The sequence below is a fragment of the Paramisgurnus dabryanus genome, chromosome 5 (assembly GCF_030506205.2).
Source record: "Paramisgurnus dabryanus chromosome 5, PD_genome_1.1, whole genome shotgun sequence".
NCBI lineage: Eukaryota > Metazoa > Chordata > Actinopteri > Cypriniformes > Cobitidae > Paramisgurnus > Paramisgurnus dabryanus.
Genome location: NC_133341.1, coordinates 39,265,206 through 39,409,384, shown reverse-complemented (window position 1 = coordinate 39,409,384; position 144,179 = coordinate 39,265,206). Strand labels below are relative to the sequence as shown.

General features: G+C 37.8%; 8 protein-coding genes across 14 annotated transcripts in view; 4 read left to right on the top strand and 4 right to left on the bottom strand.

Annotated features, from left to right (window-relative positions):
- mamdc2a (MAM domain containing 2a) overlaps nt 1-16,726 on the bottom strand; it is a 23,174-nt gene extending 6,448 nt beyond the window's left edge. Inside the window, exons 1-8 of the mRNA XM_065284646.1 lie at nt 16,587-16,726; nt 16,298-16,417; nt 10,717-10,967; nt 8,721-8,805; nt 6,859-6,996; nt 6,467-6,723; nt 5,287-5,380; nt 141-287 (exon numbers count right to left, since the gene is read on the bottom strand). Coding sequence (XP_065140718.1) covers nt 141-287; nt 5,287-5,380; nt 6,467-6,723; nt 6,859-6,996; nt 8,721-8,805; nt 10,717-10,967; nt 16,298-16,417; nt 16,587-16,617 — 1,123 coding nt within the window. The 5' untranslated portion in view covers nt 16,618-16,726. The remainder of the gene's footprint in view (nt 1-140; nt 288-5,286; nt 5,381-6,466; nt 6,724-6,858; nt 6,997-8,720; nt 8,806-10,716; nt 10,968-16,297; nt 16,418-16,586) is intronic.
- A 10,606-nt stretch (nt 16,727-27,332) lies between these two features.
- ptar1 (protein prenyltransferase alpha subunit repeat containing 1) lies at nt 27,333-42,915 on the top strand. Of its 2 annotated transcripts, XR_010543657.1 has the most exons (8): nt 27,333-27,433; nt 31,920-32,089; nt 32,225-32,291; nt 32,697-32,801; nt 35,091-35,325; nt 38,463-38,740; nt 39,210-40,369; nt 40,786-42,915. XR_010543657.1 is itself a non-coding variant. In XM_065284090.1 (7 exons), the coding sequence occupies exons 1-7, from the start codon at nt 27,348-27,350 to the stop codon at nt 39,541-39,543; spliced, it is 1,275 nt and encodes a 424-aa protein (XP_065140162.1). In that variant the 5' UTR covers nt 27,333-27,347; the 3' UTR covers nt 39,544-42,915. The 2 variants fall into 2 exon arrangements, 1 of the variants encoding a protein (XP_065140162.1); XM_065284090.1 differs by having other exon boundaries at nt 39,210-42,915.
- A 617-nt stretch (nt 42,916-43,532) lies between these two features.
- Nucleotides 43,533-107,451, top strand: apba1a (amyloid beta (A4) precursor protein-binding, family A, member 1a). Of its 5 annotated transcripts, XM_073814753.1 has the most exons (15): nt 43,534-43,662; nt 65,107-65,275; nt 72,401-72,536; nt 81,158-82,820; nt 89,311-89,421; nt 91,842-91,881; nt 91,960-92,105; nt 93,928-93,960; nt 94,914-95,000; nt 96,143-96,328; nt 97,901-98,080; nt 98,160-98,372; nt 98,455-98,574; nt 98,655-98,795; nt 101,642-107,451. In XM_073814753.1, the coding sequence occupies exons 4-15, from the start codon at nt 81,231-81,233 to the stop codon at nt 101,711-101,713; spliced, it is 2,919 nt and encodes a 972-aa protein (XP_073670854.1). In that variant the 5' UTR covers nt 43,534-43,662; nt 65,107-65,275; nt 72,401-72,536; nt 81,158-81,230; the 3' UTR covers nt 101,714-107,451. The 5 variants fall into 5 exon arrangements, with proteins under 5 accessions (XP_073670855.1, XP_073670854.1, XP_065140160.1 ...); XM_065284088.2 differs by lacking the exon at nt 72,401-72,536; XM_073814752.1 differs by lacking the exons at nt 43,534-43,662; nt 72,401-72,536 and adding an exon at nt 44,230-44,604.
- Nucleotides 107,452-109,250: 1,799 nt separating this feature from the next.
- On the bottom strand, nt 109,251-117,386 carry fktn (fukutin). 2 transcript variants are annotated; one of them, XM_065284080.1, is made up of 10 exons: nt 117,260-117,386; nt 116,833-116,993; nt 116,630-116,686; nt 114,891-115,091; nt 114,054-114,337; nt 113,836-113,968; nt 113,640-113,769; nt 110,910-111,043; nt 109,866-109,990; nt 109,251-109,683 (listed from the first exon to the last, which is right to left on the bottom strand). In XM_065284080.1, the coding sequence occupies exons 2-10, from the start codon at nt 116,947-116,949 to the stop codon at nt 109,470-109,472; spliced, it is 1,395 nt and encodes a 464-aa protein (XP_065140152.1). In that variant the 5' UTR covers nt 116,950-116,993; nt 117,260-117,386; the 3' UTR covers nt 109,251-109,469. The 2 variants fall into 2 exon arrangements, with proteins under 2 accessions (XP_065140152.1, XP_065140153.1); XM_065284081.1 differs by having other exon boundaries at nt 114,054-114,334.
- A 1,428-nt stretch (nt 117,387-118,814) lies between these two features.
- On the bottom strand, nt 118,815-122,861 carry gtf2h3 (general transcription factor IIH, polypeptide 3). The gene is made up of 13 exons (XM_065284079.2): nt 122,633-122,861; nt 122,419-122,498; nt 122,069-122,175; nt 121,507-121,637; nt 121,000-121,059; nt 120,807-120,836; nt 120,603-120,631; nt 120,445-120,519; nt 120,300-120,353; nt 120,027-120,095; nt 119,793-119,928; nt 119,133-119,169; nt 118,815-119,038 (listed from the first exon to the last, which is right to left on the bottom strand). The coding sequence occupies exons 1-13, from the start codon at nt 122,640-122,642 to the stop codon at nt 118,975-118,977; spliced, it is 882 nt and encodes a 293-aa protein (XP_065140151.1). The 5' UTR covers nt 122,643-122,861; the 3' UTR covers nt 118,815-118,974.
- Nucleotides 122,862-123,092: 231 nt separating this feature from the next.
- eif2b1 (eukaryotic translation initiation factor 2B, subunit 1 alpha) lies at nt 123,093-127,060 on the top strand. Its single transcript, XM_065284078.1, has 9 exons — nt 123,093-123,414; nt 123,897-123,998; nt 124,078-124,214; nt 125,055-125,171; nt 125,255-125,367; nt 125,451-125,519; nt 125,779-125,854; nt 125,939-126,064; nt 126,811-127,060. Exons 1-9 carry the CDS (start codon nt 123,402-123,404, stop codon nt 126,964-126,966), a joined length of 909 nt encoding a protein of 302 aa, XP_065140150.1. The 5' UTR covers nt 123,093-123,401; the 3' UTR covers nt 126,967-127,060.
- Nucleotides 127,061-130,424: 3,364 nt separating this feature from the next.
- Nucleotides 130,425-136,776, bottom strand: vps33a (VPS33A core subunit of CORVET and HOPS complexes). Its single transcript, XM_065284077.1, has 13 exons — nt 136,651-136,776; nt 136,299-136,364; nt 135,421-135,548; nt 134,836-135,022; nt 134,572-134,688; nt 134,306-134,480; nt 134,034-134,227; nt 133,706-133,832; nt 133,333-133,400; nt 132,019-132,156; nt 131,620-131,757; nt 131,259-131,427; nt 130,425-130,831 (listed from the first exon to the last, which is right to left on the bottom strand). Exons 1-13 carry the CDS (start codon nt 136,750-136,752, stop codon nt 130,638-130,640), a joined length of 1,803 nt encoding a protein of 600 aa, XP_065140149.1. The 5' UTR covers nt 136,753-136,776; the 3' UTR covers nt 130,425-130,637.
- Nucleotides 136,777-138,371: 1,595 nt separating this feature from the next.
- The window catches only part of LOC135774163 (aldehyde dehydrogenase, mitochondrial-like), a 9,309-nt gene continuing 3,501 nt past the window's right edge, over nt 138,372-144,179 (top strand). The window contains exons 1-5 of the mRNA XM_065284073.2: nt 138,372-138,585; nt 140,549-140,653; nt 140,720-140,860; nt 141,768-141,847; nt 143,931-144,042. Coding sequence (XP_065140145.1) covers nt 138,475-138,585; nt 140,549-140,653; nt 140,720-140,860; nt 141,768-141,847; nt 143,931-144,042 — 549 coding nt within the window. The 5' untranslated portion in view covers nt 138,372-138,474. The remainder of the gene's footprint in view (nt 138,586-140,548; nt 140,654-140,719; nt 140,861-141,767; nt 141,848-143,930; nt 144,043-144,179) is intronic.

The window sequence follows — 144,179 nt, the reverse complement described above, 5'->3', positions numbered from 1 at the left end:
AGAAATGGTTCTTTGAAGAACCTTTGACTAAATGGTTCTTCAAGGAACCAAAACGGTTCTTCTAGGCTTCACTGTGAGCAAGCTGCATTTAGATCAAGATAAACATTTAAAGAAATATTTGAAGAACGTCTCATCCACACCAGTGCCTGTAGTGTGATCTCCCATGCGGTAAACGTTTGGTTTAATAGAGACTCTGTTCCACACTGAACCTCCCGCCTGCTCCTGGTAATACTGACAGAGGTCTTCTTCAAAGTCACAGTTGGCAATAGATGGGTCAAACGGTGGCTCTGAAACATAAATCACACCAAACCACCTTGCCAAATGAAAAACTCCTACTGAACATCTATTTAAACTGCTGACTAAAAGGAAACATTTCAGTGTGTTTTTTTATAATAAGATGACAAGAAAATGTCCTGTTATGCAGCAATATTAAAGCCACCTTTTTTATTTGACAAATATTAGATAAAAAATACAATGAATGATTACAGGGATGTGCACAGACAATTTGTGAGGCCAGGGACTTCTTATTCTTATTTAATTATTTATTTTTAAAATGAAAAATATTTTAATTCCCTTACACAATTTTTCATACTCATACAAAATTTCTGTGCCGATATTCAATTACCGAATAACTATATAGATACTGCCAATAGATACTGATGTTTTGCTTTTACTCATTGTTTTGAATTGAAAGTATTATGTCTTTAAATCGTAAAATCCAGGGAATACAAACTGCAATTCTGTCATCATTGTTACAAAAAAATCACACCTTGGGCCCTATCTTGCACCCAGCGCAATTGACTTTGTCAGTGACGCATGTATCATTCCTATTTTGCAGGGTTTTTCCCTCCACAGACGCACGTCGGCAAACTAGGGAATGAACTTGCGCTCCCTGGGCGGTTCAGCGCAAAAAAGGAGGCGTGTTCCGGCGCAAACCATCCCTGATGCTATTTTGCAGTTTCAAAAAACAATTGCGCCACTGACCAAAAAAAACTAGTCTAAAGTCAGTGGCACATTGAGCGTTGTTCATTATGCTATTTTAAGGGCGCATGCTTGACCATAATGTATAGCGTGCACAACGCGCATACACTTTGCTTATCTTATCTTCACAGATTATTTTTGCAAATCATAAATTGTTACAATAAAAAAATATTAACACATGACTGCGTTTCTTGGGTCCGATTTCAAAGCCCCCAAACCCTTTCAGCGGTGAGGGTGGACGCAGCAATGTCCTCTGCTGGCGTCAGGTCCTGAGGCAGATCCACCTCCCGTTACACGGCGTGCCCGATTTATGCTGGCAAGCTTGGGATTCCCCCGTCTCCTGACATCATTGTAGCGCTTGGCGCAACGTCCTGGGGATGCCAGCTGATGAGACAATTGTGGCTATTTCCTCCCACGCCTGTTTAACGGACGCTGATTTGGGCGGGTTTCTCCCATCCCCATACAAAACAACTTCTCTGTCTTTGACTGCTCTTACAAGAACGTCGATCTCCTCGGCTGTGAACCGCTCCTGGCGTGCGCCTGGTAAATCCGTCATAATAATAGCAACCCGTCATGGAACTTGCACCCTTGCGTTTAAAGGGAATGTTGGATAGCGTTCTGATTGGTTTATTTGACGTTACGCCCAAACCACACCTATGAATAATGAACCGACTTCAGACCAACCCCTTATTGATTTGCGCCTGGCGCAAGAGTTATTTCACCCGCCGGGAAAATAGCAACAGCGCCCAAGATCCGCCCACAAAGTCACTTGCGTTTTGCGCTTTGCACTTGCGTTTCAGATCGTTAAAATAGGGCTCATAGTTTTTAAACAATTGGCTAATGTCTGATAGTGGAAAAAATTGCTTTAATCTGCTGCTGCCAATTATAGGTGCATGCCCAATCATATATACTGTATGTGTGTGTGTGTAATATAATATAATATAATGATAATATATATAACAATGGTCAATATAAACAGCTGCAAAGACAGGGCAAGATACTGGGGTTTTATCCCAGATTGCTGTACATACTGGAAAATTTTGTAGACAAAGTGAATATTTTGTTATGTTTCTTCCTAAAGTACAATTAAAAACAGGCATTTGATTCTTATGATCAGATATGCATGATAAGAAACTTTAAAGCACGCAAGAATCTAGACCAAAAAGACATGTCTGTAAAGATTGAACAGATGTCCAGCAGGTTACCTTGAAGTGTAGCCATAAAAACTTGCTATGATTTAGAGCTCGCCGGCACACACACACACACACACACACACACACACACACACACACACACACACACACACAGGTTATGGTTTATTAGATTATGTACAGCTGCAGATAGTATGTTTTGTAATGGATAATGTAGAACCAGCCGGTTGTTAGCGCAGAATAAACCTAGCAGGGTGCAGGACTACTACTGATTCTGCGATAACGATCAGCTACTTGCCACATGAGTTATTATATGAAAAAAAATATTTGACAAATTTTATTATCTGGTTTGGTTGAATCATTTGTTAATAATTAGGCATATTTATATTAAATTTATTTGTAAATATTAATCTGCATTTGTTAAGATGACTCACAGTACCCAGATTTAGCTCCATTCAGACTAGCAGCGACTAGCAGAGCGACGCAATCTCATTGATTTCAATGGAAGCTTGACGACTTCCGGGGCCACGAGCGACAGTGGTCAGTGGCAACTAGATGGGGTTTGTCCACTTGCGCGACAAAGTTGAGAAATTTTTAACTCTTTTGGGAGCGACTACCAATGAGAACAAAGCAGTGGAGTTCACGTCATCCATCTCTCTTCAGTTACTGGAGTGGACGGTACTCATTTGTTTATGACAACATGATTTAAAAACATCTCTTTTAAATGAGACGAGCGACACACAGCGACAAAGTCGCTTATAATGTGAATGTACCTTAAGGCGTTTGTTATCTGGGATTATTACACTGCATTCCAGAATGCTTGATTCTGATTGGCCAGTGCTGACATCCCAAGGTTTTTTTATTCCCTGATAACAAACTGATAACACGGTCTCATTCGGGTACTGCTAGTAGGTATATAAATAATAAATAAATTCAATCTAAAGTATGCATTAAATTAACTCTTTTCCCGCCATCATTTAACTCTTTCACTGCCAGCGTTTTTTTAAAAAGTTGCCAGCCAGCGTTTTTCATGATTTTCACCAAAGTTTAATGCCTTCCAGAAAATGTTCTTCTTTAAATATAAAAAACATACAATATACCAAATGAAAGAACAGACCCTCTGCTTTCAAACAAAAACAAAAAAACGTTTCATCCTACCTTCAGTGGTTCTTTTGTAATCAGCTTTTGAATATGAGTAGGTTTCTGCAAAAACACCACATTTTGAGCAAAAAGCAGAGATAATTCCATTTTTTTGACGGACTTTTCATAGAGATCCCATTCAGAGCGATCTTTAAAACAGACACGGACATGCAGCCGCTTGCCATAGGGCAATACTTCCGGGTTTAAAAAGTTGCAGAAGGTATTAGCGGTATTGCGGAACGACGGAAAATCTCGTCGTTGGCGGGGAAGCGTTTTCTCTTAATTGACGAGATATCTCGTCAATGGCGGCGAAAGAGTTAAAAAAAGTTGCCAGCCAAGCGCCAATTTTTTTTAGGATTTTCAAAAATGTTTAATGCCTTCCAGAAAATGTGTCATTCATGCAATTATATCAAATGAAAGAACAGACCCTCTGCTTTCAAACAAACAAACTGAAAAAAACTTTTTTCTTAATTGACAAAATAACTCGTCAATGGCGGGGAAAGTGTTAATAGTATGCGATTAAATTGACAAATTATTAAACCAAATGCATGTTTGTTTTTTCAGAACTTCGTGCCTTGACTTGGAAAAGTTTTTTCTTCACTAAAGGTTTGCATATGTTACAAATGAGCTTATAAAATATCTGAAATAATGGTTTTGTGTTCAATTATTTACTTATGTGGCGAGAAGCTGTGAAATAAAAGGGAAAATGTTCATCTGTGCACTGTCAGGAAAAATTGTCAAAAAATGGGTTTTCACTATTTTAACAATCTAAGTGCATTGTCGAAAGCGTACGACGCACGGTCTAAAGGGCATGTCCGAATCCACTTTTGCTAATTTAACAATGGAAAAAATGGTTTGTGCGCCCAGCGCACAGTCTAAAAAGTGTTGTTCCTATTTTCGTAATGAGTAATGGGTGTGTTTTGGGCATAACGTGCAATAAATCAATGAGAGTCTCAGCTCTCATCCCCTTTAAAAGCCAGTTGCGCCATGCCGATTCCCTATTTAGATGATGGAATTTGTAAACTAAAAACCTAAACAAAGGAAGAAGAGCACCAGTTTAAGATTGATGTAAAAAACAGCGTTGTTTTCATTTGTATTGAAATTGTAATTTCAATTGAAATTTTTTGGTATTAAAACCTTTAAAAGTTGTAAGAAAAGGGCATGGAAGTAAAATTATCAGGCCTTTAATTGCTGCAAATGTATGAATAGCCTACATAATCAGTGTAATCTCAAAAAATTATTTACCTTTAAAAAAACTTTATTTGTAAAAAAAACAGAAAATAACAAATTTACAAACGTGTGCCAAAACATTTCAGCACTCTGACAGCGCTGTAAGTTTTTTAAAAGCATCGCTTTTACAAGATTACACGGTTCTCATCTCAGCATATCCACAGGTAAAAAGTCATGATATACAATAAATCCGTGGGGTAGCCTTTAAATCGGTCCTCAATTATGTCCAAGAAACTTAATAATAATCTTTTACATTTGAATCCTTTAATGTTTCATATTTAAAATAATGTGTGTGCTGCTGCGCATCCATGTTTGTGATAAGCAGTAATATGTAATAAGTAATAAGTTATTAATATGTGCCTATTAACGGCACACAAAGCTTATTGCGTTGTGTGCCGTTTATAGGCACAAATTACTAACGCGCTCATTAAATAACAAAAACAACATTGCGCAATTGACTTTAGGCGGCGAGTTGAAACTAGCAAAAGGCACTTGAGTCGCGCATTGCGGCGGGTGTATAATAGGGCCCATAATCAGAACACACTGCATTCTTACTAGAGCCCCTAGTGGTGCAGTTCCACAATAAATAATATGGTAAGCAAGTACAGTACTATAAATTTAACATCAAGTATTATATACTTCACAACATAAACCTTTGCACCTAAACAGTTTCTTAACTATATCAGTACCTCAGATGTACATATTGGCACCAAATGTATACATATCTGAACCTAAATGGTCCACATTAGGACCTTTTTAAAGGGTACTATCCTCACATACTCACCTGTCTCTGTGTGGCAAAACTCTGGAGAAAACGAGATGTCATCCAGAGCGACGTAGCCACCACGAGCACTGTTGAACGCCACCTCAAAAACCACCTAGTAAATCAAACAAAACAACTGAAATAAGACACACGAAGTGCCCAAAAAAGGTTAATAAAAAGGCAGAAAATGTTTTATTCATGTTTGGAACTTCTTAAGTTTTGAGATGGCTTGCTTTACATTGCTATGAGGTTCTGTGTGTGGTGTTATTTTTGTATTATTAGCTGGTGAAGATTTACAGACTCTCATTATTTACAGAGCTGGCGGCTCACACTTAAACATGGCAGTCTTAGCATTTCATGTTTATATTATTCCTACAGATGAAAAACAAACACTTTTTCTCTTAGATTATGTTATGATGGGCTGAAAAAGACCAGACTGTGAACTACATTTGGAAATCTTTTAGCAAACTCAGCTCAGAGTTATGTTTACATTTACATAAATGTGCCATGCTGATTAAGTTTTAGCTGGATTATTTCTAGTGCATTTGGTTACGACTGATAATGCTTTCTGTACCAAAAAAAAAAAAACTATGGACTAATGTATTTGGGATATTTAAATATAAAGAATATAAATAAGAGAATATAAATAATAGGACATCATTTTAGGAAAGCTGTCATTCAGAACACACCACCATATGCAAACCTTAGCAAAACAATTTGTGTACAACGCCTATTTTTATTATGCCACAATATCAGTGATGCATGCATTAATCTGCAGATAGATGAATAAATATTTGGAAACAGGTTGCAAGAGTGTTTTCTCTCTCTATCTCTCTGAGAGTTTTTCCATCATCTCTAAAGTGTTATTTACAGCTGTCCTGCATTCCACTATGGCAATATTTACTCATTTATTGGAGAATTTAGATGTGAAATACTCAGTGAAGAGGTTTCATCTACTGAAACAGCAAAGGATGAATTCAATTACTTAATCCATCATAAATATGGAGTGTATACTAAAACATCAACACTTATCTACATGGCAGATGTTTTTATCCAAAGTCAATCTAAACACTTGTAATCCTAATGTGTGTTCCCGGGATCGAACTCATGACCTGTGTGTTGCAAACAGTGCTAGGTTTGTAGATGTTTCTGCCCACATGAAGAAATATACGCACTTAGAGCCAAGTAAAACCAAACTGACCTCTAATGGATGAGGTGCTTTAATATCCACTTGCACTAACTTCCACCGTAACGTTGCGTACACATCAGGTTTCCAGATCTCCTCGTAGTGACCCAGCTGGTCCCTGGTAAAGACGGAAAAGATATTCCCAATGGCTTGGTCCCGCTGATAGTAAAATGACAAGCATCCCGCCAATGGAGTGGTTGTCATTGGAGACACCAGCTTGGCCACCTCTTGGAACCTTTTAGCATAAACGGAGTCCACGTACATGTAATGACCTGGTGGAAAATTAAAACAAAGAAAAGATTCACACAGTTCATTCCTAAGGACAGGAACTTTTGGTCTATTTGGATAGCTTAGGTTACAATGATTTATTTCAGCTTGTGAGTTATTATACATTATTGTAATATTACCTCTCTCGTTGTTCATGGTGTGGTCATTCGGAAGATTTGACTGAGGGTCTCGGGCGACGCTTCCCCCCACATACCAGTTCACATTTGGATTCCATTGATTGCTATAGCCACACAAGTGATGCTCTTCAAAGTTACACTCTGAAATACACAAAGCATTAAACTTACACATGCATCATTTATGCATCTCTCTCTCTCTCTCTCTCTCTCTCTCTCTCTCTCTCTCTCTCTCTCTCTCTCTCTCTCTCTCTCTCTCTCTCTCTCTCTCTCTCTCTCTCTCTCTCTCTCTCTCTCTCTCTCTCTCTCTCTCTCTCTCTCTCTCTCTCTCTCTCTCTCTCTCTCACACCAGGCGCGAAACAGGCGGCAACCGAAAGAGATTTCCATGTTAAGTCAATGCAAATATGCAAATAGGAATCCTGCGACGCGGTATGCGCAAATGGCGCAGTGCGAATGGTGCGGATGGCACGGCGCGGATGCCGCATTCCACGCGAATTGAGCGAATGAAACGCGTGATTTAAAAAAAATCTGAACTTTGGTGGATATTCACACCACGTTAACCAATCAGGAGCTTGCTCTGATAGTGACATGATAACAGGGAGCGAGTGGAGTCGCAGAAGCCCCTCCCATGATGCGAATTTCAGCATGAATGTCTTGAATGACTAGAATTTCATGCGTGGCTTTCACGTGCGAATGAAGCGAGCAAACTCTAACTGTGGGTTCACACCAGACGCATTAGAGGCGACAAAAATGCGTTTCTTTGAGTTTACTCGCTTTATTCCACATTCATGTGGAAATTCGCGTCATGGGAGGGGCTTATATAGCTCAAATTGAGTAAACTTACCAGATTGTTTAACCTCCTCACTCACTTTCTTCCAAATAAGATCCTTTTCATTCCTGTTTCTGTAGAAAGTACGAAGATGTCTTGTATAACGATGTTGAATGTCCTCCATTGTTTTTGTATTTCGGTCTCCGCTCACTTCCTGTAATCATGTCTAGAGCAAGCTCCTGATTGGTTAACGTGGCGCTAATATCCGCCAAAGTTCAGAATCAGTGTCAAGGCTCAAAACACTCAATTCGCGCCACGTCATTCGCACGTACCGCGCCGCAGGATGCCTATTCGCGTCTTTGCATTGACTTCACATGTATATCACTCGCGCTTGCCACCTCTAACGCGGCTGGTGTGAATGCAACATAATGCTACATACACTCCAAACGTGGGGCATCGCGTTACTCGCTCTAGATTACTCGCGGGTTTTAACTTCGTGTCATGCAAATTTTTCGCCAGAGTTGAATATTTTGAACTAGGGCGAAGACGTGTTTGAGGCGAATAGCGTGTGTTTTCACGGCAAACTCACCGCCCATATAGCATCATTCGCATCGTCCCACGCGAGGACGCGTCTGATCGCCTCTTTGCATTGACTTTTTATGTAATCTACTTGCGCAAATCGTTGAACTCGCATCTGGTGTGAACCCACAGTAAATGTTCAAGCGTCCAAACTGCAACAAGATTTTGTCTATTTGAGGTAAAGACGCAACATCTAATGTCATTATTATTCAATGCGCATCAAGATGGTTTTAAATACAGTTGAACATGAAAAGATCTCTTTTCATCTGTTCTCTTCACAAAGTAATACACATATTTTAACGTATATGCTCGTCTTGTAAGTTCTTGAACATGTAAACAAAAACATAATGTATTCATTATTATCATTAAAATATGAAATGACGGATCATAAATATGACAGAATTTTTCACAACCCTGTCCGTCAAAATGACGGAGAATAAAAACGTGTTACGCAAACCGTAGTACAGGTTTTTACCTGGTTATTGTAAGTTCAGTATTAGATTAAAGGACGAGGACTTACCTATACAGAATCCAGGCATAATGTGAATTTCAAAAATAGCAACACTGTTTCCTATTCCTTTGCCGGGAATGCCCTCGAATAATAGCTGAATGGAGAAAAACAAGTTAAAGGAGCAGTGAATCAAATACTCAATTTTAACTTGATAATTTGTTATATAAGAGGTCATCATACTTAAATGAACATCCTGCAAGTTTCAGAACTGAAAACGTCCGTGCTACTGAAATATAACAGTTTTTGGCACCAAGCCAGTAAAACAAGGCATTTTCGGTTGTGGAAGAACCGCGTGGGAACAACACAGAAGCTAAATACTTTAATTCGGAGGCTTGGAACATAACATTAAATGCATGGAAAAAGTTTGCTTTTTAAGAAGTTCCAGCTCGTATGGGGAGTGTTTGTTAACTTTGTGTACACGGATTCATTTGTAAAGAAGTCGATGCTGGATTTGCAGAGAGACTGTAATTAAAAGCACCACTTATATTGGATCTGACAACAATGACACAGCATTATACACAGTAAGACATTTTACTTTATTTCAGTTACTGCATTTCACTATTGCTTTGTTAAAAGAGACTGCTTGAGTTGTCCTGTTGTAACATCCGTTTTAATTTACTAAAAACATTAAACGATTAATAAAGGTACAACACTTAACAATACGACTGTAATTTAAAGGTAGAAATATACAAAAATAGTTATAAGGAAGGATTTATCAGCCGCAGTTTAGATTCTGATGCCCGTTTACTGTGTTGTATACGGTATTTAGGCGAGTTACGTTTGAAAGGTCAAACACTCAACAAAGCTTATTTTTTATCATATAACTGTGGTATTTAACATTACGTGAATGTAAAAGCAACTTCACAAGCACAATCGAAATATACAAAGTTATTGATAAGGATTTATTAGCCGCAGTTTAGATTCTGATGCGCGCTTACTGTGTTGTATACGGTAATTTAGTCACGTTGAGTTTTGTTTCTACTTTACTATACGTATTGTCATTTATGTGTATCATATTTAGCACCCAGAATCTTTTGTGGCTCAAACATATTTGTGTTCGGCTGCTATTTTTATCACATTAATGTTTTTAAAACATTTGCCCACATGTAATGACGGGGAATGAAGCCGTCCAATCATAGCAGTGGGTGTTTACGCCCCTTCAAACGAACCATTTCTCCAGAGAGCCACTAATCCATGTTACAAAATAGCCTATTACTTATTGTTTTTGATGTTTTTGAATGTAAAAACCAAGCGGACATCATAAGTAGACATCAGGCAACAGTATAAAACAATAAAATCGACAAATTCACCGCCCCTTTAATTAAAATCAAAATGTAGTGTAAAAGAGACAAAGCAGTCTTTAAAGATAAATATAAGTTTAAGAAATAGTTTATTTCATAATCTAAAGAACCTTTTATCACTACAAAGAACCTTTTGTGAAACAGAAAAAAGTGCTGTTTTCATGTCTGTACCTTTAAATGCAATGTGCCAACAAACAGGTTTAGAAAAGCTTTTGGGTACAGTTAACCAGTAAATCAGTGGCTGTGGGTGGGGCTTTATTAGTGTGACATCACATTAACAGGAAAATGAAAACAGCATGTCTAATAAACTGCTTTGGTTAAATGTGGATTAAAAAAGAAGGATCAGTGGATTTTTTCATTGTAGGGATGTTGTGTTCACGCATTTCCAACAAATATTTATGTCCAAACTTGTAAACATCTTTAATGGATCCATTTAGTTTCCCGTCATAGCACATATTGCTTGATAGTAAGCAAAGGAAATTGCTATTAGTTTGTTTACATTCGACAAGTATTACACATACTCATGCTGTAGTTCAAGTGTACTGAATGATGAAAACAGCGTATTCACTCTGGTATTTACAAAAATTTCCTTTCTTCGATCAACACCACTCCAACCCTCTTTGATGCTTACAGTTCTCTTGAGCTACTATCACATAAACAATCCTTCTGTTTTCTTTCACTTTTACTTAAAATCAGCCTGATACCTGGTAAGTCCCGGTCATATTGCGGAGGTCCACACTGGCAATGAGCCAACTGTCTGAAGGATTGTTGGTCGTCCAAAGCATGTAGTCAAAGTTCTCGCCCTCGGGCCGTAAGTGGAGCTGAAGAGAACCGGAGCCGGTGATCTGATAGACCATCCGTGCACAGCTCCAGTCGTGAAGCTCCAGATCTGGACTTATTAATACATGCTTCTCTGAACCACCGGCATAGAGAGAGTCCGCTGTAATGAAGCGACCTGAAAGAGAAATCATCATTTCAATACAGGTCGTTTTTTTTAGATCTATGTACACCTGTGTGTTTAACTCTTTCACCGTCAGCATTTTTAAAAAAGAGTTGCCAGCCAGCGCCAGCGTTTTTCATGATTTTCACCAAAGTTTAATGCCTTCCTGAAAATGTTCTTCTTTAAATATATAAACATACAATATACCAAATGAAAGAACAGACCCTCTGCTTTCAAAAAAAAAAAAAAAACGTTTCATCCTACCTTCAGTGGTTCTTTTGTAATCAGCTTTTGAATATGGGTAGGTTTCCGCAAAAACACCAAATTTTGAGCAAAAAGCAGAGATAATTCCATTTTTGTGACAGACTTTTCATAGAGATCCCATTCAGAGCGATCTTTAAAACAGACACGGACATGCAGCAGCTTGCCATAGGGCAATACTTCCGGGTTTAAAACGTTGCGGAAGGGCGCCTAGTGGATAATAGCGGTATTGCGGAAAGACAAAAAATCTCGTCATTGGCAGGGAAGCGTTTTCTCTTGATTGACGAGATATCGTCAATGGCGGGGAAAGAGTTAATATCTCCATTTAGTATATGTACTTTTTTTGCTTTAATGATTTTAATGTCTGATCAATGATTTTTATGATGTCGTTCTGCACTTCAAGGCTATGAGGTCAACTAAACGCTATTGGCTGTTTTAAGATGGGGAGGAGCCACTTAATATATCCGGCCCTAACTTCCTGTTTCAAAGTAAAAAAACATGATTAGTTTAAGAACAAAATAAAAATTTAATACAATTATAAAAAAACAGAAAAAATGTGTTAATGGGGCGGGGTTAGTGGATGCTCCGCCCAAGCCGTCTAGCTGACATCATCAGAGAAGGATCGCAACTACATCAGATTTTGATTAAAGATTATGAGGGCACGTGAATAAAAAAAATAATGACCAACATGGATAAATTGTTTATAATGAACACTGCTATATTCCATTAATAATAAATAAGAACTGTCCATTTTAATTTCATGGGGACTTTAACATCACAATTGTTTAAATCATTTTTCTCCATTATTTTCATTGGCAAGGCTACAACAATGGAGATGGGTTTTCTAAAGACAAATAAATCCAATAATCCATAAACACAAGTATCTGGGTCAAGCTACATCTTAACAGATAAAGTAAATTAAAGGAACGGTGGTCCCTGCTGCACCCCGGTTAACTCGCTGTGTTTAAAAAAATAAACCAGGTGGTATTGATATTAGGATGACAGAAATGTAATCTACACATTCATAAGACACAGAGACTCATGGGAGATTTGAGTGTTCAAGTCCTGGGTCCAGATCCAACATCCATTTCATCTGAATTTATAAAATTAATATTCGTAAATTCACACAATGCTGTACACCTACAAACAATTGGGTTATGTTCAACCCAGCATTGGGTCAAAAAGAGACAACCCCAACCCGTTGTCCAGACAGCAGACGACTCTGGGCCGGATCTGAGCTGAAGTCAGCTGATCCGATGCGGCTCCGTAGTCGTCAGCTGTCTGAATGGGTTGTAATTTATATGCGGGTTGTTTTATAAACATTTTCTGGGGTAATTTACCCCTATGGCTAAGTTTGTCTCTTTCTGACCCAATAACCAAGCATTTTAGAGTGAAATAAAGTTATTTAATATTATGTCAATTATTAAATTAACTGGGTACATTCTAAGTCTGTTTAAAAAGTAATAAACCCATTGAGATGTTGTGAATTGATCTACTTTGTGTGTGCATCAACTTCAACATGATGTAAGAGTGTTTGGCCTCCGCTGGCATTGGTGATCTTTAAACCCTCCAGCTGTTCTCATGGTGAAAATGATTCATTACAGGTGTCAGATGGGGACCACGTCTCCTCCTCTTTTCTCTTTCCATGCCCTCCTGCAAGCAGACGCTAATTTCCTACACTTTGGTTTGGGCCTCGCATCAGGATCTGTCTCATTTATTTAGTCCACAAGCAAATACCGATCCTTAATCTCTTATATGTCAAGCCGAGGCTCATAATCACTTCTGAGCTACAATATGCATTTGCAATGCTAAAGTCATTCTTTTTTTAAGTTGAACCGACCTGTGTGTGTTTTGTACCATGGCGTTGATCACTCATGTGCCTTTTCTATGGAGAATGTGAAAATTAGACATGACATAGCACCGTATGCCAGACTAAACTTTACCAGACACTCACAGTCTCAAAAACAACCCTGACTGAAGTCTACACCAGACCACCGACAAGATCAAAGGTCAACATACAGTTTACAGGACCCTAACTCTTAAGACTAGCATAGAGGTCACAGAAAACACCTAAAGATTATCTTTGTATAAATGTGTTTAAATAAGTACCAGTCAGTGGAGATGGACTTTCCCAACTGAGCTCGGTTCTTCATGATCGACTTTGCAGATTTTCCATTTCGTTTTTCCCTCTGGTTGCTTACTGGGGGGGTTTGTAAAACTGTTTCAGAACAATATGCATTGTGAAATCGAATTAAATTAAAAAGAAATTATGTCATCGATCTCCATTTTTAGTACATGTACTTCATGCCTTGTGTACTTTAACAAAGACGACGATTGTCTCTTTTAACTTAAAAGCTTGGCTTCTGTTTTTACAGACGCCATATTGAGCACTTCCAGCTTGTACGGTTTATTTTTGAATGAATGTCAATGTATCATACATGCATAGCTTTTATTGTCCACATTGCAGATAATAAAGTGATTCTCAATGGTAGATTGTGTTAGCAATGCAAAAGGTTTTGGGTTCAATCCCAGAGAGCATTCGTTCATACTGATAAAATATATCGCTTTGTAATGCACTACAAGTCACTGTGGATGAAAGTGTCTGCCAAATGCATTATAGTATTAGATATTAGGCTGAAGTCTGTGAATGTCTCCTGTGCATCTCCAGATGCATAAAATGATTTCAACAGCTGTCCAAAAATGCAACTTGAAAAGGTTAACAGGTTCGCTTTTGTGGTCTCCAGACTCTTTCTGGGAATGTTGACCCATATTTCCATTCTTTTACTGAATGGCTATTTGATGAATAAATAAAATAAACTACTCTTAAATGATATACTCATTTACTACATTGTAGGCATAATAGCCTTAAAGTGATTATAACCACTATACAGTAGCATTATATAGTGCTCATGTTACTAAGCAATAGCGACCTGCATAATTTGTACTGTAATAAATTGAAGTTAGCAAGCAGTAGCCGTCATTTCACAGTCTAGGTTTATTATAGACCCGATATAGTCTGGATATGAGACTGGATACTTTTAGCCAAAATAACTTGCGATATTCCATCACGTAAGACAGTGTTTTTTAAACTTTTCAGCATGTGCAGGGTGCTTTCCTTCGCGGCACCCCCCAAAGAAAATGCTTAATTTTCTCACCCTCATGTTGATCCAAATCGGTATCAATTTCTTTTTTCTGATGAACACAAAAGAAGATATTTTAATAAATAATGGTAAGCACACAGCTGCTGGTAACCATTGACTTCAATAGTAGGAAAAACAAATACGTTGAAATTCAATGGGAACAAATCTACCATATTTTATGAAGATATCTTCATCATCGTTTATCACAATATTTCCATAGTATTTGTTTATTAAATTATAATAAGTTTATACAGACATCCCAAAATTTGCCATGTTTAAGCCCTGAACCCCTGAAATATTTAAACACAAAATTGTTTCCTGGAAACTGATTACAGACTATTCTGGTTTTGTAACATGGAAACATGCATTTTCTGTAAAGCAGATGAAAAGTTCTAGGAAAATAAATTAGCAGAAACTTCGGGGTTAATTTACACAAAAATAAAAATTCTATCATTATTCCTTTATGTTCAGCGAAAAAAAAAATACATTTATACAGGTATATAACAACTTGAGGGAGAGTAAATGATGACAGAATTTGTATTTTTGGGTGAACTTTCCATTTAAAGGGGACATTTCACAGGACTTTTTTAAGATTTAAAATAAATCTTTGGTGTCCCCAGAGTACATGTGAGTTTTAGCTCAAAATACAGCACAGATAATTTATTATAAAATGTTAAAATTGACACTTTGTAGGTGTGAGCAAAAATGTGTCGTTTTTGGGTGTGTCCTTTAAAATGCAAATGAGCTGATTATGCAAACACTGATCACCATAATTGGGGTTTGTTGAAATTTAAACTCAATTCTGCTATCAATTAATTACTCTCTCCCTGCACTAAATGGCAGTGCCGTGATTGGATAGTGCAGATTAAGGGGCAGTATTATTATAATAAGATCCCCTTCTGACATCACAAGGGAAGCAAAATATCAATGAGCTATTTTTTCATATGCTTGCAGAGAATGATTTACCAAAACTAAATTACTGGGTTGATAGCACTGGGGACCCATTATAGCACTTAAACATGGAAAAAGTCAGATTTTCATGATATGTCCCCTTTAATATTGCTCAAGGATCGACTTGAAATGCTGAATGAATATATTGCAAAAATACGCAAAGGGCTTCACTTTTCTAAACCTATGATGTCTGACTCTATTTGGTTAATGTGTTGTCTAGGAAACCAAACAGAGGCACACATTGGTTGACCGCTCTTGTGTCTATATTTATTGACCTGTGGGAGAAAAACTCAGCACACACGATCCACATCCGAAGACATCTTACCAGACACATGCCCAGTGTATGTTCACAAGGCTATACTTCCTTTAATACACTTCACTTCACAGTCTGTCCAAAAACGCGTCTCCTCTACTTTACACACAACAGCTGAGGCCACCCAGTAGTTCATCACTTACAGTTTTTAGCAGATGCTATTTTTAGAAGACAGCACAAATAAGTTATGATGATAAATGCTAGTTCTTTTTAATTCTGTATTACAGGAGACCATTCAACATGCAACTCTTCGCAGCTGTTTTGTGTCAGAATCAGACTGAAATAGATCAGATAGTTGTGTCATGCACTGCACTCACAGAAGTGCAGATGTGTAACCACTATAAACAGTGTGAGAGAAACTGTGCACACTTTTTTACGAGGTCAGTATAAACAATGCATAACAAAGATAGTACTGCAATGCATGCATGATGTTTCATACTACACCTTATAAATAAATGCATGTTATTGCAATACAATGGTTGCAATTATGCAAAGATATTTTAGCACTGTTCACAATACATTAGGCTTCATTGAAACTGTTATGCAACAATTTTAAAACTCACACTTGCCCAAATTAAACCGCAATGTCTGTCGCCAGCTAAAATCCATGCAACTTGTTGCAAATAAAACATCAGAGAAAGAACCCGATGCAAACCGAGTAAATACTTGGCTTCTCATACCTTCTTCGTTTATGGTCCAGACAGCGTGCGCCGGGTCGGACCTGTAGCCGCAGCTGTTCGTATCAAAACTGCAGGAGCCGCGCAGGAGCTGCGGCTCAGCGCTCACAACCACTGCGACTGCTGATAATATAAATATGAAAACAATATATTTGTATAAAGGAGACATAGGAACCAAAGCGCTCCGAGCAGAAACAAAACCCCACGTTATTAAATGCAACTTTAAAGCATGCACGCAAAGGATGTTGTGTTCATTTATAAATTCATTCACAAGAATAAAGTTTAGACTTACCCAGGAGGATTGAGGGGTGAAGCAAGCTCATGGCAGGAGTTATGGAGGGATGCTGAATGAAAGTGTGAAGCTTCAGTCACGTAGTTTACGTAAGGCAGCGTCATCAGCGCACTGATGTATAAACTCTACAACCCGCTTTTACTTTTCTCGCCAAATTTGAGCAGACAGTGGGAGGAGGGAGAAGCAAGCATGGATTTTCTTAGGTAATGAGTTTTGCTAAATCATTTTTTTGGTCGTGCCAGACAGACGGCTTAAACACTTACAGTTAGTACTCCATTTAATTGAAGAGGTCATTGAATGAGGGATAAAATTCACGTTTAAATTATTAACAATCACGTTTAAATGATTAACAATCAACATGCATTCTTTAAGATAAAAGTCTTTGTCTGGGTTGTTTAAATAGCCTACACATTTTAAAGATAAGCCTTTAAAATTCCAGTGAAATCATCTAACAATTATTATTTTTTATGTTATATTGCAGTGTTCATTATAAACAATTTATCGGTGTAAGTCATTGATTTAAAAAAAATATATATAACTAGAAAATGCATTTCCGGAGGAATGCGAAAGTGTGCTTGCTCTGGTGCCGCCGATTTAGTTTTTTTATCTTGTGCATTCTCACATTGGGGTCCCAAATTCATGTTCAAAGTTTGGTGTCCTTTAGTTTATTGCCCAAATTAAATAATATACGGTGGCATATTAAAGTGTAGTTTATTCGTTTAAATTCCTAGATAGTATAGGGTTTTTATATTAAAATTTAAAGTATATTTTAAATTATAAAGTATTTGATTGACATTATATATATTTTAAATTATTCACTGAAATATTATTATTATAAATTCATTTGTAATTTTTCTATTTAAAATATATTATTAATTTTGTAAGTATATTTGATTTTTTAACTGTTTAATTTAGTAGTAATATGCTAATAAAACAGAACACTAGATTTTAATAGTTACAGACAGACTTTTATTTTGGCACTTTGCCGTATATAATAGACGACTGATTGCTAGAGCCTGCGCCCTGCGTTTTTATCAAAATAAACTCATGAAATAAATTCTTAGAGCAGCTCGGGATTATGTTCACCTGCTCATATGTTGAGTGTCACACGTGTAGTATGTTAAACCGTGAAACTTATTTACTGAAGAGACACGCAAAACAAAAAGGCCTCTTGCCTCACGCGCGATAAAGGGTTGTGCGTCAGTAATAACGGTATATGGGGAAACACAGAACTCCGTCTGTATTTCAACAAAGCCTCGATGCAAATTTTTTCTTTACTGACTCAAGTGACTTGCACAACCCAGATTAATTAAGTGAGTGACTCAGAACCACAGTCTGCTGACCCTTCCCCACTATTCCAGGAACAGAGAACCGCCTGTGAACACCTGTCTGTAAATAATGCTGGGAAAAAAACTATTATTTTTTTATGTTTTTCATCCTCACATTGGAGACCCAAGTTCATGTTTGGTTTCAATAGCATTCCTGAGATATGAACTACTTCCTGTTTTGGTAGTTTCAATGCACATATCGTTTGATCTGTGACTGGCAAACGCTTCTGAAAATCTAAAATTCTTTAAGTAACTTTTGTGAGGCTTGGTCCAAGGATCATGTACGTCCAGTTTTGTGAAGTTCGGACAACATTTGTTACCTGTGAATCTTTTTTTGGTTTTCTGTTCAATCCAATATGGCGGAAGAACTACATGGATCATTGACGTCATGTCCTCAAGCAACGGCCTAGTCGCAGGAGCTGGCCAAAAATTAGGGCGGTATAATAATAAAAAAAAAACTTATGAAGAACAATAAGTGTGCTTTTTGCAAGCACACTCAGTGTTGGGGGTAAATATTTTAAAATATAATTATAAATGTACATATTAATATTTCAGTTACTTTTTTAAAAAAGTAATGTGAGTTACTTTTCAGTTTAATTAATTCAATTTAAAACTAAAATAATGTACTGGATTAAACTGAACATATTAACGTAGAATTACCCACTCTGTGCACCTGAGCGGGAACAGTTTGAGAACGGAGATGGCAGGCCAGAGCTTGACATTTTTGTGATCATACAAAACACCTGCAAGGCCTGAAAGAGATCAATTCTCAGCCAGGTAAGAAAAAGTAACTTAAAAGTAACGTAAGCATTACTTTCCATGAAAAGTAACGCAATTAGTTACTTATTTGGGAGTAACTTAATATTGTAATGCATTACTTTTAAAAGTAACTTTCCCCAACACTGAGCACACTTACGCTGGATTTCCACCGACTGGGGAACGGCTGCGGGACTGCTGCGGCTCCGCTGTGGAACGGCGGCAGAGTCAATCGGTTTCCATTCAAGTCAATGTGTGTATTTCCACTGACTGCGTTCTGAATTCGTCACAGCTCCGGCCATCCGCAGCCCTCCGGAACAAATACGCAGAGCTTCTATTCTTGCCGGATGGAACCATGACTATCCCCTCGTTCAGACAGCCAACGACAAGCAGTAGCAGAGCGACGCAATCTCATTCATTTCAATGGAAACCTGGCGACTTCCGGCGACAGTGACCGTTGGCGACCGTATGGGCGACGCGAGAAAGTTAAGAAAAGTTTAACTTTATGCAAATTTCCAGCGACTTTTGGGAGCGACTACCAATGAGAACAAAGCAGTGGAGTTCACGTCACCCTTCTCTCGTCAGTTACTGGCGTGGATGGTACTCATTTGTTTATGACAAGCAGATTTAGAAACGCCTCATTGAAAGAGACAAGCGACACATAGCGATAACGTCGCTGGCTGTCTGAATGAGGGGTATATCGTGTGATCATACGTGAATTCGCAAGATCTTGTGTCATGATCTGGGCTGGTCCAGCAAAACGTCATAATTTAACTTCATAATGGGCGGAGACAGAACTAGATATCGCGCAATCATCACGTGAATTTGCGAGACCTCATGGGTCCTCGTCACTTCAGCACACAGCCGCTCTGCAACAACTACAGAACTGGTGGGTATTGGCGGACGGTGGAGTGCGGAGCCGTAACACAGCGGAGCCGATCTGCAGCCGCTCCGCAGTTGGTGGAAATCCAGTGTGAGTAGTGTGCCCTCATAAACTTCAATCAAAATCTGCAAATGAACTTCCGCCCTCTCACTGCAAGATTTTAATATCAGCTCAGACCGCTTGGAACCCCAACAGAGGTGGTACTAAAAAACGTACTGTACCCAGTGGAAAGCTCCCAACCTGACCCAAACCATTGGGTTCTACAGGATGCAATGGAAAAGCGCCATAATAGAGAGAGTTGGATGGGGGGATCATGGAGGACACCACAGCATTTTTAAGAGTTACTGTAAAGGGCCAGGCTGTCACACCACTCATTTTCCCCGACTAAGTAACAATAAAGATGAAGTCATGGAAAAAAGATTTTACTGGTATGAACTTAACCAAACCAAACTGAACCACTGGCACGGTCATGGAGTACCAACTCAATCCCTAAATGCTTTCATGAAGCACTCTGGTGGAAGTGAAAAGCAACAAAGTGTCATTTTGTTTAAAAGCGTATACACTAGACCCTGATGGACCGGGATTTGCTGATGGGAACATTATCTTCTCTGAAATCAGAGTCATAAAAGTACAATGGTTAAAAACAGACCCAGCTGTTTCTTCATTATCCTTACAGGCCAAATCCACTACAAAGATTGTGTTCATTTTCATATCAGGGTCATTACTCATCACGGTCACCCCCACTTAGTGTGCAAACTTTATTCTCTTTATTCTATGTGCTGCCTTTCAGTAGTTTAAAGGACTTGCTGACAAATCGTGGTAAAAGTATTCCCTATTATATTTTATGTGGTGAAAATTAGTTCTTCAGATTATAAAACTAATTAGAATTCTTTTTCTGAGAACCTTTGACTAAATGTTTTTTTTTTTTTTTTGGAAGAACCAAAAATGGTTCTTTTATGGCATCACCGTGAAGAACCTTTTATGCACCGTTTGTGCACTAGAAAAATGAATGCACCTGCATGAACCTTGAGTTATGAGTAAAGATATTGACACAGTTACAGTAGAATACTGTTTATGTACATGGTACTGAAAGGCAATGGAAATATATTTTTTAAAGTGCACTTAAATTAAGGAGAAACTCTTGTTACTTCTCTTGATCTTTGCCACGCAGAGAGTGAACTTGGCCCATCCTCTGTAAGTTTCCGCTCATTCAGGAAGCCCTCTCTCAGTCGCTCCTGTGTAAAGATCTTGGGTTTTTACTAACCATGTGTTTAACTTGGAGTACTGCACTTTTCCTTCCCACACATCCCAGAGAACAGGAATGATGGGATCAGTGGAAGATGAATTTTGTACCAGTCGTAAAAACCTCGGCATATATACGGCATATGAATGAAAATGTCGTAAATCATAATTCATTACATTATGTTCATCGTATTAACACATAAGATTTTGGTAACTTTATTTTTCAGTCAATCTTTTTATAATAAAACAGATGTGGTTTCATGTAGTTAGAACGTTCTGTCCAGTACTGACAATGTCCTGTTGACATTCTTTATCTAATCTTTTCAAAGGCGTACGAGGCATTTCAAAAGTTGCATGCTATTTCTGCACAGTTTCTGCAGAAGGACCCCATTTTAGACAAATAATAATAGATAAAACCTCCAAGGTCACAGCGTAGCTTACATGCTCCTCATCCATGATGGTCACCATGTGGTTTCCTGTTTGTCTATTTGACTTGAAGAAACCTCTCACTCATACGCAGTTAGTGGCGGAGGGATGGTCACAACGGTTTGATGCCTATCCTCGTGTTGCCAAAGCAATAAATGGATGTTAGATTACTGGGTATATTTAATGCACATGCTGAGCAAAGTAGCATTTTTTTCCGAAACCACCATGACATCATTCGACACATACTCATCCAGTGCTTTTCAAATTGTACCGAGGTGTCAGACAGATGTAGGCACTCTTGTTCTTGTTAGTCATATTCGGAGGCTTGTGTCTTGCCTGAAACTTGAAATGCATGATTACAATTTACAACATTTAATTAAGTGTTTATGGTTTGTTTGGGCTTTTCTTCAAAATGCACATGAAACATTTGCATCCCTTAAATGGAAGTTTGACCTTTTGATTACTGTGATTTAATGTTTTAGCATGTATGCCTTTCAGACCGTGCTGTAAAGATCTTCATGTGCATGCACACAGAGCTGGGTATAGATTTAATCAGTTACTGATTACAAATTACATGACAGAATTTGTAGTCAGTAAAATAATCTCTTAGATTACACATCATTGGTAACCTAATCTGACTACTTTTGGATTACATTTAGATTACTTTTGACAAATCCTATTTCATTTAAAATATAAAGAGGAAAAAATATATATTTAATTCTTTTTCACCAACAAGAGCCTTAAAAACTCATTTTTATAGTGCAATGTACAGATAGTTAATATTTAATAATATGCTATTATTGTCAATTGATCATAACACACTGAATAAAACAAAAGCACATTATGAATTTAAAACATATTTACTTAATTTTAAGTAGATAAAACAAAAACAGCAACATTGCAAAAACCATATTGAATTTCACGAAATTCACTGCAACAACCCTGCTAGGTCTAAAATTTCACCTCACAAATAAAATGTAAGTGTTTCTTTAATCTCTGCAAGCATGTAAAAAATAGGTCATTCAGATTTCACCTGTTTTGTGAAGAAAGTCTTATTACAATAATACCGCCCCATAATCTCCACTATCCAACCACGGCACTGCCATGGCAGCGCAGAAAGAAAGAGAGAGAAAAAATAATTGACAGCACAATTTAGTTTCGATTTTAACAAGCCAACATTATGGTGATCAGTGTTTGGATTTCATCAGCTCATTTGCATTTAGAGGACACACCCAAAAACGGCACATTTTTGCTCGCACCTAAAAGTGACAATTTTAACATGTTATAATAAATGATTTGTCAGGTATTTTAAGCTAAAACTTCACTTACGTACTCTGGGGACACCAAAGAATTATTTTACATCTTGGAAAAATCTCATAATATGACCCCTTTAAGAGGTGGCATTGTAAATAAAAAACATGTACATGTAATTAGCAACTTTCAAAGCAGCTTAGAAAAACAAAGAAAACACAGAAAAGCAAAGAACAACAAAAGCATGGCATACGTTAATGTTCATTTACAGAAGGACTGTTTAAAGTTATGCAGCCTGAAACAGTTTTAGCACATGATGCTTACAAAACACCAGACACGCTCGCTTTATGTGGGTCACTCAGAGGGAGTCGGGATGCTGTGGTTGTCTCCACTGTAATATTGTGTCTGGTCTTAAAAATCCCAACTAGGGAAATGCAATGGAAAATGATGTCATGGCTCCCGAGGAGTTGCAGAGAAACAAATCCTTCGTAGCAACAAAAGGTTTGTGCAAAAATAGCTGACACATGAAGCCTAAAGCCAGAGGAGATGTCTCTGTCAAGAACAAGATTAAGTTTAGCTGAAAATCATTTGTAAGATCATGTACATGCGAGTTGGTATAAGCTAAAGCAATTATTAAGCTGATTAAACATTGTTCTGTAAATTAAACACATAAGAAAATCTATGTTAACATGTTTGTTACCTGAAAGAGGAATTCACTTTTAATTGAAGAAAGGTTTTCAGGTCAGTACTGAACTCAGTGGCCCCAAATGCCCTGGTTCACATTGAGCCCTGTTTCTACTGATCTGTCAAAAAATAGGTTAGTAGACAAGACATTTCCATTCACTACAGGATTATGAAGTTATATGAGTCTCCAAAACATTTATATAAATCAAACATAACACACTGACAGCTTCTATAATCTGCATGCTTGTGGACACAGGAAATTCATATCCCAACTTCCGCTTCAAAATAAGAAGAAGCTTTAAAAGAAATTGTTTTGAAGTGGATCTTGTCACTTTGGGATTTAAAGGGATAGTTCAGCCAAAAATGAAAATTACCCCATGATTTACTCACCCTCAAGTCATCCTTAAAGTATATGATTATCTTTTTTCAGACGAGCACAATCAAAGTTATATTACAAAAAACCCTGGCTGTTCTAAGCCTTATAATAATAAAAAAGTCCATTCATCCTTCACAGAAGTAATCTACACGGCTCCAGAAGGTTAATAAATGCCTTCTGAGGGCAATTGATGCAATTTTGTGAGAAAACTATCAATATTTAAAACTTTAAATAAAATAACTAGTGTCTGATAACAGCTGTTTTTTTTAAATATATTGCAAAATATCCAAAAAGTGGCCAAAAATATATATTTGCTATATATATTTGTTTTTGTTACGAACCTTAAACATAACAGTTTTCAAGGTTCAAATTAAATATATTTTTAACTTAAAAACTATACTTTATAAATTATTGTTTTTGATATGGCATATATTTAAAATATTTTTGTAAATAACAAATTTTTGCCATATGGGATGTAAAATTAGGAATGTATTTGCTTGCCCTTGAAATACATTTTGAACTATATGTTGTATTTAGCATAATATATTTCAAATATATTTTTTGCCAGAGAATTATTATTATTATTTTTTTTTCCGTATGGGAATGCATGGCCTGTAAATTAAACTGAAACTGCAAGAGACATTTAAACTGCTGAAATAGACATCTCTATGGGCATATCTAGTCTTTTTTTGCACCAACTGATGCAATGTAATGTAACTTACTAATAAATATTCATACAAATATTTTGAGGGAAATTATCCAACACATCCTGTATGCATCCACTCTCTGCACAATTGGGTCTGCAACGCATTGATTTAGCACTTCCATATGAAATGATCCAAGACAAATCTTGCAAATTATTCCAGATGAACTTGTCGTTTTAGTCATTCATTATTCAGTACTGCTGTGTTAAGAAGCCAGATTGTTTCAAATCCCAAATGAAAAATTTGTCTTGACCAACAGCATTTTTTTTTTACTTTTCCAAGTGTGTGATTTCATTTTTTAATATATCAGCCAGAAACTCCTGCAGATGCATTTGACCTAAAAACAGGACAAAAGTTTTGTGTCAGGCATGCTGTGTCTTCTGGATCTTAATAATCTCTTGTGACTTCAAAACTTCAATGTCAATGAGATGTTAAATGCTCTATTGTCTTTCTCCAACATCAGGAAGTCTTCACTTTTTCCAAGCCAAGCCTAAACACTAAATCCTTACAAACTGAATTAAACTGCATTGGCAACACTTTACAATAATATATAATTTTACATTAGTTAACATAAACTAATAATGAACAATCCTTCAAAATTGTCAGAATTTGTGTTAATATTAACATTTTAAACCTGCCTCTAAATAAAAATCATCCTACAATCTAAAGGACATTCTGTATAAATACAATCTTGATATCTTTAATATTGACTGAGTAAGGTCAAATCAAAAATGTAAACCAATTTGAAAACTTTGATACTTCTCATCTCATCATTAGATTATGAGACTTTAACCTGGATTTCAAGACAAGGTCATGTTTACAATACATTTTTAAAATCACACATAACTCTAGTTAATGCACGATGAAATAACATGAACAAACAATAAACAATTGTAATGCTACTAACCTAACAAAATAATGATTAGTTAATATAATGCTCATTGATAGTTCATGTTAGCTAAACATAATGAATGCAATTGATGTTACTATTTAGGTGGATCTTCTGTTTATACAATTATATTATAATTATTTAAAGGTATATGTAAATTATAAATTATTAGTCAACATGATTCAATTTTCAGATTACCATCTCAACACACCAGACCCAGACTAGAAACCACATGTCTCCATCTACTGGTAATAAAGGTAACAACAATCTGGTCCCCACATTCAACCCTCACTGGCACAAGTGTGCTGCTGGCATTCAAGTGGTATGATGATTAAAAATCATTAAAGCAAATATAAAAATGTAACAGAAAAATAAAAATAAACAAAAGGATAATCTGATGATGGCTTTGGAGCTATACAGGCCCTGCGTCCGAGATTGCATGCTGTAACATACCTACACCGTAACGATTTAAACAGTTTGTTCTGTATACCGTTTTATGGGTGGGTTTAGGTAACTACATCTTCAATCATGTCATTAGATTACTGTACAAATTACTCCCTCCAAAAGTATTTAATTACTTGTTACTAATTACTTTCTAAATCCTATTAAGTAAATGATACAAAGATAAGATTGAAATGGCTCGAAAAGTAATATAAAAGTACAAAATTGATTTATTATTTATTCTGACTATTAATTAACTATTTGCCTCAATATACTCCTACTGCTTATTAATACTTTTTAAAGTAGCTTACTATTGGTAGGTTTAAGTACTGATGGGAATTGGGTTAGGATTAAGGATGTAGAATAAGGTTTTGCAGAATCAGGCTTTAATATGTGCTTTTTAATTATTAATAAACAGACAGTATCTCAGTAAGATTAAAGGGATAGTTCACCCAAAAAATGAAAATTCTGTCATTATTTACTCAGCCTTGTGTTGTTACAAACCTGTATAAATTTCGTTGTTTTGATAAGGAAGATATTTTGAGAAATGTTTGTAACCAAACCGTTTGTTGACCCCATTTACTTCTATAGTAGGAATAAAGAATACTGTGCTAATAACCAACCAGTTAATAATAGTAAGATTTGAAAACTATACTAGAATGTTACTATTATTCTTATTAACTTAGTAAAGTATTTAAAGTGAGAAGGACACATAAAAAAACATTAATTTTAAGGTTAGACTTTAAATGTTGATGTTAAAGGTGAGGTGTGTAAATTTTAGCAGCATCTAGTGGTGAGGTTGCGAATTTTAACCAACGGCTAAGTCCACTGCTCACCCATCGCTTTTTAAACACATAGAGAAACTACAGTACCCGCCACCGGAAAAACATGTCATCGTCGGAGACAACTTAGAAAAAAAGTTTGCTGTTAAGGACTTCTGTATAAACATGGCGGCACAAATGGCGACTTCTACATAAGGGGACCCTCATGTATGTAGATAAAAACGTCTCATTCTAAAGTAATAAAAACATAACGGTTTATTAAAAGAAAGGTCTTTATACACCCCTGATAATATAGTTTTGTATATTATTTTGCATTTCTGTCAAAAGATCCTTCAAAAAATTACACACTGCACCTTTAAATCCACTATTGTATTATATATAATTGATCTACAGTACATACACAGTATTTAGTTCAATTACATCAGAAGTACCTGCCATTAAATTACTGCCAAAATAAGAGTAATCCCTTACTTTATTTTTTCAATGAAAGTAATTTAATTACAGTAACTAATTACTTAGTAACTAGTTACACCCAATATTGCCTATGACCTACAAACAACAGCAACAACAGTGTAAATAAAAATTTTAATTGATCGGAACATCACTTACACTTGAAAAGAGCTGTCGGCGCCCTTTTTTTATTTAGAGGCTCCTCAGCTAAGGATATGAAAGTGTCCATCAAATTAAGGGTCACTAACACATTGGGGCTAGTAATGGGAGCCCACCCAAAAGAAAGCTACCCCAGTTGTGTCGGGGGTCAGCACAACTGTTGTGTATAAGTTAATCAGCACAACTGACATGTTTTCATATTTGTGAGTTTTCTCACTAGTTTATAAAATCTAGAGTAAAAATGCAAATGGTACAATATTTTTAGTAATATCCAAACAAAAAAACGTCAATAATAATTTCACCGCTGTACGGTTACCAGGCAACGGCGAGCGCCGTGAAGTACCCGGATGAGGTTGAGTCACCCGTGTTGACGTCACTCGCGTTCTGAAAATGGCTGAGTCGGAAGAGGAGGTGGATGTGTTGGTCCAGAGAGTTGTGAAAGACATCAATAACGCCTTCAAAAGAAACCCTAACATGTACGTATGCAAACTCGCATTGCTTTTATTTCACAAACCATCCGGTTTTGCGTTAAATGGTTACAAATATTTGCGTTTAAAGATAACATAGGGCAGCCCGTGTAAGTTGCGCGTGATGTTTTTTTGGCTGACTGACTGACTGGCTAACTGGCTACTTTACTTGAGCTAACCGGCACTAACCTGCTAGTATACAGCTCACTAACATTGCTTTTAGGTCACATATGATTCTGTTAAATTGTGTTTGTGCTGTCTGAAGTTTTAGTTGGTTTCTGCCCGTGTCCGGCGCTGAAAGTTTCTCTCAGTTAAACCATCTGCGAAGTATGTATTTATCGTAGAGGCTTGTTATGTTGCTCGTAATGGTAGTATGGAAAGTTAAAGATCGCTGGACAGTTACAGAAGTGCGTATTGTCTACCCATTGCAGACATTAAGTCATAAATGTTATATTTCTATCACAGTTCATTCAGTGATTTCAATGTGTTGCTGTACGCGTAAGCATCATATAAACCTGGTGAAGGGTTCAGATGTTGCAACATTGCAGGTCTGTATCCAAATATATCATTTCAGTGGGTTGTTTACTTCACAAATGAAGTCTTTCTAAGAAGATTTTTAATAGATCTTACCTTAGTGGCAATGCATTCATTTGCTCTGTCCATCAAGGTCAATGCCCAGTCTCAAACATATCATCTAACAATCTTATGACAGGTTTGTATCTGCCAAAAAGGTAACATAATTGTAATGCGTCTTTTAAAATATAAGTAATTTAGCATTAAAGTTCACCCAAAAATTAACATTTACTTACTAATGATATCCCTGATTAATATCTTTTTTTAATTTCATCAGATAAATCGAAACAATTATATATTTAAAATGCCTTTGTGTTATAGAGGTCAACATGGTGAAGATCCACAAAGCACAAACATCCATCATTAAAGTAATCCGCATTACTCCAGTGGGTTCATATACACGTCTTTTGAAGTGAAATGATACATGAGAGAAAAAAATTATTTGAAGCTCATTAACGAATTTGAAACCAGGCACATTCGTACACTCAGATGTTAATTATGATAAAAACATTTTTAAATATCATTTGTTGTAAAAAGAAACATAAGAACCTATGAAATTAAGTTATTGTGTGTCTTATTTGAATTTAGTTATCAGATTTGCTTAATTTAGTTAAATAAGCTGAAAATATTAAGTGCTTTCTCATAACAAACATCATTTTACTTCAAAACTTACATATCGACCCACTGGAGTCATTATGTACAGTACATTGCAACCAAATTATCCGTTTGTAATCTGTGTATTGATGACTCAATCATATTGAAAAGCCTTCGTGTAAACGCATTAATCAGTACGATTGAGGTCGATCGGATGCAAATTTCGATCATATTGAAAGGGGTGGTGTCGCTCGATCTGTGATCCGATCAGCAGGAGAAAAGTGCTCATGTTAACGTGTGAATCTTAGTATTTTGCAGGATGCAAAAATACATTGTGCACAGGCAGAACATTTGTGCTCAGGTTCACTTCTTATATTTACCTCATATTTACATATCACATGATTCTCGTCACAGAAACAGGCAATAGCAAGGCAGTGGCAACCACTGATCTATATAAATGACTGGATTGCGCATGACGTCACACTTGTGAAGCCACCGCGCCGCCATGTTGGTATACCCAAACGTTCTATTAAATCAATGGACGTTATCAGATTTTAATGATAAAACATCACTTTACTCGTCTTCGTTTTTATATGTGAAGTTACCATGTACATTATTACAACACAAAAGTCCAAGGCATGTAAATAGTTATTTACTGAAAGTTGTACAATTTGCGTTTTAAACAGTTATTATACATTCATCTTTATTACAGTATCAGATCAGCAGACAGACCGCAGCATATTTAGTATTAATGACAATAAACGTGCTCATTCTGAAATCTAAATAAATAATCATGCTTTGTACCGTATGTGCATGCAATAATTTGCTAGTTTTGTAATTATGTTATCTAAACTTACATGTTACCTAAACTTATTTAGAGAAATAACGCTGACCGTCACAGTGTAGCTGAATGTCAAACAAAACTTTATTTATACCCGTGTCATTAACAAATGCAACAGTCACACTCACCTTAACGGTTTTTTATAAATCCATTATCCTGCCCGATTAAAACATAAACATTGCAAATAACACCAGAATTAACAAATAATTAACGTACACATATCCTAAAAATTAACCTTGTGTAACTGATACGCTGTAAAGGGGGTACATTTTGATCATGATTTTGAATGGAAGTCAATGGCGCTATCTGCCGGTTGGGTATACCAAGATGGCGGCTCGAACTCTGCGCTGGCTTCACCTCACTCGGTTACGTCAAGCGTTCTATGCGCAATCCAGTCATTTATATAGATCAGTGGTGGCAACACACATTATTAGGGTAATGGGGTCATGCGCTGTACATTCTATGGCGTTCGTGTACTTTCATAAAGCAATAAAATAGCGTCATGCCTTTTAAAAATTGTTTTCATTGCCTATATCTGAAAACTTCTTAAGAAGAACTTTCTCCAATTTAGCTTTGTACATTTATCCAGGGATAAAGCGTGAACTCGACGAGAAATGCTATGCACTGGGTGGCGTTGCCAAGTCCTCTGCTTTTTCGAGTTTAGATTTGTGCTACTCTTTAAACTGTCTTTTGTTTTTTTTTCCTGCGGGTTAAAGATGAAAGAATTTTGTTCATTAGTTATTGGTATTTGGACTGTGAAGAGTCATGGGGATGCTTTTGGGCTAGTTTTGATTTTGAATGTCCATGGGGATGGTTTTGAAACGCGAAGCTGCAACTCTGACTGTGCACTTGTGCAGACGTTCGATTCGAATTATATATAATGTACATGTAAACCAACATTTTAATCAGATTGCAATGTTTTGGGTGCATGTAAAAATTTCATTCGGATTAACAAAATGTTGTGCATGTAAACATAACCATTGTGATTTTTATTTTAAGGATGATTTATAAAAGCTGTTTGTAGGGCTGTGATGGTGGCAGTATTTTACCACCGTGTGATGGTAATGCACCAATTCACCGCGTTGGTTATAAAATGTGTGTGGGGGGAAGGGTTTATGGGTTAATATATAATGCGTACATATATTTTGAAACATAAAAATTTAAACGAAGATCAGATATAAATTTCTTAACAAACGTGCGTGTTCATAGGCAATATTTTTCTTTAACAGAAGTCCCCTTTCAAAGCCTACAGCGAATGGTCGGTTTGGACCACATCCCTCTTCTTCCCATTTGAATGACATCAATCAAACAGGCTGTCGAATCACAACACACTAAACAAACTACACAATCAGAACTTGTAACGTATTTCTGAAGGAGGGACTTCATAGAACAAGGAAGACATCAGCCCATTTTTAGGACAGTGAAAACAGCCGTAGTACATGAAAAATCTGTGAAAAATATCTGCTGTGCGATTTAAAATAGTTCTCGGACGCATATTATTATTGTATATCTGCATTTATCGGAGCACCCCTAGTTTTTAAAATCTATAAAATTAAATAAAAAATTATATAACCAAAAAGAAAAGAAAGCATCACTATCTTTGTCTCACCAGTCTCCCTGCTATTTGCATCAAACAAAAATGTTGACTTTACATAACGTTTTAAAGTATTAAAATCATTTAGCAATTTAAACAATTTATGTATGCACATTGCAACTATGAACTTTTTGCAATGTTCGATCTATCTTGCATATTTATGTGTGCTTCTGTAGCTGCATTTCAATTCCCTTTAAATTGCGCATATTGACATTGGGAATTGAAAATGCGGCCAATGGAAAACGTCAATGTAGCAAAAAACTCCTATATATCGCAAAAATATCTATTTTTATGCTCGCCTGAGGTGGATTTTCAGGCAGTTTGGGAAAGGTGTAATTGGCAAAAATTCAATGGAGTTTATTGCCATTTTCAGGTTACCTGATGCAAGTTATTCCCATAATCATAATTTGAAGATGACACGGTATAAACTAAAACCTCCCAGAAACACCTCAATACGTGTCTGCTGCCAAGTATGAGGCTTTCCTTGCCAATAATATCTGGATAACACTCTCTTTAATTTAAAATAATGTATTATTACCTCAAAGAAACACCTATATATGTTGCCACGTATAAGAGTTTTCCTTGGCATTAATGTTTGGATAATACTATCATGACTCCTTCGGTTAAAAATAATACCCAGTGTGGTGGATGTGATATTAGTAAATCTACCAACATCAGTCAACAACGTGATATTTGAAACGACTCACGAGAGAAAAACTACATTTTAATCACATATCATCAGTTAATGGAAATGCTGTCATTTCACCGCCACATTTTTTTTTCGACATAACGCGCACATCTGCAGTGTAAACTATTCCTCCAAGTATTGCCATTTGGCTTTTGCTCCCTTTAATATTTTCATTCTTGTTTTTGCTTTGGCAATGTTTTGACAGCGATGAGATCGGGCTCATTCCCTGCCCGGAGGCCAGATACAACAGAAGCCCTATCGTCCTGGTGGAGAATAAACTGGGAGTGGAGAGCTGGTGTGTCAAGTTTCTTTTGCCCTACGTGCATAATAAACTCCTGCTCTTCCGGCAGAGGAAGCAATGGTTGGACCGGGAAGGTAGGAGTCGGACAATGTTTTTATTAGGTTATATCTTTCGGGCAGCTCTTATTGTTATGACCTCAGTCTTTATTGAAAGATGACTGTGCATAGAACAGTGGCAAATTTCTCTTTCTTTCTTTCTCTTTCTTTCAGCACTTGTAGATATAACCTGCACGTTGCTTCTCTTAAATCCAGACTTTACCACTGCTTGGAATGTCAGGTACAGATTATTTTTTAATTGCATTACCTGAACAATCAAGCATTGTAGTAAACCCTTCATATTCTTTCTGGTTTAATATCGAAGATGGCTGTGAATTGCTCTGAATGTGTCATTGTTGCTATTTAAAGAAAGTTTAATTTAGGATAAGAGTCTTCAAAACACTAATGACACATTGAGTGTTGTTTTTGTCTTTCATCGGGCAACAAAGCATTTCCATGGCCATGTTTAGTGTTTTGTTTTAAGAATTAAAAGAATTAAAAATCCTTAAATTGTTCTATTATGATATTTTAAAGGGGGACATTGTCCAGGAAATGTTGCTGTACTAGTTGTTATGGTGGTTTTAATAGTTAAATATGCCCATGAAGTGAATTGGTCTTGATTATGAATTACTTTTATGTTTCATAGGAAAGAGCTCATGCAGTGTGGCATGTTAAACCCTGAGAAAGACCTTTACCTGGGCAAACTCGCCCTGACGAAGCATCCGAAAAGCCCAGAGACGTGGATCCACAGGTAAGAGAATTGCGTTTAATTAAATTTATCATAAATAAATGAGAGGAATTAATCAAGGAAAAGTGTTGAATCTTTATGGCATTAATATGAGAGCCAATAAAGGCGTCAGCTTTAGTGCACTCAGTAGACATTGCATTAAAAAGAGGGTATAAAGTTAAATGAGGTCTTTAACAATATTTAAGATCAAGTTCAGCAGAGTCTCTGTAAGTCTCCAACTGTAATGTTGTTTTCTGTTAGATCACATTAGGCTCGGTTGCTTTGAACCGTGCACACGTGCGATTGTCCCCACTCCTCCACAGGCTTGAACTCACAATGTACGTTTATTGATGTGCGCCCAAGGATGCTTTCGTCAAACGTTTTAATCAGATTGCAATATTTAGGGTACATCTGAACTGTATTGCATTGTTTAGGGTACATGTTAACTGTATTGTCGTAACCTGCAATCAGATCAAATTCAGTCAGATTGACACAATTTTGTGCATGTAAACATAGCCATTGTGATCCATCAAGATATCAGATTGAATTAAATTGTTGACATAATTATCATAACCAAATCGTGAGACCATTTCATACCCATAGTGCTGCATACATGAGAAGGTTCTTCGATAGCAGATAAAGTTGAATGACTATGAATGACTTTTCAAATATTAATAGTCAAATATTAATAGAAGCACAGTTTTTTAAATTGAAGTAGCTGTGATGGTGTGAAAACTAGCTGGCTGTAACAATAAAAGCAGGGGTCAGGCCACCATGAAATGACACTGTCCACATTTGCAGACCTCTTGCAGTATGGAAACATGCTATCCCAAGCAGAATTGCATTACTTGAGCAAGGACAAAAGGCAAAGCAGTTTCCATGGATCATATGAATTATATTCATAAACACTTGTAATTTTCAGTACTGGTTAGAACCAGAACTCGCATGTGTCTGTGACTTCTGTGCCATTATGCAGGGTTCACACCAGACGCGGTAGAGGCGGCAAGCGCAAGTGATTCACATGTTAAGACAATGCAAAGACGCGATTAGGCATCCTGCGGCGCGGTACGCAAGTTAAAATCTGAACTTTGGTGGATTTCCGCACCGCGTTAACCAATCAGGACCTTGCTGTAGTAGTGACGTGATTACAGTAAGCGAGCAAGTCTCAGCGGAGTCGAAGAAGCCCCTCCTATGATGCGAATTTCCTCATGAAGGTCTCGAATTACTAGAATTTCACGCATGGCTTTCTCAAACTGAAATGTTCAAGCGTCCAACTACGTGCGAATAGCCTAAGATGTTTAGGTGAAGAAGAAGAAAAATCTGCCTGGGCAGCCCATCCTCCAATAATGTGCAAATTATAACGTGTATATCTGTGTAATACAAGGCATGTGTTCATTGAAAGAATCGAGCAGGCAGGATTTTTGTAGGGTTCCTAAAATGACAGTCGAGATAAAGGCCCAATCCCATTTCTCTGTCTTACCCCTTCCCCTTACCCCTAAGTTTTGCACGTTCACGTGAGAGTAAGGACCAATTGGGATAGCCCTTTCGCTCTCATGAACGTGTAAAACTAAGGGCTAGGGGTAAGGGGAAGGGGTAAGACAGAGAAATGGGATTGGGCCACAGTCAGGGGTTCATTGTTGCTTATCAGCACATACAGCATCAAATATTGAAACAATTTTAAGAACCATATAATGTCCAAAGAAAATGAATGAGATAATGTTAGTATAAGAGAGATTGATTCCTTGTGATTCCCATCGATCTGGCTACAAGGTTGAGAGATTGGTTAAGTGTCTGTGCCTTACTAAACAGATTAAATCAGGGTATTGATCAGCAGTTGCGTCTCTTTAGGAGATCCAACATAAACCAGAAATCTCTCAATCCTTTTGGTTTATGCACTTTATTTGAGATTTGAGTCAGCTGGTGAATTGTGACATCCCTTTAGTCGGCCATGTTTGCAATTCCTCCAGGCAGTAATTTCAGTCATGCAAGACTAAAGTCCTATCTACTTGAATGCAGAAAGACCGATATCTGTAAAGTTGTGTGCTAAAATCACATGTTTTTAAACAACAATTAAACCTGACATTAACTGTACCATAATATTTGTAAATTTTTTTCTAAATCATTTCGGCTACTGCGCACCTCCATCAGCTCTCAACAGATTCTATTGATGATTGGCTCTTTTAACTGGAAGGCGGGACTTCTGTGACCATATTGAGCGTTGCATTGTCCCCTATTCATAGTTGTAGGAGTGCTCAATCTTGTTATGTCCAATATCTTTGTCTTCTCAATTGTGTGCTTCTGTTGTGGATGCAGGCGATGGGTGTTACAGAGGCTACAGAAGGAGTGTTTTTCCTCTGGATCAGAACCGAAGGGACATGCTGAACCCAGGGGAGATGCTGAGACGAGGAGGCAAATCGAGCGACTGCAGAGAGCCACGCAGGAGGAGATGAGAGTCTGCGCAGATGCAGCCGGCCGTTACCCCAGCAACTACAATGCCTGGTCCCATCGCATCTGGGTGCTGCAAAACATGGCTAAAGGCAATCTTAAGGTGGAGTGCGACTTTCTGCATTACTTTGCTTGGATTATCATAATGACTGAAGACAAGTGGCATTGTTGCATACATTTCGTAGATACGATCGGTCACTGATAATGTATCAGACTGTACAAAGCACCAGTTTTCAATCAATTTAGATGAATGCTTCGCTTAGATTCATCCATTTCCTTCCCGCTTTATCTCGGTAGCAAAGACTTTGTTATTCAGGAGAGCTTATTACAGTGCCAGACCTTTGATATGCGCTTATCCTTTCTTAATTGCATGCAAAATAAGGTAAATGTTGCAGGCTTAATCCAAACTAAAGTCCCTAGAATGAAAAGCGTGTAGATTTAATGATCCAGACCAAAACAGACTTGAACCTTATCAGAGCCAATCATTGGCTGTTTTGGGCTGTAATTGGGTTACATAAGCAGTAATTCATATCTAGAGTCAAAAGATCTTGTTTTAAGCCCGGGATACACTGTACGATTATTGGCTGTCCCAGACGAAACAATCGTCGCGATTTCTGTGATCGTGGCTCTTCATCGGTGGTCCTATGTCGTACAATGAGAGGGTTCAAAGACGGCCGTTTTCCCGGTCTTGCGTCCAAAGATAGCCTACGATATTTTTCTGAGAGTGTCAGAAATTCTGCATGATCACCGCACAGTGTGTTTGCTGCTACGACCTGCACGCCGGTATTTGTTTACCATGAGCGCATGCTGATGACGTTGCTTCAACTTAAGACCTTGATGATTATTAACATTATTCCTTATTAACAAAATAAATAAGACATATGATCTGAAAGTGATAGGGGTGCGCGGGGCATAAACTAACGCGGGGTTGGTTGTAACACGGATCGTTTACATTCTTGCAGGGTTGAGCTGTATTTTTTCCAGTATCGTTTTCACGCTTTCAAAAGACACTCTCATGCAAATTTATAATGTTTTCTCCATAAAGCTATTGATAAAAGAGTGTTTTGGTGGCATGTAAGTTAATTTTTTCATCATATGTTTTACGGTTTCTGAGTTGGGTGTGTAAGATATCAAAACCAATGCTATGTCATCTTAATCAGTGTCTTGTTGACTAAAACATAGCATCATATGTCTGCAGCTCTTAGCTACTATTTTTGGTAGACTTGAAAATATTTTCACTGAGCGGGGTAACGCTGTGTTACAATTAACCCCTCATCACTCACAATCTGAAAACTGCTAATGTTAGCGTAATTCTTTCCCTGCTGAAAACTGGCGCTCTGCGGTTTTTCTGCTCTGGGCGTTGAGAGTTGAAAGAGATTTAACTTTGGGTAAAAAGTCAATATTAGTTCTCACACAGCTGTCCAATCACAGTGGAGGAGGGGCAAGACAAGTATCACACAACCAACCACCTCACTGCTCAAATATCAAAGCTATGAAAGCGATCGGAGGAAGAAAGCTGGCGCTCAGCTGAAAAAAAGCTGGCAATCGGTGTCCTCCAGGCGTTTTCAGCCGTGTTTAAAAGTTTTGGTGTGCACAACCCCAAATGATTGCTGGCTGCCAACAAAATTAATGTGCCTGTATGTCTGTATTTTTGTTCTTATCTTTAAAATTGATTGAATAAGGTCATCTGAGTCACAGTCACTGAGTTGGCAACACTGCTTCTGCCAATCCCCTTTTTTAAGCAAGTAAGCCCCACCCACTGATTTACATTGAATTTGCATACAAGTTGAAAATAAAAATGAAGACGAAAATGAAAAAGAAAACAAAAAAACAGAACATGAACTTTACATTTAATTTTGTCCCTATTATTGCTTGGGCATGAATAAAAAGCCTTTGAAAAACTGTTTTTACAGATTCCTTTTCAACTTTGCCTTTTTATTTTAATATTGGCTGTCTTGCCTCAAGATAATATGGAATATGAAATGTCAAATCATCAATTTTATTTTATTTTTCAATTTGGCCAGAATGATGCTTCATCCAAATTGAAAATTAAAATGAAATAATTTAATTTAATGTTTTAATTTTTATTGTAGCATTTAATTTTCAAATTTGGGACATATTTTGCAATTACATTTTTTATTTTATCATTTAATTAATTAATTAATTAATTTAAAAAAGACCACAAATACCTTCCATACCAACTAACCCCCTGCCTGTTACAATTAACCCCACCTATGGCGTAAGTTGTAACGTTTGCACTTCTGTCACATTTGGTGTAATTGTCCAAGAATGGTAAGTACTAGAAACAAAAGTACTAGATGTGTGTGTTGCTTGTGTAAACATATAATTAATCAAACTCAAATATTTTTTGAATGATTGAAAAAAATCATCCAAAAAGCGTTAGGTTGTGCCCCGCTTTCCCCTATAGCCTAGATTTGACATTTATTAATCAACATTCTTTGGTACTTTTGCTTCCGTCATTGTCCTTAAGTGTTGCTAGATCCGCATATCAAAACCAGCCAAAAATTACCAGCCAAAAATCCCAGTGATTATTCACATCCAAATACCAACAAATAATGAAACCAAATTCTTCATTTCTAACCCGCAGAAAAACATCAACCTGCTGAAAGGGTTTAAAAGAAGCACAATTTTGGACGAAAGACTTTGCAACGCAGGTCTGCTGGTCACGCAGTGATAAAAAGAAGCGATTGGTAAACGTGGAACTCACGTTGTATGAAGAAACAGCGCCTGACTTTAATTATAAGCGCACAGCTCTCGCTGCCAACTGTGGTGCAGGAGCATGTGACGTCACAGACCAAGTGATCGATTATGAATTATTATTATTATTATCGGATCTGATTTAATAAGTTGTTGCAGCCCTACAACAACATGCATTTTTTTGTATCATCAAGCATTTTAGAGGAACGCCTGCAACATTGTCATGGTGCTAATGATTGCTTGTTACAAACGTTTTAGTATAAACTCAGTTTGAAGTGTCTGTCGCAGGAAAGGTCACACAGCATCATGAATAAATAAACAGGCGGCATCCTCTTATGAAGGCTTCTCATGAATAATTATGAGACACTGCTGATGCAGCCTGGCACTAAGACGTGTTTACTGCGTGAAGAAGAACCAAATAACCTGCACAATTTCTACATTAGATTTTATGCATCTTCCTTCATAGGTTATCTTAAACATAAAAGTTTACATATGTACGTGACTTTATTTGTATCGCTCCAGATTTTGCACGATGAACTGTCCTCCACCAAGCACTGGGTGTCCGTGCACGTGTCCGATCACAGCGGATTCCACTACCGTCAATACCTGCTAAAAACCCTGGCCGGAGAACTGAGCCAAGTCGGAGAGAAGGATCAGCAGGCCAACGGAGAAGACACGGCAGGCACGTCCAATGACGGTCACCGTAGCGATGTCATCCCTCAGCTCTTCCATGAAGAGATTGAGCTCTGCACTGACCTCATGGAAACGTACCCGGGCCACGAGGCGCTGTGGTGCCACAGGTGAGGAGGATCATTTTATTTGCCAAAAGTCTGTTTTTGGTCCTCAGCTGGACGCTGTGCTTATAGCTCAGTGTTATAAAGTGATGGATGTGTTAGAAGTGCAGGCGAACGGTTCTCTGGTTGTCTTTTTTAGCTCTTCACTTCCTCTTACCATCCCCGTCCCTTGTGGCTGTGTCGCGGAGCAGCTGTTCCCCGAGTGGTGTTTATGTTATTAGCTTGTGTTTCCTCGTGAAGTGCGTCACGGCAGCTGATCTTTTTCATTGACAGCTTTGGAGAGAAGCGAAATTTGCATGTTGTGCAACATACTTAATTCAAACTATTATGTAACAGGAACTTGAGGAGTTGCCGCAAATCTTGAGGAATTGTGAGACGAATTTAAGATTGATATAATTTGCTCATGTAAGAGGGCCCCGCATTTGCCTTTATTTTTGTTTTACAAAAACATTAAGTCCTGCTTTTCTCTTATCAGGCGTCACGTCTTTTATCTGTGGCATCAGTGGAGGAGGGAGCTAGGAGCGCGGTCCCCACCTCTCACCCACACTGACGTCCTCCTTAGCAAGGAGACCTGCGATGACGTCAGCACCTCCCAGGCCATGGACATTGACTGCCTTCTGGACGGGGCCAAACACGGAAGTTACATGCAGGATACCAAGCGACTAAAGCGGGGACCGCTGGTTCCCCACCCCGGACTTTCTTCCGAGCACACGTTCATCTCTAGAATCCTCACGGACTGCCGAAGCCCTGAGCAAAATCGCTTTGCAGTCGCCTACAGAAAGTGGCTGGATTCTGTTATAGGTCAGTAGCGTGAGAAGTAGTCGGCCCGCCTTCAGGTGGGAGAGCTGTGATGGGTCAATTTTATTTCTGGCTCCGACCACCCACACCGGGCACCCTGGAGCGACTGGATTCCATGCCGAGAGATTCTGCTGGACAAATTCCCTCTCATGATGAAAACCCATGACCAAAGTGTTTCAGCTAATTTAGTTCAGGTACTGAAAATCTCAGGTCAGGTCTTGTGCTCTTTTTCCGATGGAAATCTGTGACTATCTTCATATATGTTTTTGTTGTTTTTATACTGTTAACAGTCTTCCATCATAAATCAATTTCAGTGTGTTCTCATCATCCAGTCTGCTGTTTTTGTGATTTCTGTCAGGAGTCTTAAATGCACGCTGTGGTGCGCACTAAAGAGAGCACTCTGACCCAGTTTCCCTCTTTGTTTAATTGAGGCCGACCGGATCTGAATCCTCCGTACGGCTGCTCTCTCTTAACTTTTGTACAGAAGCATGGAAGTTTTACTATGAATATCTTAATGTTTTGCTACAATTGGTAACAAGAGCACAATACAGTTTAAAGAAGACCTAAAAACCTAAACTGATATTTTAAACCACTTAAAGGGACAGTTCACCCAAAAATGAAAATTATTTATTCACCCCCAAGCCAGTCTTGATGTATACAATTATTATTATATACTAACACAATATTATGCATATAATATTATAGAGTTATGTTAGAAACTGTCCTGGCGGTTCCAAGCTTTATAATGGTAGTAAATGGTGCTTCGGATTTGAAGCCCAAAAAAGTCCATCAATCCTTTACAGATGGAATCCACATGGATCCAGTGGGATAATAAAGGCCTTCTAAGGGTGATCTGATTTTGTAAGAATAATATCAATGTTTAAAACTTGAACAATTAAAATAACTAGCTATCGGTAACAACTGAGGTGCGTTTCCAGATGTGGTGTGTCATCTTATTTCCACCACATCTCGTGTGCTATGTCATACGCCGAAAGCGCACTCTCTCGTGAACACATGTCGGCCATGTGGATTATTTCTGTGAAGGGTGGTTGCACTTTTTTGGGTTTCAAATCAGAAGCACCATTTACTTCCATTATAAAGCTTGGAACAGCCAGGACATTTTCTAATGTTACTTTGATTGTGTTTGTCTGAATAAAAGATAATCATATACATAGAAAATGTTGTGGTGGTTCCAAGCTTTATAATGGAAGTAAATGGTGCTTCTGATATGAAGCCCAAAAAAATAAATAAAGGGCCTTCTGAGGGTAATCTGATTTTGTATTAAAAATATCAACATTTAAAACTTGATCAATTAAAATAACTAGCTAGCGGTAACGGATGAGAAGCGTTCACGAGAGCGTGCGTTTCCGGTGTATGACGTAGTGTCTCGTCTTATCTCTGCCACATCTCGTGCACTACGTCCTATGTCATACTCTGAAAACGCACTCTCTTGTGAACATGTGTCGGCCATGTGGATTATTTCTGTGAAGGATGGATGGACTTTTTTGGGTTTCAAATCAGAAGCACCATTTACTTCCATTATAAAGCTTGGAACAGCCAGGACATTTTCTAATGTTACTTTGATTGTGTTTATCTGAATGAAAGACAATTATATACATCGAGGATGGCCAGGGGGTGAGTAAATCATGGGGTAATTTTTATTTTTGGGTGAACTATCCCTTTAAACCGTATTCTGCACATGATAATAATAATATACTGAATTTCTCTCTTAGAATGGGGGTCCTGATCTCATTCAGGTGAACAGGCTAATTGTATTTCTGGAAAAAATGATATAATTTTGGGACGTTTAAGTCTTCAAGCACATTCGTCACTCATTACAGTAACAAAGGGCGAGCAGACGCGAACGAAAGTCCACTTTACATGAAGCATTTAAGCACAAATTTGGCTTCTAGTTCATCCAGGTGGCCTCACAGATGCATGGGTTTTCATAATGAAAGGGAATTGCAGAAACAAACGTGGCTGAAGAAACGAAAGGCCATCTGGTGCAGAATGGTGCTTATTCTCTGCATCGGAGGACCGGGGATCTTAAAGGGCCTGGATTTACAAATGCTGCTTTTTGTTTAACACTATTTTGAACTTAAAGTATATTTATGCAAATGTTGAAAGTGAAATGTCTGAGCTAATAAGCTGTTAGAGACAGTTGTGATCGACTCACTCAGTAATTATTAACATGTAATAAACTTTGAAGTTTCACAGGCTTCATCTTGCATTAACAAATTCATTCACTCACAGCTTATTTATATATGCACAGGTTTTATGAAACTTCTCCTCTTAAATAAGAAAAATGCCTGTACTGTATATGCAAACCTATTTTGGTTAGATAAACCCATGTCAGTCTCAGCACATCTATAAGGCTTGCATTCGATGAGTTTCACTTTAGAAATATCTATTAGTGTCGCTCTTTTGTTTTTTTGCACAAGCATTAGATTTATAAAACTATTTTAGTGATTATAATTTAAAGCGTCCATTTATAATATAATTCTGTCCAGTGTTTCTTTATCTTTCCAAAATGCTAATTCACTGACAGCTTTATATCAATTATATCTCCACATAAATGCCAATGTGTGTGCGCAGGTGCTTGTTTTAAGTTATATTGTAAGATTTTAGTATCGTTTTCTTTTCACATGCCGTTAATGATCAAAACAGAGGCCTGCCATGAAGACATAAACCTGGATGAATCGATGTTAAGAGCAAATAATCCCTTGTAAAGTTGATCTTTTGAGGGATTTGGTCTTTTTTATGAATGCGTACATATTTAAAAACTGCAAATAGATTGGAAAAAGCAGTGGTAATTTTATTCCCGAATCCATGATATGTCGTATCACCTTTTTGCTGGTCTGTTACGTGTGTAGCGCTTTCAAACTCATCATTGTATTTCATTATTTTTCTTTTATGACCCATACGTGCATAGAAGAGAAAAAATTGCTTTTTGACTCCCTGCGTGTAATAAAACATTATTTGCATTAATAATTTTTCAACTTGTACAATATGAAATGGCTCGTCATGATACATTCAGGTTTAAATGTGTCTTTGAATTAAATTAAGGACGCAGTGTTTTTCTCATTTGCTATTTTACTATAATGCATATCATCATAAGGAACTTTCATCATCGGTACGTTTATGCAGTAACATCTTACAATCTTATTAAGCTTTAGCTAGAAAAAAACGAACGTAGCCTTGGATTTTATATCGTTCCCAGATATTATCAACTGTGATAAGCTTTAGGTTTTTACAGCCATAACAACCAATATTTGTAGCATCCCACCTCTAAATGTATTTTATATTTATTTGTAGTAAAATAAAAACTGTATTGTACTTGTTTTTCATTTGCCTAGCACATTAAATAAAGTATCTCAAACTCATTTTTATTTCCAGTTATTTTATGATCACAAACTTTTCGTCCTGTTGTTTTCCCAATTATGCTAACTTTAAAAAAAAATCTGGTCTACCAGGTTGGCGTTAAAGTGGTTTTGGCCACTTTTTAACAGTTCATGCTGGTTTTAACTGGTCAGGCTGGAAGACCAGCTTATCCAAGCTGGTTGGCTGGTCTTAGCTGGTTTAATCTGGTCATCCAAGCTTGACCAGATAAAACCAGGCTTAGAGTCCAGCCAACCAGCTTGTTGTTTTTCAGCAGTGTTCAGTAAGACAACACAGTGGATTTGGGAAAGATCCTTATGGGGTCAATAGCTTATCAACTTTGTTTCCGACAAAATTATTAGCTAAATGTAGAAATGAAACCGCTTCCTCTTCTTATAGTAAGACTGTTATTTGCTTCCTCTTTCTATTCCTTAAATAAAAAAGCTTTTTTCGAATAAGAGGACTGAACAAACATCTTGTGACCAGTGAAGTTGTTTCACTTCATGCCTTTGTGCCTTTATGTTGATGTGTTTAAAGGGTTTTTGGGAATATACATGGTTTGCGTCAATACATGTGCGTCCTTTATTTTGCGCAGTTTTTGATGAGAGCAGCAGTTTGTTCATTGAGAAATCACACAGGATTTTTGCTTTGCTTCTGATGTGTGATGGGAGGAGTCGGCTTTGCTCACGGACTGAAGGCAATGAAGATGGAGGATCGGTTGCACCGTTAGATGAAAACTGCAGACGACACAGGTGGGATTCATGAAATATTTGAATAAGTTTAGTCACTAAAGCTTTTGCTTAGTTATGCCACGTGATGATAAAACCATTGCGCGTTGACGTTGCTTTGGATTCAAGTGACTGTTGCGATATCGCCTTTCTGCATGACAGACTGGACGATGTTGGTTTAGGGTCCGAATAGGCGATGCGCAACGAAAGTATCGGGCGCGCACCGATGCAATGCGTATTTGTAAGGGGTTTGCAAGTGTCAAGTTTACCAGGTAGGCCTATGTAACAATTCCTGAATCCGAAATCAATGCAATTGTGTTCCTTTAGCTTAATGGGTAACACATATAGTTCGTACTGGTAAAACGCATAAACATATGGAAGGCACAGTTTAGATAAAAGCGTCTGTCAAAATGTGTAATGTAAATATCCAGAGGACGCGATATCTTAACTTACGCGTTTTCTTTTACTTTGCGCGTATGCATGCATGTGAGTGTTTAGCGTAAAAGCCCGTGTTTGTATTTGTGGGTGTGAATCTGTATCGTACAACATCACATATTTTACCGTGCAGTCTCCATTACAGACGCAACAACACATGATTCACTGTGTGGTGTCTCTGTGTACCGCCGCGATTGTAAACGCAATCCCCGTGCATCTCTATTTCAGTGGGGTTTGAGTATTTGTGTGCGCTGCTGTTCTCCTGTACACGCTTGCGCCGTAGGCATCACCACCAACCTGCTTTCCTACTAAATGCATACCCTGAACGCAGACTGAGCGAGTGCGCGCGTCGTCGGATGCTGTGCAGGTTGAAAGACGCGCGCACGACCGGAGATAAGACGAAGAGGTCTTAATAGATGGTTGACATAAAAATCGCTCGTTTGCACGGTACGGAGATGTGTAGGTTAAAGTGATGCGCAATGTCACACCTTCAGTCTCTCCCGAGTGGTGCTGATGCTGGCGTCTATGCAGGTAGGGCTGCGCAGTTTACGCATTGCATTTATGTTTTGACGGCATGTTTTTCAGCTGCATCACGACTGTGAACTTTCAAAATGCTTGTGTGTTAAGTTCCTGCTATGTCTGATTAGTTTACTTTGTAATGCTTTTATGTAAAATGCCGTGGTTTGTGTCGCAGTACGCTGTTGCAGGGAGTGGGCATCAACGACCCCACCTTTACTAATAAATAATTTTGCATAGTCTTTAAGTATTGCTCAGTGCTAAATACGAAGACCAGTTTGTAATGTTAACATTTGGAGAAGCTGGGGAGATGGGAGTGTTCTCACAAAACTCTCTGACGTATCAAGGCATGACTGAGCAAATAACAGCAATAACATCAGAGGATAGATTTGACATCTTTGCCTTAGCTTGAATCTCTTCAGGACCATAAGCAATGAATCGTTTTTGAGCTTTAGGTGAATAATGTCTCTTTATTTGTGACAACATATGTGATTTTTATGTGATTGTGTCGTGCACAAAGTTGCTGAGCATTGCTGTACTACTGGGGTATTTAATATGCATTCGATTTTACTACCTGTCAGGTGATATCCAATCCAGATTTGTGTCTGCTTTTATTATATTGCTTATGAACCGTCCGTCACACATCGAGTAGACATTTTTTCAAGGGCTGACCAGTGACAGTTTGTTTACAATCAAATATGTAATGAAGAGGTATTTGCAATATGGATTATTTACAGACGTGCACATCACACAATTATGATGTTTAATGTTAATTTTAACAACAAGCTGCTCTGTAGCCTATACAAAAAAGAGTTTAACTTGTATACGTGTCTGAACTTGAATCAATAAATTAATCTAGAGAATGGTTAGATGGAAGACGGTGTGGCACAGACTAGTGCTATATTGAATATATTTTACATTTATGCATTTGGCAGATGCTTTTAGCCAAAGTGACTAATCTAGTTTTATTAGTTTGTGCACTCTTAAATCGAATAACACAGCTTGTGTCTAGTTACATCTATTTGTTTCTATTTATTTGAACTCAAAATCAACACAAAATGACACATCATGTGTTAAATAGTATAACACAAAACAATGTGTTAAAATAAACACATCCTTTCTTAGAGTGTGTATTTTACCCTCAACCAAATGATAGATGTTGGCATATTATAATGTTACCAAATGATAGGATGGTACACAATTGGTTTAGATGTATGGCTGTTTTCACAGTGCCAATGAATTTACCCAAAAGCGTTTCCCAATGTTACATAGCGACATAAATGAAACCAGTGAACCTTCTGCCTCTCCGTCATGAATTACTTTGTTTGTCTGGCATACCAACCTGCAATAAGATGTTGAACAGATAAATGGGATAGATGCTGTTTTATAAGACTGACATTTTAGAGGTTATTTGCTATCAGTGTTTCCAAGCATGCACGATTATTTGGCATAAGATCAAAGGTGATCCTAAACTGAATTTCCTTGGAGCCATGTGATTTTTTTTCTGTCTTCTTTGCTGCCTGCACTTGCACCTAAAGAGTACATACTGGTACCAAATGTGTGAATATCTTTAACTAATGGCACATTTAGGGACCCTTTTAATGGCTACTTTATTAATGACAGCTTGGGACGATTTAAAAAAAAATTCTGGCAGTGTGTTTTTAAAGAGCACCTATTTCATTGCTAAAATACAACGTTATTTTGTGTATTTGGTATAATATGATGTGTTCGCGTGATTTATGGTTTAACAAACACATTATTTTCCACATACACTGTAAAAAAATTCCGTAGAAATTGCAGCTGGGTTGCCGGTAATTTACCGTAGATTTACATTTATGTTATTTACTGGCAAGAGTTTGTTCAAAGTTAAATGAACATTAAACATTTACAAGTCTTTGTCTTTACAGAGTAAAACTAAAAAAACAGCATCAAGTAAAACATTCTGGGAAACAAAATCTGAAGCAAAAAACAGAAAAAGGTTGATGATGATTTCTGGTTCCCAGAATGCTTTGCATGAGGCTGTTATTGTATAGTTTTATTCTGTAAAGATAAAGACTTGTTAATATTTAAAATTTATTTAACTTTGAACAAACTCGTTCCAGTAAATAACATAAATGTAAATCTACGGTAAATTACCGGCAACCCAGCTGCAATAACATTGAAATTTCTACGGAATTTTTTTACAGTGTACCGCAAATTTTTGTAGCTCCAGATTTCACTCTCTTCCTGAAACGCACTGATTTGAAAAGCTCTATGTCCCTGATTGGCCAGCTAATCTGTACGTTGTGATTGGCCTGAATACCTCTGATGTCAGCCGGAAATGTGACGCTCCTTACCATGTTTAAAAGATTCGATCACAATGCTAACAGGAGTTAACTTACAGTAGGCTTGTTGCGATAGTCGGTGAAACGGTGATTACCGGTGCTTCAGCCTCTCACCGGTTAGATCACTTGCCCACCGCGACACCGTCTTTCACCGTCGTTTTGATATTTTCTTGTAATTAAATAATTTAGTTTCGTTAGAGAGAGCAAACACTTACAACTGAATGTGTCTGCTCGCTGAATTCAGTGAAGCTGAATGCGCATCACGTCACAGAGTAGCAGGTGTCAGATTTCATTTCTTTCAGTCAGAGTTTGCGAGGCTCGCGTCATCAAAGAGCAGCGGCTGCGGGTGTCAGATTTCATTTATTCCTGTCAGTCTGCGCCGAGCAGACGATGGCAGAAGCCGCGTGCTTACTCGTTTTTGTTATAAGATACATATATGATGTTTAATATAGGCGAGATCGTTTTGTTGTTGTGTTTTTCATTAAGAATAATAATAAACCCATCATTCAAGCAGCGCTTTATGGAGGAATAGCCGGTTGCTCTGCTTGGGACTGCCGGGTTTCTGTCAGAAGTACCTGCGCACATTGACTCAAGCACTTAAACCAGCTGTTGCACTCGCATTTGCACGCAAATTCATACGCGATTTAACGCAGCGTACGCAAGCGCTGGATTTAAACAACAGTTGCATCTAATTCAAAAGTGAAAGTAAAATGCGAACTTCTGTGCATTTATAAGCCCCTCCCACCCGGTGAAACCGGTAAAACCGGGTTTGTCACACGCTGATTAACCGGTGGGAAAATTCTGTCACCGCAACAACCCTAACTTACAGGCAGTGAGTCAAAGCGGGAGGAATTATGATAATGTCGGTCTTTTCTACATCACCAATCCCAGGAAGTAAACTGCTGCTTACAAAAAAAGTGTGTTTGTTGTAGTCCAAGAAAAGAGATTTACGTTGGAGATGATAACTCGCATCTTTGTTTTTCTTTGGGATTTGTCCCTGTTGTGTTAACATGTACTAATACACACCTACACACCAAAGGAAATGTAAAATCGTGAATCAGACCATAGTTGCTCTTTAAATCACCTTTTATTTGTGGAATAAATCCCAGTGGTTTTCCTGGACAAAAATAAATTGGAAAATCTGAAATAGGAAATGTTTCTCCCCGAAGTGCTCTTCTGTATGAACATCTGGGTTTTCCCTAATTTAACTTCAGAGGTCTCTTGTGTATCATCATTGTGGCAGGACATGTACCGGCTTTTATAAAAATAGCCTAAGATTTAAGTCTATTTAGACCGCATTACAAAACATGATTTTCTACAAGATGGTATGAGAGTAAGAGGAAATGTTTTTGGTCTGTGTTCCCTTAGGGGCAGACTATCCATTTTAAATGGGTATGTTTCTTTAAAAAAGCTATATTTATTATTTTATTAGCTTATCACCAGTGCCGAACTGCACCTGCTCTTAAACATATCTGAGTTTTTAAATTCACGCTGCCCTCGTGTTAAAAGATAAGTGAGCTTTACACAAACAATAGTGTTAAACTAATAAAATTAACAATAAGATAAAGCACTTTATGGATAACCTTAAATACAAAGTGCTGTGTTTTCCTAACAAACAGCCGGCTTCAGGGTTTGGGTAGTATTTATTTTAAAGCGGATTGGGTTAAGATTTCTTTTTCGTTCTCGTATGAAATCTTGAAAAGGAACAGCTGCCCTTCACCACCAGTATCAGGGCCCGGTGGCCTTGGGCTGGTTTTCCTCAGGTATTATTTCTTTCATTTGGCAAAATTCACTCGACTGAGAAAGAAAATATTAAACTGCTTTTTTCATTAGGATTCTCAGGGAGCTTTGCACTAAAGTATTGATAGTTTTGACAAATATTATCTGAATATCAACAAGAATGAAAAGTGATGAGGACCTTAATAGCCAAGTCTGCGTGCAAAAGCATATTTTCTTTCAGTTCAAGTGAGAGGTCTTTAACAGGAGCTGTACCTGTGAACCATGTCAACATGAACACCTCCATTACTGAAGGTCACAGCCTTGTGTCAACACAACAAATGTTTTCATACACCTTGTTATCAATGGTTATATTCAAACCATCACTGAGTGAAGCTTATAGGGATAGTTCACTACACAGAGGAATAAATTGTAAGGAATGTCTCTAACAAAGCAGAAATGGGGCACCATTGACTTTCATAGTAAGGAACGAGGAGAATGGTGCTCCTGATCTGTTTGGTTATAAACATTCTTTAAAACATCCTGTAGTTTATACAGGTTTAAAACAACTTGAGTGTGAGTAAATGATGACAGAAATATCTTTTTTTTTCCTTTAATACAGGCTATTGATTTAGTGAATTATAAGTCTGAACTTATGAAGTGTTTCAGCGTGATTTAAATGTCAGGGTGAATGTAGTTTAGCTGATACTGTTATAGATGTATGGGGTCGTAAGGGAAATGTTCCTGCTGTCATAAACAGAGATAAATTTGTCCTTTCTGCTGATGTGAGATCAGTGGCGGTTGTCTTCAACAACATCACTCATGGCTTTATTTTATGTAAAAGATGCCTGTTGCTTATTTGTGACCCTGGAGCACAAACCATAAGTCGCACGTGTATAGCAATAGCTAAAAATACATTTTATGGGTCAAAATTATCGATTTTTTATGCCAAAAATGAATAGGATATTATATGTTCTACTGTAAATCTATCAGAAGTGTATTTATCATTACACTCTTAAAACAAATGTGTTAAAATAACACATCTAGTGTGTTGTCCTTCACTAAACACATCTCTGTGTAATTTTTGGAACAACACACTTTGTGTTGTTTTAACACATCTTGTGTTGTACCTTTTATTTATTTGAACTCAAAATCACCACTAATTTTAATGTGTTAAAATGACACATAATGTGTTAAATAGTTTAACACAAAACAGTGTGTTAAAATTAACACATCTTTTCTTAGAGTGTAGTAATATTTGTTGCTAAGGAACCTATTTTTTACAACTTTAAAGGCAATTTTCTCAATATTTGGATTTTTTAGGGCTGGGAAAAGATTAATCGCGATTAATCGCATACAAAATAAAAGTAATTTTTTTGCGTAATACTATGTGTGTACTGTGTGTAATTATTGTGTATATTTAACCACACACACATACATATACTACATGTCAGAGTTTTTTTTATATATATCACATTTTTTTATTTATATATAATATAGAATATATAAAAATATAAATAAATATATATACACATGTAAATGTTACTTAAATACATACATGAATGTGTGTGTATTTATATGAACATTATAATTACACAGAGCACACACTCATATATTATGCCAAAAATCACTTTTATTTTGTATGCGATTAATCGCGATTAATCTTTTCCCAGCCCTAGATTTTTTATATTATTTCAGTTACATTTGGTTGCAATGTCATCATTTTTTCAAGGGTTATATTTTCAATTATTTTAATAATTTGGTACTCATTGTCATGGATCACAAGATATTACAGGCCATAACAGTATAATACATACTTATATAGCTGAAAATCATGATTTTCTGTTGTTCAAATCGAGAGTCAAACTCTGTTACCAAGGTAGAGTAAAAGGCTTGTTATAGTTCTGCAAAGGTCCTACGGCGTAGCTTCGACGGCTCGTGTCACTCTTCATGTATACTTCTTAGGGATGCACCAATTATTCGGCAGCTGAAATTATTCAGCCGAAAATAGAAAAAAATTCTGGTTTTTGGTGTTCGGCCGAACAAGTGAAAGGTCGAAATACTTTTAACAAACAATGAGGTCTTCAACGTGATCACACAAATGCTGCAAACATAATGATAAAAACATTTTAAAGTGTCTGAGAAAAACATATAGCGCTACAAGTTTCATTTATCATTTTAAATCAAGACATCCTGAATAGGGCCGGGTATCGATTCACATGTTCCAGATCGATTCGATTTCGATTCACAAGCTATTCACAAGATTCAATTTTCAATTCCAGTTCTCAGGTTTTAATGCTCAATTCTCGATTCAACTCAATGAATATAGATTTAATACAAATAGTATATTAATAAAAAAGAAATTAAAAGCCACAACACTATCGTCGTCATCGTCTTGCTTGTGAAATCTAAAATGCTTCCCTCTTTTTATGTGAAGGTGGTATCAACGTCGATGAAGCACCTGAAACCGCCATTTTAAGCACTGAATTAATGAATGAATGACAGGCTCGCCTCTCACTCCTTGGTAACATCGCGCAAGGCAAAAAAGAGGGTGACATCTAGTGAAGAAGACTAGTAATTAGATTAACGTTAATCTTACGTTCAATGTTTGCGTAAATAAATATGAAAGAAATCTATTCTGCTTTTTGAGAATCGATTATGAATCACCACGTTTTAAAAAAAACGATTAATTGAAAAATATTTATTTTTTGCACAGCCCTAATCCTGAACACCATGCAGCGTATGAGAAAGACGATCCTGGGTATCTGCTGAATGCACAAGCAAAGAGAACGAGAGACTTTAGCTTTTCATCTCATGTCATAGGACGACGAAGAGCGTCAGCAGCAGTATGTAATAAAAACTTCCTAGAACCATTAAAGTCCTACAATGACAAACACACTTATATTAAACCAGAAATAAAAAGTTTATTAACAATAAGCTTTTAGTTAGACTGCTTTGTTGAGAGCTTTTTTATCTCCTGTCAATCTTGCAGCCGTCTCTCTTTCTCCCTTTGCTCGTGTTGGACCGTGCACATACTCGCGCATCTGCGGCTCAACATACAGTGCTATATAAATGCATCATTGCAAGTCTCTTAAAGCAGAGTAATGAATGGGTTATTTGCATTTTGCGTGGGAATAGACTATAAAATGCACTTAATATTGTTGACAGTATCTCTCTCTCTCTCTCTCTCTCTCTCTCTCTCTCTCTCTCTCTCTCTCGCTCTCTCTCTCGCTCTCTCTCTCGCTCTCTCTCTCGCTCTCTCTCTCGCTCTCTCTCTCGCTCTCTCTCTCGCTCTCTCTCTCGCTCTCTCTCTCGCTCTCTCTCTCGCTCTCTCTCTCTCTCTCTCTCTCTCTCTCTCTCTCTGTGCGCATGTGCTAGCGTGAGCGTGAGGAGGTTGTGAGCGTCTGAGCGAACTGCTGATAGTTTGAGTGAGTTTTCTTTATTTCCTTTTCCCTGGTTTGTTTAAACATATTTGTCAAGTGTAGACGTAGTTGTTGACAATTTCGCCACTTAAGGGTGGTGAAAATGGGGACAAATTCAGATGGTTGTGCCTCCTTAACAGCTAAACATGGGTGCAAATGCATACCTGACGAGACAATAACAGTTGAGGATTGTTTAATTGCGATTAGTAGTGAAGTTGGCGCTCGCAATATTGTGTCCGCATCACGGATGAATAAAGCGGTTGTTGTCTTTTTGAGAGAAGTGTCTTTTGTGCAGCATTTGGTTGAGTTTGGCATATCTGTAAGAGATACTTTTTTACCAGTTTTGCCGTTGTCGAATCCTTCCAAAAGAGTTATCCTGTCAAATGTGCCTCCATTTATCAGCAATGATTCACTCGAGCGTCTGTTAGGACGCTATGGTAAATTAGTGGGGCCGATTAAGATGATTCCTTTTGGAACAAAAAATCCGGATTTTAAACATGTGATGTCGTTTAGACGTCAGACTTTTATGATCCTGAATGCAGAATTTCAGTCTTTGAATACGTCAGCGAAAACTACTTTGTTGGGTAAAGATTATATAATTTATATCAGTACCGAATCAATGAAGTGTTTTAGTTGTGGAATGTATGGCCATACAAAACAGTCATGTCCAAAGAATGATGAGGCTAGCAATAATAATGAGACTGTGAATAACCCTACGGCAGAGCAATTAACGTTGTCTTCTATCCAGATAAATAATAAAGATGGAAATAATAACGGTGGCACTGATCAGGAAACTGAACCATCTTCTCTTTCTAAAGATGGAGGTAATGTTGTTGAAATGAATGAATCTATACATATTGCTGCAAAAGCAGATGTAGATGTTAATGTCAATGTGGGTGTAGTTCAGGACGAGGGAGAGATCGCTGAGACAGATCCTCCTGGTGAAAACAGCGCACCGGAGCAGCCTGTAGAGGGGGCTGAAATAGCGGACCCTGCTGGCGAGCTAGTAGATTCACAGGAATCAGGACTCAGTGTATCACAGGGTGATGTGGCTTTGATGATTGAAGGAAGTGAAGTTCAGTCTATGGATTCTGATAGTGAGGGCTCTTATATAGCAGAATCTCAAGGAGGATCTGCAGAGAGTTGTCAGATTTCCAAAATAAAGCGTCCTCTTTATACAGTTCAACAAATAAATGATTTTCTTGATGATACTTTCAATCAGAGAAAACCAAAACTTGAAAAGTATTTCCCTGATTTACAGCTTTTTATTGATTCATGTGTAGTGGTTATGAGAAAAGCAACACTGGAGGAGCTTGATCAGCCTAAACGTTACAGGCTCAAAAAACACATGAGTATTGTTAAAAAGAAAATTAAAAGCTTGTTTAAAGAGATATAAATAAGGTTATGAGTATTAGTTTGGTTCTCTGGATCCTTGGATATCTTAGCCTTATTTTTCTTATGGCATCTATAAATATTGGATCTTTTAATATCAATGGATGTCGTGATACAACAAAGAGATTTGCTCTATTTAATTATTTACAGTTGAAAAAAGTAGATGTTATTTTGCTTCAAGAGACTCATACAGATGTTCAAAATCAGACGCAGTGGAATTGTGATTGGAAGGGAAATATTATAATGAGCCATGGTACTAATCTTAGTGCTGGAGTTGCTATACTTTTTTCTCCATACGTCTGTGATCAACCAGTTATGGTTGAGATAATATCTGGTAGACTTCTGAGAGTAGATATTACCTTGGGACAAAATAGATTCTCTTTTTTTAATATATATGCTCCAAATGTTGGACAAGAGCGTTTAGTATTTTTTGAAAAATTATCTGAAGCTTTGTCACAGTGTCCAATGGATAACATTGTTGTAGTAGGAGGGGATTTTAATTGTACATTAAATCCAGATCTTGATAGGAATCATGATGAACCTCACCCAAATTCTGCAGAGATTTTAAAAAATGTTATCAGATATCATGATTTGGTTGATTTGTGGAGAGAAAGTTTTCCTGGTGTTAAGCAATATACCTGGTTAAAAAATAATTCCAATTTTTTGTCTGGAGCGAGACTTGACCGCTTCTATGTTGCTAAGAGTAATAGAGGTAGATTTTATAATAGCTCAATAGCACCATCTTTTCTGTCTGATCATCATTTTATTTCTGTAACTGTTTCTGCTATATCTTTAAAAGCACATAAATCACACTGGCACTTCAATAATAGATTATTACAGGATCACTCTTTTATTCACTCTTTTGACCTTTTCTGGAAATCTTGGAGAGAGGAGAGAGTAAATTTTTCTTGTTTAAAGCTGCCGTCGACAACTTATTTTATCATATTTTTTGATCATATTCACTGAAACCAACACTATGCTCCGATAGAACAACATCAACTAGACTGTTTAAGAAAAAACCCTGCGCTTCTAGCTCCACCTGGAGCCTGTTATTTGTTTTGCAAAAATCCACCGCTCCCGGTTCATTTGGTCCAATCAGCGCAGGCTGGTTCATTTGGTCCAATCAGCGCAGGGCTGTGTAAAATCTGCCTGTCAATCACAGTACCTGCACGCGCCACAGATCCCCATCCCCCTCGCGCGCGTTACAATATCACGTGCATCCGCCTGAATTCATAGTTGTTTTGGTTTGAATGCAGCGTGATGGCGGAGAGAACTTTCAGTAACAAACTTCCGATTTCTCGGTTAACAACTAGAGCTAGGAAAACAACCAATGAAAAGAAGGAAACAAAGATAGAAAGCGACTGTGACCGTATTAAAACTAGGATCAATATCGGACCGGCATTTGAAAGGAATCTACGAGATTTCAAGCTGGATGCAGAGCTTGCCACATTTCTTCTCGACAGGTAATTGTGCTTTATCAACCATTGATTGTATTTCGGAGTGTTATGTAAGTAATCTAAGTATTCTTGCTAAGTATGCGTTCACAATAATACTTTTGCACACGCGCTGACGAGAACGTGCTCTGAGGGAGGTTGCTCGGAGGTAGTGGGGGAGGGACATGAAATTGTAAACATTTGGAAACTGCTCAATCCTCCAGAGTTGCCGACGGCAGCTTTAAGTCAATGGTGGGATATGGGCAAAGTACACATTAAAATGTTTTGTCAACAATACACTGCCTATACCACTAGAGCCCTGAAAGAAAAAATGAAGGCACTTGAAGAAGATATCCTTAAACAGACTAATTATGGTGACTCTGTTGATGCTATAGAGAGGAAGAAATTCCTATTGAAGTCCCTATTGGAGGAGCAAGGGAAAACAGCCCTTTTAAGGACCAGATATTCTCAGTTAAATCATATGGATGCCCCTTCTGCATTTTTCTTTAGTCTTGAAAAAAACCAAGAGAACAGAAATGCTTCCATAAATTGAAATTACCAGAAGGCGGAGTCACAGTTGACCAGCAGACAATTCGTACTCATGCCCTTAACTTTTATGAGAACCTTTACTGTACTGAACTGTGTGATGGAACAGTAACAGAACAACTTTTGGATGATCTACCAAAATTAGCAGATGAAGATCGAAAAATCCTTGAGAAATCTATTTCCTTAGCTGAACTTTCTGAAGCTGTCCAGGAGCTGAGCCCTGGGAAATCACCTGGCCTTGATGGTCTTTCGGCTGAATTTTTTCGTGTATTTTGGAAATTGATTGGAGAGGATTTGTATGCAGTTCTTCATGAAAGTTTTAATCAAGGGATACTTCCACTGAGTTGTCGGAGGGCTGTTTTAACGTTGATCCCGAAGAAAGGAGATCTTGGGTTCCTCAAGAACTGGCGACCCGTCTCTTTAATCTGTGTTGATTTCAAAATACTATCTAAAACAATAACTAATAGGCTTAAAAAATATATGGCAAATGTAATTCATGAAGATCAGACTTTTTGTGTCCCTAAACGAACAATTTTTGATAACCTTTTTCTAGTGAGAGACATTATTGCAGTCACAAAAAAACACAAATTGGACATTGGGTTTCTTTCCCTGGATCAGGAAAAAGCCTTTGACAGGGTGGATCATCAATATTTGTTTAAGACCCTGGAGGCCTTTGGATTTGGTCCACATTTTGTCTCTCTTATCAAGTTGTTGTATAGGGACATTTATAGTATGCTGAGGATTAATGGGACTCTTACTAGGCCATTCCCTGTGACTAGGGGGATAAGGCAAGGATGCCCTCTTTCTGGGCTTCTTTATTCGATTGCCATTGAGCCGTTGCTGGTTATGTTGAGAAAGCAGCTTTCTGGTATTGGTGTCCCAGGTTCTCCAGAAGTTGTCCCAGTAAAATTGACAGCTTATGCAGATGACGTAACAGTCATAATTAAGAGTACTAATGATGTTACCAAACTTATTTCTTGTTTAAATATGTTTCAAAAAGCAACATCTGCACGTATAAACTGGGATAAATGTGCATCATTTCTCTTAGGAGACTGGGAAAATGAAGGACCACCTCAATTGCCACAACAGTGTAAATGGGCTCGGGATGGCTTTAAAATATTGGGTGTTTATTTTGGGACAGCTCAATATACTGAAAAGAACTGGGAGGGTCTAGCAGATCGAGTGATTGGCAGATTGCAGAAATGGCAATGGCTTGTTCCACAACTCTCTTTCAGAGGTAGATGCCTGATTATTAATAATCTAGCAGCCTCAATGCTATGGCACAGAGTTACTGTTTTTAATCCTCCTAGGGAATTACTTGGGACAATTCAAAAGGCTTTTGTTAATTTTTTTTGGAATGGTCTTCATTGGCTTACTCCTGGGATAATTTACCTTCCTGTGGCAGAGGGAGGTCAAGGTTTAATACATATAGAGTCAAAAATATTAGCAATGAGATTACAAACATTGCAGAAGATTCTGTATTGTTCTGATCATTTACGCTGGGCTACATTTGGTTTATGTTTGTTAACAGATCTAGGTGGAGTAGGCCTAGATAAACAGTTGTTTTTAATAGACAAACCATTTGAGGACAAGAAACAGTGTTTTTGGTCTAGTTTCTATTTATCAGTAATTAAAGCATGGAAGTATTTAAATATTTACAGAACTGAAGAAGTGCATTATGGGATTTTAGAACCTTTGTTTTTTAATCCCCTTATACAACTGCCATCTAATGTATCCCCTTTAATTCCCAATTTTCTGAATGGTGGGGTCAGTAAAGTAAGGGACTTAATTGATTTAACTCAAGGTCAGTGGAGAACTGTGCAATCAATTGCTACACAGGTTGAACTCAAATCCCTGAGGATTGTGGAGAAGATAATGGAGTGCATTAAAGATGCTTTTCCTCCTACATTAGTTTCTTTCATAAACTTAGTTTTGGTAAATGGGTTTATACATCAGAACTTTCCTGAACTCAGAGTGATACCTACAGATGAAAGAATTGGTTCTGATATTAATCAGACGACATTGCTGAAGGGATATGGGGATATGTTCTTTCATGATATGGATAAGAAAGTTCTTTATTATATTTGTGTCAAATCTGTACATGTTGGGCAATTGCAAGAAAGGACCGATACTAAATGGAGGGCAAAGCTCTCTTTTGGTGAAGATATGCATCCATCTTGGAGAGTATTATATAAGCCTCCTATTTCTAAGAGATGTGGAGATATTCAGTGGAGGGTACTCCATTGTGTTATAGCCTCAAATAGCTTAGTTTCGAAATTTAATGAAGTGGTTTTATTGTGTCCTTTCTGTGATGCTCATGACACTGTGTTTCATATGTTCTCTGAATGTTTAAGACTTCGTCCTCTTTTTGTAATTTTAGAAAACCTCATTACAAAATTGGGTTTTTTATACAATATTACTTTATTTATATTGGGATGTAAATACAGAAGGTCATGGCAACAACAATGTGTTCTTGCCAATTTTTTGATTGGTCAAGCTAAGCTAGCCATTTTGAAATCCCATCAGTGCAAAAAAGCAGGACAGGATGTTGATATGGTAGCTATGTTTAAGTCCTTGGTAAAAACACGAGTGATTATTGAGTATTCATATTATCGATATACTGACAATATTGCCTTTTTTGAATGGAGATGGGGTGTTAGAGAGGCACTGGTGATGGTGAATGAAAATGGAAACTTAGTGTTCAGTTGGTGAGTGAGATTATAAGACTGGTTGTACTAAATGTATGAAAATGTATATTGTTGAAATTGTAATCTGCTGTTTGATTTTATCGATAACCCTATTTTAATTAAAAGGACTCTTAAAAGTCAAAAAGTCTCTCTCTCTCTCTCTCTCTCTCTCTCTCTCTCTCTCTCTCTCTCTCTCTCTCTCTCTCTCTCTCTCTCTCTCTCTCTCTCTCTCTCTCTCTCTCTCTCTCTCTCTCTCTCTCTCTCTCTCTCTCTCTCTCTCTCTCTCTCTCTCTCTCTCTCTCTCTCTCTCTCTCTCTCTCTCTCTCTCTCTCTCTCTCTCTCTCGCTTTTTACCTATATAAGACACTTTTACAGAAACTATTGCATTGTTATGACCTGTAACATCTTGTGATCAATGAAAATGAGTACCAAATTAGTGTTTAAAAAATATAACCATTTGAAATGAGCAGATAATGACTTTGGACACCAAATGTAATATATACTGCAAAATTTAATCATGCACCAATCCCGGGTTTCTTTAACTTGTTTTGAGCCTCCTGACTGTGGTTTGTTTGTTCTTTTTCTTGTTTATCTGGGAGTCGTTCCCTTACGGAGGTGGCTGTAAAAAGAGGTTTGCTCATAATTAGATTCGCATTTACTTGCATGGAATTATAATAAATGAATCGAATTATAAGGAAGAAAGGCACTGCAGCAGAATTAATAGATGACTTAATGTGCAATGTTTCATTATAGGCTGCTTCCACTCATTTTTTTACGCTTGGCCAAATTTTATGTCATTTTTAAGACTCTGAAAAGGGACATGAATCTAGAATGAATACATTTTGATGGACATAATCTTAATGCAGACAGCAAAGACTTACAGTAAACTGACCGTGCATAAGAGGCTTTTCTGAATTATTAAATTAATAATCATCAATAGCATAATCTCATATAATTTAAGCAAATCTGAACGTATGACACAAAGCTTCATGTGCCTGTTGTCTAGTAGTTGGGCCCGACATTAAGTCGATACTATGAGGATGTATCTGCATCTGATTCCATTTTTTGGTTCTCAATCTCATCTCATGAGAGACCGTGATTCATCTGACTGACACGTTGTTGTATGTTTTGTCTAAAAGCCTTGAGATTAACAGTGTTGGATTGTATGAATTACACAAAAGAGGGGTTTTCTCTTTGTTGCCTCTCCGAGTTCTCACGGTCTGTAATTCATTGTTTCAGCGAAGCTACGGCTGTAGTGCGTATCAGTTTGTGTCTGGGTTTGTGTTTATAACCCCGCTGTGTTAATTCACCAGCACTTGAAGGTCGCTCCACATGACAGCGGCTCTGTCTGAGATCCAGAGACGTTCAGTAGATTTTTAGGGTGTTTGAGGGCTCAACACGCTCTTATAGCAGAGATAAGCCCAGCTTAATACTGGGAGGACACTAAACAAACATGATCTGTGGCTCTGTTGCAGGAAATCCAGCAAAAACAGGATTTAGTGTTTAGAAAGGTCTGCATAAGCATCGAGTCCATTCCCTGGGAAATTGTGCTACGAACAAAATGCCTTAAATAGCAAATTAAATAAATGATTAAGGAATTGACATTCCTTTGCACATTGTTATGTAAATTGGACCTTACAGATTGATCACTAAAAAAACATGGCTAAAAGACATGTTCTGTACATTTTGTAGCGATTGTATCAGTAATATTTTACAAAACAATAGCTACACACTGATCATTGTGATATCTTGTATATTGTCGCTCATTGCTAGAACTTTCACATGAGATCTCAGTGTTCAGCATGAGCTGTCAGGTGATTTGTGTGTGTATGTGTGGAAAGGTCATCTCACTTCATCTGTAGCTCCAGTGGGAAAAATTACAGACCACCCACACCTCTCTCACCCTGCCCTCTGTCCTCTTTCATCTGAACCCTCTCTGTCTCGACCCCTTTTTCGCCCAAACCCTCTCTCACCAGAACCCTATCTCAATAAATGCCGGGGTATACTTTTTTCCGCGCCTGCGCAGCTTTCCAAGTATACTACCAGCGGCTACACGTGGATGGCCGTGCTGGACACATGTACGCAATACAAATAATTTCTTATTAAAATTATTACTCTACCAGGCTTTCAGTGCAGCACTGATTTGCAATATTTACAGTACATAAAAAAATAGGATAGATGAAGAAAAGTTGAACATTTCTCAACTTTTCAAGCGGCAACGTGTGCGTCAGCCAATCACATCGCCTTATGCAAATAGGCAGAGCCAGCCAATTACGATTATGGAAGACCGGAGCTTGTGTTGCGGCCACAGTGATTGGCTTTTGGCCACGCTTGAGACAAGCCTTCCGTTAAGCGTTAACGCTGACGGACCGTGTGAATGCACCGTTACTGTCCCTCTTTCACCCAAACCCAGTCTAGGCCAACCCCTCTCTCACCCAAACCCTTTCTAGCTCAACCCCTCCCTAACCCAAACCCTCTGCAGCTTAACCCCTCTTTCACCCAAACCCTCTCCAGCTTAACCCCTCTCTCACCCAAACCCTTTCTAGCTCAACCCCTCCCTAACCCAAACCCTCTGCAGCTTAACCCCTCTTTCACCCAAACCCTCTCCAGCTTAACCCCTCCCTAACCCAAACCCTCTGCAGCTTAACCCCTCTTTCACCCAAACCCTCTCTAGCTTAACCCCTCTCTCACCCAAACCCTTTCTAGCTCAACCCCTCCCTAACCCAAACCCTCTCCAGCTCAACCCCTCTCTAACCCAAACCCTCTCCAGCTCAACCCCTCTCTAACCCAAACCCTCTCCAGCTCAACCCCTCTCTCACCCAAACCCTCTCCAGCTCAACCCCTCTCTAACCCAAACCCTCTCCAGCTCAACCCCTCTCTCACCCAAACCCTCTCCAGCTCAACCCGTCTCTCACCCAACTTCTTTTCATACAACTTTCTCTTACTGTCCCTCTCTCACCCAAACCCAGTCTAGCTGTCAACAGACCACTCTCTCGCCCAACTCGTTTTTCTTCTCATCTATCCCAATCACTATTCTATGTTGTTTTTTTGTGTGTCAACTTAGTCGCTGATGTTTCTTCTATTGGCTTAAAAATGGAAACAAATAAGAATTGCTAAACTACATTCTGTAAAATTGATCAAATAATCTGGATTTGAATAAATTTGATGATAAATTTTTGAGTTCATATTGAAATCTTCAATAATGTTGACTTTTAATTGCCAACTTGTCAAATCTGAGATCTCCTCTAAATCTTCAGTAGAGATATTTGTGAGATGTCTGAGGTGAGATATTATAGGAGACTTATGCAAAGGTTTTCATTTGCTCTCAGATAAATCTCGTAGAGAAATCAGTTGTGATGTTAAAGAGATCTCATCATCTGTGATTTTTCATAATAATGGGTAATTAATAGATATGGGTAAAACATAAATACATGATGCTCTGCTGCATCTCTACTATATTTACCATGTGATGGCTGTGCAATTTACTTAAAATGCATCATTCATATTGTATAGTAAAAACAATCATTTGTGATTTTATAACTCATGCATCATCGGGTTAAATCTGATGGGACTGTCTGTGATACATTTCACATAAGGTAACAAAAGTGGTTTAATCTAGAGTTTAAGAAAGCTACTTTGTGCCTAGACAGCCAACAAGATAATGCGGACTTTATGCCGGCTTGTCTTAAAAGAGTCATACTGGCATCGAGAGCAGAGAGAGAAAAATGAGATAAAGCAAAGGCCATTCTAGATACAGTATAATATCACTCAACATAGCGCCGCTCGCTCCTCCTCTCATGTCAGACCAATCTGATACGCTCGAATAAGCCAAAGAAACGATGTCTAAAAGCCCGACTCCCTCCCTGTCTGCATACTGCAAGAGCTATTCATAGATCACCAATGAAAATCCACCGACTGTACTCGCTTTCAATGAATTACTCCTTTGTCTTGAGTTAGTATTGGCACATGCAAGTTTAGATGAGTAATGTTTCAATTGAGGAAGCAGGAATATCACTTAACAACTTAAAGTAACCCTGAAGATGATGGTTTTGTTGGATAAATATTTAACGCAATGTTCTTGTAGTTGCAATATCTGGATCAACTCTCTTGAATCAGTTTTCATATTTTATATAGAATGAAAATGGGCTTTCTATCATGAATACATGTGGGATGGAATCCCTTTAGTCAATTACATCCCCCATGTTCGGAGATAAATGGCGAAATGAAGAGAAGACTCAATTTCCATCCCACATGTGTCATGTCATATTTAGGAATAATATTTTTCGCTGGAAGGCGGGCGACGGAAGGGAGCCGAATCTTGAAAATACAAACGCTGGACGAGAAGAGAAAGTGAAGGGAAGCATGACTCCATCCATCACACCCGCACATACACACATCACACACCCCGAAGTGACAGCGCTGTTAACTGGTGAATGAAAAATACTGGCGGGAGACTTTCACATGACACACATCTACTGACACTGTCGGATGAGGACATATATGATTTTGATGAAGTTTTTGGCCTACATACTGACAGTAGTCTAAAAATATTTAAAAAAAAAAATGTTTTTCACTGCAAAGTCATAGAAGAACCATTTATTTTTTTATATATAAGTAGTCTAAAGAGCCAGTTTTCACAGCAAAGTCAGTTTTGTGAAATAAAAAGTTTTTTTCAGACAATAAAGTCCCCTTGAAATCAAAACTGACTATTCTTGTATTGTAATGGAATATTGCAGTGTTCATTATAAACAGTTTATCCATGTGGGTAATTATTATTATTTTAATTCATATGCCCTAAAAACTTTTGGCCTTTTGTGGTGATCCTCCTCTGATGATGTCAGCTAGGATGCTTGGGCGGAAGCATCTGTTAACTCCGCCCCCTCCAACTGTTAGTAAGCTGCAAGTTGTATTTCTAAATAAAAACGCCTACATTTCAATATCCAATAAATTTACAGTGTAAAACACAAACCACGCCCACTGTTTTCCTCCTGTGATTTTCCGTTTCACTCGTCACAATACGGAACAAAGACTGAAACTATAAAATCAAGCATTCACAAGCAAAATAATAATGATGTCTATGCAAACAGCGCAGTGTTATTCTCAATAGCCCTTTTCACAAACAGAATATGGAAAATTTGCAGAAAATGTTTGATTTTGGTTTATTCACACTGCCAATAATCTAGAATCCGTGCGTGCATCTTGACCGGGTGTGCCTCATACATCCTGAAAAGTGAAGCTGCTGGTTCTTTGATCGCCCCCTGGTGTCTGGCTGCAGTACAAGTCATTAACCCCGCCCCTCTCCATGCAAACGAAGGGACTCGGGTCAAAATAAAAAAAATAAATGACAATTTCAATAAAATTTTCAGAAAGATGGTTTTGGTCCTGTAAGGTAGTTGTTAATACGCTAATATATGTTAAATTGTTCATTTTTGTGCTAAGTTTCATTTTAGCTAGTAATTTGATGCTATAGAAACGGGGCGTGTCGTTATGATTGACATTTGTGATTGACAGCTTCTCTGAGCTTTGAGGGAAGATTAAAGATATAACTAACTATACATTTTCAATTTCTGGGTTATTTCATACCGACAAAATGAGTTGTATTTAACTAACCTTATTTGATCAAAACAGTCAAATGAGACGCGAGAGTTTTGACGGAAGTTTGATACCGCAGCTTCACCTCTGGGATCCACAGACGATTCATTCTGCGCATGCCCTGGCTCAAAATGACGTTTTTGAGTAACGTCTGCGCCCATCATCTGACATTTTACGTTCAGTTCATTACAATGGAAGGAAGTGATGTTGCGACGTCCATCTTTTTTTACAGTCTATGGTTCACACACATCCCACAAATATCCCGTAAAGACAACGCTAGAAGCGCCATTAATCCCACTTTTATTGTTTGAGGGGGTACAGTACGCCACTTTAACAAACACTGGTTTAGGGGATGCTTTTATCCAAAGTGACATTTAGTACACTTGTAACATGAACAATTCCCCTGGAGTGATCTAGCGTTAAGTGCTTCGCTCTTGTAATGGCTTGTGGTTCGTTCCTTGTGGGGGTAAAACCAGCTACGTAAATTTGTACGCTATGATGAGTAAAGGGGGAACCATATTACCAAGATTTGTGTTTTTCAGACTGGAGCCATCTGCATTTGATTTATTTAAGTGTAAAATGACTAGAAAATAATTCAGATTAAAAAGCAAATGATTCTTTTTCCAATCTGAAATGGGATTTTATAGGGACTTCTTTTCATTCTTTCAAATTTCATCTGTAAGATTATTCTGTGATTTACTTTAAAGTTAGTGAGCAGTCCTGTTGTACGATTAGGCTTAAAATTACGTCTCATGTTTTTCTGCATCCGTGATTTCTTTGACGGTTTTGTGTAAATGTGGGTTTAAATGCATTCTGCATGAGTGAAACTCACATTTATGGTGCTTCAGGGAAGGAACATGTTGAAGTTTGTGACCACCTTATGCATCAATACTTTATTAGGATGCAGTTTTATGGGAAATGAGTTGTGCGTCTGAATGCACAGCCCTGTTAAAGCAGCTCTGTGATATTTTTTGCATTTTTCTTTAACTTTTATAAAAGAAACTTCTGTCATTATTGATTTAAAATTTGTATTTGAGAAATTGTATAAAACTTTTAATTCAATAATTCAGCTAAAATTAAAATTTGCATGTCAGCATTTGCTTACCTTCACTTTGTTAAAAAATAGATAATTGTCTATTTTAAATGACAGATGTTGCCGAGATGCACAACATTAAACGCCATTTGATATAAGTAACAAGAGTGAATTTAAATCTGAGATATTTTGGAGCAGATGGGAAGATTTTTATTACTGAATTTTCATGTCGGTGCATTTTGTAGGCCATCAGGTAGATTGGACTTACTTTGCATGGCATGAAATTTTCAGATGAATCGTTCCTTTCTTATAAAGCCAAATATGAATAATTCATGTATTATCTAATTATTCATAACATGCTCTTTGTTCACAGTGAAATGTTTGGCCCCATCTGACCCGGCACCAATTTGGAGTTGAGCTGCTTTGTCCTCCTCCTGATCTTGAACCCCAGCCATCATTTTTGGGGAGCAGTCACAAACTCATCTACCTCCACATCTCTCTGTACCCATCTGTCATCCACAGAAGATAGATGAGACTGAGAGGTGAGCACCTGTCACACAGATCTTTTGCTATGTGATTCACTTTAGACGCTCTCATATCTCTCTCTAAAACTCAAGTGCAAAGTGAACAGATGGACTGTAGTATGTGTGCGTGCGTGCATGCGTGTGTGTGTGTGAGAGGTTTACATCACACTCCATCCATGCATTTTGAAGTATTGCATAGGAAACACGTGATGGACACGCCAATATTTAAATAAAAACCCTTTATTCGCAAAAAGGTTAGGTTCACTTGAGGTGTTTTATGACTTATGCAAAAAAGAGTAAATGCGAATAATGGGAGATGGAAACACATTTGCCAAATAAATTCTGACGGAAGCTGTGTCCGAAACCATTCCCTATCTCCTATATAGTGCACTATACACTCACCTACAGGATTATTTGGAAAACCTGTTTAATTTCTCATTAAAGCGATTATCTAATCAACCAATCAGATGGCAGTTGCTTCAATGCATTTAGTGGTGTGGTCCTGGTCAAGAAAATCTCCTGAACTCCAAACTGAATGTCAGAATGGGAAAGAAAGGTGATTTAAGCAATTTTGAGCGTGTCATGGTTGTTGGTGCCAGACGGGCCGGTCTGAGTATTTCACAATCTGCTCAGTTACTGGGATTTTCATGCAAAACCATTTCTAGGGTTTACAAAGAATGGTGTGAAAAGGGAAAAACATCCAGTATGTGGCAGTCCTGTGGGTGAAAATGCCTTGTTGATGCTAGAGGTCAGAGGAGAATGGACCGACTGATTCAAGCTAGAGCAACTTTGACTGAAATAACCACTCGTTACAACTGAGGTATGCAGCAAAGCATTTGTGAAGCCACAACACGCACAACCTTGAGGCGGATGGGCTACAACAGCAGAAGACCCCACCGGGTACCACTCATCTCCACTACAAATAGGAAAAAGAGGCTACAACTTGCATGAGCTCACCAAAATTGGACAGTTGAAGACTGGAAAAATGTTGCCTGGTGATGAGTCTCGATGTTGAGACATTCAGATGGTAGAGTCAGAATTTGGTATAAACAGAATAAGAACATGGATCCATCATGCCTTGTTACCACTGTGCAGGCTGCTGGTGGTGGTGTAATGGTATGGGGGATGTTTTCTTGCACACTTTAGGCCCCTTAGTGCCAATTGGGCATCATTTAAATGCCACAGCCTACCTGAGCATTGTTTCTTACCATGTCCATCCCTTTATGACCACCATGTACCCATCCTCTGATGGCTACTTCCAGCAGGATAATGCACCATGTCACAAAGCTCAAATCATTTCATATTGGTTTCTTGAACATGACAGTGAGTTCACTGTACTAAATGGCCCCCACAGTCACCAGATCTCAACCCAATAGAGCATTTTTGGGTTGTGGTGGAACGGGAGCTTCGTGCCCTGGATGTGCATCCCACAAATCTCCATCAACTGCAAGATGCTATCCTATCAATATGGGCCAACATTTCTTAAGAATGCTTTCAGCACCTTGTTGAATCAATGCCACATAAGTCAGTTCTGAAGGTGAAAGGGGGTCAAACACAGTATTAGTATGGTGTTCCTAGTAATCCTTTAGGTGAGTGTATTTGGCGTCCGCCATTTTGTAGTGGTGTCCGCACAACTTCTTTCCATACATTTGTTCACTACTTTTACCCACAATGCACTCTGACTTTGAGGGTACATATGATGTACACTTGCTTACTCACTTTTTCCCATGATACAATGGGAGACGAACAAAGTTATATTATCTGTGATTCTGTGTGTGGTTCTTCTTCATTCTATGTCCTAAATAAATCCTCTGACAATCCTTATGATTTTCCTCTGCTTACAAAGCAGATCCGCTGTCAGCAAGCTAGTGTAAAAAATCTTTGCCATTGCAACATCTGTGCATTGTGTGGTATAAATAGAGATTATACAGAAGATGCCATTTTCAGGGAATGTAGTCACGAAATGAAAACCCCTTATATCGAGTCAACCCATCTGCTTTCACCGGAGGGTTTTATTTTATTTATATCATTTCCACTTGCCTGAATTCTTACATGGCAAACCTTTAATGTGCAGAGCATTTGTAGATTTCAATGCAGCGGAGCCTGAAAGATGGCACTTGAGTTATCATTTTTACACACATTTGCATTCATGCACTTGGCAGACGCTTTTATCCAAAGTGACATTCAATTTATACACTTATTTTTGTCGGTATGTGGATTAAACCATGACCTTTGCATTGCTAATTCAATGCTCTGTTGAACTACAGGAACAAAACAATACTAAAATAAAATAACGTTCAGTCTTGCAAATGTTTCCAGTTGACAGAATAACATTTCTAGCATAATTGTATGTACTACAGGCTGTAAAAAGATTTTAAAAAGAAACTAAATTCAGGGTTAGGTGATAATTAACAGTCAAGTAAAACTGAACAAAAGCTAATGTTTGGTATTTATTCTCATTAAGTAAATCCAATAACAAGGGATTGAAAGGATGAATTGTATTTTCTTGCTGTTTGTTGTAGGCAGATATCTTTAAATTGCAGAGGAGATTCGGCATCAACTAGCGTGTCCTTGACCTGCCGAGGCAACGTAACCTCGTTCCTCATTATTCTGCCAAATCACATTATTTCAGCCTGTGAGGCTTTTTATTGGCTCATCCGGTTACAGTGAGTCGTGGGTCAAATTTGATTTGCCGTAGGGGGGCGTGCGTGGGTGTGGGGAGGACAGATCCATACTGTACCATTGATTGCCGTGTCAGAGATGTATGCTAATGCGTCTTCATTTACGTCTTTTCTTAAAGCTTCCCCATGACACCGCTTGGGAGAACAGTGTCGTTTTAATAAATTGGTCTTTCGGGAAATCTGTGCAGAATAGTAAATAAATCTGTTTGGCATAGTTAATACAGTGCATTCAAACGCTGTGCACTTGATCAAATCTGAATCAGTAAATCAATAGGTGGAGTTTGACTGGTTTTAAAATAAACCAGATACATCCCACACAAACACAGGCCACCATTAATAATGAGAGTACTGGGAGTGGTGTTGTGCATTATTCCCCCCTCCTCACTTTACCATCTCTCTCTTTATCTCTCTTTCTCTCTCCCTCGCTCTCTCTCTCTCGCGCTCTATGTGTTCATGAAAATAGTCCCCTGCTACTGAAAGTTACCAAGGGGACTATTTTCAGGCGCTGTGTAATATCATTGCGCCTGCTGCAGCCATGTTACGGCAGCAAAGTCCTTGATTATTACGCCAGAATGAGAGTATAGTTCATAGACATATCTACCTAGAAAATCACAACTTTTAATTTTCCGTCAGTCTTAGTACACGATGTAACTACAGAAGAGTCGAGTTTTAAATAGGAAAAATATCAAAACTCTTTGGTTATTTTTTAGCGCGATGCTAATGATCTAATCAGATTCAATGGATTATGCTAAGCTATGCTAAAAGTGGTAGCGCCAGACACGGAGATCTGCTGAATGGATTCCAAAACGGTAAAAATCGAATGTTTAACTCTGGAAAAGCTAAAAAATAAGCCTATTTTCAAAAATAGTCACTTTAAACACAGAAAAACTCAGATTTTCATAATATGCGCCATTTAACTCATGAAAGTGGTTTTTGGATGTCTTATTATAAAAGTCACACATATTGTGGCTTTAAGACGCCTTCATCTGGTATTAAAGATGTACTGCAGTGTCTTTAAAGGAATAGTCAATTTTCTTAAAAGAAAAATCCAGATAATTTACTCACCACCATGTCATCCTAAATGTTGATGTCTTTCTTTGTTCAGTCCAGAAGAAATTATGTTTTTTGAGGAAAACATTGCAGGATTTTTCTCATTTTAATGGACTTTAATAGAGCCCAACATTTAATACTTAACTCAACACTTAACAGTTTTTTTCAACGGAGTTTCAAAGGACTATAAACGATCCCAAACGAGGCATACGGGTCTTATCTAGCGAAACGATTGTGATTTTTGACAAAAAAAATAACAAATATACACTTTTAAACCACAACTTCTCGTCTAGATCCGGTCGTGATGCGCCAGCGTGACCCCACGCAATACGTCATGATGTCAAGGGGTCACAGAGGACGAATGAGAAACTCCGCCCCAGTGTTTATGAGTGTGTTGAAAGAGGACCGTTCCTACGTTGTTGTATGTTGAATGATACTAATTAATGTCTTTGTGTCAGTTTATTGTTTACAATGGTCCACAAAATGCATTTTATATATGTAACACGTGACCTCCCTACGTCACTACGCATTTACGTTAGGTCGCGCTGGACCGAATCTAGACGAAAAGTTGTGGTTTAAAAGAGCATATTTTTATTTTTTTGTCAAAAATGACAATCGTTTCGCTAGATAAGACCCTTTTGCCTCGTTTGGGATCGTTTATAGTCCTTTGAAACTCTGTTGAAAAAAACGTTAAGTGTTGAGTTAAATGTTAAGTGTTGGGGTCCATTAAAGTCCATTAAAATGAGAAAAATCCTGCAATGTTTTCCTCAAAAAACATAATTTCTTCTCGACTGAACAAAGAAAGACATCAACATTATATTATTCCTTTAACATCCCACAATCTGTGCATGCTGTTGGTTAAAGAAATAAAATGGCATCTGTCAGAGTAATTAAATGAAGGACTTGATAATACGAGTAATGTAGTCATTAAAAATGTGCTTGTTTTGATATTTGAAATAGTTGTACGTGAACGTATGTGATGTTATATATGTGTTATGATGTTGCTTTAACTAGATTTTCTACAATTCTGGACCGTGCCGATGTATTAAACGATTGCAATGTTTCTTTGCAACCAAGCAGCAGTGTGTCTTTATAGGCAGGGTTGTTTGACCTCAGACAATATCAGCTGTGGGTGTTTATGAGTCTGCTGAGTTTGCCTAACAGTTTGCACATAAGACCTGCACACATAAATCTTTTCAAAGCAGAGGCCGGCAACAGTCTGAACTCATCACTTTCCACCTCCTCTTTGGTTATACAGGGATTTAATAAAAAAATAGTGAAACACTCATCCTACTGCATGGTTACACATGCACCATGTATATACCATGTTCACTCACGCTATTCTAAATTCTAAAATCCCTTGTACAAGATCAAGCAAGATTTAAAGAGTACCTGGACTATGTATGCTTTAATACTGTATATTTGCCTTCTACTGATAAAGTCTAGTGATAGAAACCATAGACTGTAAAAAAAGATGGACGACGCCCGTTCACTCTCTTCCATTGGTGAAAAGTGAAGCCGTCAGTGTCCCGATACGGTGCTGACATCTTGGGTTTTGAGTCTGCACAGTAGCGATTTCGGGACCAGTCATGCGCAGTAGCAGTCCTGCTGTAGCATTAACGGTACATTCACACGGGACAGAAGCGTTAACGCTTGACGGAAGGCTTGTCTGACGCGTGGCCAACAGCCAATCACATGCTCCGGTCTTCCATAAACGTAACTGGCTGACTCTGCCTAGGTTGTCTGCATAATCTGATTGGCTGACGCACGCGTTGCCGCTTAAAAGTTGAGAAATGTTCAACTTCTGCCGCGAGTAATGGCAGCGGTGTGGCGCCGACGGATCCACAATTCAGTTTGGCAACGCATGACGTCACCCATTAAAAATTAATGGGAAGCGTTAACGCTTACCCCACGTGTAAATGTACCATAATAGAGCAGGTTTTGATTGCAACCTTTTGACATCATGCATAGGTGTAAACGAAATGGTGGCCTCCGAAAAAAGTGTGTTAAAACAATTACAACAAACATTGTTGCCTAGATCAGTGGTTCTCAAACTTTTCTGCGTGCATCCCCACATGTGTCGAGTACCTCCCCTTTGTGTCGCCCCAAAGAAAATGAATGACACAAAAAATGAGATCAGATATTTAATTAAGTAAAAACATAATAAATGACTTCTGCTGCACTTCGGTAGCCTTATTTTTTGAAGTTTGCTTTTCCAGAATTTATAATAAATTCATTTTTTTTCTTTTATGTCCCAGTTTGATAACCACTGGCCTAGATGCACATCTCAGGGGATTGAATTCACAAACACACATCAAAATACAACTCAGATTTTCTTTATTCTCACAGTATTTACATGTTTAAAACATAGACAGAGTTTCACGTTTGTGCTTAAGAGAGGGCACCTATAAGCACACAAAAAATAAAAAATCATAACCAAAATCATAAGTGGTTCTGGTCTGGGCGCCCACCCCTCAAAACTTCACCTATGGTTTACTATATAATTACATTAGTAATTCAGTGAACCACCACATTCATTTATTAATTATGCGTAGTCACTAAACTTGTCCCTTTAGTGTGGATGGATTTGTGCATTCAGAAAAAGATCATCCAGGTACTCCAAGGATACTCATTTTAGCTAATGTAGAGTCTCGCGTCAACGGTGCAAAGGTCATGCGTTCGAACCCAGAAAACACACACATAAAAATTTAACAGCATTGGATAAAAACATTTGCCAAATGCATAAATGTAAATGTATTACATACTAATTCTAGATTCAAATACTATTCAGGATGGTTAGTTTGAAAATTGGGACACATGGAAAGACAGTAATGAAGAATAAGATTGAGGAAAGCCCACCATGCGAGACCTCCGGAGGTTTCTGTGTGAGATATGGCTGTGAACACTTTCACATGAAGACTCGAGAAAGAACAAGACACCGTGTTCCTCCGTATTATCACCCCAGCTATTGCCACCTTCATCAGTGACCTTCATCATCTTCCAGGCTACTTTTTCTCCTTGCAGCTCAGGCGAAGTTTCACACTCTTGCTGATTTGAGCCCATGGTTCACATGGAGCTGACATTACCTTCTCTTTCAGCTATTTTTAAAAAGTGTTATACCTACAGGTTTTGGCACTGCACTTCTTCAGATGTCTAAAGTGCCGTATGTGTTCTTTCTGTGATGAAAATACATTGATGTTATTTTTCCTGGGCAATTGAAGACTGCTATTAAATCATTTAGGAGAGGTTTTGGGATACTAGAGGTGTTACCTTGAGATGAATCAGTCCATCTTCTCACAGTGTTAGGACTGTCACTCCAATGTTGATCCGCCTTACTCACCAATGCCAATAATACTCTCTCTCTCTCGCCCACACACACTCTCTCTCTCTCGTATCCTTGGGATGTCTCCAGGAAGGAGCCTGAGTGAGTCAGTATCTTACAGATGGGAGAAGTTGGATATTTTCCCAAGCAGACATTTTTGAACACACCATCTATATTGGGCCTGTGGAAAGGGATTTTCCAAAACAACTGGAGCTCGCTTTCCTGTGTATGTGCACCTGTGTACTTTTTGGCCCTTAAGTCTAAAGAAGCCCTTTCTTTAACCCCGCAGAGGAAGCTTGTTGATCTCAGGATATTTTAAAGACACAGTTGTCTTTCCTGTTGATGTGTTTTTTATTAAAACAGAAAGCTGGAAACGGATGTATTATTTTTAAATAGCCTATAGTCTTTCATTTACATCAAAGCCATGAATATTTATGTTTAGATGCTTTCCTCGAGGAATATATTATTGCTCACAGGTTGCTCTTTGAAAGCTCACGAGATCTCAGATGTGTTTTATTTACGTTTTACACCTAAAATTGCTAAGAAAAAATATATACATGAAAAGGTTAGGGGGCAAAAGTTTAATCTCATTGATGTCTAGGAGAAATAATCAAGATATTAAAAAGATCTCATCTGTGATTTTTCTTTCCTATGGATTGGGTTTGTGGTGGTCACACTGTGGTTTGAAAGGGATATTTCACAGAAAATTGAAAATTCTGTCCAAACTTATATATGTTTCTTTGTTCTGCTGAACACAAAGGAAGATATTTTTTAGAATGTTTTAACCAAACCTTTCATTTACCCCTATTCACTTCCATAGTAGAAAAAAATAATACTATGGAAGTGAAGGGTGCCCCACACTGCAAAAAATGACTTTCTTACTTAGTAGTTTTGTCTTGTTTTCAGTAAAAATATCTAAAAATTCTTAAATTAAGATGCTTTTTCTTGATGAGCAAAACGCCCAAGAAAATAAGTCTAGTTTTTAGACCAAAAATATCAAATTTAAGTGATTTTGTGCATAAAACGCAAAAAAATCTGCCAATGGGGTAAGAGAATTTTTCTTGAATTTTTCTTAAATTTAATGTTTAGACAAATGTTCAAGATTTTTTGCTTACCCCATTGGCAGATTTTTTTTGCTTGTTTTATGCACAAAATCACTTTAAATTGATATTTTTTGTCTAAAAACTAGACTTATTTTCTTGGGTTGTTTTGCTCATCAAGAAAAAGCATCTTAATAAAAAAATTTTAGATATTTTTACTGAAAATAAGGCAAAAATACTACAAATTTTTTTCTTGAAAATAAGTTTTGTAGTGTAGTGTTTAGACAAAAAATATACAATTTAAGCGATTTAGTGTTTAAATAAGCAAAAAATTCTGCCAATGGAATAAGAACATTTTTTAAGTGTTTATGAAAAAGTAAACTTATTTCAAGAAAAAAAATTTTTATTCCATTAGCAGATATTTTTACTTGTTTTAAGCACTAATTTACTTAAAGTTTATATTTTTTTGTCTAAGAACTAGACTTATTTTCCTAGGTCATTTTTCTCAACAAAAAATACATCTTGATATTTTTAATGAAAACAAGACAAAAATACTAATACATTTTTTTCTTGAAAATATTTTTTTCAGTGTATGCAGTGCAGATCTGTTTGGTTATTAATTTTTTTTATATCTTTTTTTGTGTTCCGCAAACATATACATTTATACAAGTTTTTGAACAACATGAGGGTAAAAAATACTTTTTCTGTTACGTCTTTGGGTTCTTTCTCTATTTTACCTCTTCTCATTTACTCGCTTGTTAACTCATTAGCGCTTCCCCCAGGTGTTCCTCATTTCCTCACCTGCTCCTCATCTTGTTATTTACCTCCCTATATATAGTTCCCTCTTTTTCCCTTCCTCTGTTGGATTATTATATGATGGTCACGTTGTGTTGTGTCTCACACTGTGTTAGATACGGAGCCGTGCTCCTGTCCTGTCCTGTCGAGTCGAGTCTTTGTTAATATCAGTGATAAGCAGTTTCTCCTGTGTGTTACCCAGTCTGCTCTCTGTACAGTTACTCTGCTGAGGAGGTGTGTGGAACGAGCCTAGGCAACTCAGGCGCTCCAGTATTTCCCCTCTCTCTCACGAGCCCGTCGCTGCTGCCGCAGCCGGTCACAGCCTGCGTTTGAACGCCGCGGAGTCGGCCAAGTCTGTCTGCCTACCCTTGGTTACACAGCCACGCGGACAAGTTTTGCTTTACCTTTTAAAGGACTGTGACCTCCTAAGTTACATAACCTGAGTGGCTTTGCCTATGTTTTGTTTTTGACTCTTATTTCCCAAGTGCCACTACCTGTACGGCTCGAACTGTGTATATTAAAGCAAGAGACTCACCTGCTAATTTGCCTTTGGTCCTCTTTGTTCTCCGTGACAGAATAATCCAACCATACCACATGAATCCCGCGGAGGATAATCCTTTCCAGGCTGCCATTGAGCTGCAAGGTGCTATGCTGGGCAGACATGACGAGGAACTTGCTGCCACCCGTCATGTCGTTGATTCTCTCGCTGCCCAAGTAACCGATCTCTCCCAGCAGCTTCACCGTCTCCGCATTGAGCCCTCTCCTCCGAGACTCTCGGAGGCTCCGGAGCCTCGTGTGAATAATCCCCCGTGCTACTCTGGTGAGCAGACTGAATGTTTATCATTTCTGACGCAATGTGAGGTTGTTTTTTCGCTTCAGCCTGCCACCTATGCCAGAGATCGTTCCCGGATCGCCTACGTCATCTCTCTTCTCAAGGGACGGGCTCGTGAGTGGGGAACGGCTGTTTGGAACACCGATGCCGGTTGTCTGGCTCAGTATATCCTGTTTAAGGAGGAGATGTTGCGGGTTTTTGATCGGTCTGTCCATGGGCCTGAGGCTTCCCGCCTGTTGTCCAGCCTCCGCCAGGGCAGGCGCTCGGTGGCGGATTTTTCCGTGGAATTCCGCACTTTATCCACCTCCTGTGGATGGAATGAGCCGGCGCTGGTGGCTCGCTTCATTGAGGGTCTTAATGCTGATATTAAGGATGAGGTACTGGCTCGTGAGGTTCCATCCCGTCTCGACCCTCTCATCGACCTAGCGCTTCGTGTTGAGAAACGTTTCGAGCTGCGCCGGAAGACGCGTCACGTGGAGACGTCACTCCTCTCTTCCCCGGCTGCCGGTTCTCCTTCCTCAGTCGTCCCCGACACGGAGCCGATGCAACTAGGCGGGATTCGCCTTTCTGCTGCCGAACGCCATCGCCGCATCTCCAACCGGCTTTGCCTCTACTGCGGCTCGGATGACCACTTTGCCTCCTCCTGCCCTTTAAAAGCCAGGGCTCACCGGTAGAGAGAGGGATACGGGTGAGCGCCGCCTCTTTTCCCCCTCCTCCTCTCTCTCGGACTACCTTACCGGTCTCCCTCCGCTGGCCGAGTTCCTCGGCTTCTTGTCTGGCCCTCATTGACTCTGGCTCCGAGGGTAGCTTCGTGGATGAGGCATGGGCTTTACGGCACGGCCTTCCGCTGGTGAACCTTCAGGAACCCACTACTGTATTTGCCTTGGATGGGCGGATACTAGCTAAGGTTGGTCGTGTCACTGCACCTGTGAGTCTCATCGTGTCTGGCAACCACCGAGAGACTATTTCTTTTTTAGTTTTTCACTCCCCCATTACCCCTATTGTTTTGGGCCATCCTTGGCTGGTTGAACATAACCCTCAGATTAACTGGTTAAAGAGCTCCATTCTGTCTTGGGGCCTGTCATGTCATGTGAAGTGTTTAGTTTCTGCTGTGTCTCCTGTTTCTTCTGTTTCTGTGTTTCAGGAGGAACCGGGGGATTTATCTGGGGTCCCTGAGGAGTATGCCGATTTGCGAGCGGTTTTCAGTCGTTCCCGGGCTGCCTCTCTTCCTCCGCACCGTCCTTACGATTGTTGTATCGAGCTCCTCCCGGGTACCACGCCCCCCCGGGGAAGCCTTTACTCCCTTTCGGGTCCCGAGCGTAAGGCTCTTGAGAAATATCTCTCTGAATCTTTAGAGGCCGGTACTATTGTCCCTTCCTCCTCCCCTGCTGGTGCGGGGTTCTTTTTTGTGAAGAAGAAAGACGGTTCGTTGCGCCCCTGCATTGATTACAGAGGTCTTAATAGCATTACCATTAAGAATCGTTATCCGCTACCGCTTATGTCATCGGCCTTTGAGATCTTGCAGGGGGCGCAGTTCTTCACAAAACTGGACCTACGTAACGCGTATCACTTACTGCGCATCAGGGAGGGGGACGAATGGAAGACGGCTTTTAATACCCCCCTTGGTCATTTCGAATACCGGGTCCTCCCCTTCGGGCTCGTCAACGCCCCCTCCGTGTTTCAAGCATTGGTCAATGACGTTCTCAGAGACATGTTGAATATTTTCGTGTTCGTTTACATTGATGACATTCTAATTTTTTCCCCCTCTCTCCAGGTGCATGTGCAGCACGTTCGCCAGGTCTTACAACGTCTCCTGGAGAACAAGTTGTTTGTTAAGGCTGAGAAATGTACATTTCATGCGCGCACGACTACTTTTCTAGGCTCTGTGATTTCCCCCCAGGGCATTAGTATGGATCCCTCTAAGGTTAGTGCCGTCACTGATTGGCCCGCCCCGGACTCTCGCGTCTCGCTTCAGCGGTTCTTAGGGTTTGCCAATTTTTACCGTCGGTTTATTCGGAATTTCAGTCAGGTAGCAGCCCCCCTTACCGCGCTTACATCTGTTAAGACCCGCTTTAGTTGGAGTAACGCTGCCCAGTCGGCTTTTGATCACCTTAAGTCTCTTTTCTCATCAGCCCCCATTCTTATTTACCCCGACGTCTCTAGAGAATTTATCGTTGAGGTGGATGCCTCCGAGGTGGGTGTCGGGGCTATCCTCTCCCAGCGCTCGCCCGCTGACGGGAGGATACACCCGTGCGCTTTTTTCTCCCACCGGCTTTCGCCGGCCGAGCGTAACTATGACGTGGGGGATCGCGAACTTCTGGCCATACGTCTCGCGCTCGGGGAGTGGCGTCACTGGCTCGAGGGGTCATTATTGCCGTTCGTGGTCTGGACAGACCACCGTAATCTCGAGTACATCCGTTCGGCTAAAAGGCTCAATGCTCGTCAGGCCCGTTGGTCTCTCTTCTTTACGCGTTTTAATTTCACCATTTCCTTTCGACCCGGTTCAAAGAATATAAAGCCTGATGCCCTCTCTCGTCAGTTCGCTCCCCCCGATTCTGTTCCCACCGTGGAGGGCATAGTTTCGCCGCAAATGGTGGTGGGAGCGGTGGTCTGGGGAATCGAACGTCTGGTTAAACGCGCTCTTTCCAACACTATTACCCCGCGTCTCTGCCCTAAGGGCTTACTTTTTGTCCCGTCTTCCGCTCGACGTGCCGTTCTCCAGTGGGGACATGCCTCCAAGATATTTGCGCATCCTGGAGTCAGAGGTACTATAGCCTCGATCTCCCAAAGATTTTGGTGGCCCACTCGAGAACGTGACGTCCGCCGCTTTATTGCGTCTTGCTCTGTTTGCGTCTTGCTCTGTTTGCGCCCAGACTAAGTCTAGCAACCGGCCCCCTGCTGGTCTCCTTAGACCTTTACCCATTCCGTCGCGACCATGGGCTCAGATAGCGCTTGACTTTATCACTGGCCTCCCGCTGTCCGGAGGCAAGACCGTAATTCTCACCGTTATCGACCGCTTCTCTAAGACCGCCCGTTTTATCCCGCTCCCTAAGCTTCCCTCCGCTAAGGAGACTGCGCAGATAGTCGTTGACCACATTTTTAAGATCCACGGTCTCCCCGAAAATGTCGTGTCAGATAGGGGTCCACAATTCTCCTCCCTGTTTTGGAAGGAATTTTGTCGCCTCATCGGGGCTTCTGTCAGCCTTTCCTCTGGTTTCCATCCGCAAACCAATGGACAGGCTGAACGCGCTAATCAGACTATAGGGCGCATCTTACGCAGTCTCGCTTTTCGCAACCCCGCCTCTTGGTCCGAACAGCTCCCGTGGGCAGAATATGCTTATAACTCCGCTCCATCTTCTGCCACCGGTTTATCGCCCTTTCAGAGCTGTCTAGGGTACCAACCCCCGCTGTTTTCCGCCTCCAATACTGAATCTAAGGCGCCCTCTGTCAAGGCTTTTATCGAACGCTGCAAACGCACCTGGAGAGCGGTTAGGTCCGCTCTTTGTAAGTCTCGGTCCGCTACCCGTCGTGCTGCCAATAGGCATCGCATTAAGAGTCTGCGTTATACGTGCGGACAAAGGGTTTGGCTTTCCACCCTCAATCTCCCTCTCCAATTCCCCTCGCGCAAGCTCGCCCCCAAGTTTATTGGACCTTTTCGTGTCGTTAAGATTCTTAGCCCTGTTTCTGTTAAGCTCCGGTTGCCCTCTAACCTTCGTCGCGTTCATCCGGTGTTTCATGTCTCATGTCTCAAGCCCGTCATTCGCCCCCCCCCTCGCCCCGTTACCACCCCTATTCGCATAGAGGGTTCCCCTGTCTATCGTGTCCGTAGACTCCTTGATGTCCGCCCCCGGGGTCGTGGTCATCAGTTTCTGGTAGATTGGGAAGGTTACGGTCCGGAGGAGAGATGCTGGATTCCTGCCCGGGACGTCCTGGACCGCTCGCTTATTGATAATTTTTATCGCTCTCGCCAGTCCTCCTCTAGTGCGCCAGGTGGCGCACTTTGAGGGGGGGGGTACTGTTACGTCTTTGGGTTCTTTCTCTATTTTACCTCTTCTCATTTACTCGCTTGTTAACTCATTAGCGCTTCCCCCAGGTGTTCCTCATTTCCTCACCTGCTCCTCATCTTGTTATTTACCTCCCTATATATAGTTCCCTCTTTTTCCCTTCCTCTGTTGGATTATTATATGATGGTCACGTTGTGTTGTGTCTCACACTGTGTTAGATACGGAGCCGTGCTCCTGTCCTGTCCTGTCGAGTCGAGTCTTTGTTAATATCAGTGATAAGCAGTTTCTCCTGTGTGTTACCCAGTCTGCTCTCTGTACAGTTACTCTGCTGAGGAGGTGTGTGGAACAAGCCTAGGCAACTCAGGCGCTCCAGTATTTCCCCTCTCTCTCACGAGCCCGTCGCTGCTGCCGCAGCCGGTCACAGCCTGCGTTTGAACGCCGCGGAGTCGGCCAAGTCTGTCTGCCTACCCTTGGTTACACAGCCACGCGGACAAGTTTTGCTTTACCTTTTAAAGGACTGTGACCTCCTAAGTTACATAACCTGAGTGGCTTTGCCTATGTTTTGTTTTTGACTCTTATTTCCCAAGTGCCACTACCTGTACGGCTCGAACTGTGTATATTAAAGCAAGAGACTCACCTGCTAATTTGCCTTTGGTCCTCTTTGTTCTCCGTGACATTTTCAGTAAACTGTCCCTTTAAAGGTGGTGTGTGTAAATTTTAGTGACATCTCGTGGTTAGTTTGCAAATTGCAATGAAAATCTCACCCCTTAATTTCAAAACGCATATGGTGGCAGCCACAGGACTTGTCTTCATCTGAGACAATGTAGGGACGAAACGCACTCTGTATAGCAATTAGTTTGTTGTAGAAATATGACAGCAACTTTCATGTAAGGGGACCCGCGGTGTATGAAGATAAAACGGCTCATTCTAAGATAATTAAAACAATACAGTTAATTATGTAAGGCTTTTTATACACCACTGATAATATAGTTATGTAGATTATATTGCATTTCTGTCAAGAGACCCTTATAAAAGTAACACACTGCACCTTTAACTCCCCCTGGCATTCCAGCACTTTTTCATGTCTAGATCAATTACTGCTGGATTCTGATGAATCACTTTAGAATCCTCATGAGAACACAAACTTCGACACGATATGCCACATATCATCATGCATGAAAACAGACATCACGTTTACCAGCGTGACTCATGTTATAAGTGACTGCTATATGTTACCATCACCTTTCTCCTCTCCTCCCGGGATAAGATACATGAGACTCAGAGTATCATCCACGTGAGCTGTCAGGCAGCAGATGAAGTGCGGCTAATTGTTTACTCTGATGAAAATAAGCTCAGCGCGTCTGTCCCATAATGTCAACCATCACAAGCCGAGATGCTCCAGAAATGTCAGAAGTTTGGTATTTATTGATGACATTTATACTATCAAATATTTAGAAGCGCAAGTGTGCCTTTGTAGTACAGATATGTTGATTTGAATGTGGCTGTAGTTGACTGATCAGTCTTAAAGGGATTGTTCACCCAAATAGATAGTTCTCCCACAAGCCATACGAAAATTATATGATTATCTTTATTCACAATCTGAATTACATCGTAAATTCCCTGGCTGTGCCAAGCTTTTTAAAGGTGCTTCGGATTTGAAGCCCAAGAAAGTCCATCCATCCTTCACAGAAGTAATCAACACAGCTCCAGTGAGTTACGTCTTTTAAATCATGACCTTTAAACCATCAAAAAAAGGGAATTAAAGTAAAAATAAACTAGTTGACCTTAATTCTAGTTCACCATCCTCACCCATCCTTCTTTTTGAGCCCTTGCTCTTTTGTTCACGATGATGTATTGCTACTCTGACAAGGATAGAAGTAGGTCACATTTACAGTCTAGATGATAGTGCTGTCGGTTGCCTGTACCAAATGAACAGAAATCCCCTCAGGAGCTCATGAAGACATTAATGTGTACTCATGGCAGGTCACATCACAACAAGGATCTGATACGTGTTATATTATCAAAATTATTGTGTCTTGATGGTGTACTTGGTTGTGTATTTTGGAAGCTTCCATCACTCATAAAAATTCCCTGCTTTAATGCTTAAATTTTTAAATGGGCATCTGTTCAAAATCTGTTTGAATTTGATTTCTGTATTTGTTCTCATTTATCACAGGTTAATCTGAACTGAGTGGAGCCCAGACTGGGTGAAGGAATGCTCTGTGTGTAGATCCTCACCTGTTCCAACCATGAGCCACCAGGAGGCGCCACATGGCCAGGAGTTGAGAGAGGCAACTGAGGGCGACCTGGAGCGCGACCTGGAGCGCAGGGGCCCCGAGGGCCAGCAGCCTTCCTCATCCCACCGCAGACGCCACGACAACGGAGATGGTGGCTCCCGATCCAGTCGTACCCGCAACCACCACAGCAACCACGGTACGGAAAATAACCACTACCAGTCCCAACAGCAGGGGGCCCCGCGGTACCGCAGGTACGAGGGATCTAACGGAGGGACGAACCGTACGCGTCCTGCGAGAAGACAGACGGAGGAAAGCAACGTGGAGCAGCAGCACATACCGCGACCTGCAGTGACGCGCTACCGCAGACAGGGGGACAATGAGGCCCGGCTCCGGGCGCAGCAGCAGAGACAGAAGCAGCGAGAGAGACAGCAGAGAGACACGGAGAGAGCCGAACAACAGAGGTTGGAGCATCAGCAGCATCTAACCTCACCTACTCAGCCTTCCCCCCGAGAGCCAGAGGAAGCTGAGGAGGATACGGGGGAAGGAGGTGGTGCGTTGGAACGATCCGCAAGCACTGAGAGCGGCTTTCACAACCACACGGACCGGGCGGAAGGAGATGCAGTTATGGCCATGGAAGCCGAGCCGGAGGACGAAAGCACGTACGGCGTACCGCTGCGCCCCGAAGCAGAGGAGTACACGGAGAGCGCAGAGTCTGAGCAACAGCACGGTGGTCCAGCTTACCCCCAGCACCAGTACCCACCTCAGCCTCCACCGCTACCCCGAGAGCCGCTGCCCAATGCTGAGAGACCACAGGTACAAGATGCAGAGATGCTAAACCCCAACTACTCCAATTATGTTTACACTCAGCCCGTGTACCGCAGTCCCACAGGGGTGGGAGAGGCCTGCGAGGGTGGAGCAGCAGAAGACGAGGCCTACTCCGAGCCTTACACCGAATACCCCCTCCAGGAGCACGTTTATGAAGAAATATCAGACACCCCTTCGGCCAAAGCTGAGGGACAGACGCCTCAGCAGAGGAAGGCGGAATTCAGGCTCTTCGAGCGAGACTTGTACCAGCAGCAAGAGGCTGTCGGTTCCAGGCTCCACCACTACGACGAACGATCTGACGGGGAATCGGACAGCCCGGAGAAGGAAGCGGAGTTCGCTCCATACCCCCGTGCCGACAGCTGCGAGCAGGATGAGGACATTGACCAAATTGTGGCAGAGGTGAAGGAGAGTCTGAGCTCGCAGAGTCTGGAGCGTGTTGCCATGGGTCTAGACAATGACGGGGAGGAGGAAGTCGAGTGGCCCGAGTCTGAGCAAACAGAGGAGGTCAAACCCTCAGAGCCAGAGAGTGAAGGAGAGGTCAGGGAGAATCCTCTCAGAAGCCCCTCAGAGGAGTCGACTCCGGTGAGGAGCAGTCGTGAAAAAAGAGATGCAATCTCACTAGCTATTAAAGACATCAAAGAGGCAATAGAGGAGGTGAAGACAAGGACTGTTCGCTCACCCTACACGCCCGACGAGCCTAAAGAACCAGTCTGGGTAATGAGGCAAGACCTGAGTCCCACAGCTGAATCTGACATGCAGCCGTCTCCGGGGGCCGATGTGAGTATGAGCCGCTATGTTTTCTGTTCTAGAACCTCTGTTGTGTACCATGTCAATTAATGTTGTAAAGCCAGTATGGGAATCGAGTCCACAATTTTTGTACCATAACACAACGATCTACCCACTGAGCTGTGTAGCAGGTGCAACAAATTACAAACAAAAATCTCTCAGGGAAAATTCATACAATTGCATTGTTGTTTTCTTCAACGTGGTGTATTGCATCATTCCTCTGTCTGTAACTTCACTGCTCTTTTGTGGAGAGGCTGAAGTCTCTCTCTCTCTCCCATGAGTGGTGTCTGTCACAACATGTCAGTAGGAAATGAAGACCGCTCGCACACATAGAGCGCTTCTCCTTAACTACAGCCTGAAAGCCTCATTTGTATTCTGTAAGAGCTACACATGACCAGAGCGTGCAAATGGAGCTCGACCCCAATAGACCCTGTCTGAGCAGACGTGACAGAGAAAGATGAAGGCAAATAAAGACCATGTTTTTACTCTGTTTACTTTAGACCTCACCACCTGCTTGTTTCACACTCCGTATATCCCTTGTTTCTCTCCGTTGGCTGAGCTTAGACATTTATTAAAATAATAAGATAGATGTCATTCAAGTCTGTCCACAGTCGGTATTAATTTAATGCTGTCATGTCAAGCTGTGCAGTTGAGATTTTTGATATCTTTTCTTTCGTTTCCATTTGCATAATTAATAGATTCCACGCTGCGTAATTGCACTCGATCAATCACGAATGAATCTGTCACATTGTCTGTTACCGACACGTTCACAACTGCTTTTTCCAAAAAAAAGCCAGATCCTCCGTCGCCTATTTTGGTAGTGTTAATTAAACAGCATTGTTTGTGTGGGAAGCATTCATGAGCCCCATGCAGGCCTCATTTACAGGCTGTTATTTGGGAACGAGGGCTTTCGCCTCTCTGATGAGTAAATACTTTTTCCGTGGCATTTAGAGAAAACTAAACAATTGCACTTGAATTGAAAACTCGCAGCGGCTTTTAGAGTAGACACAAGCCACCAAACACATCAATTACAAATGCATTTGTGAATGATTGTGCAGACGATAGTCCCATTGTTGACATACAGTAGTAGATTAAATGGGCTGAGTTTTATACTATATTTTTCGTTTGCTTAAGTTTTTATTTATACTGAATTTATGACTTTAAATGAGAATAAAAGAAACTGCACTGATGCAATAACCGTGTTACACAAAATTTCTTCTTATGATATGCTTTTGGCCTATTTATTCGTAACTTCTCAGAACATAACAAATAAATTGTTGGCAATCTTCTTGTCTTTTTTGATTCCCATAAACATTTTCCATCTTATTTTTGCACCACGGTAACTGCTACAGTATGGAAGCCCATTTCCACCACGTTTAGTAAAAAAATATATTTCTAAAGTTATAATAATCACTCCCTTAAGTTGTTCACGATTCCATGATCGTGGAATCGAGCGCAAAATCAACAAAATGTTGCATTTTTGTGATCCTTTCTAATTTCATCGCAAAATAATCACAAAAATGTAAAAAATCTCATAAAAAAATTATAAAATGATAACATTTTCTGTCATGCACATCACAGTATACAACTTTGTGAACATTTTTGGCTTTATTTTACTAACACGCATGACATCTCCTTTTAGCACCCCGCTTTATAGGCTAGCAACCCTGCACCCCATAGTTAATCTCATTAACACACAATTCACACTCTTGCACGGGACAAACCTGAAGTTATCCAAAACACCCCTTTATCCGACAGCAACATAAATATTATTCTATAACCGACTCGTTTGACTCGAATCCGCAAATTGGGTTGTAATTAGAAACCTTTATCATTCTTCAGACAGACTGTGAACACACATAAGCACAAGACCGTTTAAAAACCGCTGTCTATCAGCGTGTATGGAATCGAGTAAAAATTTTTGTTTTAGAACTGCAGTCCACCCGTGCCTATAAATTCTCGATCTGCATCCGCACCGCAAATGACACGTTAATATTAAAGGGATAGTTCAGCCAAAAATGATATTAAACCCATGATTTACTCACCCCCAAGCTGTCCGAGTTGCATATGTCCATCGTTTTTCAGACAAACACATTTTCGAATATTTTAGAAAATGTTTTGGATCTTTCAGTTGATTAAATGTAATATTACGGGGTCCACGACCTTCAAGTCCAAAAAAAGTGCATCCATCCTTCACAAAATAAATCCAAACGGCTCCAGGATGATAAACAAAGGTCTTCTGAGGGTAATCCGCGCGGTGTTGTTGTAGAAATATCCATATTTAAAACTTTATTAACGTAAATAAATACCTTCCGGTAGCGCCGCCATCTTAGTCACGTCCGCATTCAGGATGAGAGCTTACGCAGCCTACGGAGGCTACTCTGCTGCTGCTCTGTGCCCCCGCCCTTCGAATTTGTCATACGTCACTAAGAAAAGTGCGTACACTACGCTAATACTCTCTCCTGAATACAGTGGAGTCTAAGATGGCGGCGCTATCGAAAGGTATTTATTTACGTTAATAAAGTTTTAAATATGGATATTTCTACAACAACACCGCACGGATTACCCTCAGAAGACCTTTGTTTATCATCCTGGAGCCATTTGGATTTAATTTGTGAAGGATGGACGCACTTTTTTTGGACTTGAAGGTCGTGGACGATGGGTGGGACCCTGTAACATTACATTTAATCAACTGAAAGATCTAAAACATTTTCTAAAATATCCGAAAATGTGTTTGTCTGAAAAACGATGGACATATGCAACTCGGACAGCTTGGGGGTGAGTAAATCATGGGTTTAATATCGTTTTTGGCCGAACTATCCCTTTAATCCACCCGTTACATCAAACGGGATACCCGCCCATATGCAACCTGTCAGCACGTGAGGACCTCACTCCTTTCATGCTTTGCATTTGAACTCACATATGTGACAGGTGGCATTGTCCTGCACGAGGGCGGGTATCCCTTTTGATCTAACTGGTGGAATAATATTAACGTATCATTTGCGGTGCGGATGCAGTTCTGTGCTTATTTGTGTTCACGGTCTGTCTGAAGAATGATAAAGGTTTCTAATTACACCGCAATTTGCAGGTTCGAGTCAAACGGGTCGGTTATGTAATGCATAGTTCAGGAAAAAGGTAGTTTTGGACAGTGGTTATTGGATCCATGCATTACTGTATAGGTTTTTAAAGTCACAGCTGTCAGTGTTCATAAAAAACTGTACCCCATTAAAACACTGTTTGTATGTATGTTGACTTTGTACTTATTTGTCCTATTTTTATTTGTTTCTATGTTCTTATTTTATCACTCACTGTTTACTTGATTACTTACTTTGAACTTACTAATTTAATATTAAGCATTTATGGTATCCCAGTTAGAAGTGCAAATTTTTTGGACATTTCTGGAAATTACCACATTTTGATTGCTAAAATCACTGGAAAATGACGCAAAATCATGGGGGGACTGGATAATGACATAAGTCATTAGTATCTCATAATAATAAGGTAATTTTTTTTTTAATAATGACATAATGGGCCCTATTTTAATGATCTGAAACACAAGTGCGAAGCGCAAAGCGCAAGTGACTTTGTGGGCGGATCTTGGGCGCTGTTGCTATTTTCCCGGTGGGAGAAATAACTCTTGAGCCAGGCGCAAATCAATAAGGGGTTGGTCTGAAGTAGGTTCATTATTCATAGGTGTGGTTTGGGCATAACGTCAAATAAACTAATCAGAACGTCATCCAACATTCCCTTTAAACGCAAGTGCGCTAGTTCCATGGCGGGTTGCTATTATTATGACGGATTTACCAGGCACACGCCAGGAGTGGTTCACAGCCGAGGAGACCGACGTTCTTGTAAGAGCAGTGAAAGACAGAGAAGTTGTTTTGTATGGGGATGGGAGAAACCCGCCCAAATCAGCGTCGGTTAAACAGGCGTGGGAGGAAATAGCCGCAATTGTCTCATCAGCTGGCATCCCCAGGACGTTGCGCCGCAAGCGTTACAATGATGTCAGGAGACGGGGGAATCCCAAGCTTGCCAGCATAAATCGGGCACGCCGTGTAATGGGAGGTGGATTTGCCTCTACACAGATGCCAGCAGAGGACATCGCTGTGTCCACCCTCACCGCTGAAAGCCAAGAAACGCACGCAGTCCAACCCCAAAGTACACTTACAAATCAAGTTCATATACATTAAGGGTTCTTATGAAAACATTTTAATTATTATTTACATAAAATAAACGTAATACAGCCACACAACAAACTTATGAAAATATTTAAATCGTTATTTGCATGATAATTTTTTAATGCAGCCACACAAAATAAATAAAAATTATCACCACGATGCTCAACACAATGATTTCCTTTATCTCATGTGTTAATATTTTTTATTTTAACAATTTATGATTTGCAAAAATAACTGTTGCATCTGTGTAGATCCGATATGCAAAGTGTGTGTGCGTTGTGCACGCTATACATTATGGTCAAGCATGCGCCCTTAAAATAGCATAATGAACAACGCGCAACGCGCCACTGACTTTAGACTAGTTTTTTCTGGTCAGTGGCGCAATTGTTTTTTGAAACTGCAAACTAGCATCAGGGATGGTTTGCGCCGGAACACGCCTCCTTTTTTGCGCTTAACCGCCCAGGGAGCGCAAGTTCATTCCCTAGTTTGCCGACGTGCGTCTGTGGAGGGAAAAACCCGCTGTGCGCCGGTGCAAAATAGGAATGATACATGCGTCACTGACAAAGTCAATTGCGCTGGGTGCAAGATAGGGCCCAATATGTCATAATAATGAAAAACTTTGAAGACTTACTTTCTCTTACGTATTATGTCATTATTATAAATTAAACATTTATCCAATTGTGGCGGATATGGGCTTCCATAGATACAAAGACTTTTAAACTGTGAATTTTGAACAGTTTTTAATCTCCAAAATCTCCATTTAATAGAATTCCCATTAAACTGTTGTTCTCAGTATTTGGCATTTCGTCTGAAGCCTGTTATTTTCCACTCTATGATATGATTTATTCAGTGCGGCCGGGAGACACAAAAAGAAACGGCCTGTAAATAATTTAGTAAAGTTCATATAACACCAGAGAAGAAGAAACTGTACTGCATTAATGCTTTAAACACTTCAAACTTCTTATTTATGACAATTGTTTTAATTTAATTTTTCCAGTCAGTGTGTTTCACATATAATTAATGAACAGTAAGTTTAAAAAAAAATATTTATGCATTTTTAACGCCATTCCAGCATCTTTGCCTGTATATTTATAGCAAGAACTGGTTAATACACACAAGCTGATTAATACAAAGCGATCCATATACACATTTGTGGGGGGGGGCAATTTGGCCTCTTCAATTCACCTAACCTGGATGTTTTTGGTGTGGCGTTGGAGAGCAGCTGTTCTAGGAACAGTTTTAACAGGTAGAACTGTAACCAGATCTGTCTTGGGCTCTGTTGTCTGGAGAGGTTTTTAAGCGTATCTGCATGAGACGAGAGAGGTGACTCTACTGTTGGTCTTCTCACTGAGACTTAAGAGCAACATCTGCTTCTCCGTTTGAGGAAGTTTTTACTAAAACTTTTGGAAGCGAGAATTGATATGGAAAATTTTTGGATGTATCAGGTAGATTGTCGGCATGGTGAGGAGGTGAGGAGTTGAGTTAGTCATATGATTTATTATGTGTTAAATGAATTTGTATTTTTGACTTCCATTTACATATGTGATGTTCTTGTTATGGAGTTATGCTGTTGTATATGTTATGACAAACAATCAACAACTATCTTTTAATAATATTTTTATGGCTTCTGTGCATGAGTCAGTCAGTTTTTGGCTTTGAATTTGCTTTGTGACTCAGACGTGGCCCTGTTCAGAGACACAAGTCATATTTTAAAGCCAGTTATTTATCTACAAATCCATCTTGCTGTGAAATCTTTTTTTTGATCTTCTCTGTGGAAATTGGCTTGGTTTTTCTTGATGTGCCGCCAACAACAGTAATTCATCGTTGTCTGATAATATCTGGAGGGTTCATGCAGCATTATTCATGTCTTTTTTATTTTCATTATTACAATCTGTTGGTTTTCATTTACCCCATTGCAAGCTGTTCATTTATTTTTATTCAAATCTATTTGTTTATGAATATGATACTTCTTCCTTTGATGATGTCACTGCTTGTAAATATAAGCACTAATATGCAATTGCTTGTTTGTAAACACTTTACAATAAAGTTGTATAATTAAATGCATTGGCTAACGTGAACTAACAATAAACAATACTTCTACAGCATTTATTATTTTTTTTGGTTCATGTTAATTTTACAAAATCAAAGGTTGTATCTGTTAACATTAGTGTAATGCACAAATAACTAAAATGAATAATTGTATTATATATGTATTGGTTTATATGTGTAGTTGCTTGTATTTCTTCAGGTGTTGAAATGATAGATCGTAACACATGCAATATTCATGTTTCTCTTTTCCTTAGTCTCCGGGCTCCAGCTCCACCTCCCCGCAGGGGGCGGAGTCCTCCAGTCGTCACCTGCCGTCACATGAGGGGAGTGACAGCTTTGAGTCTCCGTCTCCAGCTAGTAAAGAGGTTAGTGGTTGTCAATAAAGCATTTGAAACTCAATTAGCTGAAATGTAGTGTCGAGGATACTGGACACATACACAGTAATAATTACTCTATTAGACTCCTTCGCTCCATGTGGGGGGTTGCCAGTGTGATGTAAAAGCTGTCATAAATTATTCAAGACAGTAGATTAATTGGAACAGATTAAAATTTAAAATAGTGTATTTCTCTTTTGCCTTACTATTTATTTAAAATAGATGTAGTTATATGACTAGCTATTCTTGTGAAAGTGAAATACACTATAAAGTGAAGTGAAAATTAAAGGGGTGGTTTCCCAGAAAGGGTTTAAGTTAATCCACGACTAGACCTTATTTATATTAGGTAATTTACTTTTTTTTTACAAACATACCTTACAAAAAATAATACTGGTGTGCATCTTAAGACAAAACAATGTCACTGATATATGTTAAAATTAAACAAGACAATGTGTTTTTCAATTAAAGCCGCTCAAACATGCATTTTAGTCTGGGACTAGGATAAGCCCTGTCAGGGAAACCACCCAATTTGTTTTTATAGCATAGATTTTTTTCTATGATATTACATAATATAATGTTTTTTAAACAATTTGATAAAAATTTTTATTTTAAGATTAGATTACATGTCCTTAATTACTAGCTATTGCTAAAAGCTTTAATGTAGAATAATTGAATTAAAATAAGGAAAATTATTTTGCACCTTCTCCTACAGACTTTGACAACCATTTCTGAACAGCTTTACTTATTTATTTTTCATTTGTAGCTGATAAATATTAACTGCTATGTACTTAAAGGAATAGTTCATCCCCCCAAAAAAATTTGCCCATAGACCCTTTTACTGTCTGTACACAATGATGACGTGAAAACGTATGCGAAACAAACCAAACGCAATAACCAGACATTTTGATGCTGGGAAACCATTTTGATCAACTTTCTGAGTTGCTAACACGTTAGAACCACTGGGGAATAACACCACTTCTATTGCCAAATGCGCACGCAGGCTATTTGATCACGTGGGCTGTAAAATGGTCTATAGTTTACTCACCCTCATGTCATCCTGGGTGTATTTGATTTTTTTATATCAAATAATATCCTGGCTTTATCAACTTTGTATTGGCATTGTACTGTATAGTTTTCCATTTACCCATAGGTGAGCCTGCATCTGACCTCAACTCTCTTGTGAATGCGTGTACGGCCGTATAAAGTGTGAAATATAAATATTTCCTTACAAAACCCATAGCTTCACCTCGGAAGACATTTAACTCATTCCCCACCCACCAGCATTTTTAGTGATTTTCACAAAAGTTTCACAAAATGCCTTCCAGCCGGGAAAATTTTATTTTATAAATATGTAAACATACAAATATATCAAATAAAAGAACAGCCCCCCTGTTTTCAAATAAACAAAATGAAAACTTTTGAGCAAAAAACTGAAATAATTGCTTTTTTGTAAAGGAATTTTGTTAGAGATCAGATTCAGAGTGATGATCAAAACCTACACGGAGTTTATAATGTGTAAAATTTTGTTTTTGCTTCTTTTTTATCCATCTAGTGGATAATAGCGGAATTACAGATTACCATAAAAACTCGTCAGGGAAGCGTCATTGGCAGGGAAATATTTTCGCTTAATTGATGAGATAACTCATCAATTGCTGGGAAAGATTTAATAGTTGTACGGATTTGTTTTTGAAGGATGGATGTACTTTATTGGATCTTTAAAAATGGGGCACCATCCAATTCCATTATAAAGCTGAAAGAGCCAGGATATTATTTAATGTAACTCAGACTGTGTTTGACTGAAAAAAGGTCAAATACACCTACAGTGTAAAATTTCTTGTTGCGTTTACATTTTTTTGTTTTTAAGTTGTAAATAGGGATGGGACGATGGATTTTGATCAGCAGGAAGTCCTGAAATCAGCCATTTCCTATAGATGCATATGTAAATGGTTCTTCCTCTGGGGCCCATATTGAGTTTCTGCACAAGAGCGCCCTCTGGCTTTTGGATGTACCAACATTTCACTGAAATTCATTGAGAAGCATAACAAACATCATCTGCTGATTTATCGGTGCACCCCTAGTTATAAATTATAGATTAGTTGAATTAGCTTAAGTTATTTCAATGTATTTTATAATTATTCCTCATTAGTCAAGAAAGTTGAAATTCACATTAATTCAACTTAGGTGTGACAAGGAATTTTTTCAGTGGGATGACTTGAGGATGAATAAATATGGGTTGATATTCATTTTGGTGTGAACTATTCCTTTAAATGAGGAAAGTAATTGTCAATTTGTACAATTATCATTTATCATTTCTAGTATTGTTTATAATATTATTTATATTAAAAGGTGATATAAAGTTTCAAACCTACTGTTAAAGAAAGAGTTTGCTTTTCTTTTTCTTGTATGTGCAGTCAAGGAAAAGTCTCGCTTCATTTCCAACATATGTGGAAGGTGAGTAAACTCCCTAAGATCTGTTACTCCTGATAGGAAATCCTGAGTGATGTTTGATCTTCATCTCTTGTCTCTCAGTACCAGGACCGTGTGATCCAGAGGACCTCATAGATGGGATTATTTTTGCTGCTAACTACCTGGGATCCACCCAGCTGCTCTCAGACAAGACGCCGTCCAAAAACGTGCGCATGATGCAGGCGCAGGAGGCTGTGAGTCGCATTAAGGTGAGGTGAAGGTCTGCTTCAGTATAAGCATAAAAGTTACATTTTTAGGAGAAAAGAATTGAACTGCAGAAATATTTTACTTCCCGAATACTCGATGAATGTGCATTTTTCAGATTTTGCCTTTAAATTGAAATGCCAGTCAAGGTGAAAAGAAGGCTGATGACTTGTGCTCACAAATGTCAAAGCGTTTGGTCATCCCGCCATAATAAAAAACACATTTAGGGAGCTATCCCATAATTCCTGTTCATAAAGGATCAGACACTTTTCCCACCTCTCTCCTGTTCATCCACCTGACACATAAATCAGTCATTCTCCCTGTCAGATGCATTACTTGGCATTTTTTACCTGCACCTTAAAAAATGCACATACGCCTGTCCATTTAGTGTCCATTTATCATTGAGTAGTCTGAATAGTGCTTCAAAACAGACACAATACGCTATGATAGGAAACAATATGTGACCCGTGCTGGCAAAATGAGTCGCAGTGTGCACCGTCTAATTTTAAACTAGAGGCAAAAGAAAGTATAAAAGACGATTTATGTCGAAATGACAATAAAGGGACACTAAGGGGGACTATTTTCGGCTGCTGCGTAATATCACTACGCCTCCTGCAGCCATGTTACGGCAGTAAAGTCCTTGATTATTACGCCAGATTGAGAGTATAGTTCATAGCCATTTCGGCCTAGACAATCACAACTTTAAATTTTTCATCGGTCTTAATACACGATGTAACTACAGAAGTGTCAAGTTTTAAATAGGAAAAATATTAACTTTTTGGTTATTTTTAGCACGATGCTAATGGTCTAATCAGATTCAATGGATTGTGCTAAGCTATGCTAAAAGTGCTAGACCCGGAGATCAGCTGAATGGATTGCAAAACGGTAAAAATCAAATGTTTAACTCTAGGAGAGATGGAAAATGAGCATATTTTAAAAAAAGTGGAGTGCTCCTTTAAGCCCTCGTCGAGAGTTTCCAATGCTTTAAATAGTCATTAAACATTTAAAATGATCTTTATTTGTATGTTTTCTGAGAGGTGAATCGTCCTTAATGAATTTTGCTGACTCTCAACCTCAAAAGAAATTATACATTGTTTTGAGGTTTTTTTTAATAGAGAATGTCAAAATATAAATAACACATTTTTGCTCATCCTGACTAATTTTGCCAGCACGTGTCACATATATTACAGTGGATTACTGGTAGTCTTCCTGGTGAAAAAAACAACCTGGTAGAAAAACCAATACACCTGTTTTCCTGATTGAGATATGGATTCAAAATAAAAAGGAAAATGTTATTGCTCACAAGTTGCTCTTTCTGAGGGATTTCTACTAAAATGTTTCCTCTAAAATATAGGAGAAATCTTAATAGAAACTAATGAAACAATTGTTCAAATGCATTAAGAGTCTGGAACTGTAAAATTAATTTTATGGTCAGTTGGATCAATTTTCCCAAGTATAAACTCACTTTTAATCTCATTTTCAGCAGATCCACTTTTTGCTATTTATAGTTGACATTTCATGAACTACATGAAATACACTGAATATTTAATTGATGATATGGGCCACCTGGTGGACGACGGTGCAAATTACAATGAGAAAATTTGCCCTGTATCAGATCTCCATATTGTAGCAGGGTGTTGTCCTAAGCTTTTGGCCTGATGTCCCGCATGCATGCAGGCTTTTGATCCAATAGGTTTCCCGAAAAGACCTCTTGTTAAAGATCCACTGTGAGGTTTATTCAGGCCGATGAAAGTGTTTCGTGCCCGGCGTGCCGAGCTTTGCCTTATCTAACAATGTTCCTGTCTCTGTTTGTTCCATGCTAAGCAGACGGCCCAGAAATTAGCCAAAAACAGGAAGAAGGTGCAGTAATCTTTCATGGGTTTGGTGTTTTGTTTTTCTTCTTCGTCTTCTGTTTTCTTTGGTTTCAGCACTTTAATATTCCCGTCGGTGTCTGATTGCCATTTTTCTGAATCCAGCAACGAGTCACGTGCCTGTGTTTGTCTGTCGGCCATTGTTCATCTCACACCAAACATTACTTCAGTTTGGATCACCAGATACTTACATACTCCAGATCTAACCCGGGGGGATTTATTTTTAGTCAGTTTAGCGTTTATTAAACTTGTTAATATTAGTTAATGCCAGTACAATTGTTCGTTTTTGTTCATTGTGAATAACTATAGCGTTTGATTGTAATAATGTATTAGTAAAGGCTGAAATTAACATGAACTAAGATGAATAAATACTGAAGGAGTATTATTAGTTCATGTTAGCTAATGCATTAACCAATCAACCTTACTATAAAGTGTTATTAGTAATATAATTTGCTGGATACAGAAAATGCAAGCGTTTCTTATTCTTTGTATTCATATGTTTTTCTGAGGTTTGGTGTCTGTGGATGTTTTTAAAGGTTTATCTTTGGCACGGCATGTTTTACACTTTTAATTCAGCACTTGGTGGTTTCTGTCTTCTCTCTTTGCCTCTCACTTACTCTTCAAATGAAGAACAAAACTAACCAAACTAACAACATTGCTTTTTAAAACACACCGAGATCTTAATGAAGGAGATCTTGTATAACTCAAGAGGTGCCATCTTTATTTTAACATCAGGCCTTGATGATGGCAATGCTTGTATATTTAAACCAAGACAACTGAGTTTCATCCTAACAAACTGAAAAACAGTTGCATACTCCTTCAAGGCATCTCTGGGTCTAGTCAGCTCTCTATCTATCTATCTATCTATCTATCTATCTATCTATCTATCTATCTATCTATCTATCTATCTATCTAATGTTTAGTTGATCTCTGTGTCTTTAGGCTCCTGAAGGTGAAGCTCAGCCCATGACAGAGGTGGATCTCTTCATCTCCACACAGAGGATCAAAGTTCTCAATGCAGATTCACAGGTACCACATCTTCACATCTGTATGTTTTTTAACACTGCTTATTCCAAACTTGAATACAAATGTGAACAAAATGCAGCTTTATATTGAATTACCAGTTAAAAACTGATATAATTGAGTAGTACATTACAAGGTGCCCAGCAAGCAACAGCCATCATTTGACCGTCTAGGTTAAATATAGTCTATGAGTGGTTAAGTGTCATTTTGGCCAAAATTACTTATGAGATGGATGAAAATGCATCAACTAAGCAAAGTCAACAGTGATTACAAGGTGTTTGCTTTCATTTATTTTATTTCATTTATTTTTGACATCTATAAAATTTTCGAAACTTTGTCTTGCTTTGGCATCTGGGCTGTTTGGACAGCTACTGTAGTAGACGTCTTTTAAACTTGACATTGCTTGTACCAATACTATATTAAAGATATTGAAAAGGACTTTTTTTAATGAAAATTGGAAGATCTCGGTAAGAATAACACCATTAGATTAAATTTTACACACAAATAATAAAACTGGAAAAATCCTGTAAATGAATCAAAGATGCAGGTATACAAATTAAACTTCATTTATTCATTGCGTATATTGTTCAACTCAAACAAAGTAAGTTACCTGGTTGCCTTAAAATTTTGAGTTAATTCAACTTAAACATATTAGTTGACTCAAACAATTTTCTTTAAGTTGAATTAACCCAAAATAACTTGCAGTGCATTTGATCTTTACATTTTTATCACTATTTCAGTTCCTCAGGGTTTGAACCCATATACACTGTGAAACCTAACAGTTAACTTAACTCAAACCATTTAAGTAAACCGGTTGCATTAGACCATTTAAGTTTTTAAACACATAAATTTAAGTACTGTGAACTTGAGTCATGTGCAATTATGCACTTATATTTAAGTAGTGTGAACTTAAATATAAATGCATAACTGCATATGACTCAATTTGTTTAAGTTCACAGTACTCAAATGTATGTGTTTTAAAACTAATGCAACCGGTTTACTTAAATGGTTTGAGTTGAGTTAACTTTTAGGTTTTACAGTGTAACCTTTGCATGGTTTTGCAATGCTCAGCTAACATTTAACTAACATATATTAAAGTTTTCATGTCATCTGTCAGTAGTTTGACTATTTCATATGGTGATTGACAGGAGACCATGATGGATCATCCTTTAAGGACCATCTCATACATCGCTGACATCGGGAACATAGTGGTACTGATGGCAAGGAGGAGAATGGCACGCTCCGACTCACAGGAGAACATGGATGCGTCGGATCCTGCCCAGGATGAGAAGCGCCAATATAAGATGATCTGCCACGTGTTTGAATCTGAAGATGTGAGTTCTACATCCTGACTCCTTTAAGGGGACATATCATGAAAATCTGACTTTTTCATGTTTAAGTGCTATAATTGGGTCCCCAGTGCTTCTATCAACCTAGAAAATGTGAAAAAGATCAACCCAGTAAATTAGTTTTGGTAAACCATTCTCTGCAAGCATGTGAAAAAATAGCTCTTTGAAATGTGGGGCCCTTGTGATGTCAGAAGGGGATCTAAATCAGTACTATCCAACCACAGCACTGACGTTTAGTGCAGAAAGAAAAAGAAAATTGAGTTTCAATTTCAACAAACCACCATTATGGTGATCAGTGTTTGAATTATCAGCTCATTTGCCTTTTAAAGGACACACCCAAAAACGGCACATTTTTGCTCACAACTACAACTGCAATTTGATCATGCTATAATGATTATCTATGTGGTATTTTGACCTAAAACTTCATATACGCACTCTGGGAAACCCAAGGATTTATTTTACATCTTACCCGTTTTGGGATCTCTTGTTTCAGTGACCCTATTGCAATTTATTGCATAAACATTAAAATATTGTAACATTTTATATGCAACATTGCTTGTTTCATTCAAAGTGTGGCAGAAAAATATAAAATAGCGATAAGATGATAAACAACCATGAATACATCATCGAACCAGTTAGATTTTGACTTTAATGCGCCAATGTGCATACGGTGAGCTCAGTAGACTTTTGAATTGCGAACAATGGAGAATAATTGATATTCTTAAATAGATAGCATTATCTAATAGTAAAAAAAGTCCCATACGGCAAAAAAATAATCTCTGGCCAAATTTTGTAGAAAATAAAGCTTAATTAAATATATTTTGAATAAAAAATATATTTAGTTTTAACCTACATATATTAACATATATTTTTCTAAATGTATTTCAGGGGCAACAAATATATTTCAAATTTTATAACCCATCTGGCAAAAAAATATTTTTCCTGGCAAAAATATAAAAGTTGTATAAAATGTATGACGTATAGGTATAAAATATATACATGTGTATAAAATAAGTACATTTTGAAGTTAAAAATATATTACCTTTTTAAAGTTTTTCTTCCAATGCAAAGTGAAAATAATATAATGCTTTAAAATTAGAGCTGGGCAAAGATTAATCTAGATTAATCGCATACAAAATAAAAGTAATTTTTTGCGTTATATATATGTGTGTGTGTTGTGTGTAATTATTATGTATTACACACATACATATAAACATTTCAATTTATTAATTTATACATATATACATATATACACAAACACATTAAAATGTTTCTTGGACGCGTGTGTATTTATATAGGCTATAGTTACGCACAGCACACAGTTGCAGATCTGAGATTAATCTAGATTAATCTTTGCACAGCACTATTTAAAATTTATTTATTGTTTAAATATATTTCAAAATATACAAAAAATTGCCAAAAAATATATTGGTGATAAATACATTTTTGTAAACATATTTCAGCACACATTTTTTGTATATTTTGAAAAAATATAAAAAAATTATATTTGAAAATATATTTTTGCCGTATTTTTCTGTGATTGCGGTTGATCTCCAGGCTCAGCTCATCGCACAATCCATTGGCCAGGCCTTCAGTGTCGCCTACCAGGAGTTTCTACGTGCCAACGGCATCAACCCAGAAGATCTGAGCCAGAAAGAGTACAGCGATCTTCTCAACACGCAGGACATGTACAACGATGACCTCATTCACTTCTCCAAGTCTGAAAACTGCAAAGATGTAAGTGAAGATCTTAGCATGAAAAAAAATGTGTACCGCATGTCTTAAGAAGTGACGTGTGACTGTGAACTTTACTTAGGTTTACATAGAAAAGCAGAAGGGGGAAATTCTGGGCCTGGTGATCGTGGAGTCGGGCTGGGGTTCAATCCTGCCTACAGTTATCATCGCAAACATGATGCACGGCGGCCCGGCGGAGAAATCTGGAAGGTTGAACATTGGGGATCAGATTATGTCTATCAACGGCACTAGCCTGGTGGGATTACCTCTCTCCACCTGTCAGAGCATTATTAAGGTACAACGACGACTTTTAGTATGAAAAGTTGAAATGTTTTTCCCACCATTTTACATTCAAGGTGTCGTATTGCAATTTTTAGGGATTGAAAACCCAATCTAGAATAAAGTTGAATATCGTCAGATGTCCACCTGTCACCACCGTTCTCATCAGAAGACCAGATCTGAGATATCAACTGGGCTTTAGTGTGCAGAATGGAATTGTGGGTATTTCGAATATGTTGAACATTTTGCTGTCTTTTCAGTAGTGATGTGAAGATTGAACACATTTTGTGCTTTTCAGATCTGCAGTCTCATGAGAGGAGGGATAGCGGAGCGCGGCGGGGTTCGGGTCGGCCACCGGATCATCGAAATCAATAGTCAGAGCGTGGTGGCCACCCCTCATGAGAAGATTGTACACATTCTGTCAAATGCAGTTGGCGAGGTAAGGCATGCCATGCTCACATTACTGAGCTAATAATGCTATTTATTTAAACTTTGATTACGAAACTGAGAGGATTTAACCCTTCTTACTCTGTTGTGGACGTATATGTGTTCAGTTTTATGCTGTAACCATGAACTGGATCCTTAACGACACAAAAGTACAATTAGAAATACATTTATTTCTAAATAAACAATACTGTTTGATATATATTTGTAATTATGAGATTTGGAGTGTCAAAGTTTGATTTCAATCACTGATTTCGATTAAAGGTGCATTGTGTCATTTTTAGAAGGATCTTTTGACAGAAATGCAATATAATCATACAACTATATTTTCAGTGGTTTATAAAGACCCTACATAATAGACTGTATTGTTTATATTACCTTTTTATTACCTTATGGTACACTCACACCAGCCGCGATAGAGGCGGCAAAAACACGCTATTCGCGCGCAGTTGGACCCTTGAACATTTGAGTTTACTCGCTCCATTCGTGCGTGAAAGCTGCGCATGAAATTCTAGTCATTTGAGACATTCACGCGGAAATTTGCGTCATGGGTGGGGCTTCTGCGACTCCGCTAAGACTCTGCTCGCTTCCTGTAATCACGTCACTACTACAGCAAGGTCCTGATTAGTTAACGCGGTGCGGAAATCCGCCGAAGTTCAGATTTTTCAACTCACACGTTTCCCATGTCAACGCTCAATTCGCACCACAGGATGCCTAATCGCATCTTTGCATTGACTTAACATGCCGTCTCTACCGCGTCTGGTGTGAACCCTGCACAAGAATGAGGTCTCCTTACATGTATGTCAACTTCATGTTTCTACTGTAGCCATAAACGGACAAAGCTATAGAGCGTGTTTTGTTTCTACGTTGTCTTTTAGATGGCTACTGTAGCTTCTCTATGCGTTTCGAAAGGGAGGGGTGAGCTGTGGACTGAGCCGTTGGTTGCAATTCACAGTCTTACCGCTAGATGCTGCTAAAAATCTACACACTGCACCTTTAATTTCAATCTTTGATATGACCTTACTCAGTCAATATTAAAGATGTTAAGGTTGTATTTTCACAGAATGTTTCTTTACAAGTAAACAAGACTTTAGCTGGCTTTTCACAAACTGGGTCAAATTTATGTTGTTATATTTGATTTAAAAGATATTGTCCCCATATGTGTCCACTTCAGTGTAGCTTTTAGTCAACATATCCTCCAACCCATACGATTGCTTTGGTCGTTTGTCCATTTCACCAAATACGACCAATAGATGCATTTAGTAAATTAGCGCCTGTAACGGCAGCAGGTGAAACTTAATATGTTAGGATATAAAATGATATTTTGGGGTATCATTTTGCTATGATGACATGTACAGGGATAACATTTTCAATTTAAACGGCCAGGATTAATTGTATTTTATTACACATTACACTATTCAGGCATTTAAAGCAAATAACAAACACATTTATTTATTATATGATATAAACACAGCATACAAAAGTCACAACTTTTTAAAAATGTACTTAAAATATACCAAGTGTGCCGAGGTCAAACGATCGATTTATTTGAAGAAAAGATGCAAAGTGATGACAATCCGCTGTAAAATCAGATCCGGACGCACAATGATTCAAAAACTGCCGCGATGATACGTCATCTATGATTGTGAAAAGGCATTGGCTCTCGTGTGTCTCGTGACCAATTGCATCATTATATTAGTTAAGAATGTGAAGCGCTATTGGCTCTTGTGACTGCGACTACGTCATGCTGCTTTATGTTTGAATGAGATCTGACTTGCATTCTTCATATAAAGTAATTGTTTGGCTTCAGTTCGCAAGGTTTGCAACGCGAATGTTTGTAATACTTTTATACTGTTTTATGCAATAAATACCTGTGACTGTACTTTTACCTGCGTGTTGTGTTTATATTGTTGAGAAGTGGTTGGGTTTAGGGTAAGGTTGAGGGTGGGGTTAGATGCTCAAAAATATCTTTAAAACCATAAATGTGTATAAAACCGTTTCTACATTTACAAATTCATAAAATGAAATTTGTCTAATCTGATGTATAAGGCAAAAACCTTAAAACGTAACAAGAGGTTGTATTTATAAGCTACTGCCGCTAGAGGACACTAATGCCTTAATACGTCACTTTACGTCATAATAAGGTGCTTGCACAAACAACCTATGAGATCTTTATTTTTTGGAGGACAAGTCTCCTTTTAGTTGATCTGTAATTTAATGTATTTATTTATGAAGTGCCAAAAATGCATAACAATAGTTGCCTTTTTAAATTAAAATTGTAAAATTAATTGCCAAGCAATGTCTTCGTTATGGGTTTGATTCACACGACTCTCACTTATGCTGGATTCACAACAAACGCGGTAGAGGTGGCAAAAACGCGCTATTCCCCGAATTTGGACGCTTCAACACTATTTTAGGTTTCCTTGCTTCATTCGTGCGTGAAATTCTATTTATTGGAGACATTTGCATCATGGCAGGAGCTTCTGCCACTCTGCTCGCTTCCTGTAATCACATCAGTATTAGAGCAAGCTCCTGATTGGTTAACGCGGCACGATTTTCCGCCAAAGTTTAGGTTTTTCAACTTGTGCATTTCACACGGCAACGCTCAATTCGCATCATTTGCGCAAACTAGACGCACAAACGAGGCAGATTCGCGTCTACCGCTTTAAATGCCTCATTCGCACCGCGAGACTTCCAGATGTGCGCAAACGCGTCTTTACGTTGACTTAACATTGAAATCATTCACGCCAGACGTTCTATTCGCGTTTGGTGTGAACGCAGCATAACAGTCCAGTCGCATTGAGTAAAAGTGTAATGATGAAATTTTCTCACTTCAAACAGATTCACATGAAGACTATGCCGGCCGCCATGTATCGCTTGTTAACAGCACAGGAGCAACCGGTTTACATCTAAAACAGCGCTGGATCAAGTCACCAGATATAACCTTAAACATGATGTGAAACTCTTGAGTCGGGTGAAACTCGGCTCTCCATGAATCTTCGGTTTCTCCTCGCTGCCTCCCATCATCTCCTCATCTCATCTTTTTTCTGTTTCTGTGAGTGAGCATGCTGTGCTGTGCTGTGTCCTCTTTCTCTCTTTTTCTCGTTCTCTCTCTCTCTCTTTGTGCACCCGGCTCAGTCGGTGAATGGAAAAGATGGAAGTTAACCGAAACATTTTAAAGCACAGCGCAGCAAATCATTACTATTAAAACCAAATTTCTGCTCACAGTGGAAAAGGAGTTTGCCTTACTGTACTTTAATGCTGTTATTTATTTCAGCCAGGCAGCCATCAAGTGTTTCAACTGGAGTATAGAGAAGTATGTTGTTTAAGGCATTTGCGCCTGATGCTGTGCGCAATGGTGGTAGATGTAATGTTTCGGCGCAGCATCAGGCGCAAATGGGTTAAGGCATTTAATAATGGTTATCAGGAGCATCTGGACATGTTTTTGAGTTATTCAACACAGTTTGACAACCATCCCAATGCATTCCTTACTTGTAGGAGGGCGGAGATTTCTCAGGATGTGACCTCATTACGCGCTGTGATGTCATAATGTAGTTTATCGTATATTAGACTGAAACATCAGCAAAAACATTCAGGTACGCTTCAAAGTCTCCATCCAGCTTATAGTTTAAATACTGTGAAATCTCCACCATCCTCTGAATGAAAAGCAATGGGACGAGAGGCAAAAAAAATTCAAATAAATAAAAAAAATGTCAAGATGTTTACTAAATTTCAAAAGTAAAGTTGCACTGTAAAATGTGAAAAAATAAATAAAAAATTACTTCAATTGGTAACGGCTAAATAAATTAGGTTTTATAAACTTTAGTAAATTTACTGAAAATGAAATAAAGAAAAGTTAAAATATATAATATTTAATAATATAAAATATGAACACTTAAATTGGTAACGCATAAAAATTATTATTATTTTTTTTTAAGTTGATCCAACTTTCACTTTTTACAGTGTAGTAGGAAAGAGACCAAACATTTGTTATATTCGACTTTTGTGGTTCATCAAAGGTGCAAATTCCATGAAAACTCTATAAATAAAATAAAATAGTATATCTAGAAGTAGGTGTGTTAAAGCACAGATAAATAGGAATAAAATGCCTTACAGAATGTTGTTGCCATATTGTGAAAGCATTTTGGATAATTCAGCCTTCGAGTGTTGAACAGAAATAAAATTTAAAGTGAAGCTTATTTAACACTCCTAGGAATATTTGGGCTTAAGCGTGTTAAACGAAAAGAGAGAAAACATCAAAAAAATAATGAATGTTTGATGTGTTTTAATGCTTTTGTTGAATCTTTTCTTTGACATTGATGTGCAATATTTTATTTGTTGTAAATGGCTGCATACCACATTTTTGAGCACTGAAAACTTCCCCCTTTTTGAATTTTTAAGGTTATCCTACTGTAATATTTGTTCACATTGGTAGTGTTTTATTTCGTGCGATTCATACTTGAAAAACATTGTGAAACTTTTGGGATATACAGTAATACAGATCTTGTGTTGAATTTCTTTCTCTGTTTATCATTGTTTCTGAAGAGGATGTGTCTTTAAAATCGTATTCACGCTCACTACACTTCAGTATGTTGCATTTAAATGTTTATCTCAGTGGTGAACGTTCCTGAGTGATTAAATGCAGTATATACTAGGGTTCGGGTACAGATCCCCAATACTAGAACATCTTAACATAAGGGTCAATGACATGACATGCATATTTTTGTGTCTGGGGCATTATGTAATATTAAAACAACGTGATACATTTATTCTATAAAACCTATTTAGTTTAAATATATTTTCAGTTTGTTTTAATAATATAAAATACTACACTGTAAAAAAAACTTGAAGTAAATGACCTTGCCTTTACAATTTTAGCTAATTCAACTTAAATAATATTAGTTGACAACAATTTTTTTTTAACTGTTTGAGTTAACTAATAATTTAAGTTGAATTAACTCCAAATTTTAAGGAAACCAGTTAACTTACTTTTTTAAGTTGAACCAACAAATCTTTTGTTTTTGTTTTGGACAATTGTCCGTACAAATTAGCAGTTTAAGACAACTGTTAAAAATAGTGTTTAAATTATTAAAAATTCCAAATAAGATACGTTGGCATTATTTTATGTTCGAAACCTATTTCCTATAAAAAAAAATTCACAAAGATAAGTAGTTGTTGGGATGTTTGGATAATTGAAAAACTTTTGTCCAACAATCTGGATATTTAACATGTTTAACTTTAGATGGTCTTTATGGATGAATGAAAAGTTTGTGGATTTTTCTCAAATGCTGATACAATAGCTTGAATTGTAATGGGTAGGCTGGTGCATTTTCTGTGTCAGGTGGTACAACCAATAAAAAAACCTAGTTTATCAAACACATTTTGATTGTATTTAAAAAGTGTATTTATGAATTTGATATCACGGGCAAACACTTATACCAGCATCTAAGAAGAAGTCTGTTAAATGTAAATTCATTGCAAAGGTCAGGCGGTGCAACCAGAAAGTCAAAGGGTGCAACTGCTTATTAATTTATTAATAATTTCCTCAAATGTTATTTTTAGGGTAAAGTTGTTTTACACCTTCAAACTTTTTTCAGGATGATAATTTTAGTTTCAAATAAAAAACCAGCATGACGCACATGGAGCACATTAAGCTTATCTGGCAAATAGACAAATTGGTTATACCACCTGACATTGACATTTTTTTTTAAATTGGGATATCAAAAATATTGTGGAACAAAATCATAAAAATGTACTGAAATGTTCAAAACTTTTTAAACACGGTGCCTGACTAAAAATATGCATTACCTTTAACTTTTTTTTATATACATTTTTAGGGGCTTGTTTTGTCATTGACCCATATGCAACACGGTGTGAATTCTTGAATTCTTCTCTGTTAAACACACAAGCGAAAGTTTCTTTTTCCACCAAATGAATGATACAACACTACAGATGATGATGTCACACCACAATGACATCACTACAGTATTAATCTACTGATCAGGAAATATTGTATTGCTATGTATCGCTTGTATTGTTGGGATTATAGATCATCGAGTCATTACTGTAGACTCTTCTGTAGTTGTGCCGCTGGTAGGTACTGTACTTATTGCTCAAAATGTGTTTTAGCCCCAAACTACATTCTGACCTCATTATTGTAATAATTTATACAGTCATGAAGATACAGGAAAGGCCACATGTTTGGTTTGATTTGGTGCTTGATCTGTATTTGTCGATGGTCTGCATTGCTATTCATTGAGGACATGTGGTTTATAATGACTACAAATACAACCAGTTGAACATTTTCATATATGCATATATAAATATATATATTTCTTTATTTATATATAGCATCATATGTGCTAAATCAAATAAATATATATATCATGCGCATAATAATAAAGGCAAATTGTGCAAAAGTCTTTGACACCTTCTGCAGGTTGAATAAACTGCAGCTTTTGGCACAGTGAAATAGGTCCGCTATCACCACAATGTTTTGATTTTATTGATAGTAGTGGGCTTATCAAACTTTAAACCGTTCTCATCAGATCACGAGATGTTTGCTCTTTTCATCCATGCATCAAGCTCAGCGTAACAATGTAAGTGTCTGAGACTTTTGCACTATACAGGACATCTGTATCTAACTTTAAATCATTCGCAAGCTTTAATGTGTGATGGATTTATTCAATGCTAAAAAGCAAAGTGGCTTATTGTGTCATAAAAATGACTCCAAGTATGAAATCTCAATGTACATATGTATAACATGATGGGTTAAAGAGATGCACACCTCAAGGCCTCAGCAATGTTGTGGTTTGTTTTGAAATAGGACAGAAATTGTGGGTTTGACTAGTATTTATATAATGCACTCGCTCTGAATGTAATTCTGTTTGTCAATGTCTACAGTAAAAATCACACTTTCTGTAAAGCAATAGCTTTGTTTATTTATTTGCAAGCTTTTCTGTGATGAATCTATTTGGACACATTCCTTCACCATATAGCGGGAATGTTTGTAACAGTATTTACAACATTAAATACAGTATTGACGGCATATAAATCTATAACGTCTCTTTAATCTCACACACAGCAAATTAACGTTTGAATCTCTTTACAATATATGCAAGCACACACACAGACACACAAGGGCAATGCTCATGTTTAAAATGAAACATTGTGGCATAGCAATGTTCTGGTAAGATTTTGAAATCATCAGCATAAGGGAACTTATTATAAAAGCAAAGCAACATGTTTTGTAACCTTAGATGTGTAAAGTAAAGTAATCATTTTTGTGTATATAGTGAGACCAAAAGCAGCTTGAGATATCTATGACTTTAAAATTCAGAAATCAAGATAATTTGAAACAAAAGTCACAGTGCAAAAAAATGACTCTTAGTATTTTTGTCTTCAGTAGAAACATCAAAAAATTCTTAAATTAAGATGCTTTTTCTTGATTAGCAAAATTACATAAGAAAATAAGTCTATTTTTTAGACAAAAACTATACAATTTAAGTAAATTTGTGCTAAAACAAGCAAAAATATCTGCCAATGGGGTGAGAAAATGTATTTATTATTGTTCAGATGCCCAGTTACACTAGTTTACTTGCACATTGCAAAAAATTATTTTCAAGAAAAAAATTCACAGTATTTTTGTCTTGTTTTCAGTAAAAATATCTAAAAATTCTTCAATTAAAATGCTTTTTTCATGAGCAAATAAGTCTAGTTTTTAGACAAAAAATATCAAATTTAAGAGATTTTGTGTATAAAACAAGCAAAAAAAATCTGCTTTAATATCTTAACTTATTTTTTAGGGTATTTTGCTCATCAAGAAAAAGCATCTTAATTTAAGAATTTTTAGATATTTTTACTTAAAACTAGACAAAAATACTAAGAAAAGTTTTTCTTGAAAATAATTTTTTTTCAGTGCAGTCCTTGATAAAAAAAAGTTTTAATGGTTGAATATTAGACTGCAAAAAATGACTGTATATTTGTCTTGTTTTCAGTACAAATATAAAAAAAATTCTTCAAGATTCATTTTCTTGATGAGTAAAATGACCTGAGCAAATAAGTCTAGATTTTAAAAAAAAAAAAACATAAAATGTAAGTAAGTTTGGGCTTAAAACAGGCAAAAATAAATAAATAAAAAACTGGCAATGGGGTAAGAAAATGTTTCTTGAATTAAGTGTTTAAGGAAAAAAGTAACCTTTTAAGCACAAATTTACTTAAATTTGATATTTTTCATCAAAAACTAGACTTATTTTCTTGGGTTGTTTTGCTCATCAAGAAAAAGCATCTTAATTTAAGAATTTTTAGATATTTTTACTGGAAACAAGACAAAAATACTAAGAAAAGTTTTTCTTGAAAATCATTTTTTTTGCAGTGTGTAAAATTTCCCCTTAAATTTGTTTGATATTTGTACTGAAAACAAGTCAAAAAGACTAAGGAAGAAAGTCATTTTTTACAGAGTATGCTGGATTAATTTCTGATGTCCAAAATAATTGAATGTGTAGACTGAAATTTGGGCATAAAACAAGAATTCAGTTTGACGTTAATCGCTTCTGTTCAAATGATGAAATGTCGAGAACTCTCTGAAAAGGAAAGAGTCCACATTAAAACACTTCATGATGATGGATGATCTTTGAAACAAAAAGACTTAATGTCAAATTGGGACAAAAATTGGACAGTATCGCTTTGTGGACCTCCTAATTTATATTTTTTTGCTTTATGGGGGGTCCTCAAAGCTTATAGGAGATACGGGACCACCCCATTTTAAACACTGGCTAAATGTAAGGAGAGATGAGACAACATTTATTCACCTGTTAGTTCATGTTTTTAAAAAGAAATGGTGACCCTGGACCACAAAAGCAGTTAAGGTTCAATATTTTGAAAATTGAGCTGAATAAATAAGCTTTTCATTGATGTTTAGTTTGTTAGGACAATATTTGGCCGAGATGCAACTATTTGAAAATCTGCCATCCGAGGGTGCAAAAAATTAAAATATTGAGAAAATAGCCTTCAAAGTTGTCTAAATGCAGTCCTTAGCAACACATATTACCATAGGTGTCATTTACACTGGGGACGCTGGGGACATGTCCCCACCACTTTTTGAAATGGCTGATTTTGTCCCCACCACTTTTTGAAAGCATTTGGTTAAAATCTTCTGAAAAATCAAACAATACCTGTGCGACTTACACTGCAAAAATGACTTTCTTACTTAGTATTTTTGTCTTGTTTTCAGTAGAAATATCTAAAAATTCTTAAATCAAGCACAAATTCGCTTAAATTGTATAGTTTTTGTCTAAAAACTAGACTTATTTTCTTTGGTCATTTTGCTCATCAAGAAAATACATCTTGATTTAAGATTTTAAAGATATTTCTACTGAAATCAAGACAAAAATACTAAGTAAGAAGGTCAGATTTTCAAGAAAAAAATCTTAGTATTTTTGCCTTGTTTTCAGTAAAAATATCTAAAAATTCTTAAATTAAGATGCTTTTTCTTGATGAGCAAAAAAATCAAGTTTTTAGACCAAAAATATCAAATTTAAGTGATTTTGTGCATAAAACAAGCAAAAAAATCTGCCAATGGGGTAAGCAATTTTTTTCTTGAAATTTTCTTGAATTTAGTGTTTAAGAAAAATGTTCAAGATTTTTTTGCTTACGCCATTGGCAGATTTTTTTGCTTGTTTATGCACAAAATCACTTACATTTAGTATTTTTGGTCTAAAATTTTGGTCTAATATTTTTGGTTCTTAGGTCATTTTGCTCATCAAGAAAAAGCATCTTAATTTAAGAGTTTTAAGATATTTTTACTGAAAACAAGACAAAAATACTAAGAATTTTTTTCTTGAAATTTTTTTTTTTTGCAGTGTACGACTGGTTTTGTGGTCCAGGGACACATATGTTGTGTTGTGTGCTTATAGTGTATTTTCTTTTACATAATAATGACTTTCATTGTAATCATTGACTTGCTGTTTTCTACAGTAGTTGCTTTGGCACTGTTCGGTTGAGCTGGTGTTGTAGGGACTCTTATTTGTGCAGTCGACATTGTTGAGGGTTTTATGAGTATTTTCGTGTTGTTGACTGGCCTACTACGCTATGCCCATTTTTGATGGGCCGTTATTCAAAATTTTTCCTGTCCTGCTGTAATGTTTTTTTCATCTGATCTTTTGTCCCCACCACTTTTCAAAACAAACTGACGCCCCTGCATATTACTAATGATAAATACATTTTTACAAAATATTTTTGTGGATCATCCTAATGATTTTTGGCATTAAAATCATTTGACCCATATAATGTATTTTCGGCTATTGCTACAAATATACACGTGCGACTCTTGAGTGGTTTTGTGTTCCAGGGGCACATTTTGTTATAAATAAGTAAAACTTTAATTCCTGTATATGCATAAATGTATATATCATAGCAATCCTAGTGAATAAATATATACTGTACTATTAGAACATTTTACTGTAGTGTTTAATTTAATAAAACTTACAAGTAGCCAAACTCTACAACGCTCTATACAGTATTTTTACACATTAATTTATAGTTTTACAAAGACAGTCGTGGTCCTTCATACATCAAAAAGGTTTTCCACGTGGGCTTGTTTTCAAGTTCAAAGTGGTTTCCTTGTTTAAAATCCCAACTATGCACTTTCTCATGTCTCTCCGATGACCATTCAATAAACTTGAATGACATCATCCCATTCCCTCACAGGCCAGACTCCATTCTCCTGTACGTTGGGAGGAGAGCTCTTCCAGTCCCAGACCTTCACTGGAACATTCCAGTTGGGACCGTAGTTAGCCGTCACATAGTCTAAAGTCTCGCAGGGAACCTGCACCTTTAGGTCTACCAGCTCGGTCCAGCACAGACTGAATCGTGGGAACACATATCTGTAATATGATACAATAATGCTTTAAAAAGGTATTATATACTGGCACTAAATGGTACGACAACTACTGGGGTCTAAGAAGTTTGGGAAAGTAAAGACATTCGTAACTGCGAGATAAGAATTCCTCACATTTTTATTTTTCATGTGCAGGGCCTTTGTTTAATAAATCTGATTAACACTCACTTGAATTTTTTGCCACTCTTTGCTTGCGTGCCTCCATTCCAGACAACATCTGCATCATCGTAAAAGAAGAAAATGTCAAGTTTGACGTCATTTCCCTGAAACGAGAGCTCCAGACTGTCCTCAACCTGAAACAAAGGGTCACAGGTCAATCTCAATAAAAATATCATGGCACATTTGGTGCATAGCCCCTAAAATGTATTGGCCTTAAACACTTCTTGTTCATTTAACGGTATATTTGATTTAAAAATGAAAATTACTTCATGATTTACTTTCTTTGATGTTTATGATTATCTTTATATTAGAAAATGTCCTGGCTGTTCCAAGCTTTATAATGGTAGTAAATGGTGCTTCTGTTTTGAAGTCCATCCATCCTTCACAGAAGTAATCCACACAGCTACAGGTGTTTAAAAAAAACCTTCTGAGGGCAATCCATGCGATTTGGTACTGTATGTAAAATATCAATATTTAAAACTTGCATTATCGCCACATAATGTGTTAGAGTGTGAACCAAAGTATGTCTCCGAGAGACATTTCAAACGTATGGCATCGTGTACGAGACTTGACGTCAAAGCGCAAAGAGCAATGCCAGTCAGTAAATCCGTGACAAGGGAGTTGTTTTAGCTATAATTGAGATTTTTATTAGGCTTAAAATGGTTTGCTCTTTCATCTATCCGGGATGCATTTTGCGTCCGTCGCTTTGCCTCGTACACTACGTCGGAAACGTACTCTTTCCTGAACATTCTCGTTACCAGAAGTTTTAAAAATTGAAATTTTTCTTACAAAATCGCATCGATTACTCTCAGAAGCACTATTTCCTACCATTATAAAACTTGAAACAGTCAAACCCATTTTTTTTATATAACTCAAGATTGTGTTTGTCTGAAAAAAGATAATCGAGGATGGCTTGAGAGCGAGTACATTTTGGGATAATTACAATTTTTGGCTGAACTATCCCTTTAGTTCTTTAGTTTTTATCTCCATGCCCAGTACCTCGAAACCTAAAGTAAAAACAGAAAATAATTCAGGTAAAAAAACAGCACTTACCTTCCCAAACTTGTGTTTCAGAGGGAGACCAGCCTTCTGAAATGCCTGAATGATGTCAGGTCTATAATCTTTAATCCAAATCCCCAGATCAACATCTTTACTGTAAGGAATGATATTACACTGCCGGTACCAGCCTGTGGGAACAGAAAGTTATTTAAAAATATCATGGGTTCATTAGCACAGTGGTTTTCAAACTTTTTACACCAAATACCACCTTGGAAAATATTCCTAATAAGCATATTTATTATCGTCAGTCAACAATTACATAGTTTGAATATTAAAGGATTAGTCCACTTTCATAAAAAATCCAGACAATTTACTCACCCCCCATGTCATTCAAGATGTTTATGTCTTTCTTTGTTCAGTCGTGAAGAATTTAAGTTTCTTTGAGGAAAACATTACAGGATTTTTCTCCATATAGTGGATTTAAGTGGACTTTAACAGTTAACAGTTTCAATGCAGATTCAAATGACTCTCAACGATCCCAACCGAGTCATAAGGGTCTTCAAGGCGTCAAGTTCTTTTTAACCTCAACTTCTAGTCTTGCACTATGTGATGCACCAGCACGACCTTACGTATTACATAATCTCGTCGAAAGGTGAGAAATAATTTTTTTTGCGAAAATGGCGATGGTTTGGGTTGTTTAAAGCGTAACTAAACCCCTGGTCAGAGGCTGACTCCACCCACTGCAATATTTGAAAAATGCAAGAAAAGTGGGCAGATCCCAATGGAGATAGAGGGGACGAACTAAGCTCGTATCAAGTGTGTGGTGAGATCGTAACAAGGGCGTGGTGAGCTTGAACCTGCTTACGTCACGAGTCATTTCTTGGACCCAACATCCAATAGGAAAATTCAACTGCAGTAGCCACCGTTCAACCTCAAGAGGGCAGCACTCAGACGTTTTTACACCATATATTGTAGTATTGAAACACTTTATATCAAAAAACTTACTAAAATCAATGAACAGCACTAATAAAGCGTCATTCTTACAGATCATTAACTAAAAAAAGTTGGTTTGGGGTTTAGTTACTCTTTAAGAGCTCTTAACGCTCCACTGAAACTGTAAACTGTTAAGGTCCACTATATGGAGAAAATCCTGGAATGTTTTCCTGAAAAAAAAAAAACTATTCTCGACTGAATATTTTTATGAAAGTGGAGTAATTCTTTAACACTGCACTGTGATTACATACAAGTATATAAAAAAAAATAAATAAGATTAATGATTCAATTAATCATGCCCAAAAGTTCAAATGTTAAAACATAAATGTTAAAAGCTGCACTTAAATATAGTTTCAGATTAATTACACCCTTTTTGTTCATTTGTTAAATTAAGAATACACTTATATTTGTGTTAAGTGTTTTAGAGCTGGGCATAGATTAATCTAATACAAAATAAAAGTAATTTTTTGCATAACATATGAGTTTGTGCTGTGTGTATAAATACACACACATTCGTGTATGTATTTAAGAAACATTTACATATTTATTTATATATTCTAAATTATATATAAATAAAAAAATTATGTAAGGGATAATGTAGAGGCAGCCGGTAGTTATTGGGAAATAAGCCCCGACAGTGTGATCAGGACCCGACGCGAAGCGGAGGGTCTTGTATCACACTGAAGGGGCTTATTTCCCAATAACTACCGGCTGCCTCTACATTATCCCGCTTATTACACGGCTACTTGCCACATAAGAAAAAAAACTGGACAGGAATATGAATTTGAAACATTTTATTGGCATATTGTTTTAAATTAACATTTTTATCCTTCCGCGAAACTTTGCACAGATGCATAAAATGATCGTAATACCTTATTAAGATCCTCTGCTTCATACTTGTCTATCTTCATTTTTTCTCTTTTAGCCAGTCTTTGAGAAGTTTTAATGCCCATTCTGTATTTTTTTGTGTTTTGGCTTCGTAGCTGTCATGCTCTATTTTGTCAAGTTCAGTCTCAGTAAGCTCTCTGTGTCTTGTCGTGGTTGTCCAGTGTTTGTCACAAGATGGCGCCAAACAGACAGTAATCTTTATTGATCTTTATTGGCGCGGAACGATTTTACTCGTGCAAGTAGTCCGGCCATGCGTTATTATTTTGGAGCGGTTATTATTCGAAAAGAACGAACCTGCAAATGTCTCAACTGACCAATCAGAATCAAGCATTCCAGAGAGCCGTGTAATAAATTTAAATAAAACATTTCTTAAATGTATATATATGTATGTGTGTGTGGTTAAATATACAGAAAAATTACACACATCACAAACTCATATATTATGCAAAAAATATATTTTATTTTGTATAAAATTAATCTAGATTAATCTATGCCCAACCCTAGTTTTTATAATCATTTACTATATGCCAAAAATTAAACATCAGACTGACCAAAGTCAGTCACTTCATGTATTTTAAGGGGAATACATCAATGTGGTGCTTTTTAAAAGTAAAAATAAGTCACTAAATTTATTAAAGGAATTTTATGTTTTCTATGAATTTTACACAGCTGATTGTAATCATTGACTTCCATAGTAGGAAAACAAAAATTACGATGGAATTCATTGGTTACCACTCGCTGTATGCTTAACATCATTTATCAAAATATCTTCTTTTTCTTTTTTCTGATGAACGCAATTCATACAGGTTTAGAACAACATGAAGATGATGACAGAACTTTTATTTTTGGGTGAACTATCCTTTTAAGACTGAACGAGCATGTCATAATTTGTGAGTTTCTCACCAAGACAGGTTCCACTGCTGAGCCAGAAAGGAACCCCAAGCCCAGAGAGAACTTTAGAAGCCAGATGAAGAAGACTTTTAGCTTTCATCTTGAAGTCCATCACATCTGGAGAGGTCTCATCTGGATACGACTAAACAAAATGATGTTCGAAGTCAGATCTATTTCACATTTTCATTTATGCACAAGTGTTCAATACCTGGTAGAAAGCTCTGGCTTCTTTACAGCGACACTCCAGAAAGCGGCTGCCGGAATGCTCACGGAGGAAACGCGAGTAGTTTTTGGGGATTCTCACATCGAGTCCATCAAGAGTGGTGAGAATGAGTTCTGGCCTGGAGAAGTCATAAAAATTAATTTAATTCACCATGAATCCTACCCTCTTATTTATTTACTTATTTATGTGCACGTGCACTTTACCTGTCATAAGCCCCTGCGTAACGCCCAAAGTCCAGTTTCTCAACGGATGGGATGAAAGTCTTATCCATACTGGCCTTTAATCGAAGCGGCCCGTGCCACAGGTAGTTGCCGCTGCGCTCGTACAGTATTACCACATGAACTATATGACCGTTTAATCGAAACAGAAAGTGCAACGGTATTTCATTTCCAGTCATATCATCCATGCTCGTCAGCCTCGGGTCCTTTCCACGTATCTCCAGCACCTCCAGACCCCGTTCCTCTGCCGCTTTCAACAAGACATCCTGCTAAAGTACAGAGGAGTATTCATTATTTAGCCTTTAAATGTGCCCTAAAATCCTTTAATCAAGGAATATTGCTCCATTCCAATAATTTGCCCAAAAAGTATGTACTGTTTTTGCTGTGGGAAAGTATATAAATAAAGTATATATTTATTTAGTGCAGCGTCACTAAACCCCTCCCTCTCGCAGTGAATTGTGGGTAATATCAGCTGTTAGAATGTGCATGGATCTAGCAGTCCCAGAAATATGGGAATTTTAAGGATTTTCATTTCGACATGATTGGATTTGAGACATGCTAATCCTTATTTAGATTAAGTTGGCCAATTGGGATTGCGCATTATTTCACAACACCCTGGAATACTTGATTCTGATTGGTCAGTCACAACATTCCTAGGTCTGTTATTCCCTGTTAGTGAGCACCGACACTCATAACGGACAGCTCATCTGCAGTAAATATACCTAACAGATGCCAAAATATCCAAAATCCGGTAGTCGTGCAACAAAAAATCATCATTACACATAATCTTAAGGATTATTCTGTTGATCTCCTAATCCTTACATCATATTTCCAGAGGTTTTCCAGCAAAGCAAATGTAGTGAAGTCTCTGTGCGTGCACAGAAAACTGCAGTGAGCTTCTTTCTGTTGACTGTCCTTATAGAGAACGGCATCCTGGGACAGGAGGTTCAGCGAGGCGATGTCCACCAGAAATACAGGCATCTTAAACTTATGGACAAGCCCCAGGAACTTCTTCACCAAATACTAGAGTAAAAAACAACAACAAAGATTATAAAATGGTTTGTTCCAGTCCTCGATTCTGATTGGTCAATAGCTGTGGTTTATTTATGATAAAACACCGCTGTAACCGCCGCACCCAAGGATTGTGTGTATCACTGCGCAGCACCCTTACTGTGCGTTTCCACCAGATGCAAATGAAGCAAATAAATCACACTATTTGCACATAGTTGTAAATTTTTTGTTACAATTCACATCATTCACGCATGAAATTCAGACGCAATTACTCTTAATTTGCTGGTTTTAGCCAGTTTGTAGTTTCAATAAGATTATATTTATAGCTCAAAAAGAGTAAAGAGCATTTTTTTACAACTTACCAGAACCTTACTCACTTTCTTCCAAGCAACATCCTTTTTATTCTTGTTTCTATAAAAGTACGAAGATGTGTCATACAGCTCCAGGTGTCCACATACAGCGACGATTTTTTTTATCCTCAATTGTTGTTTTGTATTTCTGCCTCCGCTCGCTACATCGAAATCACGTCACTAATAGAGCAAGCTCCTGATTGATTAACGCGGCGCAAAAATACACCAAAGCCAAAAAATACCATATCATGCTTTATGTGCAGCATAAGTCCGAAATGCTGAATTTTGCGCGAATGACTCCGCGCGGGATGTCTATCGCGTTTTTGCATTGACTTAACATGTAAATCACTCATGCTTAATGGTGTGTTCACACCAGATGCGGAAGAGGCGGCAAGCATGAGTGAATTACATGTTAAGTTAATGCAAAGACACAAATAGGCATCCTGTGGCATGGTAAGCGCGAATAGTGCCACGCAAAGGGGGTTGTCCGCACGCATTGACTGTTGAAAAATTGGAACTTTGGATTTTCACGCCACGTTAACCAATCAGAAGCTTGCTCTAGCAGTGACGTGATTACAGGAAGCGAGCGGAGGCAGAAAAACAAAAAACAATGGAGGACAATCATCATCACTACATGAGACATCTTCGTACTTTTACATGAATTAAAAAGATCTTGTTTGGAGTAAAGTGAGTGAGGAGGTCGAACAATCTGGTAAGATTACTCAATTTGAGCTATATAAACCCCTCCCATGATGCAAATTTACGCATAAATGTCTCAAATGACTAGAATTTCATGTGTAAACTAAGTGAGTAAACTAAAAATGTTCAAGTGTCTAACTACGCGCGAATAACACGTTTTTGCCGCCTCTTCCGCGTCTGGTGTGAACGCACAGTAGCGCATCATTTGGGTTTGGTGTGTACGCACCATTACTGTATACAGTCAGTCAGGGACAATTTTATCCAGGAGAAGGAAGACTTTAAATGATTTTACTTCATGAATGTTGCACTGATTTTTTTGCTTTAATATTTGTATTGTGTGGTAACAGTTTTATTAAAGCAATAAGATACTCATAGCTGTGCTGTATCGTGAATAAGTCACAGCTGAAGGGGTTGCATTGACTGCACTGTGGCTTATTCACAATAACGAACGCACTAGCCTCAAGTACCTTATGTCAGGACAAATAGTCAAATTAAACTTACCCATTGTGCCTCTTTACCAGAAAGATAACCTTTACTACCCAAAATATTCAGTTCATTCTGCAAAAAAAAATAAAAAAAAAATTAGATGAGTAGATGACAAATTTCAAACATCATATATTAAGATGCACACAAATCATATTTGAAGTAAAAATGATCTCATTTGAATTGCAGGGTCTCTTTCTTGCAGAGGTGCTTATGGTCACCTTTGATGCATATTGTCTGTAGTAATAGAGCTGAAAGAGGAGAAATATGGAGCTGGTTGTGATGAGGAGAGTCAACACAACTGTCCTGTTCATTCTAGGCATCAGTCCTGTAGACATCTGACACCGAGAGGAAGATCATAACTGTGCTCGCATAGACACATCTAAGACCAGAAAACAAAAACAATACACACGCACATAAAATATAATATATCCTCTGACAGAAACAAGCACGTATTATATTATTTTATTTAACTATGATAAACATTCTCATGTGGGGACATAAGACACGTGCTAATATATAGTGATATTAGATATGCTATATAAGAAATTAACGTTACTAATGCTATATAAGATATTGTGCTGCCTGATATGCTTTAAAAATAAAACACAATCGCAAATATGATTTAATTCATTTAAGTTTGCTTACCAAAAGCAGGGACAACGTCGACTGAATCATTTATCGCATTTATTTTTCTATAAATGTGTGAAATATGTTGATTTGTTCTGTTTCGCATCGCTCAGATTTGCTCACAGATTCACAACACACGCGCGGCTACGGTGCGTCCGCAGGGACATTCCGTTGCGAAAACGCGTTGTTTAAAAGGTTTATTAAGACGGTATTTACTATTACTTATAACACATACTTTGTTATGATGGTTACGTTAACAAGATAACAATATCTGGCATAGTACATAACATTTTAATGAAGATTTGATCACGGGAGTAATGCTCTTTATTTTAAAGGTGCCAAAGAATGCATTGTAATAATCTGTTAAATATTTCTCTGATATCTACATTGAAGCTATGTGGCTTTATTAAGTACAAAATTATCCAGAGAAGGTTTTACATGTCCATTTACAAATCTTAAATGTGCCTTTAGAATGAAATGGTCTATTACCTTATTTGAATGGGTCATGAATATTAATGTTGAGCTCTGCTCTGATTGGCTGTTTCTCAGAGTAGCTCCGTGTGTGTGTGTAAACAGATTTTATGTTTGAGTCTGTATCAGATAAAGATACTGATTTTTAAGGAACAATTAATTGTTTGTAGATTGTTAATGGATGTTTTTGAGTGGTAAGTTTGTTGGGGGGTTTTCAGTGTAGACCTGCAAAACGTAATTGTAACGTCAATCGTAGAACTTCAGCCCTAATGTTAGCATATAGCGCTAACTCAGCAGTCACAACTTAGCATTTTAACAACTTTGTTCTTGGTTTATTGTATAATTTAATGTTGGGGACATTCACCTTGACTGTAACTTCACAGTTGTTGTTATGTTGAGATTGGCCTGTTTACCAGCAGTCTTTTGCATGCACAAGGTTTACATAAGAAGGAGGAAAACATCGCGTTTCAGGCTCATTACCATGTACAAAACTCGTATTATTCATCTATGCCTAGGTTAATACAGTTTTACATTCTATTTCACTTTTAAGTTAACCTATAAATGCATTTTTGTTTGACTCCCAAATAAAAAAATAGCATTCAAACATTATTTGGAGGACCGCTAGTAATACCACGCCAACCCCCAAAGGTCCCCGGACCCTGTTGATGAAGAACCATGTATTAGTGGATTACTCATATTTAATTCAAATCAAGTTAATTTCTATAGCTTCTATAACTTTACAGTGAATAGATGTTAATTACAGTAGAGACTAGACTACATTTAAAATAGATTATGAAAATATATAAAATACATGGCATTACTGATCAACAACCCTCTTGTCCTTCCAAAGCAGTTTGCTGGTTTCCCTTTTAAAAGTGAACAACATCACGCAACAATTCAAAATTTAATGCAATACTGTATGTTTTATCTCAGGAGCTTAACTTGTGGTTCAATTGGCTTATATATGTGCAATTTTATATGTATGCTTGAATGTAAATGTATTGATCATTATGCTACTTTGCAATCTAACAATACAGTACAACCTCATAACAACATAAAAACACATGGGTGGTGTAAGATGACTCACAACATGTCACCGACCTCCACACAAAAAATCATCTTTTATTAAAAAACACATCGTTTAAATAAACATTTTTTAAACAATAGCACAAATGCTTTTTAACAAAAAACGTGGTAGACTTTGCATTTGAAATCTATAGGTAAGGTAAACAGGATTTAATAGCAGGTAATGTTGGATCAGTTTACAGTTTAATCTTCTTCTTCTTTGTTTTGGGCATCTGAGGAAGAGGCATTTTAAAGGCAGTCCTAAAAAGAATGATACAAAAACAATTTTAAGACAGGAGAAAACATTTTAAAACAGAAAAAATTTAATATTTTAAAATTATATCATATTACTCACTCGCATGTTGTGCAGATTGGACTAAAGTTACAGAATACTGATGGATGAGAAAGAAAATATTAACATTTTAATGATTATATATAATCACATTGCTATCTCATATACACTATAATGGTCGACCGATAGACAGAGCTAATAATGTACAGAAATGTAAGGAGAAGTGTTTAATTTTATAAAGTTCACATTGTTTAATAAAATTTTAAAATCGTATTATATTTCTTTCATTTCTAACAATTGTATTTACATTAAATTCACCAGCATTTAATGTGACACCATATGTATTGCAATTGAGTGCCGCAGGAATGACATATTTTTGTAGGCCAATCCGGAAGTTAGCGGGACACTGGTTCCCTAGCCCAAAGGCACATACATTATTCCCATAGATTATCGCAAACAAAACGAATCTATGTATTTAACAAAAGTTTATGACACTTACACGTTTTGTCCAACAAGATAATCTTCATAGATGAACACCACTTGTTTTTATGAATTTTGAAGTCTAAATGCCCAATAACTTGGGAAGTGCTAAAATGCTAACTCACGTCCGGGATTGGCCTACAAAAATTGGTCACAGCTAACTCCTCGACTCATTTCAAGCTCATATGAAAGCTGAGTGTTGTTAAATATTTTGTTCAAGCTGTTTAGTAACAGGCAACATACTTGAGAGGCAAACCGAGCAGACGTAGCCGATTTCAATGAGGTTTCGGTGGCAGAAGCAGGCGGCCCGGTAGTCTACGTGCACAGGAGGGGGCAATAACAGCTGGGAACGCTGGTCTACATCTGGTAAAAAAACCCACTGACACACAAGCAGTCCTTAGCATCTGAAAATCTGACACACTGAACTGATATGATAAACAATAAGAGCAAGCCTTAGTTTAAAGAGTGAAATCTCACCAATAAATACTGTGCCAAAGCAATTTTCTGTGGAAGTTTCAGATATAAGCCTCCAGTTATATCGCAAGCCTGTTGAAAAACAAACACAAACAAAATAATCAAATATCTCCATCATTCATCTTCATTAAATACGTATGAAGAATTTTAATGCAATTTTGGATGGAGCGAGTGTATTCAACTTTAACAAACAGACATATCAGCAATCGTAAAAGTTACGATATTTACAGGGAGCATCAATAAACTCCCATAAATGTTTGAGATCAAACAAAATACCTGCTGTAACAGTCCAGAGTCTGTGTCCAACATACAGGCATCGATCAGGACGTTCTGTAAAAAAATAAAAGTTTAAATGATTCTTTGGTATCCCAGAATGCATCACTACAAGTCAAATGATAAGAAGTTTAGTTAATATCTCAACCTTTTTCTGTGCAGCAAAGACCACATTCATGAAGTTCATGTATTGTAACGTACAATCCTCAGCTGCTTTTATCACCTTAAAGCATAAAAAAAAACACATTATTGCAGGATATAAATGATAATGGTAATTGGTTGACTTGTGAATGCACTAGTTCTTACCAAAATCCTGGATTTCACATCCTGCCCCGCTGTAAGTAAAGTAAAAGACTGAAGGTTTAGGCAAAATCTTAAAGTGCATAATTTAATACACCCAACGTGAGGTTGTTAATGTAATTCCCTTCAAAAAGGCATAATAGCAGAACGAGACCCAAATAAACCATTTAAATATGATTTATCATAGAGCAAAAGCAGGAAAATGTTTACCTTCTGCTTCCTTTGACAGTCGTTGAATGTCTGATAGTCGAAGTTAATGAAAACTAGAGGTTTTATTGTGTACATTATCATATTCACAAAACAGATCTTTGTTTCTCCAGAAAGAAAATGTGGTCGCTTTGATTCTGTTCCACTAAATAAACGTCTGAGGCACTAATCTGTGTATAACAGAGTTTTAGGATACAACACAGAGCTCTGGACAGCGATCCGGCCAAGTGCGTGTCTGTTTGACTGACGTTCACCACTGCCAATGTTAAAAGATAAAGAAAATAGTAATTTTTCACCTGTAATAACATCTATTAAAATGTAGAACAATAAAGACCCAGATATTAGCCTGACCGTCCAAGATCATTAATTATTAAAGGGATAGATAGTAACCCAAAAATGAAAATGCTGTCATCATTTACACACCCTACAAACCTGTATAAATTTCTTTGATCAGGGGCACCATGTACTTCCATAGTAGAAAACAAATAATACTATGGAAATGACTGGTGCTCCTGATCTGTCTAGTTATTAACATTTTTGAAAATATATTTATTGTATTCAGCAGAACAAAGACATTTGAAAAAAATAATGACAGATTTTCATTTTTGGGTAAACTATCCCTTTTATAATGATATATAACTATTTAATGACTTTAATAACCAAGCTTAAAATAACAATTCAATTATTTTATAAAAAAGCGTACCTCTGCCCATCAGATTTTTGATTTGTTCAGCGAAGAGGTCATTAGCAACTGAGAGAAGCTCATATTTGCCATCACCACTTGAAGAGATGTCATCTCCTGATTTCCAGTATTTACTGGGATATAGGAAATGGCTTGGAAAAAGATACCCAAAAATTATAATAATAATAATAATAATAATAATAATAATAATAATACATTTTATTTGTAATGCGCTTTTCTAAAAAAAAAGCCTTTAAAAAAAATGTATTTACAGATTCCTTTTCAAGCTTGCCTTTTTATTTTAATATTGTCAGTCTTGACTCAAGATTATATTGAAAATGAAATGTCAAATCATCAATTTAATTTAATTTTTTAATTTGGCCGGAATGATGCTTCATCACGTTAAAAATGAAAATGAAATAATGTTTTTATTTTTATTTTAGCATTTAATTTTCAAATTTGGGACATATTTTGCAATTTTATTTTAATTTTATAATTTAATTAATTAATTTAAAAAAAGACCAAAAAAACATTCCATAGACTATACCAGTCAAGACAACATAATGATTAGTTAACTGCTTACCTATCTTGATAGAGATTTGCAATGATGGCCAGTTTGTTGGTTCTTGACATAACCAAGTGGGAATTTGCAAGGACCATCACAGCATCCAAACATTTTGAAAGGTTGAACTGAGGAAAAATAAACAATGTTAGCCCTTACTATTACTTAGTCTTTGAATAAATTGCCAAACATGATTAACCTAGTTTGTAGATAACAAACTCTGGCCTGGTTTTTCTTTACTGAATTTTTGATCCAAGACCAACAAAAGATGTTAAGATGTGCAAAATCATATGACATTGACCAAATCAATCAACTAATAAAAAACCTAGCATGTGTATGAAACAAAGTAAAACATGAAATGGTTTGTTTACCTTGGGTTCACGTTGTGCCTGCTGGCCCCACCAAACAGGGTTGACATCTATCACTATCACCAAAATATTAATTTCCTCCTCTGCAAAAATTAAGTGTTTAGTTTATATTTCAACGATGCTGAGTTTTATTTGCTCAGAGGATTAAAGCTGTCACATCTGTGCTATTTCAAACACATTTCAATCTATTGGTTTTAAAATTATACAATTTACCAACCTGATGCCATTGTTTTGATTTCCTTGTCATTGAATCGCTGGGATTTGCCTGTCACACGATTTCCTTGCTATTTATTCTCCGTGGTTAAAGGTTTTATCGCATGGTGTCATTCTGAACTAACAAATATTTAACTAAAAAGTAAAAAACTCATGATTATCTATGCAAGTGAATCTGTGTACAGGCGTGTAATTTTGTCGCGCAGTTAACTGCGTAGTTGATGACGACAAAACCAGACGCCCGTGTTGCCAGATTCCGTCTGGAAAACGAGCGAGCAAAAGCGCGTATTATTATCAGGTTTTTCACATCGAACACATCGAGTAATAATAAACAACACACATACAGAATAAATAACTTTATTTACATTTCTAAATGATAGATAATGAAGCATTTAGTTAGTTAGTAATTTTGTATTTAGTAATAAGCGGTAGTACCTGTTGTACTTGCTGTAGGGGGCGATAATGCGCTATTCACACGTGCGACACACAGTTACAGAAAAGCAGAACAAGTGTTTGTAAATTCACCGTTTAATGCTACTTATGCTAGGAAAATTACTAAAATTAATAATCGCCTGTTAAAAGAGATACTATTTGAGATTACATTTCTCCTGGCTTTATGTCCTGACGGATTTGCTGTCACGGAGCGTAAACATTGCGTCAGCAAAACATCCAACAGCAACTACATGTGCCGGGTTTTGTGGATGTAAGAGTGAGAGTTTACAGGTGAATCGTAACATCCCTCAGCTAAGACACATTTAACGAGGATTGGCATTATGGAGGAAAAAGGTGAGCTTTCGTTACGAGAATATTAATAATCAGGTGTTTTAATTTATAACAGTCTGTCAGCAGATCGGGATTTATCACTTATGTTTCATTATTCGTTCAGGTATTCAGCCTGACTCATGACAAATACTGTAGTATATTTTAGTAATTCCTATAGTAAGCTGTAGGAAAATTCCTAGATACTACAGTGCTTTTAACGTTACCATAGTAAATCATTCAGCCATATCATTTTACTATAGTAAGTTAAAACTACAGAATAATAAAGTATACTTTACTATAGTATATAAGTTAACTGTATTTAGGCCTGCTTTAACACATCCATATAATAAATGATAAGAGATGTTAAGTCATTTTTATCTGTCCATATACCAAGATACTCGCAGTGGACCACAATATTATAAAAGCAACAGTCTGTATGATCTCTGTTTCATAATTGAACTGTATTGTGATAGCTTTATATGATCTGTTGTGGTTTTGTTATCCAGAGCTGGTTGAATATTTCCGAACACAGACCAGAGAACATCCAGATGTGGCTTCAGCTGTGGCCGCTATCCGCTCACTGCTGGAGTTCCTGAAGAGAGATCAGAGTCGGTTTTCTCATCTTTTACTACAGTATGCAAGCCTGTATTAGCACTGGACGTGACCTGATGCTTGTTATGTTCGTAGGTGAGACTATCCTTGGCCTGAGAGAGAACATGACACAGGCCATACACCAACTGCAGGAGACCGATTCATCGGTTGCTGTGTCTTCTGGTGGAGAGCTCTTCCTGCGCTTCATCAGTCTCACCTCACTGGAACATCCCGTCAGTTTCACTTTTCACTGGTTTAAATGAAATAGTTGGTCTTAGTTTTTGATCCGTGATATTTATTACCGGTAATATCCTGTTTTGCTTTGCATTTTTTATTTGGTAGGTTTTGCTGCTCAAATCCTTGTCGCGCCACAGATAAAGTTTAACATTAAATAATATCCCCTTTGTACCAGTTGGTTAGCGATTAATATTGGATGCTAATATATATTTTGCATTTTGAAGCAGACGCAATCTCATTTAATGTGCAATTCCGGTGTCACCACCCTGCGCTTCTTGTCCAGTGTGCAACCCCCTTTAGAAGAAATTTTGATACAAAGGTTTTTGTTGAATTATGATTTGTTCGTGAAAATGTCCAAACGCACATCTCACGCACAAATTTGTGCGTATGCAAGTTTAGTGAATGAGATCACATTTAGAAAGGCTTTGGGGTAAAATTAACCAGTCAGTGGTTGGGGCTGTGGGTGTGGCTTTGTTTGTGTGACATCACAATAACAAGAGCATCAAAACAGCATGTTTTTTGGTTTAATGGGGTTTTTTTCAGTGTAGGGTGGTTGTGTTCACACACTGCCAATACACATTTATGTCAAACAACTTTGTAAAAGTACATTTTGCATAATATGGGCCCTTTTTTTTATATCAGCTATTACTGATATATGAGATTTTATAAATTATACAGATCTGTCAAAGTTTTATCGACTGTCACCAGTGGTGTCTAAAGTTTAACTATTAGGAAAAGCTAATGAAACACGCATGGTTTTTCTAAAGACATGATATTCTCTAGAAGGATACGTTAGGCTTATAAGTGAAAGTGAATTGTCCCTATATGTTTTACAGGATCTCTCGCAGTGTAAGAAGGTGATGATAGAAAGAGGCGAACTGTTCCTGAAGAAAATCTCTCTTTCCCGGGGCAAAGTGGCAAAACTTTGCCACACATTTATTAAAGATGGTGCTGTAAGTATGTTAAAAATGAACCCAAAACAAGGATATGACGTTCTCCTCATGAATGAACTTGTGTGTCTGTTTTCCATTTGCAGAAGATCTTGACACATTCATCATCTAGAGTCGTGTTAAAGGTCCTGGAAAACGCAGCCGCAGATAATAAACGCTTCACAGTTTATGTTACCGAATCGCAACCAGATTCAGCGGGGTAAGTTGTCGCTGTTGTACTTCATCTCTAGTATAAATTTTTCTGCTATAATCATGTGTTTGTTTATCCCTCTTCCCCTTTAGTAAACGTATGGCTGAAAAACTGCGCAGTCTCAATATACCCGTCACAATTGTACTGGATGCTTCGGTTGGGTAAGTGTTGCACAATGGTTATTGTAGAGATGGTTGTGTGTGAAAATCTAAATGAAGTACTCAGACGAGCACGTCTGGCACCGTCAACCATGCCATGTTTAAATCACCCCATTCTGATGCTCGGTTTGAACTTCAGCAAGTCATCTTCATCTCGTCTACATACCTAAATGCATTGAGTTGCTGCCATGTGATTGGCTGATTAGCAATTTGTGTAAATTGGTGTACCTTATAAAGATTTGCTACAACTTTGTGATTTCAGCTACATCATGGAGAAAGTTGATCTGGTGATTGTTGGAGCTGAAGGTGTTGTGGAGTCTGGAGGGATCATCAACAAGGTCAGATAAAGAAACATGCTTTTTCTTTTACTGTTTGAAGTTGTATTAATGTTATGTTTAAACATAGTATTTCATATCTTTTAGATTGGCACCTATCAGATGGCAGTTTGCTCCAAAGCCCACAACAAACCATTTTACGTGGTGGCAGAAAGTTTTAAGTTTGTGCGACTCTTCCCCCTTAACCAGGAAGATGTACCCGATAGATTTAAGGTACGTTTGTCACATGCATGTTTTTTATTTTATTTTCAAGAGCAGTCCATTAAACATCAATTCAAAGAGTTTTGTAGGGGAGGCGGCATCCGGTGAACATGTAGTTTGCATTGATTGTATGGTAAACAAAAAATGTACGGTCTTTATTACACATGTTATTCAAAACTAAAATAAATAAATAAAAAGGTAAATTAAGCATAATCACACACAACTAACCCTAAACCAAACCCATGTTGTTAATCATTATTACTTGGTACATAAATATATAACAGCCAATGGAAACACACAATTGCAAAAAAGTTTTTCCTGACGTGCGTAAAAGTCACATGATCATATGGGATTGTATGTTTGGTTGGAGGACAAGGCAGAAGAGGTGTGTTCAACTTCAACATCAAGCGCATGCCATCAAAATATCACGAGAACAATTCAAAATAAGGGAGTGAGATGGAGCCATAGTTTTATAAAATACATTAACATAACTTCTGTGTAATTACACCTCAGACTAACTAACAGCTGTACAATTTATCATTTAATATGTTTTGTTTAACTTCTAAGTTTGATATTGTTTTATATCATTTTTAACTTTTGTTTTGGGGGGCCATGGAGCGATCCATTCTACACTGAGGGGGCAGCGCATACCTTAAAGTTAGAGAACTGCTGCTTTAATAGAAACGCAGCTCTTGACAAACTGTGAAATATTTAACTTAAATATATAAATATTTACCTTAGTTTTTTTTTTCTTGCAGTATAAAGCAGATATCCTGAAGAAAGGGAAAGATCTGAACCAGGAACATCCAATGATTGACTACACACCTCCGTCACTCATTACATTACTCTTCACTGATCTCGGGGTGCTGACACCATCAGCTGTCAGCGATGAACTCATCAAACTCTACCTATGATCATCACAACATGACATGACCTTTGTGGATTTCAAATGATCCTGTATAGTTGATGAGTAATTAATTTGATATTAAATTATCTTGTTTAAATCTATTTTGAGTGGACAGTAGATTATTTTTATGTGCCTTTGCTTTACTGTTTCAGAGTATAAAACAATGATCGATGCATTTAAAGGTTCACATTTTTTGTGGCCGGTTTATTCTGCAACCCTTTTTTTGTGCACATCCACTGAAATATGTTTGGTGAACAGACTAAAACTGAAATCGTCTCTATCTTACAGGCAACGTTTTTGTCTGTTAACCTTTGGTAAACCAGAGTTAGCAGTTATGTGTCTGAAAGAGCAGAATACAGCATCTATTTACATATCTATGGTCCAAGGTGGTGGAAAAAAGTGTAGGTGGGGACTAATTTGCATATTTATATCTCTGGTCAGAGCTGTGCAATGGAGCAGCGGTGGGGAATAATTTGCATATTTATATATCTATGGTCAGAGCTGTGCAATGGAGCAGCGGTGGGGAATAATTAGCATATTTACATTTATGGTCAGAGCTGTGCAATGGAGCAGCGGTGGGGAGACTAATTCGCATATTTATATACCTATGGTCAGAGCTGTGCAATGGAGCAGCGGTGGGGAATAATTAGCATATTTACATTTATGGTCAGAGCTGTGCAATTGAGCAGCGGTGGGGACTAATTTGCATATTTATATACCTATGGTCAGAGCTGTGCAATTGAGCAGCGGTGGGGACTAATTTGCATATTTACATTTATGGTCAGAGCTGTGCAATTGAGCAGCGGTGGGAACTAATTTGCATATTTACATCTATGGTCAGAGCTGTGCAATTGAGCAGCGGTGGGAACTAATTTGCATATTTACATCTATGGTCAGAGCTGTGCAATGGAGCAGAGGTGGGGACTCATTTGCATATTCATATCTATGGTCGGAGCTGTGCAATGGAGCAGCAGTGGGAACTAATTTGCATATTTACATCTATGGTCAGAGCTGTGCAATTGAGCAGCGGTGGGGACTAATTTGCATATTCATATCTATAGTCAGAGCTGTGCAATTGAGCAGAGGTGGGGACTAATTTGCATATTTACATCTATTGTCAGAGCTGTGCAATTGAGCAGCGGTGGGGACTAATTTGCATATTTACATCTATGGTCAGAGCTGTGCAATTGAGCAGCGGTGGGGACTAATTTGCAAATTTACATCTATGGTCAGAGCTGTGCAATGGAGCAGCGGTGGGGACTAATTTGCATATTTACATCTATGGTCAGAGCTGTGCAATGGAGCAGCGGTGGGGACTAATTTGCATATTTACATCTATGGTCAGAGCTGTGCAATGGAGCAGCGGTGGGGACTAATTTGCATATTTACATCTATGGTCAGAGCTGTGCAATGGAGCAGCGGTGGGGACTAATTTGCATATTTACATCTATGGTCAGAGCTGTGCAATGGAGCAGCGGTGGGGACTAATTTGCATATTTACATCTATGGTCAGAGCTGTGCAATGGAGCAGCGGTGGGGACTAATTTGCATATTTACATCTATGGTCAGAGCTGTGCAATGGAGCAGCGGTGGGGACTAATTCGCATATTTACATCTATGGTCAGAGCTGTGCAATGGAGCAGCGGTGGGGACTAATTCGCATATTTACATCTATGGTCAGAGCTGTGCAATGGAGCAGCGGTGGGGAGACTAATTCGCATATTTACATCTATGGTCAGAGCTGTGCAATGGAGCAGCGGTGGGGAGACTAATTCGCATATTTACATCTATGGTCAGAGCTGTGCAATTGAGCAGAGGTGGGGAGACTAATTCGCATATTTACATCTATGGTCAGAGCTGTGCAATGGAGCAGCGGTGGGGACTAATTCGCATATTTACATCTATGGTCAGAGCTGTGCAATTGAGCAGAGGTGGGGAATAATTCGCATATTTAATCTATGGTCAGAGCTGTGCAATGGAGCAGAGGTGGGGAGACTAATTTGCATATTTACATCTATGGTCAGAGCTGTGCAATGGAGCAGCGGTGGGGACTAATTTGCATATTTACATCTATGGTCAGAGCTGTGCAATGGAGCAGCGGTGGGGACTAATTCGCATATTTACATCTATGGTCAGAGCTGTGCAATTGAGCAGCGGTGGGGACTAATTTGCATATTCAAGTCTATGGTCAGAGCTGTGCAATTGAGCAGCGGTGGGGACTAATTTGCATATTCAAGTCTATGGTCAGAGCTGTGCAATTGAGCAGCGGTGGGGACTAATTTGCATATTCAAGTCTATGGTCAGAGCTGTGCAATTGAGCAGAGGTGGGGAATAATTCGCATATTTAATCTATGGTCAGAGCTGTGCAATGGAGCAGAGGTGGGGAGACTAATTTGCATATTTACATCTATGGTCAGAGCTGTGCAATGGAGCAGCGGTGGGGACTAATTTGCATATTTACATCTATGGTCAGAGCTGTGCAATGGAGCAGCGGTGGGGACTAATTTGCATATTTACATCTATGGTCAGAGCTGTGCAATTGAGCAGCGGTGGGGACTAATTTGCATATTCAAGTCTATGGTCAGAGCTGTGCAATTGAGCAGCGGTGGGGACTAATTTGCATATTCAAGTCTATGGTCAGAGCTGTGCAATTGAGCAGCGGTGGGGACTAATTTGCATATTCAAGTCTATGGTCAGAGCTGTGCAATTGAGCAGCGGTGGGGACTAATTTGCATATTCATGTCTATGGTCAGAGCTGTGCAATTGAGCAGCGGTGGGGACTAATTTGCATATTCATGTCTATGGTCAGAGCTGTGCAATTGAGCAGAGGTGGGGACTAATTTGCATATTCATGTCTATGGTCAGAGCTGTGCAATTGAGCAGAGGTGGGGACTAATTTGCATATTCATGTCTATGGTCAGAGCTGTGCAATTGAGCAGCGATGGGGACTAATTTGCATATTCACATCTATGGTCAGAGCTGTGCAATTGAGCAGCGATGGGGACTAATTTGCATATTCACATCTATGGTCAGAGCTGTGCAATTGAGCAGCGATGGGGACTAATTTGCATATTCACATCTATGGTCAGAGCTGTGCAATTGAGCAGCGATGGGGACTAATTTGCATATTCACATCTATGGTCAGAGCTGTGCAATTGAGCAGAGGTGGGGAATAATTTGCATAGTCATAGATCCGTATATAATAAATAAGTCAAGGGTGAAGTTACATAGAAGCTGTTTTAAAGCATAAAGAAAATCCTCCTACAGGAAAAACTCTTACATATGTCATTATGATGCTCAAAGATTATCAACTTATTAAATTATCATCAATAATTATTAATAAAATAATCAATTACAGGGAGACTTTAACAAAAACCTTTCTGATAAAGCTAAAATTTTAGTTAAAAGAGCAACCAAAAACAATTCACCATCCATTTGATAAATGAAATGTGTACGCTACTGCTGCCGTTTATCTATCAGGCATTAGTTTATTGAGATAAATTAGTAACAGAGAGTAACTTGTTCAAACAATTTATACACAGAAAAAAAAACAATTTTAACGAATGCAGCAATATCACTTTAGCTTATATACATGTATACACAACATTAAAGTTTTGGTTCATGAGTGTAAAATGATGTTGGGACTGTACTGATGTCCTCCAGCTTTACATAGCAATATTAAAATAGCTCTTCATCGGGATGATCCATCAGAGATTTGATCCAACTGGTACCATTAATGAGTTTAGTGGTGGCTATAATGTATTCATTCCCACTGTCCTCCATCTGAGACAAGAACCTCAGAGCTGCGATTTCGGCGTACGTCACACCGCCCAGGAAGAAGACGAGAGTCGTTCTGTTTTCACCCGGTTGACCTGCAAACACAAGAGTTTGTTCGATCACCAAATCTAAAAACATGATCTGCAATGTAGAGATCTAAAATCTTCTTAGTCTTTGTTTATTCAAATAAAAGCATGCTGGAAGGTCTTGAATCTTGTGATATGTATGCAACAACGTGACTCTAGATAATCTTTCTGCACTGGTTCTACTGTGACGGGCTAAAAATCGAATTTACATAACTGGATTGGCGTGCATCCTGGACATTTATGGATGTGTGCAATGTCCCAGAAGTAAAAATTACTACAGGAAGTGTTTGCCTGCAGTTACTGCTGCTAATGGGGCGTAACCAGTTGTTGACTGAGGGGGTTATCACTTGATTTCACACTGGGAGGACGGGGTGGGTCAACTCGTTATTAAATACATGTGTGTGTCATTTTTTATAGGGTAATGCACATTGCTTACGTTTCTTGTGAAGGCCTGTGGGAAGTTGCTGTCTTTCCTCAAAATGAGGACCAGGTAACATCTTCAGCACCTCCTCTATGCTCCTCCAGCCCGGTCGAGCAAGCAGCTGAGTGAGACGAACACTAAGAGGAGCGTAACCGCTGTACACATACGAGATGTCATTCGGGTTCTAAAATGAGAAAATGAACACAAAAACATGAGTAACGTGCGACGAAAATAGGAAAAAAAAGTTTACTGTAGATTTGAGGAGGACATATGTAACACTGGGATATTGTACCTGTAAACAAACAATGTCAAGCACTTCTCAATTACTTTAAAACTTTTAATATACTACATTATGAAAGTATTATTTTAAACAGACCTGTTCATTGGTATCCTCCATCCAAAGTTTCAGTGTCTTTCTGATGGTAGGATAGTTATTTCTCATGGTGCTCTGAAGTTTGAGTAACCCGACCTTTTCCAGGTTGTTGAGAGTCAGAATGTGCTCGTATCCGTATGTCTACATCAAAACATAAATGTAGTTACAGAAAGTTTAGTTTGGTGGGTGAAAATCAAATTTTTTAAATGTCTTTGTAAATATAAGTCAATATAAGTATCTAAAATGCACAATAGTAGATTTTCACCACTAGAGGTCGCATTAATGATAATAACAAAGGCGAAGCTCAACGATGTTATCAAGGAGAGTGTTTTAATAAACTGATCATTAAGTTGTTTTTGGTGCAACGTTAGGTTAAAACCACACATACACTTTCTGTCCTACCTGTAGGATTTCTTTCTTATAGTAGTCCAGGAGTTTCTGTTTGAGTCCACTGTTGCAGACAGACTGCATGCAAACCAGTCGAAGGATTTTTATAATTGGGTCTTTTTGTGCAATGCAGTCTTCTATATATGTGCTGACCTGAAAATAAAACAAGATCAACATTTAAAGAACTAAACTAAACATCTTCTGTGTCCAGAGAATATAATATGATAGGAATAATTTAATTATTTGCAAATAATGCACACTCAAGGTGGTAATGCGGCACGAAGCGGAGGTGTGCATTATTTTCAAATAATTCAAAGGACCGGAGTCAATAATTCCACTTATACCACAGTTACTCTGCTCTGGTGGTTATTTTAAGACATCTGACAGGTCGGGTGTGCATTTATTGAAAAATAATGTACGCCATGGAACATTTCTCAACCAATCAGAATAAAGCATTCAACAGGCCTGTTGTATAATCTATGTTATACCACAGGTCTGTTGAATGCTTTATTTGGATTGGCTGAGAAATGTTCCATGGGTGTTGATTATTTTTCTGTAAACTGCACACCTTACTTGTCAAATGTCTTAAAAAAAGACACCAGAGCAATGTTTTTGGTAACCGTGGTATAAGAGGAATAATTGACTGCAGTCCTTTGAATTATTCAAAAATAATGCAGCTTCGCGTTGTGCCGCATTACCACCTTGGGTTTACCACCTTGGGTAATTAAATGGCCCGTCGTCAATTATTCCTTACTTAAATGAAAGTTCTGGTGATTCTTAAATCCCATAATTCTGTTACCACTAATGCAGTTGTTGTAACCTTATGATGAGGCTATTTACATCATTATATGGTTATGTCAGTTCATAAAAGAGTTCGTTCCAGTCCTCGATTCTGATTTGTCAGTAGCTGTGGTTTATTTACAATAAAACACATCTATGACCGCTACACTCAATGATTTTTTGTATCACTGTGTAGCCCCCTTAGCAATGTACACAAACATCCTGTCACTGTTCACAATTTTTTCTAGCTGAAGGAAAAAAATAAATTCATTAAAGTAACATTGATATTTTTTTTTTGCTTTTTGCTTAATATTTGTATTGTGTGGCAACCGTTTTATAAAAGCAGTAAGGTACTCGAGGCTGTGCTGTATCGTGAATAAGTCACGGCTGAAGAGGTTGCATTGACCTGTGCCTAACAATGCCCTTCTGCCATGACTTTTTCCGTAAAACAGCGCAGCCTTTCGCACGTCATTGCTTACTTATATCATCTTTTTAATTATTTAAATTTATACAATAAAAACATTTCTCTTCATAAACAAAACAAGACACCTTGTCTGTGTCCACACCAGTCATGAACTCCTGTTCAACTGTAAGACTGTCAAAGAAAACTTCTGAGGCTGAAACACAGAAAACATCTGTTATACACACTATTGACTGTATAAAAATAAATATAAAAATTTTACTAAAATTAATATTCATTTTTAATTATTTAAATAAAAACTGATGGACAAAATTATTGTATGTGATAATCAGCCTGCCACAAACCTCAAGTTGAGACAAATGAAAAAAAAAAATTGTATATATATATATATATATATATATATATATATATATATATATATATATATATATATATATATATATATATATATATATATATATATATATATATTTTTTTTTTTTTTTTTTTTATCAGACTTACTTGTAATATCTTTAATGAGTTCAGCGATAGACGTGTGATTGGCCAGTGAGCTGCGGGCGGCCTGCATGTGAGGTAACTGGGAAACAAACTGTTTGATCTCTCCGACAGTTTTTGCATTGTGTCGCTCCTACAATAATAAATGAAATTTCTGCTTATTTGTGTTTTAGTTCAAACAATTCATATTCATATGTCTTATTTCTTTTATTGTCCTAAACCGTTCTCAATTTTGGTATAATTCGCTAGTGGTTTGTTTGTGTTGCTGCCTAATTTACATTAATGCTCAGCTTCCAGTTGCTCCCACCGTCTATCTCTCAGATCAAACACAAACCTCAAACGCCGCTGATATAATCTTGGCTTTCTTGCTGAGAGCTGCACCGACAGCATTGAAGTTCTTGTCCCGTATTTCAGCGTAGAGCTCCTCGGCCGAATTGAGCTGCAGTTTTTTGGGTTCGGTGGGCAAATCTTTGCTACTTTCTCCTTGTTTCTTCTGCGCAAACTTCTCAGGTGGCAGCTTCACATAACCTGTCAAAGCAACATAGGATAAAAAAAACTCTTTTGTTTGCTACGTTTAAAGTAATTTTGGCCTTTTAAATAATTTACCATTGGTGATGCCATAGATCTCATCGATGAGACCTTCGTAAGTCAGCTGTGTGGCCAGAGGCGTCAGCAGGTCCACGTTACGATCCAATAGCAGAAGTGTATCAAACACGGGTAGGATCTGTGTGGGACTTCCAGCACACTCTCTCTTCATCCGCAACATCATGTTGGCCACGTGCTAAAAGTGATACAGACCAAAATTCAAAGTTTGCATACCATGGATGTGCAGCACATATGCATGTGTGCAATGATCAAAATGCTTTTCTTACCCTTGCACATTCTCCTTTGCCAAAAATCTGGGGTATCGTTCCATAAAGCGCTTGCAAAGTCATGAGACCCTTTGCAGTGTGATACAGGCTCGTCTGATCATTCTCTATATAACACTCCTTAAAAAACACAGAAATATTCATTAGTAAATGTCTCGTGTTCATTTCTGTATTGCATAAATCATACAATTACTGATATGTCTTGGTGACAATATGACCTTTTTAAGTTGCATATGAACACTGCTTAAATTAAATGCATGCTCTTACTCTAAAGGAATTCTCGGACTCCATGGAAAGAAGATCTCCGTCATACGGGATGAGGTCAAGGATGTACTCATCGATGTTTGTAAATGAGTTAAGTACCCCCTTCTCTTTCAGTCTCTGTTCACACAGAAGACTCCGGCGAGGCACAAACAAGATGTGGAAATCTCTTGGTGGATGTAATTTATCCTCACTGTTCAAATCATAAAATTTATGTCATCTTATTTATTAATTCAGAAAATAATGGTGATTTGCAGCACATTATATTACACTATATGCTTATTTTTAAATAAAAGCAAATGCGCACAAATAATGAAAAATACATTTCATTTTATCTCAAAATTTAAATCCTGCACAAAATCTTTTTTTAATTCTCAATTATAAGACAAATGTTTATGCATTATTTCTTCTGCTGAACAAAAATGAAGATATTCTGAGCAAAGTTTGTAACTAAACCATTTTGGGGGCACCATTCCTGTTGGAATACAAATCATTTCTTGTTCAGCAGAACAGAGAAATGTATACAGGTTTTAACAACTTGAGGATTAGTATCACGATTTCTTTAAATAGTTTTGAACACTCAACACAAACCTTGCAACATTTTCTGCAATGATGTCCATCAGTTCCAACCTTGGTCGAACAAAAAACACAATATTCTTGACCGCAGCTGATGGTATATGACCGCCTTTGAGCGTAAACATTTTCTCCACTTCATGTTCCTTATCAAAATGACATAGAGATGAATGAATGAATAGGAAACAGATATTAAACCGATTAGATGGGTAATGTTACAAGACATTATTAAGATGTCAGATAAATCTTTGGTGTCCCCAGAGTACGTATGTGAAGTTTTAACTCAAAATACCATATAGACGGTTTCAGCAGTAAATACATAAACAAGCGACTTCAGTGGTCACCACGTAACTTTCACTAAGAATAAATAACAACAAAGTCCCTAAAATAAACAACAAGCAAAATAAACAACATGTAGATTACCTAGGAAACCAAAACATTTGTTATTTTCAATGAGGTATTTGTTCAAGAGTTCAGTTTAGCAACTAGTCAGACCAATAAACAAACAAAAACTGGAAGTAAAGTTCTGACCAGACGCGCAATCGCGTGACCGCTTAAACCATCTATAGATAATTTGTTAAAATTTTCACTTTGTAGGTGTGTTTTGGTTGGATAGTGCAGATTATTATAATAAGATCCCCTTCTGACATCACAAGGAGAGCCAAGTTTCAATGATTTTTCGCATGCTTGCAGGTAATGGTTCACAAAAACTAAAAAAAAAAAAGGTTACTGGGGTTGACCTTTTTCACATTTTCTAGGTTAAAAGAAGCACTGGGGACCCAATTATAGCACTTAAACATGGAAAAAGTCTGATTTTCATGATATGTCCCCTTTAAAATAAGGCAAAAATGTCAGTGTATTTTTCCAGTAGCTAAAATTTTGAAGACATGTCTCACCTTTAAAAGAGAATACTGAGCAATCAAGCCGAAGGGTCCAGTAAGATACTCGTCCCAAACAATTGCCTTAGTTTAAAAAAATAAATACATAAATAGGTTAAGGAACATTGTTGAAGGAGGATGATAACGTCATTAATAAATTAGTATAAATTAAATGTCAACGAAGTAGTATTACTAAACAACAATTGCAGTAATAATCTCTTTATAACACTGAATGTACAGTTTCACATTCACTACTGCAATATGATTTGAGTTAATTCAATATACAGTATGTTTACATTGACAGCAAGTGAAAAGTCAAATGTAACGTTTAGATGAAAGTTTTTATGTTTGTTAACACAAAGAGCTTTACCTTACTTCCGGAGCATTTATCTAAAAACTCACGCAGCTCCTTTCGTGCAGCCTCCCTCAAAATATTTAAGTTTACTCTGCCATAAGATAAATGTGACGCCATGTTGGCTGCACTCAAATCATGTGACTGTGCTGCGCCTCGGCATGTCACGTGATCACAAACTGGCCGTTATTCAAACGGAGGGCTGGAACCTTCAGAGGTCGCATTTGTAGGCTGCATACGTCAATAAGACGTCTTATTTTAGAATATAAACAATTATAAAGTTTACTATTATATTTATTTAATCGTAAATTGTTCCAATATGCTCATGACTTGCGAATGTTACGCTCAGTTAACTGAAATAAACCAGGCTTGATGACGTATGCAGTCTACATGCGTCCTCCTGAGGAGCCTGACCAGCTAGTCCAGCTAGACCAGCTTAAAAAGTGACCAAAACACAGCTAGACCAACTTGCTACACCAGCAGTACCAGCTAAAACCAGCTCTCTAGCTTATGCTGGTCTGGATTTTTCAGTAGGGTTTGTCCAAATTTAATCTAGATTCCATTTTAATAAACTTCTAGTGAAAGCTGCACACTTTTGGAGACTAAAAAACTAACCAAAATGACTGAATCAGAATTCATAAGCTTACATAACATAATTTCAAACATCCATATAGACATGGCTCATCTTAAATTTAAAATATCTTATTTAAATAAATGTAAAAAAAAATTCAAAATGAGAAATAATTAAAATAACCTTAATAATTAGATCAGATGTATTTGAAATTCTGTAAAAATCCGATAAAATTTTTTTTAGAGTCTATGATAAATTACGCAACAAGTTCACTTAGGGGCGTCATGCAGTGTCTGTACGCGACTGAACGGAACTCCACGCTTGTTGCCAAATCTGTTTATTTTAAACATACCAGTTAATTGAATAAACGCGTCTTTTCTAGTAAAACAGCGCGATCACCACAATCCTAATGTAAATTTGATGACCAACGACAAATATAGAAAAAAATAATGCATGTATACGTAAATAAGTAACAAAGTAAATTTTTGGTTTATATCATATTATATATTTGTTTGTATGGAGTTTTCAAGGATCTTGCAACCTCACTAACGACAGTGTTACTAGTGATTGGCAATCCGGCTCTTTTCAAAGATTCGGCTCTTCTGTCTTTGCTCCCTTAGAAGAGGGCTCTTCATGTCTTCAAGTTCTCAGGCTATTCATTTAGTATCAGACTTAGTATTAGACTTCTATTTTAGCCCAAATTTGCAGCTGTGAATGGTTTGTGTGTTGGTATGCAATTGTTGTATCAATTGTTTTTATAAAAGCTTTATTTTTTTAATGTTTTTGTTAGAAAAAATACAGTTACTATTATTTAACATTATAATAACACTTTAATTAAACAATCGAACAATGAACTTAGAACCACAGCCAACAAACCTATTATGTAAAGGCAAAATTAGTCTATTTCGGTTTTCACTCATGACTTAACTTTGTTCTACTTTTTGCCTTAACTTTCTCCCAACGCGCTTACATTTAATCCGGCTCCCGCTTTGTGTACCTGGCCTGTACCACTACACTGGCTTTTTGGAGCGTCTATCCACCTTTCTTCTTTCACATAATGGTATAATCCTAGTCTGTCTTTCCATTTGATTGGACGCATCGTGTGCCACATTCATAGGTCCCGCCCCTGCCTGCGGCTGAAGATTCGGCTCTCCTGACTGAAGCCGGCTCTTCTCGTTCACTACAAAGAATCGGCTCTTAGAACGACTCATCACTAGTGTTTACATAGTGTTTCCGTTCTAAGTCCGATTTAAAGAGGAAACTGCACTAAAATGCTGCGCACGGTATTTCTGCGAACTTTCCCGCGAGTGTATCGCGTCTCCGCATGCAGAAGTTTAACGATTCCTGCACCCAACTCCCAACCAGACGTTCACTATAACAAGGTAATGAACAAATGTTTAAAAATGTTTTGATTTTAAATTCACTAATGTTAGTAAGCAAAATGCGCATGTAGATACTAAGTTAATTGTTTAAATATATATATATGTATGTCCTAAGTTTTATATATTATTAATTTTAGTACGAGAACATCTTGGCGTTATGGACAGAAAGCGAGTCACGTGACGTAATATACCTGACGTTTACATGATGTTGAAACACTGTTGATTGGAAGAGGCCCTTTTACGTTATATTTTTGATAACCCTTGATCTCCCTGGCTTATTTGTGATTTGTTCATAGACTCTATTGATGTACAGATGATGTTTTTATGCTTGTTTAATGAAACAATCATAATTAATGGACTTTACTTGTACCTGTAAGGAATGGTCCTTGCGGTTTTATTTACAGTAAACTACAGTACAGTTAGCCAATAGTTTATAGGTAAATGACAGTTTTGAAAAAACAAAATAATGATGCCAAGTGTTCCTGCTCATCTGTGTGATAGGAAGATATGAGTACAGCAGATGTTGACAGATCAATAAACTGCAGTGTCATTAATTTTAGACACACCGGTAACAGCTGTAGGGGGAATAGCTGATCATCCTAGCAATGGAAGACCAGTGAATTTTTTAAAGGATATTCCTCCAGAAATGTTTAGCAACTTACAAATACATTGATGGAGGAGTCAGGTGACAGCAAGAACTGGAAAATCTAGTTCAGTCCATGAGGCGAATACGCACTGCAGGATTTAACACTGTCGTGTCTAATGTTAGTTTGTTTCTAGTTATTAAATATTTGTATGTTCAAACAAATATTTACACATACATAAAGTTAAGCTTGCTGAAAATTAAAGTAAAGCAAACTATTTATTGAAAGTGAGGTGAGATTTATTTTCCATTTAATTGTATCATCGATGTCATCTTTACAACTTGAACTAAAGTGTAATTGTTGGGTTCAAATTCCATGAATTTTAATGATTTGTCAAACTGTGGTTGGATAATATGGTCTACAAAGTTGATCAACCTCTTAGATTAAATGTACTACTTATATAACAACGAATTACTTTTAGGGGGCATGTACATCAAAGCTGACAACACCTTGTCGGACGCCAACTGTGGGCGCCAGCTTTTTTTTAGCCGAGTGCTTTAGGCTGCGTCCAAAAACTTAGGCAGCTGACTTGTTGCCTTACTGCCTCATCATGAGGCAATGACTTCGGAGCTCCGAGAAACACTTTCGGACACACTTCATAGGCAGCATCTTTGAAATATAAACAGAGGACGCCTTTGTGATAACTAATAAACAATTTAAAAACCACAATACTAATTTCTCACTAGAAATGCAATTAAAAGGTGTAAAAAGTGAAAATATACTTTTATTTACACAACATTTTTGCTCCAGAGGCTTTCTTGGCCACCATTTAATTTTTTCGAACCTGACCAAGTTCAGCCAATCACATTCCTCATCCGCTCACACGCATAGAATTGTGGGACAAGATCTCAGGAGTCAGGAAGTAAACCTAACATTGGATTCGGACATGCCTTGATGCCTTCCTGCCTTGGAATCGGCAGCATTTTAAAGTTTTCGGACCCAGCCTTAGTTGCAGTGATACTTCTGTTTTGTTTACTGGTCATTGTACGATGCAGCAGTTGGTTGTTGTGGTATTTGTCCCGCCCATCCTTCACTTTGATTGGATGGCTGAATGAAAAGTGACATTGACGGACTAAATGCGGAAAAATGGGCACTTTTTTAAGTGCGACACTTTCATTGAAAACATACGCCAGCAAGAGGAAAAACGTTTTGGCCCCCTTACTGCAAAGTCCAAATGAAATTTTCATGACTTTAATGTTAATGTGGGGTTATGATGTCACAAGCTATCAACATTTTTCTATTACAAATGCCAGTGAATGTTGAAATCACATTAAGCGCAGGTATAAAGTGGTTGTTTTTCATGTTTTTTTTTTTTTCAGATTTTTATTAACAATGAATGGCATGATGCAGTAAGCAAGAAAACTTTCCCCACCATCAATCCTGCGACTGGTGAAGTTATCTGTCATGTTGCAGAGGGGGATAAGGTAGGTGTCTGTGTTTGTTTTTGATAAGATGAATAAAATATTCATGTTTTCTTTCCATCCTTATAGGTGGACGTGGACAAAGCTGTTGAGGCTGCTAAAAATGCCTTTAAGCTCGGGTCTCCGTGGCGACGCATGGATGCATCTCAACGTGGACTTCTCCTGAACCGACTGGCCGACTGCATTGAGAGAGATTCAGCTTATTTAGCTGTGAGTCACCTTTGTCTTGTAAATTCTTAAAGACCTGTTTTAAAAGAGCGTATTGCATATCTATATATATAAATTGTTTCGTGTGCTGTTAACCGAAAATACAATTAAACTTAAAACAAAATCATTAAAAGTTTACAGTTGTATAATGGCCCATCTATAGTCACAATGAAAGCAGTTAAAACGTTTGCCTCTCATTTGCATTATTACATTTAAACAAATTTATAGTACAGTCTGTTTGTATATGTGCACGGTCGAACGCACAGCCTTGCAAAGTATAGTTTCCTTGACTCATACGTGTACACAGACGTTTGACACATGCATTGTGAAAAAAATGCAACCTGGGCTACTTACTACAATCTCCTGTAAGCGCAAACTCGACCTACGCGTACAATGTATGCAAGGTTTTAGAAATCTGGCGGGGCATGTACAGTACGCCCGCACTCTTCTGATATACTTTGGCCTTTAGTACACAGTAACTTAGGCCCTGTGTCCACCAAAGCATTTAAACGCGGCTGAAGTGGCAGGCGAATGCCAACTGTTGGCGCTCTTCAGCGTTTTTTCAGTTTAGCGCTTTGGTTGCTGTTATACTTCTGTTTTGTTTATTAGTCATTGTACGATGCACCGGTTGGTTGGTGTGGTATTCATCTCGCCCATTCTTTGCTGTGATTGGATGGCTGATTGAAAAGCGACATTGATGAGCTGAGCATTGTTTCTAAAAGTTGAAAAAAACTGGGGATGTGCACAACTAGTTGAATATATTATTTGGGCAGGTTTTATTTTTTCAGAAAATTCTGTGAAGCTTTTTCATTGTTTAATGCGTAAGTTTAACATCAATATTAACAGTTTTATGTTATTTGTTGTATATCATCTTTTTTCATATATTGTTCATTGTCTGTATTTGAAATAGGAGCTAGAGACTCTTGACAATGGGAAACCATACGCAATCTCCTACAGTGTTGATGTCCCCATGGTGGTCAAGTGCTTCAGGTGAAAAATGGCGGAAAAAATGTTAATTAAAATTCTAACATAATAACAATAATAATAATGCATTTTATTTACTCAACACTCAAGGTCACCTTACAAAATCAACAATAAAACACACATTCCAACAAACAATCAGTACAAAAAGTCAATAAAATAACATATTAATACTATTAATAATAGTATCATTGCAGTCAGGGCAAAATGAAAAATTAAAGAAAGTATTTTTTAGGTGAGATTTGAAAGTGTATATGGACGTGGAGGGTTGAATGTAGTGGGGCAGAGAGTTTCAAAGGTTAGGGTTCTGAGCGACTGAAAGCTTTAGACCCCATAGTAACCAGACGAGCAGGTGGAAGAATGAGCTGGATAGAGGAAGAAGACCTGAGAGAATGGGTAGGTGTCTTGATATGTATGAACTCGGTGAGATACTAAGGGGCAAGATTATTAATAGCTTTGAATGTAATGAGAAGGATCTTGTAAATAATGCGGTATTTAAAGGGGAGCCAATAAAGTTGCTGCTGGCAGGTGTAATATGACTGATGGAGGGGGTTCTGGTAATGATGCGGGCAGCAGAGTTTTTAACTAGTTGTAATTTATTAAAAGGATTTGTCAGGTAAACCATAGAGAAGAGAATTGCAATAATCTAAACGGGAGTTTCAGCCCTGTTTAGGGAGAGAGATGGGCGTAGACGAGAGATGTTACGTAAATGGAAATATGCTGACCTAGTAATATTATTAATATGAGACTGGAACGACAAAGTGCTATCTAGGATGACACCCAGACTCTTAACTTGGGGGGAGGGGGAATTTTTGATAGAGATGGAAAGGTCATTTATTTTAGAGATAATGGATTTGGTGCCAAGAAGGAGGAGTTCAGTTTTGTCATTATTAAGTTCGAGAAAATTTGGAGAGAACCAGGATCTGATTTCCTGAAGACAATTTGATTATTATTTTTACGAAAAATATGACCAAGAGGGAGAAGGTAGATAATGAACAGAAGAGGTCCAAGGACAGAACCTTGTGGAACTCCAGAAGAGAGGGGGGAGAAGTGGGATCTGAATGATTTAAGTTGAACAAACTGAGTACGGCCAGAAAGATATGATTTATACCAGTGCAGAGGTGTATCAGAAAATCCAATGGTGTCAAAAGCCGCACTCAGGTCCAGCAGGATGAGGATTGTTAAAAATCCAGAGTCCGCAGCCATGAGGAGGTCATTTGTTATTTTAACTAAGGCTGTTTCGGTACTATGAAGAAGACGGAAACCTAATTGGAACTGTTCATGGAGACTATTTTGAGAAAGGTGGTCATGAATCTGAGAGACAACTGTTTTTTCATGAATTTTTGAAAGAAAGTGTAGGTTTGAAATTGGGGCGAAAATTGTTGAAGTCACTGGGATCAGCTCCTGGTTTCTTAAGAATGGGGGTTATTACAGCTGATTTGAGGGGTGACGGAACAATACCAGTGATAAGGGAAGAATGGATAATTGCCGTTAAAAGAGAGGTCAGGGAGTGAATGCAAGCTTTAACCAGTATAGTCGGAAGAAGATCAAGTTGGTAGGTTGATGGTTTTGATTTGAGGACAAGGTTAGCTATTTCAACAGAGGAGGGGAGGGTAAAGTTAGAAAAAGGATGACAGGAAAAAAATGTGCTAACTGTTGGTGAATATGGTCAATTTTGGAATTAAAAAAATGTCATAATGGAATTACAAGAGTCAGTAGAATAAAAATGAGGTGGAAGAAAATAATTTTATGTACCAATGAGAAAAGTGCTTGAGAGTCGCCAGAGCCTGATCTAATTAAATCTGCATAATAGTTGGATTTTGAGAGAGATATAAAACATTTATTTATGAATGGTGAGACCAGTTTTTCTATATTGATTTTCTTTTAAAAAATGACCAGTTTTTCTATATTGATATTGATTTTCTTTTTAAAAATGAGCATTTAACATCACATGTGTTATTTTTGTCATAAACAAGAACTAAAACTTGAATTATTACATTTTAAGTCCAACACAACACAATTTTTTGTAACACAAATTCTCATCACATTTGTTTTTCAATTTGATTTGTATTATCATTGTTTATGTCTATAGGTATTTTGCCGGCTGGGCAGACAAATGGCATGGGATGACGATTCCAGTTGATGGGGATTACTTTTGTTACACAAGACATGAGCCCGTTGGAGTGTGTGGCCAAATTATTCCTGTAAGTTTGTGCTGTGGAGTTCACCGATCCTTTAGATCCTGGAAGTCTTATTGTTCCCATTTTGTGTGTCATTATTTAAATGTTAATGTATTTTTTGGCCTAAAAGTTTTCTGAAAAGCATCGACAACTGTTAAGCA

Excerpts from the sequence above, each read along its gene's own strand:
- ptar1 (XM_065284090.1), top strand. The coding sequence starts at position 27,348 with ATGGCTGAGTCGGAAGAGGAGGTGGATGTGTTGGTCCAGAGAGTTGTG. Across the intron at positions 35,326-38,462 it reads TGGCTAAAGGCAATCTTAAG|ATTTTGCACGATGAACTGTC; the intron begins GTGGAGTGCGAC and ends GTATCGCTCCAG. Across the intron at positions 38,741-39,209 it reads GAGGCGCTGTGGTGCCACAG|GCGTCACGTCTTTTATCTGT; the intron begins GTGAGGAGGATC and ends TTCTCTTATCAG.
- apba1a (XM_073814754.1), top strand. The coding sequence starts at position 81,231 with ATGAGCCACCAGGAGGCGCCACATGGCCAGGAGTTGAGAGAGGCAACT. Across the intron at positions 93,961-94,913 it reads TAGCCAAAAACAGGAAGAAG|GCTCCTGAAGGTGAAGCTCA; the intron begins GTGCAGTAATCT and ends CTGTGTCTTTAG. Across the intron at positions 98,373-98,454 it reads CCTGTCAGAGCATTATTAAG|GGATTGAAAACCCAATCTAG; the intron begins GTACAACGACGA and ends TGCAATTTTTAG.
- fktn (XM_065284080.1), bottom strand. The coding sequence starts at position 116,949 with ATGTCTACAGGACTGATGCCTAGAATGAACAGGACAGTTGTGTTGACT. Across the intron at positions 115,092-116,629 it reads CTGGTAAAGAGGCACAATGG|TATTTGGTGAAGAAGTTCCT; the intron begins GTAAGTTTAATT and ends TTTTTACTCTAG. Across the intron at positions 109,991-110,909 it reads TGAAACACAAGTTTGGGAAG|GTTGAGGACAGTCTGGAGCT; the intron begins GTAAGTGCTGTT and ends CCTTTGTTTCAG.
- gtf2h3 (XM_065284079.2), bottom strand. Across the intron at positions 122,176-122,418 it reads AGGCACAACGTGAACCCAAG|TTCAACCTTTCAAAATGTTT; the intron begins GTAAACAAACCA and ends ATTTTTCCTCAG. Across the intron at positions 120,520-120,602 it reads ATGTGAAATCCAGGATTTTG|GTGATAAAAGCAGCTGAGGA; the intron begins GTAAGAACTAGT and ends TTATGCTTTAAG.
- eif2b1 (XM_065284078.1), top strand. Across the intron at positions 125,172-125,254 it reads CATTTATTAAAGATGGTGCT|AAGATCTTGACACATTCATC; the intron begins GTAAGTATGTTA and ends TTCCATTTGCAG. Across the intron at positions 126,065-126,810 it reads ATGTACCCGATAGATTTAAG|TATAAAGCAGATATCCTGAA; the intron begins GTACGTTTGTCA and ends TTTTTCTTGCAG.
- vps33a (XM_065284077.1), bottom strand. The coding sequence starts at position 136,752 with ATGGCGTCACATTTATCTTATGGCAGAGTAAACTTAAATATTTTGAGG. Across the intron at positions 134,228-134,305 it reads GATCTATGGCATCACCAATG|GTTATGTGAAGCTGCCACCT; the intron begins GTAAATTATTTA and ends TTGCTTTGACAG. Across the intron at positions 132,157-133,332 it reads CTGGTGTGGACACAGACAAG|GTCAGCACATATATAGAAGA; the intron begins GTGTCTTGTTTT and ends TTTTATTTTCAG.